General features: G+C 43.4%; 3 protein-coding genes across 4 annotated transcripts in view; 1 reads left to right on the top strand and 2 right to left on the bottom strand.

Annotated features, from left to right (window-relative positions):
• Nucleotides 1–15,474, bottom strand: part of angpt2b (angiopoietin 2b) — a 20,347-nt gene extending 4,873 nt beyond the window's left edge. Inside the window, exons 1-6 of the mRNA XM_062409190.1 lie at nt 14,680–15,474; nt 9,013–9,168; nt 8,270–8,391; nt 6,020–6,252; nt 5,413–5,537; nt 2,775–2,876 (exon numbers count right to left, since the gene is read on the bottom strand). Of these exons, the coding sequence (XP_062265174.1) occupies nt 2,775–2,876; nt 5,413–5,537; nt 6,020–6,252; nt 8,270–8,391; nt 9,013–9,168; nt 14,680–15,003 (1,062 nt within the window). The 5' untranslated portion in view covers nt 15,004–15,474. The remainder of the gene's footprint in view (nt 1–2,774; nt 2,877–5,412; nt 5,538–6,019; nt 6,253–8,269; nt 8,392–9,012; nt 9,169–14,679) is intronic.
• An 18,694-nt stretch (nt 15,475–34,168) lies between these two features.
• Nucleotides 34,169–52,003, top strand: col9a2 (procollagen, type IX, alpha 2). Its single transcript, XM_062409136.1, has 32 exons — nt 34,169–34,307; nt 35,584–35,658; nt 36,510–36,545; nt 36,651–36,713; nt 38,523–38,576; nt 38,962–38,997; nt 40,931–40,954; nt 41,090–41,143; nt 41,264–41,317; nt 42,771–42,821; nt 42,940–42,996; nt 43,102–43,155; nt 44,692–44,745; nt 44,919–44,972; nt 45,439–45,492; nt 45,582–45,635; nt 45,774–45,827; nt 45,921–45,974; nt 46,063–46,116; nt 47,848–47,892; nt 47,983–48,036; nt 48,145–48,198; nt 48,288–48,341; nt 48,450–48,521; nt 48,889–48,924; nt 49,066–49,110; nt 49,347–49,379; nt 49,482–49,628; nt 49,737–49,791; nt 49,945–50,133; nt 50,217–50,294; nt 50,741–52,003. Exons 1-32 carry the CDS (start codon nt 34,236–34,238, stop codon nt 50,944–50,946), a joined length of 2,076 nt encoding a protein of 691 aa, XP_062265120.1. The 5' UTR covers nt 34,169–34,235; the 3' UTR covers nt 50,947–52,003.
• A 191-nt stretch (nt 52,004–52,194) lies between these two features.
• On the bottom strand, nt 52,195–118,509 carry col16a1 (collagen, type XVI, alpha 1). Of its 2 annotated transcripts, XM_062409830.1 has the most exons (69): nt 118,359–118,509; nt 113,067–113,185; nt 102,627–102,695; nt 102,426–102,543; nt 96,211–96,334; nt 95,121–95,402; nt 93,463–93,543; nt 89,414–89,482; nt 82,014–82,064; nt 81,647–81,679; nt 81,440–81,484; nt 80,177–80,215; nt 79,978–80,040; nt 79,060–79,104; nt 78,872–78,967; nt 78,545–78,583; nt 77,999–78,043; nt 77,841–77,876; nt 77,657–77,749; nt 76,927–76,962; nt 75,987–76,022; nt 75,616–75,741; nt 74,817–74,861; nt 74,426–74,461; nt 74,282–74,335; nt 73,580–73,630; nt 73,347–73,490; nt 72,488–72,523; nt 71,624–71,731; nt 71,193–71,315; nt 71,056–71,109; nt 70,903–70,944; nt 70,493–70,528; nt 70,358–70,411; nt 70,199–70,267; nt 70,062–70,115; nt 69,699–69,725; nt 68,746–68,799; nt 68,569–68,613; nt 68,398–68,469; nt 67,692–67,745; nt 65,852–65,905; nt 65,547–65,666; nt 65,249–65,290; nt 65,053–65,124; nt 64,659–64,703; nt 63,489–63,533; nt 60,943–60,996; nt 60,793–60,846; nt 60,612–60,665; nt 60,476–60,520; nt 60,309–60,362; nt 60,189–60,224; nt 60,039–60,101; nt 59,869–59,940; nt 59,699–59,752; nt 59,497–59,541; nt 58,360–58,404; nt 58,096–58,149; nt 57,418–57,471; nt 57,276–57,326; nt 56,963–57,052; nt 56,784–56,819; nt 56,624–56,668; nt 55,368–55,562; nt 55,112–55,175; nt 54,760–54,933; nt 54,609–54,686; nt 52,195–53,665 (listed from the first exon to the last, which is right to left on the bottom strand). In XM_062409830.1, the coding sequence occupies exons 2-69, from the start codon at nt 113,140–113,142 to the stop codon at nt 53,472–53,474; spliced, it is 4,749 nt and encodes a 1,582-aa protein (XP_062265814.1). In that variant the 5' UTR covers nt 113,143–113,185; nt 118,359–118,509; the 3' UTR covers nt 52,195–53,471. The 2 variants fall into 2 exon arrangements, with proteins under 2 accessions (XP_062265814.1, XP_062265815.1); XM_062409831.1 differs by lacking the exon at nt 67,692–67,745.
• Nucleotides 118,510–144,179: the final 25,670 nt, after the last annotated feature.

The raw sequence follows: 144,179 nt of genomic DNA, 5'->3' as shown, positions 1-144,179 counted from the left end.
AACTATAAAAATGGACCTCAATTTAAAAAAGCCACATTTATCATTTTGATGTTCTGTGGTAGCCAACTGATATTCCTCTCCCAAAGCACGGGGGCAGGTCAATAGAGACATTCATTTAGCATAATATTCCATCACGGATCTGTCTGGACCCACAAAACCTAGAGTGAAATAAAAACTGGCCTTGTGGACCGCTCCACTGTTTGCTTTTTCACGTCAGAGCTTCGCATTTCAAATAAATCTTCTGTCATATCTTTGGCAAAGGCAAACCTATAATGAATGACCCCTAAATATCATGAACAAGTAGAAATATAAGAAGTAACATATTTCAAGATGGACATCTAGTGGGATTGTGGTTAAAGATGCAGGCCGGTGAAACCAATACAGATATGTCGGTTTTGTGCAGGAGGTCATGAATAGGTTATGATATTATATGAGCGTATGAGAGGATGTGGCTCTCAACCGAACTGACCACCGCCACTGCAGCATCCGTCCATCCATCAACTTCACAGCTTATCCTCTGGAGGGTCATGGGGGGAGTCACCAGTCCTATCGTGTGGCTGATGTGTATAAACAAACCCTCACGCTCACATTCAAACTTATTTAGAGTTGAAAAATACCCTAAGTGAGCGTTTTGCATGAGGAGAATATGGGACATTCTAACTCCATTGCTTTTGACAGGGCATCCCGGCCCCAGCCACCATTACAACAATGGTTTTTTAGAACATCCTGTCACTAGTAAGTCTCTACAGCCCTCGTTTACACTGATATACATCACAATAGAATGTCTGTATATCAGGTTATTGTGGAGAGTCAGAGCTTAGCAGCAGCTCGTTCTATCGATCTAGGACTTTATATTGTTATATAACAAAGGGAAAGGGAACGTGAGAGGTGTCAATAGGATCGATATGGACACTATATCTATCTAGATTGGAAGGTGGGACTTAACAGGAGTTTGTCATCATGAACGTAAGTGGAAATCTACAAGGCAGTGATAATTAAATGAGCAAAATTTAAATCTTATGATAAGAAGAATGAAGGAGTAATTGAGATATCATTAAGAAATGAACAGCCGTCAAACAGACTGGTTTACTACACACAGATGAACTTTGAATTTGTCGACTGAAACGCTTGTTTGTGACACAGTTGGTTTCTGATGAAAAGAGAAACTTTTCAAATTCGAATTTCTTTAGCGTAGTCACAAAACTAAAAGGTTTTCGTTATATTAATCATGTTTTTAGGGACTCAATGGTATTGGATGTTTTCCCAGTGTTTGGTTTCTTACCCCCTTGGATAGCGAAGGGACCCCCCTTCCTCAGATTAATGTTGCTCTGGTGGCTCAACACCTTGCCAAGACACTGTACGTTTTTCAACTTATTTATCAACCACATGTAAATAAAGAGCAGGCTGAATACACAGAGACACAAAAGAAGAAAAAAATGTCAAGGGCTCAAGAGCAGTCGATTGGCAATCTGGAAAGATGCAATCATGTAGGAGGCGCAGCGATACCAACATGATTTCACAAAGAATAAGTGCAGCATTAAATGAATACGGGTACAGTGGAAGTGGCGGCTCTGACAGAGGGAATGGATGTTTTCCTTCCAGGTAAGGGATAATGACACCGCAGCGCTCCATTCAAAGTGGCGGCCTGAGAGGAGGGACGTCACGCGGCTCCGGTTTATGAATCTCAGAGGAGCGTCGAGTATAAAATAACACTTCAGCCGACGCCAACGGATGCAAGAAGTGGATTCGAGAAGGTAACTGACAGTCAATAGCTATTAAAGCATCAAGTGCAATTATACGAAAGTACAGTTATTTCTTTATCCTTTTGAAAAGACGGACACATTCTGTATCTTGTTTACATCTAAATTCTAAGCCACTCTGTCTCGCTGGCACACCCTGTCTTTGTCACTGGTCAATTGAGAGTCCCTGAGCCTTTTTTTTTATCATTTGATCAGCGCCATGTAGGACTATAGAGAGTGGTTGGTCCGGGGCAGTGAAGCGTTTTGGTGCCTATGTTATCTGCCATCTACGGGAGGGGGGGCGGCTGTGCTCCAACGCCCCAACTGGAGCCAAATATTTATCATCCACTTTTAAAAATATTGTTCCTGAATGAGTTTTTCTTTTTTTTGTTGCTCTTTATCACATTTCGCTTTGCATGTCCAATCAAAGCTGTGGCCACTGATTTGTTGGTGTGGGGTGAAACATGAATCTCTACTGTGCTTAAACAAAAACCCACAACTGGCCTCACTCGCATGTTCTGTGTAATAGAACACAGTCAGAAAGCATTTGTTTAACTCTGTAGCTCCATTGATTGAACATTGATTCTATTGAGAAATCCTTTTTCATGAGACAAAAATGTCAAGGTGTGTGTTGGATTTGGAAATGTTGTTACTGTCATCATCACACTCATTCCCTTTTGAAAGAGAGCTATTGAGATCTTAAGAGTGGACACAAACAGTAGTGCTCTGTGGTCAGTGCAGTGTGTGTGTTTGTGTGTGTGTGTGTGTGTGTTTGTGTGTGTGCGTGTGCGTGTGTTTGTGCGTGTACGTGGGAGTATTAACAGGGAGAGGGAGTGAGAGCAGGTGCAATAACATGGGGGGTGGTGGAGAACACGAGGGCGGCCAAATACAACAACCGCGGGTCACCTGGGATCACAGGCCAGTCGCCTCCCACGCCTCCCAGTGCCAAACCGCCTGTGGATAGTTATTGGAACCTCCTGTCCCACTAATAAGCCGACAACGCTGCCCCCTCACCCTACAGCCTGAAGAACCCACCATTCTGTAGTCCCGCCAGCCGCGGTGGAAGTTGACGGAGCCGTTGGTCCGACGCTGCAGCACCGTCCACCCCCCACCTCTCGTCTTCATGTCACAAAACACCTGGAATAAGAGGAGGAACAGGGGATGAGCTGTTAACAAAGGTCAATGCTTTTAAATACTAAACAAATGGTTAGAACATAAACAATTAACATATTGAAGGTCGATATTGAACACTTGGTTTGATACTTATCCAGGTTTATATCAGGAAACAGTTTTACTTTGAAGAATACTTGGGTTTTATTTGGTGAAAATGTTAAATCTATATTATAACATTTCGTCGCAAGCCTAGTTCATATTATTTGTACATTTAAAGTTACATTTCATAGATTGCAGGCTTGTTTTTTCGAATGACCTGCTGCATCAAAGTCCAATATTCACTCAGTATCTGGCTCCTTTCCTTTTTGTTATTAGTCGAATAATTCTTGGCAGTTAGTTTACAGTGGTTGATCACACCCTTGTAGCAGTTTAGCTCAACAATAAAGAAATAAAATGAAGAAAAAAAAGGACGGGGTAATGATATGACCCAGGTGGGAAGGAAAAACTAAATATCAGCATGTACTCCTATCCCCCGGAGTGTGTGTGTGGGGGGGGGGGGAGGGGGGTGAGGAGGAGGCATCTGCGTTTTTGGTTACACACGCTGTTTTCTTTCGTTCTTGGCCACACATTTTTGCCATATGCAGATCTGCTTGGAAGAACAAATCTGAAAATGAACCCGAGATGCCGACTTGCTCTACATATTCGAGGTGCTAAACTGGACACTTTCCAGCTTCGCTTAGGTATAGTGATTAAATGACTGTGAATCGCTCCCCCGGGTGGTAAGATTAGATGCTTTTTGTATCCGAAAATTTGACTTTAGTCAAAGTGAATAGACTTAGCATTGGACTGTTATATGTACGTGTCTATATAATGTTTTCACCTCCGATTATAGAGGCGCTCAGTGAGATTTCATCAACCTCCTGAACCTGCGACAGGGATAATTACCCGTTGGATGTGAATTTATTTGCTTGGTGGCTTGAATTTTGTCCGTCAAACAAACCCGTGTGACCTGTCTCAGGAGTCGAGCTGTACAGATGCTGGCGTGTGGGCGGGATCCCACTGGGTCTCTCTCCGGCTCGCCATTTTTCAGCTCGAAATGAAAAGACAGTTTCCAGCGCTTTTCCCCATGAATAGCAAAACTGCATCGAAGTCCAATGGCAGTCGGGACTCTAACCTTCTGAAAACAGTGCAGACCTCCGATGTGCTGTGATAATCCTCTGACACATAGAGTCAATGTTATGGCCTCAGATGCGTCACGCTGGCTACAAAATGGAAATCTCAATTCAAGTCATTTTACAAAGCGTGGTCGTTACTCGGATTTTGACCAGATCTGTATTTAATACAGCAAACACATTTTATCACTGGCCAGCAAGGAGTCGTTCCCGGCCCTAAAAAAAAAAAAGAGAAAAAGAAAGGAAAAAGCTAATGTGATCTCTTTTTTCAATGCTGCTTTCTGGGGATGAAATAATTACTTTTCAAATCAATATCGAGAAAAGCCTGCATGTGTTTCATTTTAGGAGCCCCGTGCCTGTGTAATTCTAAATAAGTATGCACAACCGGGTCTTCAAAAAAATTGAAAAGATGCTGAACGGCACAATTCTTCACAGCCGTGGTGATAAAAGGTTGGACGGATAGACAACCTGGATAGATCACACGTGTGGGCACCTTTTGTCTCCGCTCCAAGTGATGAAGCTCCGCTCGCTCTGCTTCCAAAATAGGGCAATTTGTATCTGCCCCACTTTTTGTGCGAGCCACCCAGCTCATCCGCCTTGTTGGAATCAGATGAATTAGAGTGAAAGCAGAATTGATTTAGGGAACGCTAACTTGCTCCGGTGGAAATTTGTGTCGGCCCTAGTTGGCAGGAAACACATGGCACCATTGCCTTCTACAGTACATCGCTGCCTTGCCCACAGGAAATGAAGTGGAAGAACAGGGGGGGGACGGGGGGGCGGGGGCAGTGGGAGATGGTGCCAACCAGCAAACTCGATTGAAAGTGATGCTACCCGTTATCTTTCTTCCTCCCTGGCAGGCTCTGGGTGTGAAGATCCCAGCCAAGACTGCTCCCTGTGATTCAAGAGAAAGGATGACCCGCTGTTCGATGCCGTCGCTGTGTTTGCTGCTGCAGGTCAGCCGCAGCACTTCTTAAGCTTTTCTGACTTTGCATTCAGCGGCGTACGCTCACTCACCGGGAAGCCGGCAGGGCATAATGCTCCCGTTGCTTATTATTTTAACCCAGTAACTCAGCCTCTGTAGCAAAAAAGCCCAGCGACCTGCCATTACCTCAGACCAGCCTGTCCTTGCCTCTGTTTACTGCAGTCCAAAAACATAATAAAAGCCTGCTGAATGTCATTGTGTAGTGTGTGTGTGACAGTTAGTGTGTGTGTATGTCTGTGTGTGTGTGTGAGTTTGTGGGCCAAACCCAAAGTTGGTACACGTGAAAAAGATCCCAGTGCTAAATACTGCAAAGCAAGTGGACAAAAAAAACTAAAAAAAGTTTCAAGTCACAGCCTGTTACGTGATATTTGCCAGAAAAGGCCGGTGACCTTTAAAGCCTCACTACCTTCACAGTCCGGGTGGAGTTGGGGAGGAGTATGCTATATGTTCCACTCGCTGTCACTCCGGATCGCAGGATCTCCGTGCAGTCCCTGAAACCAAGAGACTCCTCTTTGGGCGAACTGGAGATTTCTGGTGGGGAAACAAATAAGCAGCCATGTGTTTACAGATGGCTGCCTTGTGGGTTTTTTACACACAAATCCCCGACCACATATGTGAGCTCTCTCCTAACCTGAGCCTGTGGCAGAGTATGTACTGCATGCATGTACCTAGTGTTTGTGAGATTAGAATTTCATGCTGCTCGAGGTGTTATTTTCGTGTTAAATTGATTTATTTCAGCTTAAATCACAAATCCCTTCCTGATTAATTGAAATCTCCCGTTTGTCTAATGAATTTCTGCTGTTTATTGATACTGTTAATGAGTCTTTTTGGCCCCCGCGGAGGAAATGACTAATTGGAATGAAACAGAAAATCTGTTGACAATATTTGTTAATCTCTTTTATCCCTACACAATATTCCGCCTGTTATGCATATTGGTTCCCTTTGTTTAAAATTAATTACGTTTGCAGCACAATTTGTTCAATCGAAAAAAAGAATGAATCCCTCAGCTTTACCATTGCAGTGATTGACCATGGCCAGCAGCTGCTGGACGGTGTCGGCGAGCGAGGCCTGCTGCCTCTGCAGCGAGGTGCTGTTGAGCGTGGAGCTGCCCAGTTCGCCCTGCAGCTGACCGACCAGGCGACCCTGCCTCTCCAGGAGCTCCTGGAGCTGCTGCTTCTCGCTCTGCAGGCCCTGCCGCTCCCTCCCGTACCGAGCCTCCAGGGCCAAGAGCCTCTGTTCCAGAAAACTGTCAAGCAAAACAAACTCAGATGAAAATTCTTCAGTGCACTTGAGGGGAAGAAAAAAAAGAGATGGCAAATCACCAGATTGTATTAAGTGCTAAAAGGCATCGTGGAGAGGCTGCGGGGGGGGTGAATCTATCCATTCAGCACTTAGCTTTCACAGTGCAGGTTGCATAAATGTGCACATTTACATGAGGATGACTAATGGGCATCAGCACGACAGCCTCATTGGGCTAACACCATGCAAACACCTGTATTGCAGCAGGGCTCACAGATGGGTCTGCATGCTAAGCCTCTTGATCATGGCCATGAGGCAACAATCTCATAATGTGTATGTGTGTGTGTATGTTTATGTGTGTGTGTGTGCGTGTGTGTGTGTGTGTGTGTGTGTGTGTGTTTATGTGTGTGTGTGTGTGTGAGCGCATTTGCCACACTCCCACTCCCAAATGAAGATCATAAATCCCCGCCGCCTGATCTTTATGGCTTTGACTAATGACTCTGCAACCGTTATTTATTGAAACAAATCCGGCGACCCAGATTGAACAAGCTTCTTCTCAGGCCCGTGCACACGCAGCTGACGCACTAAACCGGTGTACTCAATCTCCCACTTAAGGGGCAGCGGCTTCCAGGTAGCCTGGAAGGAACGGCGGATCAATCCAAATCGTTTTTTATCATCGCTTCCCTTTTTGCTTGGGGGGGGGGGGTGACGCTCAATAAAAGTGGCAAAGCAGCTGAATAAATGGTGAATTCATGTGTTCCCCCCAAAACAAAGCCTGTTGGTTGACTGAGCAATTATTCACATGTATTTGATATCTCTGCTCAGTTCAACTCTAATTCCTATTGTTGTTACTGTCATCCTGATATGGCTGTTAGCCAGGTGTCCATGTGCTGCACTTCCTGTCGTTACTATTTTACATGTAGTTCTTATGAAAACAATCATGCCACTCTCTCTTTTTGAGTTTGGCAGCAATTCAGAAACAGGCTTCATGCCCTGTAGGCTCAGCAGCAGTAGCCCCCCCGACATGCACTGCACTTCCCTTTTTCTTCTACAGCTGCTTGGCTGCAGATCCACTGTGACCCTTCTGACTCACGCGTCCCGTCACGGTGTTCACCCTCGTGGAGACGTATTCACGGCAGACACGTGCAACCAGCTTGAAGGAGGATGGGCCAAAAAGGGCAGAGCGGGGGGGGGGGGGGGGGGGGGGGTACGCAGAGCCAGATGTGTAACAGGTGTCGGCGCCAGGGCACCGTGTTCTCCCCAGGTCACGTTATGGCGCAGATGGATGGAATGATCAACAACCACATACAAAGATAGAAAACACCCACTCCCTTACACACTGCTGGGCGGCCTGTTCTTAACCCCCGCTTGGCCCCTGTTTGACCTTGTGTTCCTAGAGAGAGGAATGGGAAACTCCTCCTAACACACCGAACGCAGCCGCGTACAGAACAGGGATTATGTTGTCGTTAAGTGCCCTGCTGCTCTGGTCGGTCACAGTCAGTCAACACTCTGCTTTCCAGTTGTTCCAGAGGGACTGGTCTCATGCGTGTGAATGTGCAGACCCTAACCCTTTTTTTTTTAGAAGTCCTCTAATATTTTTGCGCGAAGTAGCATATTCCTGAGAAAACATTCTTTGTTTGGTGCACAGGAAGTGATGCGTTTTATGTTTCCTGCAGCGGCCACACCAGCTCATTTGCGATCTGGAAAGAAAAATATAGCAGCAAGACATGCAAAGAAAACAGCGCCACCTACAGTCACCAAAGCTCTAAGAGAGAATCCAAGGTAAACACAAGAGTGGCAGACACAGGTCTAGACTAATTGGTGAAGTCTGGAAAGCAAAGAGCTTAAACAATAGCATGACGTCACGATGTCTAAGGATGAAAACCACTTTACATCCAGCTGCTGCACAAACACAACTAACCCTAATTCAGCCTGAAATTAGGTGCCTGTACCTTCCACACCTTGGTAGTTTTGAAGTGCCCAAAAACGTACTTGTATAGTCTGTCTGAAGTGTGACCGCTCACCTGTTTTTCTCGCTGAGCCGTGAGATTTCCTGAGTCTGCAGGAGAATGTGTTTCTCCAGCCGGTTGGTGAAGAGCGAGTACTCGAGCAGCTGGATCTCCAGGCGACTTGTCTGGTTTAACACCTACAGATGGATAAAAAATAGAAAGAATAACTTTGTCAAAGTGAGCAAGGGGCGGACGGGAGTGATGAATAATATTGATGAAGAAAAAAAAAAGGCAGAGAAGCAGCGTTGCGCGGCACATCACACGGCTCATGACTCACATTTTTGATGTCAGTATCAACACTTTAGCACGAATTATCTCACAAGCACCTGTGACATGTTTTGATGTTGCGGATGAAACGAGAAAAAAGAAACTTGGAACAAAGCAGCTCAGATATTTGTACAGGTTGCCGCTTCACAGCGACTTTGATCACCAGGACCAAAAACAAGCCTGGTCTGTAATAACAGCTCTGTGGCATGATTGAAGACACATCTGTGCTGTGCTACGGAGCTTTGTGTTTGAATTGGCTTGTTGTCAGACACCGAGCTCGTCTCATTGTGTCAATCAGAGCCCGTATATCCAAAGAGCAGATGTCGTTGAGCGGTTGCTGCAACCTTCGGGCACGGCGTCTCGGCAGGTTACATCTGATTTAATTAGCTATTCGCCAAGTAAGTCCATAAGTGTTGTTTTTTTATGAGTGTTGTGCGCTTGGATTGGCTGCAAGCTCTTAATCCCGCCCCCCCCCCCCCGCATAGGCTCACCTGAGTCTCGACGTCTGTCAGTTTGCGAGTCTGCTCCGCTGATTGGCTGAGGAGGTTGGTTCCCATCTCGAGCATGGCGGCCGTCTGGGTGTGCACCGCACTTCGCTTTATTTCCTCCATCCCAGAGCGCACATTCTCCTGGATGAAGTTCTCCAGCTGTGAAGACAACAGACGGACTCTGGGAATATTAACCACAATGTCAAGTTGTCACCATGCTCATGTTATAGCAGGTAACGACCAGGTATAATTCAGAAGTTGATGCAGCAGCGTGAGGGGGTTTTCACACCTAAACGGCTGGACCAAGGTTCACTTTGTTTACAATTGATCCGGTTAGTCAGTTTCATTCTACAATTTAGGAAGCACATCAAGGGTCTTGAGGTTGTCATACCTGAGTCCCCATCGTGGGCTGCGTCTAACATTGACTGGTTTTATATGTCACCGTGTTTGGTGGGTTTTTTCCACTTAAAATGAAGAAATGGTCATTTTCGTTGCCCCTTTTATATTATAATGGAAATATCAACATCTCCAACTCCAGGCACCAAATCTAATTTTAGTCCATCGTGCCGGACCTTGGTCCGAGGCACGTTTCACACCTGTTAGATTGGTTTGGACTAAACTGAAAAGCACAAAGAAAAGGACCGAAATAGATGAAAGAGTAATCTGTGTTTGTCACATCAATCTTCTCAGGTACTGTGACAAAGGCATAGAATGAATTATCCCCAAGGCACTGCGTATGCCTGGCCATCCATCTACCCACCCATCCATCCATCCATCCATCTGCAGGTGTTCCTCGGGCAAGATTGGTCAAACTGGCAATAATAAAATTATGCAATATAACGACATTTCCATGTGAAGATAGAGGAGCAAAAATCTTGTATTCTGGGTTTTTTTACATTAGGATATTCATGCGCTGGACTTAGGGGAAAGTCACTTATATACTTGAATCAATCACACGCTCACAGAAAGTAACACTGGGCGAAAACCCATCATGTGTTACAGCAGGAGTAAAAATAGGCTGGCATCCATCTTGCGCCAATAAATAGATTTTCTTATTAATGGGGTCGGTTTTATCAAATGGCACCAGGAAGACAAATTTTGCCTATCCTGCCGTGAACGATGGAATTTTGTTTGATGTTTTAACGGTCAATGGTCCTGGGCCTTCGTAATAAGGGAAAGTAGAATATCGAACCGGGGGGGGGCATTAATATTTATGACTTTTCTGGGAGGGAAAAAAAAATGATGAGGCTTTATTCATTAAACCACATGACTGGAAAATGAAGTCTCCGAGGAGAAAGCATTCAAAATTATCCAGCTAATGAGCGGCTATCCACAGAACTCTCAAAGCACTAGAGTGAGACAAAGAATGTTTTTTCTTTTCCAACACAAATATCAATCACAGAATGGAATAGCATTATCATCGACTGTAACGGAAAAGTTTCAATTTCTTTATAAAAATACCAATCCAAGCCGGCATATAGAGATGAAGTAGCAATTAATCGTTTGCCCTGCGAGAAATATGTCTCTCTTTGTCTTTCAGTCTTTCCCTCTTTCCTCCCTCATGGTCTGTAAATCCATCGCTCACATTTTTGCTAGTTTAGGAGAACTTAGGCAGCTGAAAAAAATAAATGTAAAATCCTTCCAAAATGAAAGTTTTGAAGCGATTATCAAGCGGATTAAAGCCAAGTCCAAAGGCAGAAGCAAAGATCCCAGCGTGATATTCAGCCTGGTGTAATGAAGCCACTGTCTGTTGCCTGTCCAAAGAGTTCCCATTACAACCATCTGTAACAGAGCTCACTACCGAGGTCTTTTAAGCTCCATCTCCCGTTGCCAATTGCATTAATTGCAGTGGGAGATGCAGTTCAACGCTGTACTATGCAGCTTGATGAATCACATTTGGGATGTAGCGTGATTCAGTTTCATTGTGTCTGAGAGGGACGGAGGAGAGAGGAATCGCATGAGTTGTATCGTTTTACCTTAATTGTTGTGCCACATTTGTTTTCAGCCGCAGTTACAGGAGACGGTGAAAACACATCTGCCGGGTGCTGTGGGCAAAATGACAACGATGGACTGAGGCCCACTGGGATCTGACTGATCGTGAGGGACGGGAATGAACTTTGTTTGATGAAAACTTCACCCCAATTCGACGGGGGGGAGGATACAAATTTGGTTTGTGGTGCCGGCAGCACTGGGAAAATGACATTCACAGGAATCAACAGTGACATCTCAACAGTGAGAGAAAGAGAGAGAGACAATTATTCTGGACAATCCTCAGATGTCACAGTGGGCAGTTTTCATTTCATTCACAATCGGCTCCTTTCTGTCTCAGAAATTGTCTCTGTGAAAATGGTTGACAGCTTTGTGGGTAATCCAGAGTAACCAGGAGCATTACCAGTTGTTTGCGTTATGTTGCTGGTGAATTTTTGGACATGCTAGAGGCAAGGCTCTAGGGATGACAGCCTGTCCACTATTTCGGCCCAGACGGAAGAATATAACTATAAATCTTTATCTCTGTATTTATATTTTCTCAACAAATGCTCTTCTGATCAAATTCAAACTCTGCAAATATATTTAGCTCAGAGTTTTAGGTCTGGGAAATTTCACTTTCAAACTGTACTTGCTGTTACTATGCTTACCATCTTTTCCTTTAACTTGAGTGAAAAACATTTAAATGGTAAATGGTCTGTATTTATGTAGCCGGTTCTAGTCTAGGTGACCATTTAAAGTGCTTTTAAAGTAATGTATTGCCCTCAGTTTTAATACACAGTCGGCAAAATGTATGAATTACGTGTTCACTACCAAGCCCATCTACACTTCACTATGCGGAATAGGGCAGACAGGGATTGAACCACCTTATGGTCAGAGGACGACAAGTCAAGATCGCTTTAACATATCACTCATGAAAATATGATGGATCGTCTTTTTTCATATGTGAATTTATCCGGCAGGTATTTTAATCATATTTGTGATTTCCTAACAGGCTAAATTCGTGGGAAGTACAGTCCAGCCCGAAAGGATGAATCCTAATAACTATGGAGATCCCCTGAAGTTTTTCTGCGAAATATTTGTGGTTTCGGTTAATATTTATCAGAACCTTCTGGATGGATTGATGAAGTCATTCCAGAGTTATTCATCAAACTGATGAAATTACCAACAGCCATGAATCTGTTTTTTGTTCAGTGCCACTTTGCTCGACTAACATTTAAAGCACTTTCTGGGAAAGGTGCTCATATAAATAAATTTGATGTATTTACTTAAGATGATAAACATCATCGGAGTCTTATTAGCATGGTAGAATGCAGACAGCACTTGCGCCTAAACACAGGCCAACAGAGCCACTAGCATGGGTATGGTGTTGTTTCAATGCACTTTTCCAGTGATGAAGCAATACCACAGCCAAACTCATCCATGTTTCAGTTTATCAAGAGAGGTAACTAAGGAATCATGCTTTGTTCTAGTGAAGCTGCACATAGTTTGAGACTTTTAAAGGTTGAGAAAAATGGCGCGTGTTGAAGAAAAAGAAAGAAAGTAAAGACTGTTTAGTTCACGATAACATAAGTAATGAGGGTGACATAAAGGTCACCGAGGGTGGTAGAGGCACCCTGATTTTCGTGCAACATTTCTGCTTTCTCATAATCTCCACGGCTTCTTAAAAAGTACAAACACGCACACTCTTTTACCAAGCCCTTGGGCATCAGAAGACGGAAGGGACTAGATGGGCTGTGTGTGTGTGTGTGGGGGGGGTATGCTGCATTGGGGGTTAGTTCAAAAGAAAACAAACCCGATTTTTTTCTTGGAAACAGCAAATAAGTTAAGTGGAACATAAATGCAGCCTTGTTGCACTTCATCCAATTGAAGATTCCTCTGCGGAACATGGCGGATTAGTGAGTGTGTGTGTCTATGTGTGTGTGTGTGCGCGCGCGCTCCTACTTTTGGATGGAAGGCTCACAGTAAGCCTCACAACATCCCAGAGGAGAACTGAGTGGGATCGTACAGAGTTTCACCGACATACTTGCGCCTCAAGCTCTTCCGCATGCACGTCCCCCCCCCCCCCCCCCCCCCCCACACACACACACTTACACACACACACACAAACTTATGCAGATGAGCTTAATGAGCTCCACAAGGTGCTGAAAAGGCTTTGCCATCTGGGGTCAAAGGTTAGAAAGGGGATGCTGTGTTTGTGTTGAAATCCCACCTACACCGCCGTAATTTATGCATCACTATGGCTTGGTGGGGGGGGGGGTCAACACGTCGAAAGGTAGGAACTCTGTGCTCATTCCAAACGTTGTGCGGAGGAAGTTTGGCGAGAGAGCACGATGTTTGTCAGCAGGGTTTCAATCACATCTCCGGGAATAGACCCAAGTGCAGTACTGTATGTGAAGCTTTTTTATTTATTTATTTATTCCACTTCAGCTTTGCAGGCTGTACGCAGGAATAATATACTGTGTGCAAGAGGAAGTGTGTGCTCTATCTCGCCCTTATCTGTGTCCGTCTCCATCTCTGAATCGCACACACACTCACATGCAGCGTGGCCTCCTGGGACGCCTCCCGTGGAAGCTATAGGTCTCCAGCTCTCGGGCTGAGTATCAGACAGAATGCGCACAGGGGAGTTGAGAGTGTGTTTTTCATACGGTTGTGTCAGGAGAGCACGGACAGGACGGACCAAGAGTTGGAGATCTGACGCTCGATGACTCGAGGTGTGAGACGAGACACATTCATCATCCCGTTGCAGCGGGGCCGTCTGGATGTGTCCAGAAGTGAAGGAGATGGATAGAGAGGAACGGAGTGTCAAAAGAAAAAGGAGAACTGGGGAAGGGAAGGTGGAGGAAATACACTGACGAGCCGTGGCATTCATTTTCGCCAGTTCAAATTCTGCAGTAACATCAGCGTGTTCGGCTCCAGTCGGCCAATCTAAACATTGCGCTTATAATCAGCCATAAATATTCTGAGAGAGATGCAAAGAAGAATAGAGGGATGGGTGGAGAGGGGTGGAGAGGGATGGCGTGTCAGTCAGTCATTGCCAGACAATGGTTCAACACTGATTCCGTGCCCCGATGACCTTAGCAATGAAAACACTATTGTGAAGCCACTTTTAATCGCATCATTTCATTGAGTCAGTCATAATCCCGGCTAAATGGAACCGCAAAGGCCAACCGCCCGGCAAAGAGACATGCTGCAATATGTCTGACAAAGATAAACACGTTTTTTGTTGTTTTTTTGACAGAGGAAACGTGTTATGTATTTATTTTAACTATCTTTTTCCCGCTCACCAATCAACTGAAACACAAGTCCAAGGTGACGTCTTTGTGTCCTCGTTGCCTGTGTGCGGGGGGGAAACAATCATTTAGAAGTGTTCGAGATGTCTTTGGCAGCACCACGCAACGGCAAACTTATTCATCTCGTCTGTTCTGCTCTCGCATGCAACAGGGACTTCTGGTATCCCAGTAGTCTTAAATCCAGAACACCACTCGTATACCAGCAGTGTCATGGAGCCACATGTGCATACAGGCAGCATCCAGGAAATCCCAGCTAAGCACTGAACATCGGATAGTTGTCCTTTCCCTGCTCCCCTACCAGGCTATAATGACTTGAGCAAAACTCAGAGTAAGAAATGTGAAACGACAGAGGAGAAAGTGGTTATATGAGGTAACAGTTCAGGGGTCTTACTTTATGCAGCCACTGGGTGTTATTCTCCATGGCACTCTCCAGACTCTCCAGCTTCTTCTCCTGCGAGGAAGACCTCTCCTTCTGGGCCTTACCCGGCCTGGATTGGCTGGGGTCCGGCTCGGGCTCGGGCTCTGGCGGGGAGTCCCTCTGGAGGGTGTTGGTGACCTGGAAGTCCTTCGGGGGATGGCAGTGCTCCACCTCGGGGAGGACGAAGGTGTAGCTGCACGGGCCGTGCTGCACGCGGTGCTGTTGGCGCTCCGAGGCGATGGCGGCGGCCAGCAGGTGGGCCAGGTAGGCGAGGGTCAGGGCCAGCAGGCGGCCCATGTCAGGGGGAGGAAAGGGAGAGGGGGAGAAGGAGGTTTGCTCCAACTGGCAGAGCAGACAATTGTCAGGTCTGGTGAGTTTCTACTTTCCTCCTCTTTATCGCTGACCTCTCGTCTCCTCACTCCAATCCCTGCCACTGCAGTGTATATCCCTTCTTTCTTCTCTTTGACCTGGTCCTCCTCTTTGCTGCCGCATCCACAAGTCGACTTCAGCCCAGTTCGTGCTCCAGCACTTCACAAAACACACACAAATGTATGTATATAGTTATACACACACAGGAGAGGATAATTGTGACTCCACCGTGCAGCTCAGTCCAGGAAACCGACGGCAGACTTCCCTCCCACCATTTGTCTCTCTCCTGAAAAGTTGCTTTCCTCACTGTCTTCTCTTCAAGCTGCTGGTGTCCATGCGTCGCTCTGGAGGAGAGAGGAGAGGAGGAGTGCAGAGGCGAGTGGCCCGCTCCAGGATGTTGGCTGAAGTGGAAACGCTCTTAAAGCACAGTGAGAGAGCGAGTGAGTGGCGTTCCTCTCCACACACTCATACGCAAATACACACACACACATGCACACACACGCCTCCCCAGCACATAACCGCTGAACCACCCTTCCCTCTTTCACTTTCTTCCTCCTTCTTGCAGCCCTCCTGTTCTGTTTGCGGGGGGTTGGAGGAGGAAGCTTCAAAGATACACACAGCTCACCACAAGAGCAAAAACTCCGAACTTTCTGTGAAAACTTTCTGCTCCCTCCCATTCTCACTCCCCCCCACGCCCCTCTGTTGGTTTATTGGCATGACCAGTGCTGCCAATGCAGGTTGTGAATGATAAAGTTTAATAATAGTATATTCTTTTGGAGCGCATATAGAAACGACAACATATGGTTGGTGATTAAATGATCTTATATCAGTATTTTACGCTTCACTTACTTCAAAAGCTTTCAACCGTATCATTTAAGAGTCTGGGAGATAATCTGGACAAAGCCATAGTGAGGCAACCTGGAGTTTAAATTGTGTACAGCTAATCACACAAAAGTGTTCTCATTACATCAGAGCTAAGACACCTAGCAAATTTCAAACTCTTTGTCTTTTACGCACACCTACACTTACCTGGAAGCAATTTTTGCTGCATGTAGAATAGTGGCCGCTGATTTGCCTCATTGTGTTTTATTCCACTTGTACAAGCACTGCTTAGTTTGTAAATGTGGCAATCAAGTTAAATATTGTAACTCTTTTCTGAAACCACCATTTAGTTCAATTGAATCGTTTAGATTGCTGCACCAATCATCTGTCTCTCACATACCATTAAATATCCAGGCTGCCATATTTTAACTTGTCCCACCACAGTTTCATACTGAAATAAAAAAAGAATGTCACTTCTCACAGTAGCACAAGAAACCTCTATCGTCCATAAACTTCTTACCATCCAAGCAGACAGACAGACCTCATAGTTTTAGTGGCCCTAGCAGTTCAGTTCTCTCTCTCTGCCATTAGTATTTGTAGATTGAATTAATTGTCTGGACTTCTGTGGAAAACACAGCTTTACCTCCCAACACATAACTTCACCTCCACCTCCTCTGTGCCTCAGCTTCCCAGTGCTCTCCTCTTTGCCTGGAGTGATGATCCTGATTATTTTTTGGATCTACCTCGTGCTTGTTTAAGATTTAGCCTCAGCCCGACCTTTTGTGCTTTGTTTGCCTGCGGGAATTTTTTTATCTTTGTGTTTTCTTTGTTAAGACCTAACTTTTATTTCTACCTCCTCAGTGGCACGCTCGGCTCGCTCAGAATCCTGGTATAATTCATATTGCTGCTGATATTCCGACGCAACATAGAGGCCCTCCCAGCTTCATGTCTTAATGTGAAATATAAGATTCAGGCCACACTTACACCACGGATCCTCCATGTAATCATCTTCTGAATAGACATCGTCACCGCTGGGCAACACATACGCTTTCAGCACGTCCTGCTTCTTTTCAATACTTTCCTGCAATACGGACTCAAACAAGTTAAATCACACTCTCCAAGGATAATGAGAGAGGAAGTCGTCCTGTCACACATCCAGCTTGAAGGCTGTTTGTTTGCTCCCTGGGATCAATACTCCCAAAGAGGAACAAATCCTATTATACTTTCAAATTTCAACATTTTCTTCCTTCCTCTGTTCTTCATTCGTTTCCATGCTAGTATTACATTAGAGAATAGCGTGTGTTATGAAAGTCAGTTAAGCTCGCGTTTGCTTTCCAATGCACTGTGGAGTCGTAACACCTTATCTCACGAGCATTCCACACTGCCACCGTTGTGCAGATGCTTAATGACCTGGTATCTTTAAAACCCAGTGTGTGGCCCCATTGCTCTGCATACAGGCATTCACAGGAATTACTGTCAGCTTCTTGGAAAGAAGAAAACCAAAGTAAGTTTCACGTCATCTTCAAACTATAATGCGTTTTTTTGTTTTATTATAATTATATTTGAATTATATTTAGTTGATTAAGTTAATTGACGTCAAACTACTGTGCATACTGGGAAGAGTTTCCTATAGCATCTATTCTTAATGGGTGATTAACAGATGTGACTTTGTGTTCAGTGATGTCCAAGAATTGCGGAAAACCTGGAAACTTCAAGACAAGAGAGTTGGGAAAGAAAACCTTTTCCCACAAACCAGAGTGTGCTGCTGAATTTATGTGAAAAAATGTATCGACAAATGAGATTTGTCTGAGATGAAATGATTGGTGGATATAGTGATTGAATTGGGAAACAGGACGAAACGTTATGATTTTGTGCAAACTTACTGACAGGGTAATAACCCGCTGGAGACCGTGGGTCCTCTTGTGGCCTCTGTCTGCAGAATAAAAAGAGTACACCCACATTTTATTGCACTCCATTTTTCGTATAAAGACAGAATGAAGAGGAAGATGGGATTAGATCTTTTTTGGCAGAGGAAAGCATTGAGCGGACGTAAACTGAGTTTCAGTCTCAGCGAGTCCAGTTGGAGGGCGATATATGGATTTGGTTAGATATGGAGATGGCTTAAAAAATCAAACCGCCTCTGGCTGGTTGAGTGTCCAGAAATAGACAGTGTATCATTGGACTGTTTCCAGTGTTCCGTCAAAACATGAGGGTAAATATTAGCAAAATATTAAACAGAGTCTGCTTTCAGTTACACAACAGAATGGGAGTGGAAGTGAAAAGTGGTTGTGGCTGTGTGCAGAGAGGGGTTTGACTTTGGTCCAGTTTTCTTTCATAAAACAAGTTTCTTCTCGTAAAACGCAGCAACATCGCAATTCTGAAATGCTCTTTACACGTCAAATAAAATATATTCTAAACATGCAGGCAGGAGTTAAAGTGCAATTTGGCAGGCGGGGGAACCCGAAGATCGGGATGGATTATTTTCCCATTACTTGTAGGACGTGAACGCACAATAACTGTGTTGGTTTTGATAGTCTACTGAGCCCAGCACACTCCAACCACTACACGCAGATGCACTGTACATTTGCAACAAACAAACAATTTGATCTCATTCGTTGAAATCCTCTTCTGAAAGCCATCAATAAGAAAAAAAAATGCAAAATAGCATATGTGGCCCTCGCATGACTGTAATAACAGGACCATCATTTACTTTGGACCGAATTAACAGATTCATCACAAACATACACCGCTAAAGCAAAGACAATAGCCAGAAGTAAGCAAGCAAGTCACAGAGAGCTGGTTGTTGTCAGGCAGTGCACATGCCTATGTTTCCAGGTACTTTCTTTGATGAGAGGGCCGATGAGAGTGGGTTGGATGTATCGGTTGCAATCTATCGCTAGTTTTTCCAGGATCACCAACCCTAGCTTTAACAGGCTCTTCTCTTGATCATGTACTGAATACATATAATATACAAGTTTTTGACTACGTTGTGAAAATCTGAAAAAAACCTTGAAAATGGATGATGTCATAAATAAAAAACATCACTGTTACATCCTACCCAAATGATCGTCATAAAGGTTGCTATGCGACATATGTAAATACTCCTCACATGATGAATAATGTCTCACAGTAAAAGCCTGTTGATATATTTTTACATCGCTCATCTGCACTGTTTTCGAATTTGTCCCAGCAAGTCAAAGGAAACATTCAATATACAAGGGTAAGTGCTGTGTTTATTGAAATGTACATTTCAAACATAAACACATTTGCTGCCATATAAAACAAAGTATGATGTTAAAAGAAATCGCCGCGGGGCCATAACTCATAGCGAGCTGCAGTTAAACACTCTCCCTGGGGAACGCCAGTTGTTTAGTTAAGTGTCTCCTGTCAGGCTAAGGTATTTCCCGCTGCTCCCCAAAGGCCCTGAATCAATCCGCCCGCTGGATTTGAAGGTGACATTCAGCCCCCCCGCCCTCCCCTCGGTCTGGGTGAAGCTTCTTCCTCATCGCCTCCACTCGTCACCCAACCCTGTCCCGTGAGGCCAACGCTACAAAAGCCAAGACTGCGCAAAACAAATCAGAGAGCAATTGTTTTATGTTGAAGGAGATCAGGGGAGGATAACAATTACTAACCTTAATTTTTTGTTTTATTTTTAGAAAAACCGAACTTGCCAAACTTTTCACAACGTGGAATCCATCCGTAGAGGTTTTTGTTATTCTTGCAGAGCGGTTGTGAGTATCGACCCTGCGCTGCAGCCTCCCGCAGTGGGACCCATCACTCCGCACAGCAATCCAAACCTTCCACGCGGGAAGAGAGAGAGAGAGAGAGAGAGAGAGAGAGAGAGAGAGAGAGAGAGAGAGAGAGAGAGAGAGAGAGACCAGAATGGCCCCAGATTCCCCTTAAAGGTTCCTCCTTTTAGAGCCCGTCTGAAACACTTAACACCCTCATCCACTTTAATCTACTCAGGCTGTCACTGACCATCTGTTTAAGGTCTGTTTGCTCAGACTGGCAAACGAGAGAAACGCAAGACGCGCCCAGGTCAGACCCGGCCTGCGACTGTCTGCAGCGGGTTATTGACAATTATGATAACAATGATCGTGTTCGCACAGCTCTCCTACCTCCCCTCATGCATGTTTCTGACAGAACGAGGCATCCAGGCAACAGGGAGCCCATGGGAGCTGTTCAGAGGGGAAAACAAAGTTTAGCCTCGCCAATTTCAACTGGAAGTGAGATGAACTCGAATGAACCACGTCTGACGAACCAGAGAGCGAGACAGATCGGCTGCAGTCTGCGTTCGTCAAAGGATCGGCAGGGCAACCAAATCAAACTCCTGATGGGATCACTCACGGGCTGAAGGTGTTTGAAAATGACATTATCACTATCAGACATGTCCAGAACAAATAAAGCTCCACATCTTAGAGCTGGCGACTAAATTCAAATGCCATGTTGGGTGATTCATCCATGGACCCTTTTGATTGTGTACACAATGATATGCATTTATTTCCATGGAGACATAGAGCTGATAGAGCGTGAGGTGTCCCTCTGCCCCCTGACAGAGGAGAGGTTCCTCTCCTCACCCACTATTCAATGCAACCAAGCTATTTCAAATAAAAAAATCCTGCACTGGCAAGATAAAAACTGCCATAAACCATAAAACTAAACCTAACTGCAAGTAAAAACCAAGATATGTACTTCAATGAATTTGACTGAGGCTGATTCAGAAGGGGGGGGGGGGGGGGGGAATGGCATTGACAAATGAGCACTCTGGAAATAACGGTTTCTCAAATCCGATGCCAGCGTTTGTCGAATGCCGAAAGTAGACAGGTGAAGGGTTGTGAGAACGTGTTTCTCAGTGTGCGATCGGGCCTGCCAACCACTCTACGCAGACAGTTTAACAGCCCTCATAAAAAAAAAAAAAAAGGAGTATTAAGCAAAGCGGGTCCAGATCCACGTCTGCCTCTCATCCACCTTCCTCAACCGTTCGCCGTTTGATCCACTTCTCATGAATGAAAAAAACTTCCTGACTCACTCCTGGAGCTCGTCCTTTTATAAATTCTAACATTTAAATTGCTGTTCCTATATACGTCTGTGACACAAACAGTCTGCTATGTGGGAACTGCCTGGTCACGCAGCCCAGATCCCGTTATTCATAGCAAGCTGTCTCTTGTAAAACACCACGAGAACCAGTTTGAAGCCCGGCCACTATTCATTAGAGGAATAGACAGATGAACACTGTACTGCGCTGTGTTTTTTTACTACTGTTGCTTCCTGCCTAATGATGACTTGTGCAGAATTTTAATAGAACTGATTGTAATGCCGGGTAAGGGCGCGATAATGGCAACGGACAAGCTGATGCACATATATTATATGATCCTGTCACGACGGAGGCTTAACTGCAAGCAATCGGGGGGAAATCATCTGCTCCATGCAATCACAGCTCACGTCAACTTTGCTCCTCCAACATGTCTGTTTCCATTCTCTTTCCCCCTTCCGGTACACAAAAGAAAGGAAAAGGTTTTCAGGGGCTCCACGACTATAAAGGCCTGTAATCTGCTTCACATGTGATTTCCAACTGCAGAGGGTGAGAGGGAATAAATGTGTGTGCATGATTAGGAGGCACCTCTCTTGTTTTGCAGCGTAATTCAGAGTATTTTATGGTTGAAACGCATATTGGAAGCAGCTGCTCTCTTCCCCCAGCTGTTTTCACATGGCCTTTGTTGTGTGTTGAGTATCAGGAAGTCCGCACTTGTACCGATATTCAGAACGTTTTTACCTTCCAGGCTAATGAAAAATATGAACCAACAGAAATTTGTAAGTAAAGTAATAGCCATACATGAGTCATTACTCACTCACTACTACTGCAAAATGATCGGGCTGTCACTCTGTGTGTGTGTTTAAGAGAGAAGCAGAGTAAAGTTTCTACCGAGCCCTGCAGATAGCTTTGCTGCACTTACATCAAGTTTCATGTGGAACACATTCAAAATGACCATTGACCCCCTCACACACTCAGTTGTCACTTTCCTTTTCCTGACACCAGCAGCTGGGTGCAGTTTTCCACTTTTTCACTCCAGGGGGTACCCTCTGTGTGTGTGTGTGTGTGTGTGTGTGTGTGTGTGTGTGTGTGTGTGTGTGTGTGTGTGTGTGTGTGTGTGTGTGTGTGTGTGTGTGTGTGTGTGTGTGTGTGTGTGTGTGTGTGTGTGTGTGTGTGTGTGTGTGTGTGTGTGTGTGTGTGTGTGTGTGTGTGCGTGTGTGTGTGTTTGTGTGTGTGTACACAGCACAGGCCCATGGCGTCTGGTTCTGAAAGTGGTAACGTGGTCACTGATTGGACCTCATTAGTTTGTTCCCTTTCACAGGACGTAGCTTCACTAATAGAGCTGTTTGCGTATGGCTGTGTGTGCAATTAATGTTCGCCTCTGTGTCTGTTCTTGGAAGTTCTCCCATATTGCAAAGAGCAGTTTACTACAGATTTTTTTTAACAAAACTGTGCGAGAGATTAAAACAATATTTTACGCTTCATTTGTTATTTTATCTTAGATATGTTCATGTCCCACGTACAAAGCTGTTTGCCATTAACAAATATTACTAGTAAGCTACTCTCAGTAGTTACCATCAATGTTACAGCAGCTGTGTCCCATTTCAGAGGCTACTTGTATTACGAAGGTGTGGCCTCAGAGAGGGTCTACAGAGGATTTCCTATTTGCATCACCATGACATTATAAGCTTCTTTGAGCGCTTGAGGTGCTCATTGAATTGTAAGATAGGTTGACCCAAGAGAGATTGACCTGATTGATCCGCAGGAATTGAAGAACACGTTTGGAGGCTGCATTTGAAGGACCCTCTAAACGGGAGAGCCTAGACAAGCAGTCTTAAAATGCAGCCTCCAAAGTTTGAGGCCCCTGAATTGGGACACAGCTACTGTTAAGCTTAATATCTCTTGGCCATTCTAGTTTAGCTGTTTTGTCCTCATCAAGTTGATAAGAGGAATGACGAGCTGTAATACCAATGTGTTGGTGTATTAAAATTTGTATTTTTAGGTCTTGAAACTGAATAACTACTGATCGGGTAAGGTAAGTTGCGGGGACTACCGGCTCAACCCTATAGGACTCTAGCCTTAATTGAGACAAACATGACATAAATGGCCTGTGAGACAGATAGGGGAAAATAAACTATATATCAAACATTTAAGTAATTGCACATGTAGAAGAAGAATTTCTGTCTTTTTGAGACGAAGACCGTGTGCAGCAAAAACAGATAACACAAAAAAACACACAGGTCCATCTTGAGTGGATCTCACTGAAATCCTCAGAACATTATGTCTGTGTGAGTCATGGTTTTAATGCTTTTCCCGTTCCCGTTAGGCAATCCATCACAGAAGGGCTCACTTAGTCATTGAACAGTCTCATCAAGGGGCAGGGGGGGGGACGGGGAGAAATGCACATGAATTAATGGTGAGGGCAAATAGAGAGAGACTGAGGAATGGAGAGAAGGAATGGCGGAATGGTAAAGAAAAGGCCCGGGGCTGCTTGTAAACAAAGGAATTACAGAGGGAGAAAGCCAGTGAGGGACGTGTTGATATGACCCGGAGGGAGATCAAACGTGTGGTGGAAATGGACGAGCACCATCAGCGCTGGAGAGGCCCGGGCAGAGACAGAGTCATTTAGACAGATTGATGGTGATGAGGGAGGGCTTGAGATCCCTCCCACACTGATAACCGCTCACGACTGCTCTGATGGAGAAAACGGACCGTGTGTTTGTTTTTCCCCGTTCCCTCATTATTCCCAGTGGCTGCGATAGAAGGTCCGGTGACCTTAACGTCACGTGGGTCCCGTAGACTTGCATGAACGACATCACCAATGTCATCATTGTCTATAAACGATGTAGAAAATGTTATATGAATTCCAGTAATTAAACAATGAAACCCTTAATTATGCAGGCATAAATGTGTGCTGTAATGGCGGCTCATTAAAATGACTTGTGCCCTGGCCCCTCTGTAAAACATGAAATTAGCCTCTTGTAGCTTTATCAGCACTGATTGACTCTTGATTTGCTTCAGAGTGTATAGCGAAATACCTCCTTTATATGACATTGCTTTGATATCATGAACAATTTCCTTTTGTAAATTCAAGGGAAAATTTTACTCTATCGATTTAACTTAGTAGCCTCGACAGCAGACCTCATAACTGTTTTAAACCGAAGTTCATCTGACACTTTTGTGTTCATTTGCCAAGGAAGTTCACAAGAAAATCTCATTTGGTATCAGCTCTTTATACAACCTTTAATGGATTTTACATCACTTCTGCAACACAGGAAAGCAACAATGTGGCAGGAACATGCTGTATACCACAGTTTAGTCACCTGAGAGGAGTCACTGCTCCCCCCCAGGTCTCTATATGAAGGAAGAAATAACGTCAGATATAAGTATCAAAGTAAAAATGCTGCCAGCAATATGGATCACTGGTCACAGAGGGTTTTAATCAACCATGGCAACTCAGCATGTCCAAAATGTCAGTGACAAATGCACGGTGCGGGAGCTCTGAAGGTTGAATGTTATTGGGAGGAGAGGGAGGAATGACACGGAATGAGAGAGTGGAAGATAAAGAGATGGATGAAGCTGGACAGGAGGCAGAAAGTGGGGATGGTCAGCGATAACGCAAATGAAGACAAGTAGCGATGTGGAGCCGAAGAGTTCACTGGGTCCAAACGAGGACGAACAAGTTGTCTGGGTTGCGTGGGGTAAAAGAGGACACGAGATCTACAGGTTAAAGCTCGAAATTGAAGAATCTTATCGTACAAGAGGTTTCTGAGGGAGGAGAATCCTTCACCGTGCAGTAAGGAGGAGGAAGAGGAGGAGGAGGAGGAGGAGGAGGAGGAGGAGGAGGAGGAGGAGGAGGAGGAGGAGGAGATGATGGAGAAGATACAGCTGGTCTGTTTCGAAGAAGCCTGCGAGGAGAACGCAGCGAACCATATGTTCATCCTGAGTCTCTAATGCTCCTCCAGGAGCTCCTACAGACAAACACTGCTCCCAGAGTTACACACCAATGTGTGTTGTGTTTATTTCTTCAAATTGCGTGGCATTTGAGAAAAGTGTAAGAAAAATGTTGCCTAGCTTCAACTAACCCAGTGATCAACTTGTGTAGAGCATTTAGCATCTTTCATTACAGTCAATTTCAAAAGCTTAATGCGGCCAGCATGTTGTCTTATACCAGCCATGTGTTGTCTGGTATTACTCAACAGCCTGTGTGTGTGTGTTTGTGTTCAGGGAAATGCTGGTTTTTAGCCAGTTTAAATGCTTCTACTTTGAAATGAAGTGTCAGACGATATCAAAATAGAATTAAGGGCAACTTATTAAAAGAATCTGAATTTATGTTTGTTTAACCAGGTGCGCTGTGTGTCTCTTAGCCTGTACGGATAAGTGCTTTTAGGTTTAATAAAAGATATTTTATATTTGAGCCTGGAAGTCTCCAACTGCGCTCCATTTGTCAGTAGTGCTTTAGATCACACGTTGCAGAGAAATCATTTCTAATTTATAAGTTGGAACAAGAACACGGGAGTATCTGTGGCCGGTCCAGATGACTAAAACAGAGCCTGCTGTCCTCATGCAGGCCTCATGGAGAGTGGGGCTGTTGGCAGACTGCACGTACATGTATACGGTCTTGTGGGCGGGATCTAATTAGATTTAATTTGATCTTTTCCTACTGGATTCAGACTAATAACTAAAGCAGATACGGCACAAGAGGAAAATAAGTCATCGGAGCCAGATGTAGCCAACACAAATGAACAGAGCTCGACAAATAGGATGTCAAGTTTTAATCAGCTTTGTGTTCGGTGAGTTTCAGGATTCATGTGGATTATCTTACATCCATGACAGTTAGGCTCCGATCTAACTTTTACCATTATCGTAAACCTGTCAGACTTATCTTTACAACCACTTAGGGTCGTACAACAAGCTGTGAACACATCAGTGACTTATCACCTTGCAGTATGAAACTTTGGCAAATATTAGCAAGCAACAGCACATTTCCACTTCCTACGAACATGATGCATTCATTTGTAGAAAATAAGATGTGTCCCTTTAGCAGTGAAATATTTCACAATGTTCACCAGATAGTTGTGACCTTCGTCTGTTGGTATTTTGGTGCTGTATAAGAAGAGCAGGGTAGCTTCATCATGCTGTTCTTGTGGAACCGGCTTCGGCTGAAAGGAGGTTAGTGAGAGCAGTTTGAAGTAATCAAAACCATAGACTACATGGTTAGTCTATGGACTACAAGATGGACGACAGGACAGCTCCCCAAATGTGAAGCCAAATCATGTGGCTTGCCCCCTGCTGGCTGGGTGCAGTATAGGACATAAACCTTGCCTGCTCAATGTTAGTGGATAGCACATGGAACAAACTGGCAAGTCAAAGTACACTTCAAACAAGGTTTCTGTCATTTTAAGTAATTTGTATAACACGATTTGTTCAAGTGCTTATTTTTCCAGTCAGTTTGGTTTTAATGTTACTTTTGAGCAATAGCAGGAACTGGAGACGTAGAGCTCAAGAAATCTGTATTCAGTTGAGGATTCTCTGATGGTTTGTCAGTAGGAGTTTCCCCTTCTATGCAAAATATACTTAATTGACTTAATTTTGCTATAACAACATTGATTGGTGCAGCTTTAAAGTTTTTTTTTTTTTTCAAATGTGGATGAGTAAGTGAACATGCGTGAATTTGGTGTGTATGCTTGCCAGAGGGGCTGGTGGGGGGGCCCCGAATGGCCGAAGAAGCTCAAAGGCACACGCCAGGGATTCTAAATCTGTATTTCAGGCTTGGTTCTGAAGTGTTGATGTGTATTTTTTGGCCGCTCTTCGGTGTCATCTAATTTACCTCGTGATATGTTGGCTTTTATCTCTCACTACAGGCTCAGGCGGCCAGCTGGATGCGTGTCCTCTGCGTGAGACTGTTCACTGGTACCACTGAGCTGTTACCTGAGCCACCCTGGACTAACTTGTTCTTAGGTAGGTGCATTAAAAATGATAGGATCAATGTTAGAATGTGGATAAGAGAATGAATCAGCTTTATTCTTTGCCTAATCCAATACTGAGCTGATGTTAGAATGTCACAGCAGGCATAAGATTTAATTGCACTTCTCCAAAACAGTCTAAATGTGGTATTGTTAACTATCCACTGATCCAGATGTAGCACTGTAATTAGGATATGTCTTTGTCGTTAAAGAACTTTTATTTTGTTTGAGTAGAAAATGATTCGTCATTTTTTAATCTAAAAGGTTCTGAAGACAATTTCAAAGAGATTTATTAAACATGGATGCAAATAGAGAGAATTTCCTTCTTAAATCAGTTGTAGTTCCTGTGTGTGTGTCCCTTGTGGACAGGAAACCTGTTTTAAGGGGAAATCTTTCCATAAACTTTTTTTTTTTCCTTCTCTGTTTGTTTCTCGTTCTCTGACGTAATATGCAAATTTACCTTTCTTAACTCATTATGTCATAGGTTGGGGATACATGGGAATGAATCCACATATCCAGTCCTCTTTGGATATAGTCTCAGCAGTTTTTAGTCTGTATATCCAGAGCTGATTGTGGAGCTGCTCCAGCCCTCGTGACATTTGGAATACTAACAGCAGGTAAAATTACAAATTCAATAGGGCCTCCCACCGATTTTGATGCTCGGGCCCTAACTAAACTCTTTGACCAATATTTCACTTTTTCCTTTTTTCTTTGAGCACTAATAAGTTGCCTGTTACATTGTAACATTTCCAGCAAATGGTAAGCAACAATAGTGTTTTTATTCAGGGTTGTGAAAGTCCATTATCTCTTACCTTCTAGCTCCACTTAGCTGAACAACTCATGAAAGATGTAACTGATGTCATAGCTTCCCTCTGTTCCCCTGTTACAATTTTGTATCAATCTGCTCTTTGGACGGGTTTATCAGAACAAGAACAGGTGAAAATGAAGTAGATGAGAGTGGCAACACTGAACCAAAACAAAACAAATGAGCTTAAAGATGCTCATTGGACCTGATGGGGAACTGTAGAGTCAGTTGAAGATTGTTAAATGAGGAGCACCTTTTATTATTGCATCTGCGTCATTGATTATTCAAAATATTGATCAGCGCAACTTTAATAAATATAAAGTATATTTTTTTAACTTATGGAGTCAATATGTTTTTCCTTCACTTCCCTTTTCTTCTCATTTGCTCTAATGTATATTTGTTCTGTTTTCTTTTGAGATATTTTAACGTGTAGCAGTAACATCAGCATTTATTGCATCTCTGCTGTGTGTATCTGTTTAATGGGAGAGAGAGAGAGAGAGAGGGAGAGAGAGAGAGAGAGAAACAGAGAGAGAGAAAGGACAATATGCTTTTTGAAGCATTTTACAGTCTAAATGCAGGAAATGTTATTGGTTTTAGTCTAAATTAAGTGATCCTGTCTTTCACTTCACATAAGCTTTGTCATCACATATACAGTAATTAACTAATTACATATTTGAACAGGTAAACATTTAGTGCGTCTATATCAAATATCACCCAAAGAAAAACACACGTATCATATATATTGGAGCCTGAGCAGACTTTGCAGAATCCTTTGGTTTCAGGTCAAGTCCTCCTATCTCATCCAGAGCTGGACTGAATCTGATCATTTTGCCGAGACTCCACTTTAGATTTATATACATTTATTTTGCATTTCACCAATGAAGTGACCGTTTCCTAGCTGCGCGGTTGTCGGCCTATCACACGTTCCTGGAGAGGAAGGTGCAGAATGTCCAAACCCCCCCCCCCAGCCTGTAACGTGGACTTGTTCTTGGCTGACCTGGAGGAAATGGTGCAGACGGCAAACAGTGGGGTGTTCTGTCAGTGCTCTGTTACTCTGGAGACAGCGCGGAGGGGAGGTCAGGTTAGCTTGCTTCTCCGCGAGAACGAGATGTGCATTTTGTAAGGCACAGGAAATGTCTATTAATGTTCCATGTAACCGCCAATATAAAAAGCTTTTTCATTTTGGAAGTAGATTTGCTGAAGAAATACATTGATGTGTTGACAGCAGCTTGAAAATAATACTTGTGAAATTATAAATATAATTTGAACTGGGTTTTTTTTCTGTATTGGACCGTAGTGTGCCTGTGTGGCTCCTGTAGTATTTGATGCTAACTAGCAAAAGGGACCTGTGTTGAAATGTATTAGTGTGAATGCAGCTTTACACGTGTTGGTAGATGGAATTTGTTTCCTTTGGGCTGCACCAGTCAAGCTCCTTCCCTCAAGGCTTTAAACCAATCGAATCATTTGCTGGCTCTCGCTGCATTTTTAGCCCCCGGACATTACGCCAGCATTCTTCTTATGTAATTCTTGGCAATAAAGCAAATAATCATATTTCTCAAAATGTCAACTATACCTCTCAGACCATGTTAAAGCGAATCAGCCCCGAAATCTGTAACACATGTCAGCACAATCTCTAAAAAGCCTAAAGACATTACTCAAAGTCCTATCTGTTTCAAGTTTACATCTGAAACACATCTTGTGTGATAACTCTGTTACTTTGTTATTTATGATGTTTGAAGTTCTCACACCCGGAGCTCAAAATGGATTTACGGACCACATGGCTTGATTCCAGACCACCTCCACGGGCCCAGTGTATGTGTGATGTATTTGATAGCCTCCATCCCGTGTCTCTGGCGATGGTGGCGAAGCGGTTCTGTGTGTGTGTGCCACGCTTTGTTGCTTAGAAACCCCTCACCTGGCTCGGTCCGGGGTCAGCAGGCGCTAAACGGCATTTTTGTTTCTTTGCAGCAGTCATCGCATTGTCAGCATGTGACGCCGGGCCAGTTGTCACCGTGCGGCTAGTTGTCGCCGCCACATCGGGTTCAGGGCTGATAGCGTTTGACCCCCCCGCACGTGGAGGTCAGTTGCTATGAAAGAGGGTTTTACAGCGGCGGACGCCCTAATGGAAGATTTTTCGCTCCGTGTCACCAAAGAAAGAGGAATGAAACTGTAAAGCATGTGAACATTTATATCTCTCTATCGCACACTCACAAACACACCATGCACCATGTTAGCTCAGTGATCGACAACCCGACGACACCGCGAATGCCCCTAATCATTTTACACGCGCAAGTTTGAACCTACAGCGGACTGGAGTGATTTTCACACCGAGAGGGGAACCACAAAACTCCCAAATGAATATGCTTCACAGCGTCCTATCCTCTGCCTGTATATCATCAGGCTGTCAGTGCGTCCCTCTCCTCCCTCCGCTCGCACTGTAAACTCTGCCTTCTTCACCCGAGGGCCTGACACACACCGAGGGCTTCAGGGTCGGCCTCCAAACCCTGCTGGGTTGTTAATGACCTCCCCTGTTATCACTTCACCGCTACTCCTCACACCTGCACTCAAGAATAATATTTACCCTGTCTGTCATCATCGTATGGTGTGTGTGTGTGTGTGTGTGTGTGTGTGTGTGTGTGTGTGTGTGTGTGTGTGTGTGTGTGTGTGTGTGTGTGTGTGTGTGTGTGTGTGTGTGTGTGTGTGTGTGTGTGTGTGTGCGTGCGTGCGTGTGCGTGTGAGTGTGTGTGTTTCCTGTCTTCGAGTCTGATGATGACTTCTAAGGAACGGACACGGACTGTCTGTGTGTGAAACAGAGTTTTCTCAGGGAAAGTGGAGCTGAATACCAGTGCATGTCCAAAACCTCCCTCGTCACTCATAATGTTTCAATTAGGCGTTACTTATATGCATGAGGATTCATATGTGTGTGTGTGTGTGTGCTCGCTCTGTTTTGTGCATTTTTGCAGAGGTGAGGATGTGGCATGGTCACTTCTCGTTGGGTTCTAGGTGGCGTGCCTCCATCAGTGCAATAAACACGCAACGCACTCTTGAAACAAGACGCCTGCCTACGGAGCAGTCAAGTCATTTTCCTCAGAGGTTTTAAACATGAGCAGGGAGGGAGACAGATTCAGCCGGTCGGGGGGGACTGAGAGAAGGGAGAGAGGCCAATGTTTTCCTTGTCTGTTTTTCGAAGTTTTGAGGAGGCTGGGGAATCGTTTGTAATGAGAAAGACAACAACCGAAGGATGATTCTTTTCAGTTTTTCACCCGTGAGAAGATCAGCAAAACACAGTTTTTTTGGATGTGGATGATTTTGCGTGCATTTGATCCCTTCTTTTCTTTCTGAAACTCATTGTTCTCGTCCTCTCACTGTGTTTTAAAGTTTTGTGTTTGGGATTTTGAAGGGAAAATGCAAATATCAAAGAAGGGAGAATTGACACACTGGCATATTTACAGATAACAGCAGCAGAGCAGTGGTAAGACAAGCACAGTAGATAGGAATCAGACGGTTGGAATTGTGATCACTTGTTTCCTTTCCGAGAGTTACATCCCAAGATCAACTATGCTCCTATCTGTCTGTTTAATATGGAGCTAGATCCTGGCAGCAGACAATAAGCCTAGCTTAGCATGAAGACCGTTGACACATGGGAGAACTAGAATGTGACAAGAGACGAGAATTATTATCTAAAAAACGCGCCAAAATGTTGAAAGACACTCTAGCTCTCAATGTTATAGAAAGTGAACAAAAACATTATTGGATCCAGCCTGTCATCCAGATGTGCACCAAAATTTATAACACATGTTTTTGACCAAATTTCGTAATAACCTGTCCAGAAGTTTTTGCATAATCCTGCTAATTAACAGACAAACTGACAAACAATTGCTTAAAAGGAAGTGACTCTTGAGGGTTACAAGAATATGCTATTTGGCTATTGCGGAACTTTGCCGACATTGTCACCTTTGAAACACTTGTTGGAGAGGGGGGAGGGGAGGAGGAGGAGTTTGTTACGTTCCGCAGCAAAGGGTTAAAATGATCTCAGCTCCCTCCTTCATGTTGCAATTTCCAAGCACTTAACAGGAAGTGACTCTCAAAGGATTACGAGAAAGTACTATTCGGCTATTGCAGAACTTTGCTGACATTGTCCCTTTTGAAACACTTGTTGGAGAGGTGGCGTCGAGGCGAACACTCCACAGCTCACTGGACCATAATGAATTAGAAGAGCGTTGGCGATGCCAGTTCGTGGTTATTTATAAAATGCAGATTTGGTGCTCTGCGTTTGGAAAATCTAGGAAAAGACAGAAACAACTTACTCAAAATTATATTATACTATTAGACTATTGCCAGAGAAAAATAAGTTTTCACCAGTATATATACATAATAGTTAATATTTTATCTGATTTTGTAAAAGGCTGTAATAACTTTTAAGTTAGAGTGTGATAAATGCTGTGTGTGAAACTTGGCAAAGAAAACGCAGTGCAGGAACCGACACTGGGCCGCTCTCCTAATTTGTTGTTTATAAGGGTCTGTGGTTCCCTGCTGTGTACAATAAATCTAAATTTACTAATAAATGCATCTCCTCTCAGCGTCCCCAGCCCCGTCTCCATCCTCCCCGAGGAGAACAACTGTGCAGCCTGGAGGCCTCCATGGCAACCGAGTCGTTCTGCAGATTCAGCCGCTGATTATGTGCATCTGCTGCCATCTAGTGGAGAGAGGCCATAGCTTGATTTGGTGTAATGTGTGGTTTGTACAATAGGGGGCACTGTAAGGTCATTTTTCACATTTCCACAAGTTTTGTTTATTCAGCCTCAGCGGGGCTCTTTTTTTTTTATTAGTGTGGGAACCGAGCTGCTGTACGTAAAATGGCCAGTAAATGTCAGTAAATGTCTCTGTGTGTAAAGTGGGCCTTTAAAGCATGGTGATCAGGTACATTCAAATGAATCATTATAATAATACAGGTGATTTACATAGCACCCTAAAGACACAGTAACAATGTGCTTTACAAGTTAGAAAAAAGGAATATTTGGAAAAAGCAAACAAAAAGAGACTAAAGCAATTTGAATGTCACACAGCAATAGAGCCGAGAGAGAGAAATCCAATATGTGAAAGAAAATAGTTTGAAAAGATTAAATAAAACATTAAGAAATGGTTACAATAGTTGTTCAGAAATAGGAATCAGGAGTTTGACATGTGGATCTCTTCATTGTGATTTTCTAAAGAGTGGGAGCCCTGACAGAAATCTCGATCTCCTCTGGTCCTCAGTTGGGACTGTGGATTGGCCAGTAGGGTTTTCCCTATCTCTATTCCTCAAGTATCCCTTCATACTGTATCTACTGGTAAGAGAGGCTGGGTTTTACTATGTACTGACAAAGAGAATGTGCTCCCCTGGTTTGTATTTCTGTTGCGCTCTCACAGTCTTGTTGACCAGTCAAAGTACTTGACAATGCGACTTGCAATCACATTCTATACACTGCACTTTCTCTTATCACCGACCATTCACACACTGCCGGGACAGCCGTCGGAGGCCATTTCAGAATCTTCCCAGAGGACACTAGAATCCTGGAGTAGCCAGAGATTGAACCATCGACCGGGTTAATCGGGCCGGGTAAGAGAAAATCACAGCGGACAGGTCGTATGTGTTCAGGTTAAAGGAGAGGGAGTAGTGGCAAAATACTATTTCCTGAATTTTGCTTTTGCAACTTTTACATAATTCATTCTGATTTTGTATTTTAATTTGTTTTATATCACTGATTTTCATGTTTTGGAATTCAAATTGTATTCAGTTGTACAGCCTTTAGTTAACTCTGTGTGTTTATACGTATATTTTGTCATACGTGAGGTTTGTTTGTTTCTTATGGAGACAATCACAAGTTTAAGAAAAATAATAAAAAAAAAAACTGAGGCACATTTTCAAAGCGAAACAGAAGAAGAGATGTTCAAACACATGTGCTCTTCACCCAGTTGTCTTCACTCATTGGTCCACTCAAGGCGTCTTTGGGAGCCTGAGTGCTGCTCTACCTGAATGTGTTAATCCTACGTTACATCCAGACACTAACTTTTTCAAGCAAGGTCAGAAATGTCTGCCCCTGCCTCTATTTCCAGGTTTTTGTGTGTCCATGCCGCCTGTGTATCTGTGCATGTGCATGTGTGTGTTGTCCACACTGTTCTGTCTGTCTTCTGCTCTCCTGCTGCCCCTCGGTGGGACACAACCCTCTTTCTCCCCTGCTCCCTCCGCACCTCTGCCTCCCACCCTCCTCGCCCCTCCGCCCAGCCCTCTCCACCCCTCACCTCCCTCTCCCTCTCTCTTTCTCCTGAGTGGACTTTTTTCAGGGCTGTGCACATAGCCCCACCATCCCCGGCCCACCACCGCACCAGCCCCCTCAACCCCCCCCCCCCCCTCCCCCGCCCTTCCTCTCGGACAGTTTTGCTCCGCCAGTTCCGCACTGTGCCGGGGCCTTGAGAGGAGTGAGGGAGCGGAAAGAGCAGTGTTAAGAGAGGATTTGGTGAACCGAGGAGAGACAGACTTGGGGAGAGAGGTACCATGGCTGCTCTCTCTGCCTTGCTGAAGACCTGGGTGCTACTGCAGACCCTGTGCCTGGCTCTGGCCCAAGTGGTGAGTGGGGACAGAGGGAGGTCGAGACCTGCTCTGCTCAGGGCTTATCTTCTTTATTCTGAGGGTTCAGGGAGGTTAAGGGCCCCTGGAAAGGGCTCCGGGTGTCTGGAGGTGATGTTGTGGGCTGTTTTCTGTCTTGCTGTTGGTTTTGGTGATCAAAATAAGCTGTTGAATCTTGACTCTTGCTAAATGCATGCATGTAAAAAGCTAGCAATCAACCCCAAAAGAAAATCGAAAGACGAGCTTGACATGTTTTTGCTGCCGTGGGGACAAAATGAAAGTGGGACTATCTTCTGTGGATTATCATCCTCTGAGTTTGGACTCTTTTCTCTTCTCCCGTTGCATCGGAGGATTTCCCCAAGGTCACTTTGTTTTTCAAGACGACTCTTATTCATGGGAAATGGAAGAAAATGTAAAAGATTTTTGCCATGACAGAGATGGAAATCGGTGGACTGGACACACACATACCAACACATATGCAGACACACACTTTGACCCCTGGATGTGAAAAGCCCTGTTCAAACAGACACCCACATGTTATCCACTGGATTTCACTCTTAAGGATTATTTTCTATTCCTACTGTTCATTTTATTTTTGTACATTTTTCTTGAACATTGGAAGAATTCAGAGTTGGATTATCACCTGATGAACCGGCTGATCCACTGACACCATGATATTCAATAGAGGCTGAGGAGACAGTGAGATGGGGGGGGGGTGTTTGGGGGGTAAACAGTGGCTGTCTCAAGACCCCTCCTCCAACATTCCTCCTCTATCCTTTGTTTTTAATATGACCCTCAATTTCTCCATAGCAAACTGCCCAGAATGGACTAATGTGTTTTAATTGAATTATTTAATTTTTGCATTATTTGCTTTTGCTGCATTACTTGTTATTGCCAAATTGATAAGATATTATATTATCTGTGTAGAACACTAGTGTATTTACTTATATTTAAATGCTTTGATTTAATATTTGTCCAATACAAGGTTAATTTATCTAATTATAAAGCAAGATTCATTAATACAATTTTCTAAATTACATAGTACATAGTAGCTTTTTCATTGATACAAAAACAACTAAATGAAATGATATATTTTTGTATTACTTGTACTACTTCTACTATTATCATATTGCAACGTGTGATTGTAACTTGTGGTGTTATTGTTTAAATTATCACCTTATTAATCATGTTGCTAAAAGATATTGCAGTTATAATATAGTTTTTTAGGATAAAAAGTGTCACTCAGTCTAAATGTGTGTGTCTGTGTGTGTTTCAGAGGGGTCCACCTGGACCTCAGGGCCAGCCCGGCCCACCAGGCCCCTCTGGCACTCCTGGGTCAGACGGCATCGATGTGAGTATCCACACAGGTTTGCCCAACAGGTCTGTCACAAAGACGGTCATTGTGCCGCAGAAATACCACAGCCCCTGCTGCTCCGCAGGACCAGAGTCTTACCAGCAGAGGGCACTGCATATGAAAACACCCTGGCACAAAAGCTCTCTGTTCCCAGCAGAGAGAGGGGTCTTTGAGGCGGGGTGGGGGGGGGGACCTTCAGCTCAATCCTGAGTTTGTGTCCCAGTAAAGTGATACATTTCAGATATTCTCGGGGGGTTAACTACACACAGGTTGAATAAATATGTATAATTATGGCTGCAGTGAAGTTAAGGATTTTATTCTGTGATACAAAATCCCATGTAGTTAAACACTTGATAGGTTTCAGTTTATAAAATTGAACTGTGAAGAAATGCTCGTAATCTCATACTGAATTGCACAACCATCATCAGAGATCTGCATCATGTTTCCACCAGAAAGACCCTGAGACATCTTGGTGCATTTAGACTCCCTTATGCAAAGAAAACTATCAATGTTACTGAGCCCAAATGTAGAGTAGTCATCCATCTTTTATTTTCTAAATGAAAAAGAAACCAGGACCCAGCACTGGCCAAATCAGTGTTCTTGAAGAACGTGACCTGAGTCTCGCAAAGTGGCTGTCAAATGTAGATTCTTGGTCATTTTTTATATATTATTTATTCCCCCTTTATTTAATAATGTCAAACACAGCGGTCAGATACTTTGCATGGGGAGGACAGCATCTTAAAAAGTTGTATAAAACAAGATGTTGTTTTATATAAGTGTTATGAAAGCCTGCCATATCATATGGACCTTTCTCCCACAAATTTAATCTTCACTCCATCTGTCTGCAGGGGGAGACAGGACCTCCTGGGCCCCCAGGACCACCAGTAAGTTTACACTCTGCTGTTTATTGGATGTTACATTGGTGAAGACATTTGATGTATGTGTCCTTGGCTTTGGTGATCGACAACCGTGTGCTTGTTTTACCTTAGGGGTTAAAGGGAGAGCCAGGAGAACCGGGTCCTGATGGAGTTCCAGGAGAGAATGGCATTGATGTAAGTAAACAGATGGATGTTTGAGAGAGAGACAGTGAGACAGAGTGAGAGAGAGAGAAAGGGAAGCGAGAGATTGATACGGCAATGTATAATAAATGGTCATAAACAGAATGGCTAACCCTAACCCAAAGACACGTCCTGAGAAGAGTCAAGTAGAAAGAGATGGAGACGCAGTGAGAATACACTCCCACAGGGTTGGTACAACAGGAATTAACTGTTGTGTAAACGGAGTTCAAGAGTTCACAGTTGGGAAAAATTGAAACAAACATTAACAGTGGTGAAAATTACACAACTGTAAACCAAACTTTTCTTGGGTGAAATACATAACGAGATACTGGAAACCACAAGTTGTTCCTGAAGTGATGATAGAATCTGAGAGAGGGTTTTAAATATTTCTAATATTATTTTTATAATATATTTAATGTTAAATCAGAGTAAGAAAATACTATAAAAACGAAAAATTAGCCGAGAAGCTTTTCAAATGAATCAGAATTTAAAGGTAGCATGTTGCCCTTTTGACCACTAGAGGTGCTAGAGTATCGATGAGCAGGTCCCTGAGATGTTTGGATCACTTGTCGTATTACCAGACACACAAGGACGCACATATGTGTTACATGTATGGACTGAAGTGATTAACATGTATATAAACATATACATACTGACTCAAGAAGGAGGATAAATTTAACACAATCCTAAATGAAAGTCTTCTCATAGCACTATTTTCCCTGAGCTTTCTACAGTGTCATAAACTCTTCTTCAGCAGCGACATTTGATCACAAGATATGAAAAAGGTTTTTTATCAAGAGCAGTTTGAAGATTCCAAAGATAATCATTCTTGATCTGGGAGAAACCAGTTTAATAAACCAATTCTAACTCAAGGTCCCTGTACAGGATGTTTTCTATCATATCAAAGTCCAGTTTTTTTTATTGGTAAATCTCCAGATTACCCAAAGTGGGATTTTACTAGAAATCTGGAGTGTTAGCAAAACTGTTTACAATAAAAAAAACTCCTACATTTAAGTAATTATAAGAGCAGAAGTATGTGTATAGTGTGGTAAGGTAAAATGTAATCTTTAAAATATGTACACATTTTAATTAAGATTAATATGATATTTAAAGCATTTTGTGATGCTTCTGTTGCTTATTTTTCATTCAGACTTTTCTTGTGTGGGTTCGATTTTACCTTTAATAACAGCAATGTTGATATTGTACTCCAACACTGACCCTTAAAGTCCTGAATATTATTACATTGTTAGTAATTATGGTGATTTAGTGATTGAAGCTCATGTCACTGTTCCAGTCATAGAAATGTGCTTTAAATGGAAAATGTCCTCCTATGAACATCAAATACCAAATAATATATAATCATTACATCTCTAGTAGTTATGGGATAAAGACCAGTCAATGGGTCTGCAATTATTTTGAGCTTCAGTTTTGGATTTGTCTGAAAATAATTGTGAACTAACTGAAGACTGAGAGTATGAGGAAAGTGGAATGAGTGTCAATGCCGAATGGTCACATGCTTAAAGACTCACACACACACACCCACACACACACACACACACACACACATTCCTCAGAGATTTACCCTGTAATCCGCCCTGGAATCTTAGATTTGCTTCCTAATTACTAACAAGGAAAGTGTCAACTTCGATCAAATGCGGGATTGAACCTTTTCACAAGGTTTATTCAAGTCACATGAGGCCGGTGGAAAAACCCAGTGGTAACTGATCATTTCCTCTTTAACCTCCTCAGTGGTTTTCCTCTACAAACATATTGACTTTATCTCTTCTCCCTGCTTCTCTCCAGGGTTTGATCGGAGCAAAGGGTGACCGGGGTCCTGTTGGGAGCCCTGGCCCAAAGGCAAGTGTCTGAACCTCTACCAGGAAATAGTATTATTATATCTGATTACACTGCTGCTCTGTGGAAAACCTCCATCTTAAACATTAAAGTGTTACACCTCTTGTTTTTGTTGTGGATGGAATACAACTTTCCTATTTCACAAGGGACCCTAACATTTGTATTTTCTCTTGTCTCAGTGATGTTGATCATGGCACTGAGAAGATTATAATAATAGCTGTGTCTCTGGATACTTTCTTCCTTAAGTGATAAAATATAGTTTCACCTTCAGTACAACATTTTATACCTTGAGTATTGTATTGCCTATATACCTATTGTTGTAATTTATTTGTGTGGGAGCCAAACATATCACCTCTGTGTCTATATCTTTGTTTACTGTCGTCTTCAGGGTCAACATGGACCCAGCGGTGAGCCCGGCCCTCCTGTAAGTACATTTTTACTATGATAAGTGAATACTCACAATAAATATGTTTTTATGAATATCTTACACTGGTAGAAAACATACTTGAATGCTTTACCTGAAGTGAAAATCACAAATGGACAATGTTAAAACACTCCCACTTTGGTAAAGCTACAGAAGTATGATCTGCAAAATGCATCAGAGGTCGTCCCCCGGTTAATATGTTCACAAGATAAATAATGAAATCATTGATTCACTATTAAAGAGAAAAAAATACATTTTAGTATCAGACATTTGTGAAGCCAGACTCTGCAGTGTGTCGCCAGCCAATGAGTTGAAGCTTTTTTCAATTCCCCAAATCCTCTTGCAATTTATTTTATTAGGTGCAATAAAAGTTAGTGTATAAATTATGTGACCTGTTCAAATGATCACATCTAATGCAGCACTCTTAGGAACTAACAACCATAAAAAGAAGATCCACACCACTAGATGGCGCTGCATTACAGCTTCAAGTGTTGTTCATATGCACCTTCCCTAAATATTCATTTTTCAGAATTTTGTTCTTGCTTCGGTTTCTGGGCCTTATACAATTAATTCAACAAATATATCTGAACTGACAGAAAACGTGTGGAGCCTCAACCAGACCCGGATTTTGTGGTCAGATGAATATACTAAAAAGATCATCAGAAATTGAAATATAAGTGAAATGTTGCATCATATCGTTGTAATCAAGTCAAAAACTGCACTCAAATAGATATAGTGTGTATATTTATATCAGCTTTGACGAGTCAGATCCCCTCATCTCACGAGGCAGACTTGATACTTAGGAGCTGAATCATGACTGAATCAGACATTAGGTTTGAAGCCAAATCCTCAACATACTGTGATCCAGCTGCTCTAGTACAGCGACCCCCCTCGACTCCCTTTGTTTCTCCATGCCTGAGCGCCGGACCAGCTGTGCCCTCTTTGGGTTCAATCTACCCAGATGTGGCATCTGCTTCCTACAGCTGACACGAGCCCTAATCCTGCACACTGCAGCGGAACGTGTGGTCCGTGATCCACATGTTGTGTGCCCAGTATCCCACTGCACCACTGACTTAATGCTCACCAGTGAAGGCCAGGCCAGGCATGGCATGTAGACAGTGCAAATTGGACATTTGTAATACAGTAGGGGACCACTAGGAGGAGCTCTGTGTCCATCTATCACACAGTGTTCAGGATGTTAAAAACCATTGAGAGTCACACATGGTGCACTATCTGTTAAATTAGTCGGTGTGTTGCAGGGGTGTTTGTTGTGTTGTGTTATGTTGTGTCGTGTGGTGTCGTGTGGTGTCGTGTAGTGTTGTGTTGTGTCGTGTCGTGTCATGTCGGGCTATCTGATGTGGTTTGTTGTGTTGTGTCCTGTCGTGTTGTGTCCTGTTGTGTAGTGTCATGTCATGATGTGTCTTAGGTTGTGTTGAGTTATCGTGTTGTGTGTTGTGTGTTGTGTGTTGTGTGTTATGTTGTGTCATTTCTTGTTGTTTAATGTTGTGTCATGTCTCGTTTTGTTGTGTTGTGTCATGGTGAGTCATGTTATGTCATGTCTTGTCATGTTGTGTCATATCGTGTCGTGTCATTACTTGTTGTGTTGTGTTGAGTTGTTAACCTGTCGTGTTGTGTTGTGTTATACACTCCCATGCTGGAGATCCTGCCCTCTCGGATGTTCTTCCTTCAACAAGGCTTAATACCGAGTTTATAATTAATTCCAAGCAGAAGACACAGTAAACATAAACTGATTGCATTCAGCGTCTTTGTTCCCCCTGAGCACTGTTTACTCTGCACTCCGACACCATGCGCACACATTACTGAATTACCGCTGGCGTTATTAATTGGCTTTCGCCAACATTAATTGATTGTTTCATGGATTGGTTCCACATGTTATTCAGTGATTAACCCCTTGTCCATATTGTCCTCACAGGGAGCAGGCCTTCCAGGACTCGCTGTAAGTAGCTTGTTTGGTCTTATACACTTACGCCTTTATCACTTAATAGCTTTAGCTTGAGGTGTGGAAATCATCCTGTTGGATGTTGGGTGTGTACACAATGTCATTACTGCCTCGTATTGTCTCTCTGTGTAGGGAGCTCTTGGGGCAATTGGTCTTCCAGGTGAAATTGGGGCAAACGGGATAAAGGTAGGTAACCGGCTTCAGTTTATCATACTGACTTCAGGATAAAAAAACAATATTAACAAGTAATACGCAGCTCAAATCTTCACCTTTACAGTTTCCTTCTTTTCCTTTATCTGTATTCAGGGTGTCATGGGACCACCTGGACCTCCAGGACTTCCTGGACCTCCTGGCAAACCTGTAAGTGTGCGACCAGGACTGTTTTTTACTTTTAAATGAACAAACATGATTTGAAATCACTTGGCTGGAGTGCGACTGAATTTCATTTTGTTGTAGTGGGGAAGAAAACAACTCTCTGAAATTATAAGTTAAAATAACAGCAGACAATACATCTAGGAACAAAACTCTGCCCAGGACTGTGTAACATTTGGCTGGTAAATAGTTTTTTGCTTTTAAAGACATCTAAATAAACATCGTAAATTCCCCCCTGGCTCATAATTTCAATGTAAACACAGAAGAAGACGATAAAGCACTAGCACTAAACTGTAGTTAAACAAATACTTTTCAAATACTTTTTAGGCTAATATCACTTCTGGAAATTTAATCAAATCATTTAACGATATATAGCAGATATTTTATTACCTAAAATACATAAAATAAAGACTAATTTCGAACCAGGTGGTAGGTGAGCCAGACATTTTACATTTAAAAATAAACTAATCAGTGCTGTGGTTGACGACTGCGATACTTTATCCTGATCACATTCATCATATTCTTCTTCACATCTGGGCTGTAAATTCTTATTATATTGGCTCATCTGCACTAAGCTAAGATCAGCTGATCTAACGGTCCAGCAGATTCATCAGCGTAGCTCTGACAGCAATAAACTAAAACTTTAATCATAGAAAAGATGTCAGTAAATAATTTCATATCTGTGACAGATGACGGTCTTCTTCTTTTTTTTATCGAGCCTGGTGAGATCAGCTGTGTGAAGTAAATGAGCTACCAGCCGCTCATCGGGCTTAATCAAGCGCGTAGTGTTTCCAGTTTAATTGCAGTTGACGAACTATATAGAAACGGGGTCACATTGTAAAAGTGAAGCAAAGACCAAGCACACCTTCTGCCAAAAGATCTGTTGAAATATGATCTTTTCTGCAGAGTTGCCAGCAAGTAGCATGTTTTCTTTATTGACTTTTTCTATGTAGTGTATGATAACAAAAAGACGTAACACAGCCAGAGCTCACTGCTGCATGAACAGGTCCCAGCAGACACTAAGTGGTGAGATATCACAAACACTTTTGGGCGGTGTGCTTTCAAGTCTATTTTCCAATGGTGTAGGTCTAAGAATGGGAGGGGGAGGAGGTGGTGTCTTCATTGAGAGTGATGGTCCCAGCCCAGGAGAGTGTATTTGTTTAGCTTTAGTGCTGTCCTAGGGTAAATAAACCCCCATTAGATCATTGGGCTGTCTCATCTGACTGTAGCAGGAATACATCAGCCCCTCTAGAGATACTGCTCTTTATAACTCAATCTATAAACGGAGAGAGAGGGGGGAAGATGGAGGGACAAATTGGAAGAGAGAGGGAGAGAGAGAAAGCCGAGAGAGTGCTGGCTCGTCTCCGAGCAGGAGAGGCAACTGTCACCAGGTGACTTTCTTCACCCATCCATCTATTTCTCCGTATGTCCATCCGTCCAGGGTCCTCCAGGGAAGTTCATCGGTGGAGAGGAGGGGAGTGCAGACTTCCAGGTGAGATCTAATGACATCTACTGTACTTGCAAATCTGATTTGACGCGCTTTCACTTTTAATAATCTGCAAATCTCTCTCTCTCTATCTCTCTCTCTCTCTCGATCTCTCTCTCGACAGTGTCCTCTTAACTGTCCAGCAGGACCAAAAGGCCCTCAGGGACTACAGGGTGTCAAGGTGAGTGCTATGCCTGACGTTTTGTTTTGACTGCTCTTAAGGAGTACAATGATTATGTTATGTTAAATTGTTCGGACACCTAACTGACTTCCTGTTGCCCTCCAGGGACACAAAGGACGTGCTGGTGTTCTCGGAGAGCCTGGCAGCATTGGAAAAGCGGTGAGCTGCGCAGTCTGCTGCTAGAGCGGCTCCACGAATGCACTCAAACACCCATTCTTGAACATGTTGCACAGTCCCGCACTACTCGCCCACCGTTCAGGACCAGGAGAAGCAAGGATTAGCTCTAATGATGCCCCCCGAGGCACATGACTGGCACTAATCTGGCTGCGATTAGTCAGGCCTGGCCTCGGCCCTGCAGACAGCAGCCAGATGAAAGGGATGGTGAAGATGCAGGTACATAGAGGGGAGGATGGGAGAGTCAGGGTTCGCGCAGCCCTCTCACCTCGCTGTATTTAGCAGAGCTAATGAGCACACGGTGGGCTCCGAGGGAGCGGCGAGCCAAGCCCCAGGAATTAGCCTCTGATCTTCCCACACAAGGAGTCTTCTGGCAGTGCTTAGACGCTCTAAACACTCAGAGCACAGAGTATTTTAGAAGACCTGCCTGCACTCAAGGCCGCTCTTTGGAGCTGCTCCTTCTTTTCTTCTCCTTGAAGACAGTGCCCACAGGCTGTTTACAACCCAATAGCTGTTACCATCAATGAGAAATGAGCCGTCTCTGTGAGTTGGTGCATTACTGATGACTCTGTGATGCAAGAACAGTATCAGATTTATCTCGAGCGGGCTGAAAAATATAAACCAGCCAGCTGGATGATGACCTGAGGTTCGCTTTTGATGTGTTTTTCTTCTAACTGCACCGAAATGATGAGATGGTTGTGAAAGTAGCAGTAGGATTAGTCCAAAACATATTTTTGTAATGAGAGAAGGAGGCAACTAGCTTAGCTTAGCCAATCTTACTTTGGTTTAGCTTGCCCTAGGTTTGCTAGGCTTAAAGATTGGAAGCAGGGGAAACAGCTAGCCCACTCTTGACCGAAGTTCAAAATTATGCCCCGAAAATAATCATGAGAAATATTTATACATCCTCCTCCTATTTTCACAGCTGATAGTTTAGCTTTTAGTTTTCCAAAAATGTCAGTGGGTCTAAAGGACGAATTATATTATGTAACACCCCTAAAACCAACTTGTCGTTTTCGTTAAAGGTTAATTACAGACCACATTTTCAAACTTCATCCCTAGCATAGCCGACCGCTACTTGTGCAAAACTTCATCACCCCCTGTGTCCAGGTCCATACCAAAAGACATGATGAGGCTACAGCTCTGCTCAATCTCTGCAAGAAACTGAATCAGTGTCATGTCCAAAAATGTCGAACTATTCCTACAATAGCACAGATAGATCATTTAAACAAGTTCAGCTTCTATGAAAGCTTGTGGTTGCTTTTTATTAAGTGTTGGAACATTTTTTTGGCGTTCCTTGACGAGCAAAGTACAGTCATCCAACATCAAAGGAACATCAAAAGGAAACAATAACCATCACAGATTGGTTTCCACACATACACACACATAAAAAAACTAACCAAAAATACCTCCTACAAGTTTATTAAATTCCTTTGAATGTGATATGATTGGTATGAGGAGCGCGTGCTACAGAGAGCATCACAGCATAACTAATCAGCCTCCTATTTATCTCTCCTCCACCAGGGCCTCAGGGGAGAAATGGGCATCTCTGGGGAACAAGGCATCCCAGGACCTGCGGTACGCTGACAATTCAACTTTCAATGACCTGGCAAAGTTAGAAATGCAGAATAATATTGTGTTGTTTTCATATACTATCGTCTCGTACCAACAGAACACAGTGTTCTGTCATTTAAAGTGTGGTTCTGGTCAAGGTCAGCGTCCTGACCTTGCTGCTCTTTGCTTCTGATCAGGGTCCAATTGGTCTGAGGGGTTATCCAGGAATGATGGGTCCTAAAGGAGAGACGGTTAGTACCACATGTTTTCACTTATATTCATATACTTTGTCCTCTTTCTCTGAAGGTGCAATGTGCTGTTCTCATTCTTAGACAAGCACCAATAAGGAGGCACAGCCAAACCTGTGCCCGCTATACCAACATCATCCATTAACAGCAATGGGGACATATGGAAATGATGCTAACACAAATCTCTCCCCTCCTTCTAATGAGTTGGGGTTGTCTGGGTCCACGGTGCCTCCATCTGTAGTTAATGACCCGCTGTAGCCATCCGTCTTACTGTTAACATTAGCCGCGTTAGCCAAGTTAGCGCCCCGGCTTAGTGCCAAGGCGAGAGTGGCTGGCGCTCTATGTAGCTCCTATTAGTGAAGTGAGTTAAGCACTAATTAGCCCTTTATCACAATGAATCGTAGGCTACCACAACTTTGCATCCTTCCTGATCTGAGAGAATTAATGGCACTTTTTTGCTCTCCTGTAGGGGCCTCGCGGTTACAAGGGCATCAACGGACATGTTGGAATTGCCGGGCCTCCTGTAAGAACACACACACACACAAAATGACTTGATTAATAATAGAATAACAGGCTCCTCAGGTGCTTTAAGTCTTGCTTTGTTGCTTGCAGGGCGAGGAGGGACCTCAGGGACCACCCGGAGAGGCGGGAGACAAGGGAGACAAAGTAGGTGACTCTCCTAATGTTGTTCCTTGAAGTTTTTAACCAAAGCAACGTGGCACAAGACGAAAAAAAGGAAAAACTCTGTGATCCTGTTGTGCTTTGCGAAAAATTCACCAACGCTGATTTGCTTATCCTCCACAGGGAAGCCGAGGTATCCAGGGCCCACAGGGTGCGGTCGGCAAAAAGGGAGAGAATGTGAGTGCTAACACTTTTGTTTGTGTGCCACACAGCCGTGTTCGGAGAGCTTGCCAAATAAAGTCCACTGACTCATCTGTCTGTGTTTTGCAGGGTCTGCCGGGTATTGATGGAAAAGATGGGACACCTGGTATTCCTGGAATCAAGGTAAGGGCTGCCAGCCGCGATAATAATGAGCGACTTCAATCTCTGTAAAAGACGACAATTAATTCCTGGTCTGTTCTCCCTCCTGCAGGGCGGCTCCGGTCAGGCTGGGATGCCAGGTCCTCCTGGTCCTCATGGAGCAGCGGTGAGTGATCCTTCAGTGTACTGCCGCGGGGAGGATTCTTTTTTTTTTGTCTGAGGATTGTTCAATAATGCCCCTAAAAGGCATATGCAAATAAGGCTGTCTGAAAATGCTTATTGTCAACTCAGTCCACGTAGAGGCGTCAGTCTTTTTCTCCTCCTCAAATCTTTTGAGCCAGAACACAGACGGAAGGAAATCAGTGCAAAGCAGCTCGTATGTTTTTTTGTTCTGGGCTCTGATCCAGGTTTATAGTGACCCTGCGACTGGCGCTCTTTTAGAATTTAAACCACCTTGAAAGAGTGTTTCTCCCTCCCACTGCGAGTGATTTATCACAATCAGACCATTGTGTATATTTGCCTTTGTGTGTGTGTGTGTGTGTGTGTGTGTATGCATCATTCTGACTAAGGAGTAATGGAGCATGATATGTACACTTTTTCTGTGTGGCCATTGCAGTGACTCTGACACTGTTGCAGAGTCAAATACCACATGTCAGCCTGCTTTATGCCTGGCTGTGGCTCACACACACACACACAAGCTCGGCCTATTCTCATTATCATTAATATTGGGTTTATTTTCAGACATGAGTTTTATAACCACTTATTCACCTGCACCCACACAATAATATCCGAATCCATTTCAATCAGGTGAGACTTGATTTCCAATTAACAGATTTTACTTATTTACTTTTTACACGCACAGAAATGTGAATGTTAAACAGTCTTTGGCATTTTAGACCCCTGTGAGATGTCATCAGGATTTAGAAGGTGGTGTAGCAGAACATCGAACAGGAATACCCCCCGGGGTCTAGACACTGATGTTTAGACCCCGGGGGGGTTTAACGTCTAATGTAAGTTTGGAAGGCAAATCTTATGCACGTAGTCCTATTGAACTTGCTAGTGTGGCATCCTCTGCCCTCAACCCTCACAAGGGTAAGGAAAAACTACAAAAAGTAGAAACCTCAGGAAGAGACGCATGCAAGGGATCCCTCTTCCAGGATGGACAGAGTGCAATGAATGCCACTAGTAATCGTATATTGAAAGGCAGTTTTGAATATTCTTTGTCCGTGATCAGCTGCCACCATGATTGGGCGCTGCTATGATCCTTGATCCGTTGGCGTAATCCGTTGAGGTCGGGGTCCGGATGAGGTGAATGTCCTTCGAGCCGGGAGGAGAATGGGGTGGAGGAGGGGTTTCGTGAGACGCTGAATGATGGCAGGCTGAGGAAGAGAGGAAAGGGACTTTTAAAGTTAGGCAGCTGCTAGATGACTGGCTGACAGAGCCCGCACCCGACCTGATTGGATGATAAGACACACCCCCGATCAGCTGATCACTAGGTAGGCTAAATCCTCCATTGGGCGTTCCTATGTATAGGAACACCCCTGATCAGCTGATTGTCTGCAGGTTAAGTCTTCCTGACTGAACTTACGCTAGCTTCATTACCCAACAGCTTTTTCAGGTTATAGTACAGAGTTCACGATCCCTGTATATTTCAAACACATTGAATCAAGCGTACACCACACTGTCAGAGTACAAGATACAGATGTTTCTGTGGGATTTTCAGCTTTATTACAAACATGCAGCAAAAGTCTCTTGCTAGAATCAGTTCTGGGATGATGTAACTACATGGGTTTCATCTTTACTACACAATAGCCAGGATCCCAGATACACAATGCATTTGCAACTTCTGATTTCCCCTTATACTATTTTTTTTATACTATTTTCATTCTCTCTTTAGGGGTTGCCTGGCAGTCCCGGGTCTAAAGGTGGAGCTGGAGCTAAGGTAAAGCTTTTATCAACTCACATTACATTATGTTATATGGACCTCTTCTTCTTTTTATTCATGTCTTTCTGTTTTTCACATCCTCGTTAGGGTGGGCCTGGACCTCGAGGACATGTAGGCATGTCTGGTGCGCCTGGACCTCTGGTAAACATGCATACACACTCATATGGCTTTTTCTAAGGTATAATAGATGCTTTCTTACTGTATGTTGTGCAGTTATGGTTGAATAATTGTACTTTTGCATCATCCTAGGGTGAGCCTGGTCTTCCTGGTGTTGCTGGTATGGAAGGAGTACCTGGGCCTAAGGTACAAATCGAGAGTTGCTGCATTAAAAATACAAAACAGCTGCTGCTTTAAAACCACATGTACTCACCCCATTTCTTTGTTCCCTGCAGGGCGACAGAGGCCAGCGGGGAGCGGTCGGGCCACAGGGAGTAGTCGGCAAACCTGTAGGTTCCATTGCGTCTCTGTATTTATGTGTCTGATCAGCTATATAAAGTATTTCAAGCTGATTTTCAAGGGTTATTTCTGATACTACTTATGTGACGTCGTAACAGGGGAGCAAAGGAGAGCGAGGACCCATGGGAGTACCTGGTGCGCAGGGCCTTAGCGGAACCAAGGGAGACAAGGTCAGTTTGTGTGTGTGAGTGTGTGAGTATGTGTGCACGAACAAATACACAATTTTTATGCGTGAGACATGTTCATCATTTCCTATTTTCAAACATACCTCATAATTAGTCAGTTACATCGACCTGTCCATTGGGGGCAGTGTTTAACCATGAATAAAAGTCCCAAAGTCCACAGTTAATCAGTGAATGAGGCAAACCATACAAATAAGCAATATTTTACTAACACATTAAAACCACTTGCCTTTGTTAATGTTGCAACCAAATGAAGTGCACAACGTTTTAATTATGCTTCTCTTCATTACTTTGTGAATCAACATTTCGTGATTGGACCATGTTACATGATCTCAAACAATATTTTTCTCCACAGGGCTTCCAAGGAAAAGCCGGCTCAAAGGGAGACGTGGTGAGTCTCAGTTCTTCTCTTTCAAACCGGACTGTCGGAGGCCTCATACATCTCATACACCAGTTTCGCCAAAAATATTTCCAAAGTCATCCCTCTCCTTCGCCACTCTTCATCTTCTCCTCTCTGTCACTTTTTTTTTAGGGTGACCCCGGCGTTGAGGGACTGGCTGGCGAGAAAGGTGAAAAGGTAAAAATGTACACCACAAAAAGTTTTATACAAATACGAATTTGCATTCAAATCCACGTAATAATCCAGATGGCAAATGAGCTATTTACACGACAGTGGATCAGCGATACATGCTGGCTCATTGAAGCCGTATTTTTTAGACATTCATTTACAATATTCATTGATGAATTATTGCTCAATGAGTTTCTCTGAGGCAGAAATGAGCAATGTCTATGTGTGTGTCCTTGCTGTGACAGGGTATGTCTGGTGAACCTGGACCCAAAGGACAGGTGAGCATCAAACTGTCTTTCTTCACATTTTCACCATCATCTATTTTCATTTCCTCTCTTTCTTTACCAATAAGTATTTCCTCAATGCGCTTACCTTAACAGCAAGGAATCAGGGGAGAACCTGGGCACAACGGACCCACTGGAGACTCTGGTAAACCAGGAGATGTGGGACCATCAGGGCTTCCTGGTCCAAGGGGACTCAACGGCGAGCGAGGAGTACCTGGCATGCCTGGTATTCAGGGATCAATTGTAAGTCCGGGTTAACAGTTCAGAAGCATGTTGCAGTATAGATTCTAGATGCGTCGACATGTTGGTTTCTGATCTTTGTGATGCTCAGTCTCCTCTTCCTCGCTCCAGGGGCGCGATGCATCCGACCAGCATATAATCGAAGTGGTGTTGAAGATGTTGCAGGGTGAGCGTCTGGACCTGAATATTCAGCTTTGATGTGCATAGGGGAGATTAGATTAGTTCATTTCCCAGAACTACTTTCATCTCCTGAGCAATCAGTTGCCCGTCATCGGAAGGTAATTTAATCAAAATGATGATTCCGTCTCTTGGGTTACAGAGAGGCTAGCTGCAGTTGCGGTGAGCGCCAAGAGGGCTGTGCTTGGCGGCGCAGGTGTGATGGGACCTCCTGGGCCCCCTGGACCTCCAGGTTCGTCTGGGCCTCAGGGGCCACATGGTCTGCCTGGCGCCCGGGGCATCCCTGGCATGATTGGAGGGCCTGGACAGGTTGGAAACACAGGGCTCAAAGGTACATATACATAGTTTGGCTTTGATACTTTTGCATATGTTTTAAGTAGAGTCTTTTATCTGATGAAATTACATGTTCCACAGGAAAGAGAGGCGCAAAGGGAGAGAGGGGAGATCCAGGTAAACCTCACCCAGGAGCACCAGGACCTCCTGGAATTCAAGGTAATAGAGCCTGGAGGAAACTCTGCAAGATCTATGCACATAAAACCAGGGGCATTGCAAGAGGCTTCTGTTAAAGGCTTCATATTGTTTGGTTGGAGGTTTGGTTGAAGTCTAGAATGTTCTGCTGTACATGTGTTTCTTGGGGGTGGGGTTCAATGTAGCGGCCCCTACTTGAAGAAGAGGAGGGAACAATAAGTAAATGAAGGACTTGTAAGTACAGTATCTGCAACAGGAGAAGCTGCTCAGAGGCATTTTAAAAGCCTCATTAACTCCAGCCATTTAACAGATGCTCTTGAACGTGAATGTAATAGGATTGGAAAAGCAGACACTAATACAAACTCACTCTCTCTGCACACAACTACAATGTGTGCATACATACAGTGCACACATGTAGTCCCGAAACTTGATCTGTTATTTTGATACCCCCCCCCCCCCCTGCCCCACAGGTCCTCCTGGTGTAGATGGCGTGGCCCGTAACGGCAGGCACGGTGAGAGAGGACCTCAGGGTTCAGCCGGAGAGGCCGGTTACCCTGGTAAGGCGGGCGCGCAGGGTCTGCCGGGCTTCTGCGAGGCAGCCATGTGTCTGGCGGCGTCAGCGTACACCTCCCCGAGGCTACAGGAGGCGGGAGCAATCAAAGGCCCCGGTGTTTAGGAGACCCGTCTCTCCATCAGCGGCTCACGACATCATCCCGGAGAGAGGAGGAAGAAGAAGAAGAAGAAGAGGAGGGAGAAAGAGAGAGAGCTCCTCTCATGTAGGACAACATCCAGAACGAGGGTTGGGGGGACAATAATAGTGACTGCATGTACGGCGCCCCCTCCTGAAACTCCCAACCTATAAGCTTTGACTGGCGGGACATCCTCCGATCTTACCCCCCCGCCCCCCACCTACATCCCCATGACAGCAGGAGCTTTCTAGTGTTTTATCGGATGACGTCGTTCCCTGTCCAAATTTCCCAGGAACATCTGCTTTCCCCTCCCTCCTCAGCGACTCTGAGCTGAAACCCAAACATGGTGGAAGATGCTCCTCTTTCACACCGAGGTCACATTCAATGCTTTTTCACACATGCAGCATTTACTTTTTTTTTTTACGTTCAACTGCCCCGTCTGTCTCGCAACATCACACACAACACCTTTAAAAGTGTACACAAATAAATGATTGAAGTCTAATTTCACACTCTGTACTGTATTGTAAAATGTAGTATTTTCATCTGACAGCTTGAGTGATTTACCTCATGTGTACATTGCCCCCCCCCCACCTTTCCCCTCCTGTCCCCCAAATCCCTGCTCCCTACACGGGCCTCATTTTAGAAACTAACGACTAGCTTTATCGCTTCCTCTTGTTGCCTGGCAACAGCATATCCCGATGGGCACTCCCATCTCCCACAATGCAGTGCTGTAAATCTTTGTAAATGTGTGTTGATTATTATGTAGAGAAAAATGAATGGGTTTCGATATGCACCAACGAAAAATCCTGTGTTAATGAATTCAGTGAGTAATAAAAAAGTTCCTACAGAAATAATGAGTTCTCCAGACGAATCCGTTACCAGTGCGGATGTGCTCCCTTTGCCACTGTCCACAACTTTCCACAGGGTGTCTGCGATTTTGATTTATTTTTAAACAACAAAAAAATATTTATTGTTCTTTATATAATCATCTGTAAGGAGTTTTTTTTTTCTTCTGGCTGTTCAGGTAAACCCAAACCAATAAAAAGGAACCTTTTGTAAAATCCCACGTTCCAGAATGTATCATGTGGGGAAAGGAAATACGTGTGTTTGCTCTGACTCACTTCTTTAAGCTCCTTCCCCTTTTCATTTCTCATATCAATTCATGCATGTCAACAAACTCCTGGTGTGTCCGAAGATGACGACAAAACTACTACAAAAAAAACACACATTTTCAATTCTGCTTTCAAAATGATGGTTTTCATTCTCAAATGATTCATACAACAACATATGTAAGACACAATGACAGTGAAGCAACAGATGCACAGGTGGAGTGGATGGATACACAGTTAGACAGCTGAACGGAGCCTTGTTTTTCTTGTGTCTGCACAAAATGTGATGCATTACAGTACCTGTGGTAATTGGGCTCAATAATTGCTCCTGTTATATTCTTAAACAAGTGCTGAGTGAAGTGGACAGACGGCCATTACAGCTACTTTGGAATACCAGATGAGATGAGGTGCATTTAAATGGCTTTTTCTCCACAAAGGCCGGAGTTAAAATGAGCAAAATGTACCAGAGCAAAAAAATAATTACAAAAGCCAATGTGCTTTCTCATGTAAACACAATTTTCTTCTATAAATAATTTGTCTCTTACTGAACACTTATTCCCTTTTGAAAGCTTATAGAAAAATATCCCGTGGCATTTTTTTGTCGCCGTTGAACCACTGACAATGAAAAGTTAAATGTTTAGCCATGCATACGACTTTTATCAAATCCTTTGAAAAGTATCAAAAGCCACCATATATATAAATATAAATATATACAAAACAGTCAAAGGAGGGTATGAATGCAAGTTTGCGACTTCTTCTGTTTCTACAAAAACCGAAATACCTTTCTAGGGATATCCTCTTACAAGTCATATTCAAATATGTATCACACCTCGGGCACAGAGACAGAATATGAAATGAGCGGGATGCAATCCAAATGGGATTCAGTGACAAAGGAAGAAAGATACGAGCAGTGGAATCAAAGTGCTACGATAATTGTGTGTATTCTCTTCCTGCAGATTTAAGACGATAGAGAGAAAAAAATAACAGAAGATGCCAGAATAAATCAAGGAGAAGCAAATACAGATTGTGATTCTTGTCACTTCCCCTGGGTTGTTTGAAAATGTACAAAAGGAGTGAAAACATAGGGAGAAAATAAGAGGCTGTAATAAAGCAATGAATTGGCTTTCACAGGGAAAAAGAATGACGCGATAAAAAAACAAGCGCTGCTGCGTTGGCGTAGACCTCGGTTCCAGTGAGGCCCTTAAAACGAAATTGTGGATTTTTGCTCAGAACTACAGTTAAAAAACATGTGCATGGTTAAAATGTATACAACTCAAATATAACAACAACAGCCGCTCCTTTATTTCATCAAATTCAATAACTTTGGATCATGGTCTTTGGTATTTCTGTCTTGTCCGTAGTGTCTTTGCTTCTGTCCCCCCTACCCTTCTCCTCCATCCCCTCTACCAGGGACCCTTCATAGGTGGGCCCTTGGGGCTGTACTCTACTTGATGGCTCATACAGTCTGCAGGATTACACCGGCCATCATTTCCCTTTGAGCCAGGCTGACCAGAAGATCCTGGGATGCCTGGAACGCCCTGCTGACCAACAGGACCTGGAGGTCCCATCTTACCGTAGCCAGGTGAGCCCGGCATTCCTGTAGGAATCAAGGAAAGAGGAGAATTGTCATAAAAGTGCAGCTGTCCTGTTTCTAAGGAGGCAGAATTAGTAAAAAATAATTTACTTTTTAGCAAAAATCAATACAATACATTCTTTGCGTATCTTGGCTTATGTATTTTCAGGTACTTTTCCCTTTTACTCTCACATATACATATATATTTACACATATATCAGCATTTTCTACAATTTCTACTTACGGTAAATACATTATTTTTATTGTGTAACACATTTACATTGCTTTTCAGAAGTTCTTTCTCCACCACTGCACACATTTGAACATTTCAAAGTTTTATTTTCATCTAAGTCTGAGTTAAGCTGCAAATAACAGAAATGAGGGGGTAATCCACAAACTGAAGGACTTTAATGTTCGTAATATGGGGAGGAGAAACACGCCGAGTTCACACCAATAACTGTAGATGATGTTATTCATGAGGGAAACATGTAACATTAAAATCCGAATTACAATCCTAATGTGAGTGAGTTTGCTTTTTCAACTAAACATGAAATCAACTGCTGGTGCTAATTTGATAATTTAGCAAATGCTATCGCAACTTTGTGATGATTAAAGCTTCTCAGATGTTGATTTGATTGATTAGCAGCCTGCTAATTTTTATTTAAGAGAGTTAAGGCATGTTGCAGAATTACCTTCATCAGGCGAGCAATTTACTAATCAACAAAACACAAACTTTTTGAAGTAATTAGCATCGTTTATGTGATAAAATGTTAGTAAGGGGCTGAGCATCAGGTGCAGCTAACATGTGTGTCTAGAAGGCAAATACGTAAGTGTTGTGCTCACACAGAATGTGACAGAAATAATAACTCAAATGTTTCAATGTTTCAACTTTTCTATTAAAATTTGCGAAATACTGCACTCGCTGATGGCTTTACCACGTCACTTAAGTGGGAGTGGGCTACATTACCTGGTGCTCCTGGAGGTCCTACATCTCCCATCTCTCCAATACCCTTGTCTCCCTTTTCTCCATGTGGTCCTCGAGCTCCTACAGGAAAAGAATCACATGTTTTAGCCACGTGACAACACCATCGCCAAGGTGCTATGAACGAAAGGCTTACCTGGGGGTCCTTGGGCTCCTGGTCGGCCTTGTCTGCCTATCTGCCCGGGGTTTCCAGGCGCACCTGGGTTTCCGGGATTACCCGAAGTACCGTCTTTCCCTGGGGGCCCGGGGCGACCTGGGGATGCCACACTCTCTGGCATCTGCATGCGAGACATGTAGTACGCCATTCTCTCTTGGGAGAGGAAACATGCAAAGGGAAAGTTTTCTCAGGTGTCAGGGCTGTGGTGTCCCATAGGGAAAAATTACAACTATTTGACAGAGAGAGATACAAAGCTGGAGATAAACATTGCTTTGGTAAAGAAACAACAAACAACAACAAATGACACCAGCAGAGATAAGCTCGTCCCTACCATCGAAGATCTTGATGACCTGCTGGCGGATGAAGTTTTTGACTTCATCATAATTAACTACAGCCTGCGAGAGGACAAAGGAAAAAAATGGAGAAAAACAATATGGCAAACATTAATCAAAGCGGATAATTAGAAAATTCATTATTTACAGGAGCAGATGGAGCCAGCGAGCGCCTCCGGCCACCACGCTTATTAAGCTGATTAAAAGTTAAAAATAACATAAAGATCAGGCTACTGTGCTGGTAAGGAACCTTACATCATTTCCTGGTGTACCCGCAGGTCCAGGGAGCCCCGGGGTTCCCGCTGAGCCTTGGCTTCCCCTCTCCCCTCTGGGTCCGACTGGGCCAATCATGGGCTGTGCATCCTTGGAGTGGTATCCTCCACCACCAGGAGGCCCGGGTCTGCCTCGCTCACCTGGATTACCTCTCTGGCCTGGGGCCCCAGCTTCACCCTGGAAGGCAAAATGGAAAATAAGTGGATAAAAGCAAATCAGCTATTTTACTATTACTACTATAGGTAGTTTTTTCAAAAGACTGGATAAAAGTGGGTATTCATTCATGACAGCCCCCCCAAAATTTAAGCCAAAATTTCTCGATTGCCCTCTAGTGGCCGGCTGCAGTATGGGTCATAAATCCCTGGCTCCTTCATGTAAGCAGTGGGGATATAAAACAAATCAAATATTTTGGGCTTCATTTCCTGATAGTGGGAGGAAGTTATCCATTGGTTTTCATTTACATTACTTTGTACGATTACCCTTGTTTTAAAAAAGGAATAAGCCCTTGAAGACAGCTTTGGGGCCACATCTATATCACTTTCCACTCAACCAACAGAGCCAACTCTTCAGCTTGTGTAAATATAGCCCAGAAAAACAGCGGCAGTACATTAGAGACAGTGATTTATCGAGGACAAAGCAGCCCATAATGGACGTCTAATGTTTACACGTCACAGACAGACAGGCGGCCCTTGAAATAGAGAGGACGCCAAAGAATAGAGGAGTCCGTTCTTGTCTTTCTCCTCTGTTCTCCTCCTCGGCGCGGCTAAAACCCTGACAATGCCGTCCTGTCAGTGTGACAAATAGCCTCATCTAGCATCTCCCCTCGTGCTTAATAGTATTATCGCAGAGGCAGGAGAATAACTTTATCACTGCAACCACCTACAGTACAGTAAGCCTGCGTCTCAGTAGAGGTCCAACAGGCTCTGCAGCCACCAATGGCTCGCTGGCAGCCCCCAGGGGTGAAGTGAGGTGAGAAGTAAAGAGGGTGTCGCTGAGGGAGTGAGGGTTTGTGAACTGATGAATGTGTTTAGTGCGGCTGCTGAGAGGGCAGAAATGGAGTGAGCGAGCATGTTCAGCAACACAGTGCGACGACCTGAGTCTCCCCGTGCTGAAAGCGCGAGAAAAAGGGGGCATCTTGCTGCATTCAGATGGTCTGTGGAGGTAATGGATGGTAAATGCCAGGCTTGTCAGCACACACACTCACACCCAATCATAATGTATTGTTCTGAGCTCTTTACCTTTTGACCTGTCTGCCCATTGTCCCCTGGTAGCCCTGTCGTTCCCTGTCAAAACAAACACAGCAATATCCATCAAGCAGTGAAATATACACATCCCCTGCATTCATCTCTCTCCATTATCCTTTAATAAGGACAAACACCACACCCGCACATTACTCACATCTTTACCATCAGCACCATCCGTGCCTGGCTCTCCCTGAAAGACAAAGTCAAAGCAGGAGAAAAAAGACAGGTTACGTGAGATATATTGGCATGTAGCAGCTTGGGAGGAGTTTAATTAAATGTACTTCGTATTAGGGGCATTTATCTGGAAGTGGACATATGTTGAGAGTCACTAACCAAGGGACCTGGGTGCCCAGGGGGTCCTGGGGGTCCTCCCATCCCTGGCAGACCCCTATCACCAGCCTGGCCCTTATCTCCCTTTATACCCTGAAACACGAGGGAGAAACATTTTTATAATTTAAATTAAGTTAACACGTTCTCATCTCTGGTCATTTATTTCAGAATTAATCTGAAAGCATTATTTGTGACTCTTTGGCCCCACTTGTTGATCTTTTGACTTCTGAAACAATTCATTTCCCCCTTTCAGAACAGTTAAAAATGTAATGAATCTAATTTAATTTTGTCTTTAGTTAAACAGTGTTTCTCTTACCAATCCTGATGGACCAGTGGGTCCCGGAGATCCAGCTGGACCAGGGGATCCCTGGTTGTGAAATTAAACACACTCACCATTATTCATATTATTTTATGAAAATATCAGACATGAGTGAGATTCGAAAGGGCAGTGAACTTACAATGTTGCCGGGGGATCCCGGTCGGCCTTGAGTTCCTGGGGTACCAGGATCACCCTGGAAAGGTCACATATTGACTTTTTAGGATCTTCAGGGTTACACTGACTGATATATATTTAAATATTTATTTATATATGTAGTCTTGCTTTGTGATTGTATACATACAGGGGGGACATGCAAGCCCAAATTCAAGGGGGGAACATGGGGTGGGAGATTTAAAGTGATCGTAAAAAGGTAAATAAAGAATAATGTGTATCAAAATGTCAACTCATTTACTATGTAACAAATGTCACCAAAAACACATCTCTAACATATGCAGGGAATCATGGAACCTTCAAAGTAGGAGTATATTTTCTCATGGGCCGAGCACTTCAGGAACCCACAGTGCCCCACATGTTTCCTCGTGCAAAAATTGAACTGCAGGGAGCAGGATTAAATCTGCCCCGACTGAGGTAAGGCTGGGGGACAATGACATTTTCTGTAACTTAATTTAGTTTTATTCTGTGTGTGTGGCAAACAGTGGAAAATAATAAATATATGGTATGTAACTACACATGTTATAATTCTTCATGTCAAATAATTTAAAAAGTCAGAGGGGGCTCTCTGTGGACATAGAGCCAACTGTGTACATAAATTACCTTTTTCCAATAGAGGTAAATGACAGAAGACAATAATATTCACCTCATGTCCGGGCCTGCCTGAAGCTCCAGGGGGACCTGTGGGTCCAGCCTCACCCTGAAAAGATGAGGAGGAGATGAAAAGGTAGAAATGGAACATGAATGGAATGCATCGCATGTCAACAAGTAGAGACCCAAAACAGCAACACGTGTGTAGATGTGATCTGGATTAAACAGCTTGTGTTAATGAACAAGCATCGGGCAGATCCAGCGAGTAGACAAACCGACAGACAAGGTGTGATGGTAAAGCAATGAGTTGTTGGCTGACCTTCTGTCCGGGGAAGCCACCATGACCAGTTTTCCCTTTGAATCCCTGAGGAGACACATCAAAGAGCATGAGGTTGGTGCGCTATCAAAATTCACAAAGTTGAGGCTGCCAGAGCACAGGCAGATGTGTCTTTGAAATCCTGAACACCTGCTCTCGGGTAGAACACAAACTGAGATACGGAGAGCAGGAGAGAGGACTAAAAAAGAAAAGAGGGGAGAGGCATCTACTCCTCTCTCTTCAATCTGAGTATGAATTTACACAAGACAGAGAGCGAGAAAGATCTTAGAAGTGGATTGGAAGCTCAGAAGTTTCCAATGGGCTCACATCTACCTAATTAACAAGGCTCAGTAGTGATCGCACATGCCCATGTAGGCTGTAGGTGAGGGAAGTATCATGGACTATGATACTTGACTTGAATAGGAAGCTGTTGAGGAAACGATACAACAGTCAGGAATAAAGATGATCACAGCTGAATGGTTCCAGACATGTAATTCCCAACCTGAGGGTCCCACAGGGGGTCACAACATCACCTCTTCTGGGTTGTCAGATTGTTGGGGAGAAAAAAATATTAATTTAAAATGTAATTACCTATTTTAGACTGTGATTTTGACCTCTGTCAAGGAGGTTAATACCTGTCCATTTGTCTGTTAACTTGCAAGAAAGATTAGCCAAAAACTACTTACCACTAATTTGGTAGGTCAGGGAAGACATAAAACAGGTGATATAAAGGATACAATTTGGCTTATTTAGCTATTTTTATGCAACTGTGGGACTTTGAGGGTCTACTACTAACTAACAACAGATATTAGGTATTAAAAAATTAACTACTGATTATTCATTTAAACACTCAGTACTTTGTACATTTAGTTCAGAGCTGATTATGTGTTTATATAAATATATATATTCAAATCTGACCTCAGAAGTAAAGCAGCGTGGCTGCTGTGTGCAGGCAGTGCCCATCAGATGCAAGGCCTTATGCAAGACGGGAAGGTTTGGCTTCCCTTGAACATAGTTCTTGACTTATAAACTTGATTGTTATACAGTAGAGGTCTCATGTCTATTTATACTGTTGTGTTTTCTGCACTTGATCGATGGAGAATCAAATCATTCCACGTCAATGTTAGAGGTGATACTCACTGGGATTCCTCTTGGTCCTACTGGGCCTGCAGGTCCCATCTCTCCCTGAAAACCAAAATAATGAATAAATAAACAGTGTCAAAGGTCAAAGATTGTATTCACGTGTTTCACTGTGCACACACACTGTAGCTTTACCACATGGTGCGTTTGCATGTTCGATGTGTGTGTGTGTGAGTGGGTGCATGCCACTCATGTGACTTACCCGCAGCCCTGGTTTACCGTCTTTACCATCCAGTCCTTCAATGCCAGGGGGGCCCTTTCAATGCAAAACAGACAAACAGAGTGAAGATGAAGATTCTGAGCAGCCCACAGAGTTCATACATGTAAAAATGTCATATACGGGTAATAAACAGCAATATAAAACACATGTACCATCAATCCTGGAGAGCCTGGTGAGCCTGAGGGTCCTGTTGGTCCCTGAGAACCTTGTGTACCATCGTTACCCTTTGAAAATGGGATATTTCAGTACAATGACTCATATATTTTTGGAGTGCAAACCAAAAAAATTGAACCAGCTGCAAAGCCTTATGTTTAATACTCACTTTTTCACCTTTGAGCCCCGGCGGGCCTTCCCTTCCGCTCTTGCCAGCAAGACCTGGTGGACCCTGAAATCAAACACAGAGATATGCAGAGGCCCTGCACACACTTCTAAGGAGAAATATGCAAGAGAGAATCTAAGTACATGTACATACGGGTGATCCTGGGAAGCCTGGTTGTCCTTGGAAACCCTTGAAATAAGCGGAGCGAGACAAATGTGTTTCCAATTGTCATGTTTTTCTGTTGTGTGTATTGAGCCTGTGTTTTGTACATACCGGTTCCCCTTTGCTACCTCCTGGCCCCGCTGGTCCTGTGTCTCCTTTAATGCCCTGCACACACAGATTGGCTCAAATGATTAAGGAGTTGTTAAACTTTGAAATGATGGATGATGAAGAAGACGAGTGTGGATATTGCTGAGGGGAATTTACGATAACACACTGACCTGCGAGCCAGCCTGTCCTTGGTACCCGGGGTTACCAGGAGGACCCTGCGCAGGGGAAGGAAACATAGTGGGTAATATGTGAACAGGAACTGTAGGTTTATATTTGTGACATAAGAGAGATTGTGCAGTAGCTTACTGATTCTCCTTTCTGACCACCGCTTCCTGGACCCCCGCGTTCACCCTTCAGTCCCTGGTAGGAAATACCGGCAGTAAAATCAATGTCAGCTCACATATCAGTGTAGCCATCCATCTATTCACAATAGCTGGACATTCATTGTCAATCCCACAGTTATAATGAGGAGTCGAGAGGAACTTACAGGCATGCCGGGCGGTCCCATGCTTCCCGGGTAGCCCGCTGTCCCCGAAGGGCCCTGAGGTACAGATCATCCAATCAATCAGACGAGCAATTATTTTTCTCTTTCCACGTTATAATTTTTGGTGTAGGAAGATAATTGGCAGATAGATACCTGCTCGCCCTTCAATCCTGGGAGGCCGGGTGACCCTCGCTCGCCCGGCTGACCCTGAGGACGGCAGGAGGGAAGAATGATTAGGAAATGAAGGACGGGATGTGATATGCATGACAGGAGGAGAGGTAGCCCCACCGCCACAGGGTGTAAATGAACCAAGGACAAGGCGAGTCAATATCAAAGGGAGGAGGCAGCTAAGAGGCTCGGATCATCTCCCCCGGGCAATGGCTTCATTCGTTTTCGTCCCTTTGCTCTACACCTCTAGGAAGGGAATTCACCTCTGTGACGGTTATGACCACAGGGTGAACACTTCCTCCTCTGTCCAATTTGTTGCAATTCTTATATAAAAAAAGATCCTGATTTCCAGCATCGTTTCTCTTAATCTCTTATTCTCCTGCAGATTTAGAATTGTCAAATCAATTCTGCCTTTAATTATTCTTGTGAATACAGCTCCCGCAGAACCGACTCATGACATTTTGACGGCCGATATCTTCTAATAATCTGTTAATTTGAAGTTAATATTAATAAGCATGTGTGCGTATAATCTGTCGTATATCGTCTGTCGCCTGGCAACAACGTCTGCAAGCTGAAGACAGATGCAATGATGTTGGAGAAAAAGAAATGAGAGAAGTTTTGAAAAATGCAGAAAAATGTAATAATGTCAGAGGGAATTAAAGATACTCTCATAAATGTGAAATTGCTTTTAGATGGTGGAAGCTGGGGTTGTTTTTCAATTTAATAAAATTAACTACACTTTAAAAACCAGTGGACATCACAGTGAGAAAGGACATGTTTACTGGAGAGAGACTATAGTGAGAGTGATATAATCAAGATTAAGATTAAGATGCATTTATTAGTCCCAAACACATGTAAGGGCACACTCATGCAGGTAGGGAAATGTAACCTCTGCTTTTGACCCATCTGATGCAGGACACACAGAGCAGTGAGCGACCATGTACGGCGCTCGGGGAGCAGATGTTGGGGGAGTAAGGTGCCTTGATCAGGGGCACTAGACAGGGTAGGGAGACTCTTGAATTTTTGGACAGATCAATCCAGGTTCGTCTTTTGTAGTCTCTCCATGGAGTCGAACCAGAGACCTTCTCTGCCCATAGTCCAAGTTTCTGCCACTAGACCACCGCCTCTCCTAAAATGCTAAATTGAAACTAATTAGCTGATCATTGTGAGAAACTTCACACCGCTCAACATTCACCCCCTTGTTTTCAACAAACACTACAGACACACACGCAGCAGCAGCAGCTAACTCCTGCCATTAGGTTCGACTAGTTTGCAAATGGATTCCACGCGGCGCTCACGTGGCTCATCCATTTACAATCTCCATTCTCCCAAAACAATAAATCTCTATGAGGAGGAAGTGGATGGGGGGGGGTTCTGGCAGCACAGCGGCTCCACTCTCAATCACTTAGACACGGGAGTAATTGAACAAGTGGTGAAAGAGACAACCAAATCATTTCCTCATCTGAAATAACTTTCATTAAAGACGCACAGAGAGAGAAGGCACGGAGGAGGAAGCAGGAGAGAGCAAAAATGAGAGAGAGAGGCAGAGATAAAGATAAAGACATTAATATCTGATGTTGAAAGTTACAAAGTATATTCACTGGAGTACTGTACTTGGTTATGGTTTTGAGCTTTTAGTACTTTCAATATTATGATAGTTTAAACTACTTATTCCATAGCATTTTTAAACTAAACAGTTAAGATCGGGAGCGGATGTGACAAGTTAGATTTCCTTTATTACTATACTAAAGTATATTTTTGTACTTGTTTATTTTTGTGTCTGTACTTTTCATAAGATTGATTTCGAGGTTCGTTTCCTGTTTACTACATATACCAACATATATCTGCACTTTCTACTCCGCGACATTTTTTAATCAATAATGATGTTATTAGACGCCGCATCCTGCAGCAGCAGCACTCACTGGTGAAGAAACATCAAAACTGGATTCTGAAGAGTCCAACTAACACTCTAATAATGATGGAGTAGAGTATATTTGAAAAGCAAGCACTTAATTACTTTTACTCAAGTATAGAGGTTAATGTCTTACTTTTAATTGAATAAAATGTTTGAGTGCTGCCTCCATCACTGCAGGTAGGCTGAGTTATCCAATGTTTTTAAGTATTTTGACATACATGTATCAGTGCTTTGACTTAAGTAAAGTATCAGAGTAGTTATTCCATTATTGATTTAAAGATAAGAAAAAAAAGGTCAGAAAAGTCAAAACTACTTGAAAATAAATTGCCAAATAGCAGAACTTAGAAATGTCTTCTCTTCAACCAAATGAATTAAGCACCTCTGAGATTTATCTTGAAACCCTCTGCAGATTGGGAAGTGCAGAACTTATGTCATTAGAAGCAGCTTTACTTTATCCAGCTACAAAATCCTATGTACACATTGTAACAACTACTGTAACAGAATACTTTGACACATGAGCATTTTTACTTCAGTTAAGGATCTGAGTAATAATCCCATTACTGATTAAAGAGGAGAAAAAGTTGAGAATTAGGTTAAAAGTGTGAATGGAACTTACAGTTGAACCAGATGGGCCTTGAGGACCTGGGAAACCAGGAGGTCCCTGTGAGCAGAGAATAGTTACATTAACACTTAAAAACACTTGAAACAAGATAAACAGAAAAATTAAAGCAGGATTCAACCTGTTCCAAATCATTGAACGCTGCATTACAAGAAAGCTCATATGTGTAAATCTGTGTTGAAATGATTGTCTGAACGTTTGTGAGTGTTGAGAACTTTGGATGACATGTTCAGTCAGACCAGCAGGGGGCTCTGTGAGCTCATGGAAAGTGGCAAACAGAGATTCTCTCCAGTCGCTTCTTATCTGCAGCTCTGAGAGAGAAAAACTCTGCAGTGCTGCTATAAAATCTTAATCAAATCTTTCCCCTCACAGAAGTAAACAAATTGTAAACAATCATTCACAAACATCTTCAGATGATTCGTTCAGTTAGTAATGGATGTCATCAAAGTGCCGCAAAACTTTTATCTTTCCCTTTTTTTTCCAAATCTGCAGATGCGAGCACATTCAGGCCGCAGATGGACTTTTCAGGAAAAGAGTCCACATTGCAGCTTTCTAGTCTTACAAAGCAAGCAAAAGCAGAAAGTCGATGAACATTAGATGGGAACACTGGGTACATAAGAGTCTTCTTCAGACATGAACTCCGTAGATTCTCTGCTAACACATCTCTGAAGTTTCAGATTAAGGAGGTGCAGAAGGAAGAGGCAGATATTGATGTAATGTGTCAATATCTGCAAGGATTGTGTATTTTTGTTTACAGCACATCGAGACTGGGGTCGGCCCTTTTCACCAACAGCTCTCTTCACGTTGGTGTCTTCTACGTGTGTTTTTCTCTACTTTTTAATCAGCTAATTGTATTCTTATGTGTTTTCATTTCAACACATCAGGCCCATTGCCATTAGTGTATCCTGCAGAGGAGAACACCTGTGAATGTCAGGAGACTCTATGGAGTTCAGTGCCTATCTGAAAACACCTGAATCATTACCTAAACAAAAAAGGTAAAATAAAACGGGTTCTTGGGAGCTTAACTTGTCTCCCAGCTTTCTAGTCTTGCCATCAACAAGTAAATATGTCTCTTCAGTTAAAATGTAACAAACATATTTAGCTTGCTTCGCTAAAAGTTAAATGGATTGATGTGGAAATAGGTTGAAGTTCAAGGTAAAGTCTCACCAAGTGTCCTGGTGCTCCGGCTTGGCCTCTCTCTCCATGTGCACCCTGTGGTGAATAAACACAGAGAAAGTTGGACAGCTGTACAGTTGTAAAGATATACACACAGGCAGACAAGCAGTACAACTGATTTAAAATGTTGTAGCTGATTGCCACGCTTTTTTGACTTTTGGGAAATTATTTTTGAAAACGACTAAATATGTTTTAAATCACGTTAATGAAGTTTCAGAGTGAACTCAATAAAAATAGGCCTCGGATACACAACAATTTAATGCTGTGGCAGATTGGCTGTCCATGAGAAAACACTTTCCTCTCACTACCCACTCATTTAACCCCCCCCTTTTTCAATAATGTGTTTTTATATGTGTACTCAACAACCACAAAAACCCACACTCACTTGTTCTCCTTTTATTCCTGGTTGCCCAGGTGTTCCTGGAACTCCTGGTGGTCCCGGGCGCGGCTGGTCATACTGCGTAATAAGACAAATGAAATAGCAGGAAATGTGCATGTGATTCTCCATCATTGTGTAACAGTATATGAATGTAAGTGTTTGTGTTTCACGTCGACAGAATACGACAATGATCTCAGCTGACCGCTGGTTGTGTCGCCTGCACCGTACGAAGTCTCTCCAAACACTGTAAGCAGACATCAGAGCAGGTTATTAGAGTAATGTTTCACTGGCGGCGCCATACTGTTTCAAACTGACGACTCGTAGAAAGCCATGCTCACTCATATGAAAAGCAAAAACCAGGGGAAGTCATCATCCATCAAGGCACAACAAACACAGTGGCTGCGCCATTAGAGGTATTTCATAACATTCTTGATGTGGAGAATCGTATCGTGAGAAAATGCTTTGACAAGAAAGAAACCCAAAGTCCCTCCGAGGCTCACCTTGTCACAGCTGTCCAATGGGGTTGCGCCGGCCTTGCCCTCATCACCTTTCTCACCCTTGGCCCCAGACAGGCCGGGAACCCCTGGCAACCCATGGGAACAGTCGCCCTCACATTTTTCCTGCGTTTCAGAAAAACACACAGACTCGCACATGTAAACACCAGTCAGCCATAACAGCACAAAAGATTGTTGAGGCCGATCAGTGTAAATGTAGATGCACACACAAGCTGAACAGTTTTCATAAGAAAAACCCGGCAAAAAATGCAAAAGCACAGAAAGTCCCAAAATATCACTGATGAACTTACGTCACCGTCTACTCCACCTTCATCTTGAGGCAGCTGGTGTTTCCTGTTTGGGTCCTACACAAGGAGGCAGGGACAAGGAAACTCAATTAATATGAATTATCATTATACTAAAGATAAAAAAAGAATCAAGGACTATGCAAAATTATGAATATCAGCTGCTTTTGACACATTCAGGAAACAGAAACAATGTTCTCCAATGACATTATACCATACACAGCTTTTCTAAAAGTTCAGATTTATTTTATTAAAACTAACAGGTCCATGCTTATCCCACAATTCTCCAATATAAGATTCTTATCTGAAATTACAACGAATTTTATCAAACATAATACTGTTTTGGGAATTTCTCAGAATATTTTCACTAACAATATATTTCATTAGGGGGAAAAAAACTAAACAACCGTCTATATAAACTGTGGAAAGCCGACGGTTCAGTGTTGGAGTGTAACAAATGCAAAAAAAAAAAAGAAATATTGGATAAACCCTGGAAAGAGAAACAAAAACCTTGGCTGTAAAACTGAACTCAAATTGTTTCAAGGGCTCAAGTCTGCATCGGGAAAGTTTGAATATTCAGAGTGTCGCCTTGAGAAGGATAAACAAAAACCTAGAACTGCTTCTTCCAACACACAATCACAACCACAAAATAGATGCAAATGCCACAATAAAGTTACTTTGTCTATTTATAGTGAGCTCCAAAATAAAACTGCTAACTCCGTGTGGCCAATCACATCCACTGAGAACAGCGGTCGCTCCCACTCAAACCAGTGGGACCCCTCTCCACTGAGTGTCTGTCAATAGCACCTGGCCTGGTTTCACCGTCATTACAGTTCCATTTGACATTGTTCAAGCTGGAGCCATTAGTCAGAGAGGCCAGTTCTAGGCCGCCTGAAATTGGCCTCGCCATAGACTCACCCGAAAGGTTCTCTGTAATTATGTCAACGTGTGACGTTCACTCGAGCCATTTCTCTAAATTGCGACCTCTGTGAGCTTTCCGAACAACATGCTGCAGTGTTTCAAAGACTAAGCAGTTTTGTGAAGTGTTCTGAGACGTGCAAGGCCACTTAAGGTGAAATTATACCTCTCTGGCAATAAGACCGAAAAAGAAAAGAGGCATAGAAGCGTTTATCTACTGAAGCCAAAACCAGGTCCGGACAAGTGTGCAGTGCGATTTTGGCAATTCAAATTTAGGTTTACAGGTCAGAAGTTACATGGCAGTAAATCACTTCTTTTCACCTATGAATCATGGATGTATTTCAATATACAGATATGGTTGCTTCTACAGGTAATGCTGTGTTCACCTCTAACATTTAAGATGCTGCAGTTCCTTTTAGACACGCCTATGTTCAACTACACAGAATTTTCAGTAGCTCAATTTCTCTGCACTTTAATTCTGGCGTTGAAGGTTAAGTTCCCCTTTGAGCTCTGGCTAGCATCAGCATTGATATTCCCTCAATGAAATTAGACGAAACACATCATACAGTCGCAGCATTAAAAAAATCTACAGCTAACTTCAACACACTTTTGTCTTTGCATGTACTGTCGCTAAACTAATTTTTTCCCCAAGAACACGAGCAATTCGGAGGCTCAGAAGGATCTGACGCAGGATCCATAATGGGCTAAACATCTATATGTCTCATGTTCCTGCATGTTTCATGTTATACATCGATATATAGACACCAAGATACCACATTAATGTGCAACACAAACCAAACTTTTGCCATGATTCTCATTTGACAGATGTGGTAAAGATTGGATTGCATTTGCATTATTTAAACATGGGGCCCTCGGTCAGCGGTGAAGAGCCGCCTCTCCTCCTCCTCTTCTCTCTAATTTTACTTACGCTGTTTCCAGGCAAACCCGGGTTCCCCGGTATCCCGTCTTTTCCCGGGATACCCTGAAAGAAGGAACTGAGGTTGAACTTCTCTGTTTCCAATCGAGGGCTAGCCACTCCCATCTCCACGAGGCTTGAGGCAGAGTCAAAACCTCAGGGTAGAAATGGTCAAGGCCATTTCTGTCTCATATCAATTTACAAGTGCCACCTTTGTCAAAGAAATTACCTCTGCCATTCAGTTACCATCACCACATCTAATTTCTGACTCACACCTTTGACTCCCTGCAGCACAGCAGCACTTTATTTGAAGGTAGGTTTTAATCTCAAACTTAATCAAATTTATTATCTGGATAAGTATTTTTTTCTTAACTTTTTTTAATTTAAAACCAGACCTCCAAATAACTGTTCATGTCTTGACAGACATTCCCAAAGCTTGCTCAGTCGCTTCCCACATGGGTTAAAGCTTGAAGCACCGTTAGTTATTAATGCATTTTTCATGTCATTTAAACCCAGTTACTGCACAGACACTACGCATATATAATGTCAGTGCATTTTCGACATGCATAACGTGGACGAAGATGCCAAACATGTCACAGCCTTAGTCATGTAACCGCAAATACCCCCAAGCTGAAAAGCCGGTATTATAATCAGCTTGATCAATTCAGGCTGTTGGAGAAGCTGCTGAATTGAACATCCACATCCCCCTTTCTGTTACCTGGGTTCCGTCGTTTCCAATTCTACCCTGAGGCCCGGGTGGGCCAGGGGGGCCGGGGGGTCCTGGTAGGCCCTGAAACAACACAGTGGCATTAGAGAATTTGTTATATTGTTTTAGGTGGGAAGCACAGCCAAGAGTTATCAGACAGGACTGCTGGCTGACGGATCAGACCTGAGGCCCGGGCTGCCACATGTTTAACGAAGTTCCTGGAGCTCCCTGGAAGGCAAGAGGTGGTTCAAAATCAGAGCTGCACAGATGCTTGCACAAGCAGGATATACAGAAAGCTATTTCAATAAACGTGTGTCCACGTGCATCTTTTTGTGTGTCTGTGTGCAAGTGTGCACTCACAGGTCCGCCGACACCCGTGTGCGGCGTTACGCAGTTGCACTCTCCGGGTTGACCCTGAAATATGCATCAAAGAAGAGACGCATGAGAAAAGAAATCGAAAGTGAAACTCAAAAGGCTGCAAAACCGAGTCCTCATTCAACATTAAAGGACTCCTGGTGCTGCGAGTCAGAAACCTGGGCTTTCAGGACTATTTTTGTTCAGTTTTGCTAAATCCTGAAAATCTTTTCCGACAAAGAGACAGTCATGACTGCAGGTGGGGGAGGAATGATGAGAATTTATTTTATACCACTTTGTGAGCAGAAGGTGTAACTTAAATTACATTAAATGGTTCCTAAGAGTGTAAAGTGAGAAGTCCAATACGCTAACAGTACTATGATAGGTGTAATTCACCTCAAATCTGGAGCCCATGTCTAACGTCCTGCTACCCACCTGCTCTCACTGCTTTCCTCTGTCATCCAAGTATTATGTAGATGAGCTCACCCTGCATATAGGTAATACATGTTGCGTTTTTTGGTCTACCTCTCTTTGTCTTCCTAAAGTTTCTCCTCCGTCTTATCTTTATTGTTTTCTTTTGGCATGTCCCACATCCCCCCTCACACGCTGCCTCCACCACTTCCTCATATTTCCCAGCCTCTCTGTGACAGTCCGGGCTGGTGGCGCTGATGAATACGGTAATTAATAGTCTCGCACACACTCTCTCTTAAGGCCCCGAAACTGCTCTAGCCTGCCAGCAACAGAACACTTGTCACCTCTGTTGCTACTCTATCCATGCCGCGAGGACGGTGTGTGCATCTGTGTGCCAGCACTGGCGTGTGTGTGCGAGTGAGGCTGGGGGGGGGGAGAGGAGGAGGTGGGGTCCGTTGAACCATCTCTTGTGATTACCATCTGTTCCACCCCCTGTATATATGCAAAACCTTCCAGATCCCTTCCTCCAAACAAAACGGTAGACTTACCTTGTCCCCCTGAGCTCCATCACGTCCCTGCAAGAGAAGGAGACAGCACAAATGAACACAAACACACACACACGCACACAAACACCTAGTTACTCCTGCTTTGTTGTTCTAGGAGAAAGCCCTGCGTGCAGATCAGGGGACAGGGGATGAGATGGGAGAAGACGTTGCCTCTGTTATGGATCGAGGCAGACATCCTTGGTTACAAATGATGCCTAAATCAAGGACAATTCCCGAAGAAGCTAAAAAGAAAATTAGAAAAGTTTGATAGAATATATTTATAAACTATCCTCTAAACCACTGATGAACATGTACATACGCAAGTGAAACACACGCTTTATAAAATAAAGGAACATGACAACTCACGGGTCTGCCGTCGGCTCCTGGCTTTCCATTAGCGCCGGGAGCTGCATCTTTACCCTGTGGGTCAAAAAGTAAATAAAATAATGTTTGACAATATATGAAATTATGACATTAAATTTATGTGCAAAAAGATGTCCTACCGGGGGCCCTACTGCTCCAATGCCTGCAGGCCCCTGTGGTCCTGGAGGCCCAACATCTCCTCGAGATCCCTTTAAGCAGGAAACTGTGTAAGTTTCACCTGGTTCATTTGCATACAACAATGATGATTCGTTTTTTTTCATCGCTCTATTTTATGCCACCTTTTCTCCTTCAGGACCAATGGGGCCGACTGATCCTTTGTCTCCAGCTGGTCCCTGTGCAAAAAATTGAAACCAATTTGGAAATAGATGGAGGTGGAGTTGAATTGTAAGACTTGAAATATGAGTGGAACTTACAACAATTCCTGGCAGCCCTCTCGCTCCCTTTTCACCCTTTGACGTGGATGTAAAGGACAAGACAGGAAAGCCGGTTTCGATGGGGAGGAAACAAAGAGCAGAGTCTGCAGTGAGTGTGTTTTATAGTTTTTTCCCCGAGTTTGAAGATCCCATTATGAATCAAAGGGTTCGAGGGAGAATAAGTTCAGGATGGTTGTTTTATTTACAACCCCATGTCTTCACTGTTTGATCTGAGAGGCAGGAAATCTTTAAACGGTGATATCACAGGAGAACATGTTTTTCATTAGTGAGATCACAGCTGGTCTCCTTCTAAGAGCTTTGTGTCCTCAGTGAATGACAGAGCTGCATCATGTCGACATTAAACGTCTTTAGTGATCCACATGTGTTTTGTAAAGACTGGTCAGCCTTACTTGAAAGCCTGGAAGGCCGACCGACGCAGCTCCACTTTCTCCCTACAGGGGGCACACGACCACATGGATTAAGTTGTGTTTGCGCCAAGTGAACACGCACGATCCTCTGCATGTGTTTATAAATACGATAACACAATAAATGGACAATCGCACCTTTCTTCCCTTGGGACCGGCAGGCCCCTGCACACCTGGCAAACCTGGTTGTCCCTGGAAAGAAAACATGTGACACAATCGTCAGCAGTTCTCAGTGTTTAAAAGTAAATCAGTAAATGAGCACGAAAGCCCCTCACATTCCTGCCGGGCTTTCCTTCTCCTGGGGCACCAGGGTCTCCTCTCTCTCCTTTTGGACCTGGCACAGCGACACCCTCACCCACTGCTGTGTCCAAAGAGGGACAGCTGGTACAAGCATCACCCTGGCAAAATAAAACACATTTCGGAGCAATCAAACTCCCATTAAGCCAATCAATGTCCATCTTGAACCACTGGGAACCATCATTTGTCCAGAACAGTGACCACTGGCATCACCTGTAATTAGGCATCTTCCGTTATATTCACCCAACTAGATTTCTATCACATATGTGAGATGTCAGTGGAAAGAGAGTGTGCATGCAGCTAACAGGGTTACTATTGTTGTATCCTGCCAGTAATCACATGTAACAAGAGGAGAGATGCAAAGTACAGCACAGCAAGGTTGAATTGAATTAGTTCGTCACTCTTGTACCTTTTCTCCCTTGAGGCCAGTAAATCCGTCCCGACCGGGCTCTCCAGGCAGTCCTGGGGCTCCGTGAGTTCCATCCAATCCCTTATCTCCTTGATCTCCTTGTATACCCTGGTAAAATTGAAATACAGTGAAAAGGGGCCAGATGATTCCTAATACTGTTAAGAATAAAAATGCCTGATTGTGTTTCTGTGCTAGTAACTCTAAAGAGCAATGCTTTTAAGAGGTCTCCATGTTTTATTGCACACCCATGTTAGAACGTGGGCGATAGTTCCACTTACTGACAGTAGTTGGCTACTAGTCAGCCAAAATGGCCGTAAATAATAATTCAACATACTGTATTTCAAATTGGTTATTGGTCTGTTTATCCAGAAACAATGCCCTGTGTGATGGCACTGGGTGTTTAAAGAAACAGATAGGTAGTGCAACAATATAAGATGCATTGAATTAGATGTGCCTAAAATATCAGGATAATTACATCAGCTCCATTAATCTACCAACTTGCGATTGCACTTTGAAGTCCAAGCATGACGTTCATTTCAGTGGGAAAGCCTCTAGATAATTTAAAGAGCACTGGCTCTGTTAGTGGCTAGTTATTCCTTTTTTTGATAATGATGTTGCAAACGTCCAAGGAAAGACACACTTGTTTGTTCTTTAAACAAAGCAGAAAGCCCAAGCGCTAGAAGTATTTTTAAAAACCACGATGGATCATTTTCCTGTGGACATCCTCGCTCGCAGTAGCTGTCTAATTATAAAAGGAAGACTGCCTGTCTCTTAAGGCCACCAGTGACTCCAATCCGAGTCCCATTCCTCGAGGTTACACAGTGTTGTTATGTAAGGTAGAGACTGTAAGTGACAGTCAATTACCTGTTCTCCCTTTGCACCGGAAAGACCTGGTGGGCCCTGTGTAAGAAAGAAAGTAAAGGGTTTCTTACAAATACATGCAATAACATGCACATCAGTACACTCACACACACACACACACACACACAAAGAGATACACACACCACCCCACTAATATATAGTCATGCGCAAGTTTGACTTTGCAAGCCTCTTTCCATTCAGGTAAAATAACTATTGACTTAAAGCTAATCAGAGAGGCACGCAGCAGGTAATTGGGAGGGGAGATAGAACCCAACAGAGATTTATTCCACTTAGTAACAATTCTGCTGTAAGAGGAGAATCCCTGTGTATCCTATTTGTGTACAATGAGCTTTATCAGCTGATACTCCCTCTGGGTGACATCTTTCAGAATCTCAAATGTTGCACGAAGATCTATCTCAAACGCAGATGGAGCTAAATCACGTTCACTGTGGCAACAAAACTGGATCGTTGACTTGGTGGAATTTGTATTATGACATTTATAATTCAGGTAAGTAGAGATAAATCAGTAATTGATGTAATGGTGAATAAGACGGAGATCTTTATTTGTTCTTGGTCTTGGTTTTCAGCTACAACAATGATCCGTGGTAATTCAGTCGAGTTGTATTGTCTCATTCAGTTTTGATAAAGCAAATGAACAGTAATGAGTATAACAAGCTATAAAAGCACAAACAAATATTGCATTTTGAATGAAAAAATGCCATAATGCAAAACACTTCAAGTATAACTCTAGAATCTAAGACATTGCAAGGTCTTTATTTCAAAAAGCTGCTTGTGTACTTTTAAATTGAGCTTTCAGAGATATTCCTGAGATGACTATCTTTCTCCTGCACAGACATCGCACCTGTTTGCCATCGGCTCCATAACCTGCAGGTCCTGGTAGCCCTTGAGGGCCCGGTTCGCCTGGCTTGCCTCTTGTTCCGTCAGGCATTTTGTAGTTGGCAGGCCCGCTGCTACCCTCGGACGGTTGGCACACGCCGCACTCGCCCTGGGAAATGGCAGGGAGTCAGGCAGGTTAGTTTGCATGACGATCAACCTGAGTGATGCATTAAATGCAATCCATATGTCTGCACTTACCCTCTCGCCCTTTAGGCCGGGCATACCAACACCTGGCAGCCCTTGAACTCCCTGTGATAAGATAAATATAATATTAAGTACAGCATAAATAAAGTAAAGTAGCAATTAATGGTTTCATTGATTACCTTGAATACTTCGGCCAACCAGGGCTGTTTCATACATACATTTCTAGCCATATATGATCACAATGAGCTCTGAACAATGAAAACGAATCGGTTAATCCGAGTCCAAAACACTTTAAAAGTTCTCTAAAGGCAGATTTGAGATATAATGTTCAAGTGGCCAGAAACACATTTTGCTAGGCTACCCTGACACTGATACATCACGTTCACAAAAATTGAATCAGAGAATCTCTGAGTCGAAAGTGACCACTGGTGCTATATTGGAAAGGGTTCTCTTGAAGCGTTTATAACATAACACATTCACAAGGCAAAATTTTGGAGTCGGATGGGTATTCCTGTTATATTACATTCACAAGAAAATCTGATCACAATGACCTTGAATCATCTTATCCCTTTTTTTATCAAATTTTAACAGCCAAGGGCTACCGCCGTCACAGAGGCATAAGAACAGAACAAACTTAACAACAAGTTTTGGAGTAACATCGAGGATCAAGTCTTAGATCGAGCTATCAATACTGCATCCAGCCTTCCACTCCACACTCAAAGTTTGTTATCACACTTTTCAGCGCTCTCATCTTACCTGTGAGCCTTTCTGTCCATCCTTGCCAATGGGCCCCCTCGGTCCAAGCTTTCCCTGTCATACAGACACATTTCATTTCACAACATCACAGAGCCAGGAGGTGAGGCGATACATTCTGTTCCAAAGAACTGAGACTGAACTTACCGGCTTACCATCACCCCCTTTGCTGCCTGCACTTCCCTGCAGACAAGGAGAATAAGAAAGAGCTTTGCAGTATCTGAACTTCACAAATTGATAGAAAAAAAAAAGAATGTGACTTTTAAAAATTGGTAATTCACATTTTATAGTAAGCTGCACCCCACAGGCTGCCATGACAATTTTTTTTTTTTTCTCCAGTACCTTAGCTTCTCACTAATAAGTTTCCCTATGGCAGGCAGTTTTGGGCCCTAAACTTTGCGCACTGCTGTGATTATCTCCCTCATGAAGTCTATTAAGAACCCTTCAGAAACATACTGAGCGAGTTCCCCTCATGTGAGCCTAGTTTGCTTATTGAGGTCACCTACTCTCAGTCCTGTTTCCTTTTTATGTAACTTACCTTTTCTCCGCTAAGGCCAGGTGGTCCTTCCTTCCCAGGCTCCCCCTGCGGAGCAGAAAAAGTGGATGATATATCGCTCAGATGAAGCTTCTTTTCACATGCGAGTGAGCACAACGACAAACAAAATCAGAAAATAGAGATGTAGTCAAACAGTACCATGTGTGTCATTGCTTCCTTTCAGCAAAACCAAAGTCATCCAACGACTAGAAATCACCACCAGTCCAGTTTCAGTCTACATATATTATTCTTCCAGATTTATGAGGTCACTGTGACCTTTGACAACTGAAATATAATCAGTTGAAGAAATGATCTAAAAGCAGTCTTGCTATATCATGTTCCAGAGGCAAGATCATGACCTTAAACATTGGTCTCTGACCACATGAATCAGTTAATGTGTGAGTCTGATTGAACATTTATGCCAAATCCAAACCTATTATCTAAAGGTGTTCTTAAGATAACACATTTTCAAGGCAAATACTAGTTTTGTGAGGTTGCAGTGACCTTGACCTTCATTGTTTGTGCAAGTTGTGATATTTCACATCCACAAGATCAAGAAGCCTCCGTGACCTTGACCTTCAATCAAAATCTGTTTTTGTGCCAAATTTGAGAGTATTCTCTTAAGGTATTCTTAACATAACGATACGTTTTATTTAAGTTCCTTTGACGTTTGATAACCATTTTCTAATAAGGAGGCACAATGAGAGGTAGTAAGTGTTGATTGGTTAGGTTCATCTTTCAATGCTCTGTTTTTTTAATACAGCACTAGAATCAAATACATTTTCAACTAGATTAAACTCACTTGTTCTCCTTTCTGTCCAATCCCAGACTCTCCCTTCTCTCCCTTCTGTTGCAGGGTTTGGGTAATACCGGGCAAGGGGTTAGAGGGGAACTCTCCGAGAGTGGGGCACACAGAGCATTGCTCTCCCTAAAGCACAGGGACGGATCACATTCAAATATTAATCCATATCAACAAACATGTAAATGAGGTGTCATTAGTGAGGAAATGTTCTGATGCTCTATAACGGCTGTTCCTGTATTACATGAGCAGTTCTGGAAAGAAACAATGCAGCGCATACCTAATTAGGTGAGTCTGTCTCGTTGACAGGAAGATAAGGCCGACTAAACAATAAATAGTTCAAACCTGAAGCCTAATGAAGACTCTAAACTGACCTTTTCTCCTTTGATGCCATGTGATCCTGGTTCTCCCTGCCAAAACACACACATACACAAATTGAGAACAGCAAATTAGTCCCGAGCACGTTTGCTTTGAGATCTCGTGTTTCTACATGGTGTTGCAAACATACTAGTCATTGGAATTAGGGCAAGGCCCAGTTTTGTGGCATTTATACACAAGACAGAGCAAAGGGCTTAACAGAGAAAAACTAAATGACGAAGATGTTTGAATGATGGAGTATTTGGGCCATTTTTAAAGAAATACTATTCAGAGTTTAGGAGAATAAAGTCGTCATATTACAAGAGTTGGTCGTAGGGATACAGGAATAAAGTTGTGATTTCAGTTGGATCTGTTTGCCATTCAAAGCGGTTTGTTCAAGATTTTGGATCAGAAGGGGTGGAACTCCAACGAGCAAGACTTCTCTTTGTTGCTTATTTCCATTTTTGTAACTTTATTCTTGTACTATTATAACTTCAATCTGAAAAACTGTGATTTTTTTTTTCTTCAATATGGCCCTGATGCTCAATCGCAGGATTTCATTTAAAAAAAGGAAACAAAATTGTATATTAAGCCCATGTAGATGGGCATCAGCAAAGTGTAAGTAGGTTGATGTGGGTTGGTGGTATTCATGCATATATCTAAAGTTTGTGTGTGTGTGTGTGTGTGTGTGTGAGAGCTTTGTGTGTGTGTGTGTCTGTGTGTGTGCGTGTGTGTGTGTGTGTGCGTGTGTGTGTGTGTGTGTGTGTGTGTGTGTGAGAGAGCTTTGTGGAGTTTAGTTCAGACAGTTTCATTGCATCTGCTTTAGGACTGAGCCTTCTGCATTGCTGATGTTAGCACGTCTGATTGTGTGGGAATGCAGATGAGTGTGTATAGGTCACGCTTCTGCAGAATATGAATGAATCGCATGCTGTAAACGAACGAGGAGAAACTCTATACCTTGTGTCCCGCCTTGCCATCTGCACCTTGAGGCCCCTGGTAGATGCAGGGAGACAAAAAAGAGGAGAGGAGCTGTGATGAGCCAGAAGTAAGACTGTTGTTAGTTCAGCTTTGTTAGAGTGAGGTCGTATCTCACTCCCCCTCTCCGTTGCTCTGCCTTCTTCTTCCTGCTGCTATAACCAGGTATGACAGATGGATGCTGGCACTATTGGAAATCGTTGCACAGAGAATCTCATAAGGCTCCAGATTTATATTCTTTTTTCCCCCCATAAATAATTCCCCATTCACCTGCTGGGGTAAGAGGGAAGATGAGGAAGGAAGAGAAGAAGAAGAACAATGCGCAGTACGTTGAGCTCTGACTCACCGGAGAAAGAAAGAGACACCTTAAGATTACATTACAAATAAATGACCTTTTGCCTGGGAGAATAAAAATGTTGACGGCATATCACGCTTTCCCTCCTTGAGCTGCTGCACCATTGTGTGAGTTGCAAGGGCAAAATCTATCTCTGAGAAGGAAAAAGCGTCATACCTTCCCTTTTAAAAAAATGATAAAAAGAAAATATAAAATATATACAGTACTAAATAAAAAGTGCACAGGGTTCGATCGTCAGTTACAGAACGTGTCTACAACCCCCCTAATAAAACATGTAGCGAGATCATAAAATCCAAAATTCAGGACAGCCTCAGAATACATTACAGTGTGACATTGGTTTTGATCTGTTGCACTTACAGGCACTCCTCTTTCTCCTATCCCTGGTGATCCGGTCTCTCCTTTAGGGCCGGACTTCCCTGGCAGCACAGGGCACACTTCACACGGGTCACCCTGAAGATTTGAACACACGGAATGTTGATGAGACGAAACACAGACACAGAGATAAAGGGTTTGCAGGCGGATGTCTACGGGAGTATTGTACCTTCTCTCCCTTGTAGCCCCCTGGTCCTCTCGGTCCCTATGACAACATCAGAATCCCAGTCAGACACTGATGCAGCGGCACACAGTCAGATAACTGTCTATGGGAGGCTCCTGCATACATTACTGAATATCAATCAACGTGCAGAAAGAGTCTCTCACCGGATCTCCCGGCCCTCCATCTTGTCCTGGAGCTCCTGTGTTGCCCTGTCAACACAAATCACTGCGTGAGTCATAAGAATATCGTTCCAGTTACCCCTGAAAACCGTCCCCATGAAAGCATCTCTGTTTTATTTCCTCTTTGTCATTCTGGGTTTTGGTGGCCTCGGGACTGTAAGAACTTTTGAATCCACAGAGGAGCATGCAAATCCTCAACTAAAGTAACAAAAATCAAATTGAGTTATGATGTTAATATGCTGAGGCTACGTCCGCAGAACACTCAAAGCATATTCATGAATACACTATGAATTAAATACTGTAGAGTAAATCAAATTCAAGTGGATGAAATTAGTTATATCATATCATAGTGAATTATTATTGTATACTTGTCTTTATTGTTTTGTAAAATTATTATTAGTTTCTTTTATGATTTTTGAATTAATTTCATTTAACCCTTACCAAACACAAAAGTGACTCCTTGCTTACGAGAACACATGTTTGTTTTAAATCTTGATCCCTTTCACATGCCAGAAAATGGTTCAAACCCACCTTGTCTCCTTTTGCACCGCCCGGTTCACCAGGAAGACCCTGACAGGGGAAGAAAGAGGGACACACATCTTTTAAATTGCCTTTCTGGAGATGCCTTTAGGCTTCTGTGAAGGGCAGGGAAAGTTGCTGCAGAAGAAGGATACCTGCCAAGTCCTGCCTGGCAGGTCTAAGAGTATTGTAAATTAAAACTACTTTTTTGTTCAATCCGAGACCGTCTCCGAGTGGAGGACATTAAGGTAATCAGTGGAATGACACCATCCAGTTAGTGCATATTGGCTTCTTTTTTTTCTTCCAGACTTCTTTAATATAAAAAAAAAGCACACTCACTGGTGAGCCTGGTATTCCAAATCCTGGTGGGCCTGGGCGTCCAGGCTTCCCTGGCTCCCCAGCCAACCCTTCAGGGCCCACCATACCTGGGGTTCCCTGAAAAACAAGTTGAAAACAGTCCTATTAAACTGAGCTCAATGTATGTGACAGGTTGATGGAAGAAACTCTGAGACTTGATGCATGCAGACCTTCGATCCCTTCGGGCCGATTACACAGACGGACCCTCCTCGACTCTGGGGAATTGTGACAGACAGAGAGGGAAGTGACAGTATCAGTAAGGGTCAGAGACATCATCAGACAAGTATAATCAAGCGAGCTGTGCAGAAATCACCGAAATATCTTCATCTTGTCAAAGACACTTCTTTGATTTCCCTCATTTGTTTTATATAACACAATCAGAAAAACAAAGAGGGAGAATAGCTGAGTCTGTACGATGTTTTATCTCCAGCCGTGCATATGCAATATTTCCCCGCCTGCCCAATTCAAGTAATATCAACAAGCGCATTCATATTCACAGTGTCAGACGGATGGGAGGCTTAAGAAAATCTATCCTCCGCCAAATCCATTCGTCGGCGGCAAACATTTAGCCCAGCGAACAACTCAAACGTGAGTGTGCGTCTGATGCTGAGAGGAATATCTCAGAGCACACACACGTTGTAATTTGTTCCTCCATACTTTTCATGCGTCTACAGGATCACTGCGCTGAACAGGGAAGATTAAAAGGTTTAAGTCTTCCTGAATAGGCGCCTGCCTGCATGAGAGACGCAGAGCACAGTCAATGAGGCAGCATTGATTGTGCAAGCTTTGTTGCTCTAGCCTAATCTAACAGGCATTAAGAGGCTGACTTAACGCTATAGAAGGGAGGAGGGGAGTCCGAGCTTAAACAGCAATACTGTATAAGTTTACTGGGTATCCACTCTCAGTCTGATAAAGCTGTGAGTCAGTGGATGCGTGTGTTTGTGAGTGGGTCCTCACAGTGGCATTTACCGAATTGAAATTGTTGTTCTGAGCTTACATGGTTGAAAATGCCCTTTCATTCATTCTAATAAGAGGAACAGGAAGTAAAGGAGAGCAAAAGCCAAAGAACTCAAGATAAAAACACGTACGTCCCTCCCTGGGGTTCCTGTGAGACCTTGTTGACCGATCTCTCCCTTCTGACCCTTGTCTCCCTGGGCAGTGCCAAAGGAAGCCAAACAGAGAGAGACAAATAGAGGTGAAAATAATGTAGGGTTAGAAATTAATTACACGATCGTTACAGGGTCGTATCTTCATTGTTGATCACCAAGATTTGCTTAAACCTTTCACCTTGTACCCAACAGCCTCGCCCCAGTTGGCGGGCGCCGCCTGCGGAGAGAAGGAACGGAGACGAGATCCAGATCAGTGACTTGGCTCGAAAGAGAGATTGCACACACACTAGTGGAGCATGGTACCAGCAGCACCCCTATGCTCCTCACACACACACACACACACACACACACACACACACACACACAAACGTACCCACACAATCTGAGAAACACAGGCATGTATGTATATCATGCATGAAAAAAGTCAGTGGTAAGTACAAATGCAAATACCATGGTGACCAATATGTCTCACTCAATCACAAAAGCCACAGCACAACTACCACAACACAACTGCTAAAGTCACACAACAGAAACACAATCACAACGGAATTGAGACAACAGTTGTTGACATTGAAACAAAAAGAGCTATACAAGTCACAGACGGGGCCATCTTTCATTGTCAACATCCTTGGACGCTCAATGCCACTGTGCTTGTGTTTCTGTTATATGGTTTCTGTCGATGAGTTGTGGCTTTTGCATTTGTGTGGTGGCTTCTGCAGTCGTGTTGTGGCGTCAGCACTGGAGTTGTGTCTTCTTCATTTGTGTTGTGGCTTTTGCAGTTGTGTCAGGGCTTCAGCCATTGAGTTGTGGCTTTTTCATTTGTGATGTGGCTTCCGCATTTGTGTTGTGGCTTCAGCCATTGAGTTGTGGCTTTTTCATTTGTGATGTGGCTTCTGCAGTTGTGTTGTGGCTTCTGTAGTTGTGTTGTGGCTTCAGCCATTGAGTTGTGGCTTTTTCATTTGCGTGGTGGCTTCTGCAGTTGTGTCGGGGCTTCAGCCATTGAGTTGTGACTTTTTCATTTGTGTTGTGGCTTTTGCAGTTGTGTCAGGGCTTCTGGAGTTGTGTTGTGGCTTCAGCCATTGAGTTGTGGCTTTTTCATTTGTGTTGTGGCTTCTGGAGTTGTGTTGTGGCTGCAGCCACTGAGTTGTGGCTTTTGCATTTGTGTTGTGGCTTTTGAGTTCTGTTTTCTGTAAATGTGCTTGTGTGAGATGTCTTGACCACTGTAAATTACTGTGCATGAGTCAGATGCATTAAAGTTTAACTTGTCATAAGTACATTCATGCAGATAAACATTAACACACTAATAAAATAAGATACATAAAAAGCACAGTTTCATTCTAACTGCATTGATATTGACACTGGATGGTTATAAATTGGGTTTTGAAAGAGATCACATTTATTAGCTGGAGCGTTTGCAGGGTTGCAATGCTGTTGCACTCACGGAATCGCCTTTGTCTCCCTTCTGGCCCTTGGATCCCTCTGTGCACTGAGGTTAGAGAGACGCAGTTGGAATGTTTCATCACGGAACACTTTTTGGCAATAAGAAAATTCAAGCCTCACACTGCTCCGCATGCCAAACAAGGAGACAATGCTTTTCAGTAAAACGAGGCACGGTACGAGAATGAGACGCAATGGAAAAGTTACTTACTGGACCTGAATGGGTGCCAGAACAGTCATCGCCCTAAGACGGAGGGAGGCAGAGGAGAAGAATGATTGGTTGTGGAGCCAGCATCGCTCTGTATTAGAATACAGCAGCATCATATTATGTGTGTGGGTGTGTGTGTGTGTGTGTCTGATGCTAGGAATTACAGTTAAGTGCTAAACATGTCTGGGCAAATATGGTGACATCTTACATTCCTCTGATATTAGCCTTACTACATGCACACAAGCTAAACACACACACACACACACACACACACACACAGACACACACACACACACACACACACACACACACATACACACACACAGGTCTGAGCGTCTGTACAATAAATGCTTATGTCCTTCGTACTCACCCGGTCACCTTTTTCCCCTTTCAACCCGTCAGCCGCACCTATATTTGCTACCTGCAACACACACAATCAAACACAGTTACACACAGCATCATAGTCTCATCATGTTAAAATGGAAAGAAGTGAGAGTAAAGATCAGTGATCCTCAAATTTGCTTCTCTATTCAAGAGTAAACAACCAGCACACTACAGACAGACGAAGAGAAAGAGACAATCATTACAATGCTGTTTAATATTCACTGAAGAGGTTGTGTGTCTGAATGAAAGGAGGTTTTATCACGTAAACGTCTTGTAGTTTCTGTAGCCACCAGGTGGTGGCACTGTTACACAAAACTACACTTTGCATCCATCCCTGTGCTGCTACAGTATGCAGTTTAAAAAAGGATGGGCATGCACACACACACATACACATACACACACGTGCACATGCATACGCACACACACACCCAAGGGAGATGGAGATCAATAGGAATGTCTGATTCCCAGAGCACAGGAGTGAGCAGACCAGCTGCTCCTCACAGGAGGGCAAACACACACACACGCACACACACACACACACACACACACACACACACACACAAAAACACACACACACACACACAAACACACACAAACCAAATAAGGATAATCATTATAAATAACTGAAGCATTTTTAGCGGAAGCAAGTAATTAAAGCCGAAATCCCCCGCCCGGTGTTTCTGGGAGCGTTGCTTTCACACCAGGAAGTATGCATATATTGAAGCTATAACTACGAACTTGCTGAGATGACGACAAAGGGCCAGTAACAGCGCAAATATGATGTGTGACCCCCCCCCCCCCTTCTCTCTCTTACATGCTACAAATCTAGCAGTGGCTGGCTCAAGCTGCAATGATGAGTCACTGTTTCCCAGCTCGTCTCTGCCCGGAGGCTTAGTCGAGTGGTCATATAGTTCCAGTTAATACCTCACAGGCCTTGTCTTTGTGTAGCCTCTTCTAGACATTGCTGGAAAGCAGATGAGTAGCCCTTCTTATGGAATTGCACTAATATCTCCCTGAAATCCCATGAAATGTCTTTGCTGCGATTGCTACTTTATTTAAGATGAATGTTGTGTTTTGTTAAAATAATTTCTATCGGTCTTGTCTTTATACTGCACGTTACGTTTTGGTACTTGTTGCTACTAGTTGGGCGGCTGTGGCTCAGGGGGTCAAGCGGTTGTCCTCCGCTTGTCCATCCCCAAACCATATACTGGTGCAAAACATTGCCTGTGAAGCGCTTTGAGTGGACATCAAGACTAGAAAAGTGCTATATAAACAGAGACCATTTACTTATTGTTTCCCACAGTTAACATCATATTGGCCATTGCTAACTTATGAGAGAGTAATTATTTCTTATTAACAGGATCTCCGTGTTAATATATTAAATCCTTATATTATTGCTGGTATGGCAGAACATCGCAGACACTCTAGAGAGCAAAAATAGAGAGGTTCATTTTAAGTTTTCTTTATGTCTAATAAAAAGCTGTGTTTTTTAGCATATTCAATTCTTATTTTTTGGCCACTTGGGGGCAGCGTAACAGTGTAACAAAAATACGAGAAACAACCGGCAGAGAAGACTTTGTGTGAAATAACTTTCATTAAATTTATATTTAACTCACAGCTGACTGTCTGTTTTGTATTGAATAACTGTAATGAAAAAAGTTAATATCGTCAAGTATTTCCTCCTCTTATTATTCTTCTTGTGCTTGCTATTATTATCATTATTAGTAGTAGTGGTTGTAGTGGTGGCAGTAGTAGTAGTAGAAATAGTAGTAGCAGGTGTGTAGTGTTTACCAGCTAGTTTCTAAATGTTTAAAAACTATGCGGGAGTAAGGACAAATGTTTTGGAGACAGCTTCCCCTGTGTTCATCACTACAAGTCGTGTCTTACATGATATACATAGTGTTTCATCGTATCGATGGTATCCGTTTTGTTGATAAGTTTCCCAGTAAACAGTTTAAATGTTGGCACGAGTATCCTCATTGGTCGTGTCACATTTAAGTATTCAACATCCAAATGCTGTAAATAGGCTCAGTATTAAAAAACCCAGCATTTCAATACACAGACACTCATTCTTCGTTATGCACGCCAACTCCGATGCTCATTTATTAGTTTAAGCATCTCAAAAGACTGAACAAGATCAAGGCTGAATTCCGTCGCCAACATCCTGTCGGTGAGGAATGTTTTTGGGGTATTTAAACATCCCAGTGGGTTCTGGTTTTGGCATTGTCTCTCTGTCTGCCAGATCTCGACACAACAAGGGCAAGGACCGGCACATAACTAATGGAAATCTAATGCTGGCGTAAACATAAATTCACAATCCTCCCGGGTGGTAATTCTCATAATCAATGTAGAGCTGTTGCTACTTTCACAAATGCGGGATAACTTTCTGTGATCTAACAGAAAAGACAGGAAGTACAGACCCTGGGACTTTATTTTTGGATGAACCTCTTCGGTTAATAGATTGCTGCTGATTGGTGGAGCTGAGCCTTTTGACTCGCATCACCATGAGGCCAGTGATGAAGCAGGAAAAAGCCATAAAGGAATAGCGTGACAAGAACACTGTGATGAATATTGATTTCTGCCTAAGCTTTAGAGTCGTGCGGCAGAAACCACATCTCCCCTTTATTCAGATCATTTATTACCATAATAATATTAATAAAAAGGCCTGCCTGGTGTGATTGTCAGCATTGGTAGTGCAATGCATAATAACATGATATCAGGTTGTATTATCACTGGATCCCTACGGGTGCTATGCTGATTTTTTTACCTGAGAGAACGGCCGCCTGTGTAATTTGACCAAATTAAATTCACGGCACAGAACAAAAGTCACTTTTTAGATCTTTGTGCCCCCAGTGGCGGGGTAAGCAGTGCTCTCAGCCCAGGTAATAACCTACATTGAGGAAGTCAGGGGACAAGGCCAGCTGCATTAGTAAGTACGCACAGGAGCAACATAATGAAGCGTCTGGAGTTTTGTATTCTATTTGTGCACGGAGCATGCCCATTGTAGGTGAATGACAAAATTAATAGGCAACAGCAACTCCCGACTGAGACTCGGTGCATAATGAGGTGTAAATCAGCCCTCAGTCAGTCAGCAGGCTGGGTACGTGTGAGGGAGGGAGGTGGAGAGAGAGATAAGCTTTTGCTTTTTCTCACCCCATGCACAACACAAATACACACAAGGTCAAGACGCACACACATGCACACACCAGGCCTGCGTACTCTTTATCCATCCAATGCTTATGCTAGACCCCACTTCAGGATGCACTGGGTTAAAGCGAGTGCACAAATTGGACTTCATTCACACTGGAGTCTCCGGTTTCCCCCCTTATCTGCTCATCTCTGGACCGCAGGAGGAAATTCATGCGAATTTAGATTTTGGAGACAGGGACTATCCCTTGATACAAAGCAACAGCCTTGGTCCAAGCCTCAGTGCCGTCCCACAAGTCGCATTAGAGAGTCAATTCAGTGGAAGCGAATGTGTGGGTGTGAACTGCGAGGCTTACTTTCTCTGCCAGTTCCTTGGACGCAAAAATCTCCTGTGGTGGAAAAAAGAGAAGAAAAGAAGAAGAACAAGGAGGGAAAGAAATAAACTATTTATTCTTTCAATCTTTGCCTCAACAGTGCTTCAAGTTTCGGCTTCACTTCGGTGCACAATTCGTTCCTGTCTAGACACTGGTTCTGTTGGTTTCATGGCCAACGCTGGCTCAGCTGAGATCCAGACTCACTGAATCCAGAGGCATTGAAGCCATTCGCAGAAATATCATTTAGTCTGGTTTTCTAAAATTTGGCAGCGCGGTCACATGTTACAGCCCCATTTTTCATGAAATATAAATTAATCTTCAGCTCTTAAATATTACAACCTTATAATAACGTCATATTCCCAGTCACTACCAGCTCGGCCTTTGCTGGAATTACATCTGTCTCCTTTGCAGGAATGCCCTATAACAAATCCTTGGCATGAGGAAGCCGTTGTTTTTCTGTCGCATATGTTGCCGTTACAATTTATTGCATCAGACAACAAAGAGAGGGACATATAAGGGTCATCTCGGCATGGCACGCAGGTCATTAACACTTATTCTAAGAGGGAGAAAACAGATGAAAGAGGGAGAGCAGAGAGGGTTATGTGTACCTCATGAGCCCTGAGGCAAATGATGAGACGGACCCAGCTGTGCAGGGTTACAAATCAGACCAAAACAAAGTCAACACAAAGCGAAACAAAATAAGACAAACAGAAAAGAAAAAAAGATGGTAGGGGGGAACTGGAAAGCTGAGTGGAAACAATTTGCTCAACTCAATAGAAAACACTGAGGCTGGGGAAATGAGACACAAAAAGAAGCCTTCGGGACTCCTGACAACAGGATGACCTTTCAGCTGGGAGCAAAAAGGGAGCGAAACAGAGATTTACAGTGTTGGAGGATAAGAAAAGCAGCGTGGGAGAGATTTGTCATAGTCGAGGAAAGCAGAAACTGCTGTGAACCAAACACATACACAAAGCACTGGTACACATCTGCGTCAAATCGGATTCTACTATGGGCTTCAAAGGCAGATTGTGGACTTTACTACTGTTTGCCATGTGAGTCCAATAAATACATTTTTTATTGCTAATTTCTTATTCTATTGGCGAAGACGACCACCATATCATAATACCACGTTTCATTTGATTTAAATCCTAAATTATTGTTGGGATCTTATTGCATTTAAATTTTGTAATATGGACGTATTACATTTGCCTCTGTCCTGTCATATTTTATCACGTTGTTAATGTTGTAAAGCACTTTGTAACTTTGTATTGAAAAGTGATGTATGAATAAAGTTTATTATTATAACTATAATAATTATATAATTATTATTTGGATAAATGTGTACTAACTGATGAACGAGGCATCTATGGAATTGTGCAAACTTTTGTACCTAGTACTATTCAAAAAAGTATTCAAAAAGCATTAACAACATAAAAAAAATGAATTACCAGTGCGGCTATATACGAAAAAACTTTCAATGCAATCAAGAAATTTAAGCAAAAACAAAGCAAAGGAAAATCTTGATGGTATAAAGTATAACAAACACAAAAACTGCAATTAAAGCCCATTGTAAGAGAAGAAGAGTTTTAAAAAGGACACTCGGGTAGCCTGTCTGATTCCCAAGAGAAGCAAAGGCCCTTCTTGCCTGTGTCTCAAGCTTTGCACCGGGGACTGAGAGCAACAGCTGGTCTGCAGATGTGAGGTAGTGAGCAGGAGCGTGACGTCTGAGGTGGTCAATAATGTAAGACAGAGCAAGGCTGCTTAGTGATGTAAAAAGAAAAAACAAGCAGTTAAATAAAAAAAAAATCAATTCTGAAAACCCTGGGAAAACAATGAACAATGAGGCGAGAAAAGTGAGAATCCTCAGCTGCAGTATATTGTTCAACTTGGGCATAGTTGAACGATTTCTGGGGCAGTCTGGCAGTTAATGAGTTACGGGATTGTGAATGGCCAAAGAGACAAACGCAATAATTAACATTTCTGCCTTACTACGTGAAGAAAATCTTATCGCTACAAAAATACCTTGGCTCATTTGGTCATTTTGCTGAAATGTTTGAAAAATTCAGGTCTGAATCGAAGATTGCTCTCAGATTTCAGGCGTCATGGGAGCACCCCATTTGCAGAGGAAGGTCAGACCTGGCGTACCTTTGTGCTGTGAGCTAGGTTTTTTGTAATAACTAAAATGTATGCAATCATGTGCATACAAATGAAGAGAAATATTGGAGTTGCAGATAACCTGACCCAGTAGAGAACAGCAAAGGACCACATCCATCCATTTATCCTTTGAGGGTCGTGGGGGGGGGGGGCTGGAGCCAACACCAGCAGACATTGGGCAAGAGGCAAATTAGAGTCTACAATCGACCTAACCCCATGTCGTTGGATTGTCGGAGGAAGCCGGAGTTAAGCCCATGCAGACACAGGGAGAACACGCAAACTTCACACAGTCGGACCCCGGCTGATCCAGGATTTGAACCGGGAACAGCAGAAATTACTGCTCCTGTGCCAAAAGTACCCCAAATAAAGCATAATTTAAATTGGGCTGCAAAACTTTGTGTACTTCCAAAGAAATTTTCTATCAATACTTGACCTCAATTTAGCCTGGGCTCACTCAAAATCGTCGTCCTACATTCCACGTGTGCTCAGTGTTACACGCTGCCACTCACGCAGACTTGTGTTATGGGTTGGTAACATCTGGTCTGCACACTGGAATTCTGTAGTTCCTCGTTGATTTACACAAAGCTACACAACCGAGATAAAAATAGAAAGTCCTCCAGTTCCCGTGAGTATTCATGTTCACTTGTGTGTCAGTGTGAGTGTGTGTGTGTGTGTACCGCAGAGCAACAGAGAAAAGTCGATAGAAATGTGTGAAATGAGGACAGGCTCCATTCATGGCAGTATCACATCTGTGGTATAGTAAAGACTGAAAGAACAGAGGAGCTGGCGATGTTACGCATGCCCTCAAAGATGTCGCCATGTGAGACTAAACATCTCGATACACATATTAAAGCAATAAGTCTGCAAATAACCGAAAAGGAGGAAGAGTTTCAGCTGAAAAAGAGAGAGAAAAACTCAGAGAGAGAGTGAAAGAGAGACATTCCTGAGTTATTTTAACTGTGTCTGGCTGGGAACATCTATGGGATTGATTTCTACGTCCTGAAATCTGCTGGAGCTCTAAGATAACACCAGCAAGAGAAAGTATGGGCCCTAATGAATAGATAATTGGATATAGGTCCCATTAATATGAATGACGAAAACCAGTGGACGTGGAAACGAAAATAAATTGCTTTTACGGTAAACTGGAAGAACTTCATGTATCAGGCGGCGGTGAAGTAACCATAAAAAACACAGCGGAAATGTGCGGCGCAACGGCTCCCATGTGTGGCATAAGGCTCTGTATGCAAACCACTCAACACTTTGAACGATTGCTACCGGTGAAGTTAACTGTACTGAAGTCATATAAAAAGTCTAAAACTCTGAAGCGATATAAAGACCACGGCGGAGTAGAAAACCCTCTTGTCTACGGCAGAGCATCAAAGGGAGACAACCACCGAAATTCACATTCGCTAAAAGTCCTCCAGACCGGTGCTTGGGCTGCCGGCAGGAGCGTCTCCGGCAAACTCACACTGTCTCAGTAACAAAGCGCTTTTCAGAGTGTGTGTGTCTGTTTCTGTTATGCCTTGTGTCTGATGGAAAACATGTGTTGTGAAGACTTCAGGGAGGGAGACGGTTTGCCATTCATAACGGCCTGTATTTTTCAGTTTTAAGGTATCGAGACTCTACACGTTGTATTGTTTTTATCTGTAAGAATGCAGAGATTTCTTTCTGTCCCTGTGCGTGTGTGGCGATGGCATGGTCGGTTGTTTACCTGGTGAAACATGTTTTCCATCAGGTCGTTCTCAGCAGCACGGCGGCTCTTGGGAGCATCGGGGGGGCACTGTAAGCACAGAGCACACAGATCATTTGAGACATCCTAGGAAAAAGGTCACTTTGGTGATTTCAAACCTGCATCGTATATTATTCATACAAAGCCTCCCTGCATTTTTGGCCTTATTGCTGGTGGATCTGACAGAATCTTCAAATGAGGCACGCAGGCACTTCCGATTTGCATGTTTATTTTCAAGGATAAATCTCTTCTTGTAGGGTCAAACAAATGAATGATTGTGTGGCTGGGCAATAACCAGCATAAAAACGCTATGCACATCTAATACATGTTGTTTAATGTCTTGGTGCAGCACGTGAGCAAATGAGGCTGCGAAAAATAGCGGAGGAAATGTGTGTTAGACCATTTATATTTCAAGTGAAACTTCAATCTGCGTATACTTGATGCAACATATATACACATGCCAACCAGGACACCGCCCCCCCATTTTTTTCTCTATCTGTCACTGAACACTGAAGAGGACTCTTCACTCTCTACCCAATAGGACACAAGCTCTCATCTGAGCACACAAACAAACACTGAGGACCGATATAGATACACACAGGCACCTTTTCTCTATTGAAGCCGAACTTAGTGGTTGTGTTCATGCGATCACACCTTACCAATGAAAACTCTTTAAGCAGTCGTAAGGTAGACTGGACTAAAAAGGGGTGGGTTAGCTGTTTACCAGGATCTGGTACTTATGGAGAACTAACATCTGCTCATTTGTTAGTAGTAACATTAGTTATACAGAATTTTGGTGATAACACAAAGCAAATTTGTTTGCGTCGTATGACTTGCCCGATTCGTGCCACAGGATCATTTATGTTTACTTGCCCAAGCAACCCAAGTAAACACAACTCCAGGACAGAAAGAGGAGAGGACGACTACTGGCTGAAGTTACTTAAGTTGCTGCATTGTACCTGTTGTGGAAATGCCGGAGCAGCCAGCCAGCCAGATCTGAGGAATGTCATAGTCTTTTCCAGGAGTGCTACCTGAGGCTGACCCGTGAGCAGTTTTAAAGATCTGCTAGCTTGAGTCAGTGCCAGGACCTAAGTTGCGCCATTCGCCTCATTCAAAAAAGTTGCTTCTGTTTGCATCTTTGTATTGACTTTTGATGAAATCTCATCGGGTTAAGTGTGAACACAGCTTGGACAAGTGACCAAACTGGACACAATCTTGACCTGATGACGGCACTAGATTAAAAGTGACCAATTCACCGGATTCATCCAAACGAATTTGAAGGCCATTACATCCTGTAGTTGTTGAGATATTTCAGTCTGGCCACAATGGTTTGACTGACGGACCAGCACTGACATATGAAATAAAACAACATTTTAAATTATCACATCTTTTAAAAACACAACTTGAACACAACTAATCACCTAGAAAACCTCAACATTCGACTGAAATGTGTTATACAATCCAGCCTCGAACAATACAACGGATGTATAAAGTGTTCCGATGTCCTAGAGAGCTCAGATCACACAGTCAAAGCTATTGACAGCTATCTGTTCTGTCTCATCCATTTGTGTTTAAAGACGCTGGAGCCTTCATGAGCGTAAGAGCACATGAGTCCGTGCATATGCCTGTGCACGCACGCACCTCCACTGCTCATCCCAAATTTAAATGCAGCTCGGGGGCTGCCCTGCAGCACGTACGCCTTGAGCGAAGGAGAAGAGAAAAATCTTTGCAGCAATCGGCCCTTCCTCCAGAGGACTGTGCAGACTTCAGAAGCAGCCTCTCTCTCTATGGGGCCAATTTTTGCAAGAAAACGATTGACAAATTTGAGTCTCAATCCGTCTGCGTGTAATCAGATTTGTGAAGGTGTTAAAGAATCTCCGAAAGTGTCATGAGATTTGTGAATGTGTGCATGGATCTGCTAATCTATAATTAGAAATATGTATGAAAAAAACACTTGCGAATATGTATTAAGAATCTGTGTGTGTGTTAATGGATTTGTACATGATAAAATAAATATATGCAAATATGTATTTAGAATCCGTGTGGGAGATAATGGCTGAAAAGTAAGTATTTTGCTTTCATAGCTGAAAATGCAGTCATTAGTTTCTGTTCAGACGGGCTCTCAATCTCGATATTTTTTTTGTACAAATTTGCAAATCCGCTTACACACACACAATTTTTAAATACAGATTTGCAGATCCATGTACACATTCCCAGCTCTCATTACACATTTGGAGATTCTCTTTACACATCCACAAATCCGATTACACACAGACAGAATGAGACTCACATTTGTCAATAGTTTTGCTACAATAATGGTCCCATGTCTCTCCCTTATTTGTATCCCTCACATAAAATAATTCCTCAGGTAGGGGAAGAAAGAAAAAAAAAATCATTCATCAGGTAATGAGAAAGACACATGGACGACACATAAACTCGGACAAGCACAGACACCCAGGAGAATTGTGACAAATAGCGGGCTGAGCACAAAACTGCCTTCGGCTTAAAAATAAACCCAAGAACCGGCTGTTGGTGTCAATCACTTTCTCTTTTTTTTACCTGTCAAACATAAAAAATGTCATGTTGTAATTATGTTCAGTGAATCTGTGTTGTGTTTGATCAGGCTCTTTCGGGGCTTTTTTAACGCCTGCGACAAAACTGCAGGTTAGAAAGAAATAGGCAACGAGAGAAAAGAGAAGATTAAAGAAAGGAAGAAAGGAATGGAGTAGATAATTGCATTTCTGAAGCAACAAGAAAAAGTTGTTGAGACGCTGTAGGAGTGCAAACAATATCGGCGAACCACAGTTGATGTGACATAATTGCTCACAATGGAATTACTCTAAGCCCTAGTCAATTTGTTTACATAATACGCAATGTTAACAAAGCCTCAGGACCAATTCATCCATCCCTCACATATTAAGACAGGGTTTTCTTATTTAAGGAAATCTAGGAGTAATTGATGGAGTGCTTTACATTAACAGCTCTCCCTGTGTACACAAATTTGGGGGCAGGGAGCCAAGTGTGTTTTCCTTTTCCTTCTCCGACCATTAACACTCAGTTGAACTAAAACAGACAAAGGGATGCATAACAACGCGAATAAGACTCCAGAGCAACTGCAGAGTTTATGGTGTTTAATTCTGATCATGCAGACGCAGCGATTTCCTGCAGCTGCTCCAGAGTAAACAACTATGGCTTTTGCTGGGAAGCAGCTGGAACAAGTGAAGCTGATAACATGTTGCTGCCGCAGGAACGCAGCACCGGATATGACGCCTTTCAAATTCTGCCAGTGGCACCAATTGGACGTTTTATGTGAGGTTTTGCACTACAACTCGGCTGGATATCGGACATCTCAGTCAGGACCACTTTTATTAATTTGCAATCAGTTTGATTTGGCAGTATTTCTCTGTCCTGGGACCTCCCTGCCCTTCAATGTGCATATACCTGGACAGACTAAAGTGGGGAGAGCCCCTCCCTACTCGTCCATTGGCCTTCATGACAAGTGAGGCAGGGAGAGAAGCAGCTGAAAGACCCCGCACAGAACAGAGCAGACATCAATGAAAACGCATGTGTGAAAGGAGATGCTGGGGTCGAGATGGTCAGTGAAGTGACTTTGCAGTGGTGGCAGGAGGAGGAGGCAGCTGTGCAGCACGTAATATGAGCTTTGCCGATTGAAAGCATGGCAGAGGATCAGCTGAGCCTTTAGCTGATGTGGACTGGCATGGAGTGTTATTGTGTGATGTTTCCTGGGATGGGGCATCAAGGCTCACCTGCACACACCAGGTGCACGACTGATGTGGGGGTTGTACAGGTAAGATAATATGGGCTGCTTTGATTCATTCCGTTTTGCGGAGGTGTGTTTTGGCCTTACTCTGGTTGATTTGTGTTTCATTCAGGTCACTCTCCTCCAGAAAGAAAATAAGGGTAATTCCAGGTTTACCATTATTTGAATAATAGGGATGATGCAGGAGAGAAATAACTAAGTTGTTATGATTAATTATAGTTAATTAGTATGTAAAGTCTGTCAGTCTCACCCGAGCTCCAGGTATCTCACAGCAGGTCTCCTGAGTGGCGAGGGCTGGATCACAATACAGCATCACCTGCTGAATGTCCATCTGAAAAAGAGAAGACCCAAGATAAGGAAGAGGAAGAGGTTGTGGTATATTCCACAGGCCGGTCTTCCAGTCCTCTGCATTGTTTATGGTGAAAACAAGGTTAAATGAGGCGGACGAGGCGGTAAACAAAGTTGAAAGGCAGTTCATTTCTCAATTATATAAATTATTAGGAAAGCACTTAGTCGGGAGCTTTTACGTGTGTGCATGTGTGTGTGTGTTGGGGTGCGTTTCCACCATTAGACTGAGGCCATTTTAAGAAATTGAGGGTTTTTTATCTGATCCTCACTGTCACACACCTTTAAAAAAGCTGTTCAAGTGTTAAGACGTAGTTTTATTATGGTTAGAATTTGGGCTGGGTTTGGGTAAGGGTCTGTGGGATGCATTTTGTTAATGAATGTCCTTGCAAAGATAGAAGAACACTCCCTCCAGGGGCTGACAAAAGACCATACCTGCTTTCTAACTGGGCCAGTTAATTGATCATCAAAAAGCAAGTGCTTGGATTACCAGGTCTATTCATCGCTAATAGTCCCAATTCACTTCAGGCCCATTCTGCCAGGTAGTCCCCTTGCTTTTTTAATCAGGATTTAATGAGATTGACTCAAAGAAAACAGCAGCTCAGGGGCAAAGCCTATGGTCTACAACATAAACACATTCACACAAATCCATATCCACGCACAGAGAGAATGTATTATTTCACTATAAAGGCCATCATGGGAGGCTGCTTTGCAGAAAACGTTTTACTCTGTCCTCTCTGTTGTAAACTTGGCTCTATAAGGGAGGTTGGAAAAAAATCTACTCCATTAAAATTCTATATGCCAAAGGTATACTGGATAGCGTTATTCAGCAAATCTCTGCCATGCCTTTCCCTATGGCAGAGATCCCAATGAGGAGATTTGGTTTATTCACACCACTTCTGCAACAGAGAGCATAAAGGTCACCACGTTTTCAAAGAGGGAGTGTCGATGACATTTACACTGATCTGCCTCGACATTAAACCCAGTAACAGGTATTATTTGTTGTAACTGATCGAGGTACAGTGAAAAGCCTAACGTTGAACAAAAGCTCTTCAGTTGTCAAGAAGAGGCACACAATACTTTATTCAAATAGGGCATTGTGTATTTACTTTTGTCCCTTTTTTTTATGTCAAAATTACTGGATGCAATAGTTCCTCTTTGAACAAGGACTTCTAAAGATCCTTCTAATCAATTGATTTATGTGTTTCTCAAAAAGTCTGCCTCATACAACTGAAAACGCACAAAGTGAAATATGTTATGCTCCCCTCCATCAACTCTGGTTTGTCTGTTAATCTTTGCTCAAATTCTGTGTTTGACACTATCGACTCAGTGTTGACTCAATTTGAATCGACCGTTTGAAAAAGTGGGATAGCAGTATCAAGGCATTGATTGGTTACTTGTACAAATAATTTATGTTGATCTTGAGATCTACATATTTCATCCCTGAGCTGTTGGTCTGATGCCTGTCTTTAGCCAACGTTAACCAAACTTATTTTTGTCCAGGCATCTCGAGCTGGACAAATCTAGTGTTACTTTGAGCAATTATTATTATTATTACAATACCTGAACAGGCGCAGCATCAGAGGCCCGCATGGCCAGCAGAGTGTGTCCGTCAGTGGCCAGAGCTCCATGGGGCTCCAGGGGCTTGGTCTCAATGGATCTGCAGTCCACGTGAAGGGAGGCGACCCCTTGTTGCACGCTGAGAGCCACCTTGTGCCAGCGCAGGTCCATCAGCGCCTCCACCCCCTCCCCAGTGAAAACACAGCTCACCAGGTCGGCATCGGCGTCCACCCCCTTGGCTCTCAGGGACAGGGTGGCATCGGGGCCACTGAGGTCTACAGAGAGCTGCAATTTGGGCAGAGATTTGGGGTTTGGAAAGGTCGGAGGAAAGTGACGTTTAAATATGCAGAAATGCTAATGCAACAACGGCGTGTTCAGTATGCTGGCCAGTAAGCTCAGGCCAGTGACTAAGAAATATGTACTGTATCTCAAGTTGTTTGAGTGGAAGTCGCTTCATAATAAGAGTAATTTGTACATGCTGTAACCCTCTAACAAAGCTGTAGAACACAGAAGCAGAGAAGAGGTAAAAGGAAAGACATATTAATTACACACGTACACATAGAAGCCAATCAATCACTACTAATGAGGCGGCTCCGGGCTCCATCCATCACACACATTGAGTATTTAAATCTGGTCACAGACTTGAAGTGATTATGGCGACTCTGTGGGACTCCAGTGCTTCATCATGGAACACATATGAATAACAATGAAGGTGAATGAAAGAGGAGAGCGGAAGATGATTGAGGGAAGAGCGAGGGAGAGACAGCGAGGAAGAGAGAGAGAGAGACAGAGACAGAGAGAGCGGGACCAGATGAAGAAAAAGAGAGGACAAAAGACGCGTGGAATGAAAAGGGGGAGCGAATTGAAAAGGTGTCACAAGAGAGAAGAAATCGAAGGCGAAAGTGGATGACTCTGCAAAAAAGAGGTGAGAGGCAGCTGCAAGAATTAATAGGCAAAAAGTGTAATGAATAAAAGGTGAGAGACCAAGGAAGAGAGTAAAGGGAAAGAGGGAACATAATAAGGGAGGGATATTGAAAAAAAGAAGCAGGGATATGTAAAGCAGGCAGTTAAGAAACAAAAGAGTGAGGTGCACCTGTGGGTATCCCTGCTGATCAGATATCTGGAAGAGGTAGGTGGTGTCCCTCAGGGCAGCCTTTTTTAAAGCCAGGGTGAAGATCAGGGTGAACTCCTCCGGTAAGCCATATGGGAACACCTGACTGCAACACACACATTCACAAGGGTCAGGGAGTTTAAGGTGGCAATAGTTCATATTTATGATCAACTCACAAACCGGCCAATTTATAGAGATTTAGTGAACCTTCAGCAAGAGCAAAAAATCCTAAACATGATTGACTGTTCTTGTTGAATAAATATAAAAGGAAAAAAATCCTGAATTCAAGGCCTTAATCAACATCCGTGGAATAATACTATAAATTATTCCCAGGCTTAGTTTGGTTATAAATCAGTTTGGTAGTTTTTGAGTAACCCTGCCAACAGTTAAACCAACAAACCAGAAACAGACCAGGAAGAAAACATAAACATAAGATTACATCTCACACGGCTCTGCAGTTCCCTTCAGCTCTGCGTAGTTATTTAGTCTGTGTGGCTCATTATCTTGATTTCAGGGCTCCGGACTTAAGATCACTCTGACCACTCTCATGAGCAAAAGAGTTCAAATAAACCCACTCTACAGCACCTGTCCGACACTTAATTGCAAATTACCAAAGTAGCAACTAATTAGTACAAATATTGGAATAACTAGCAGCTAAAGAAAGAAAGGTTAGAACTGTCACTTCACAGAAAGAAGGTTCTTGGTTCGGACCTGACGGACGATTGGGGCCCTTCATTGTTGGCATGTTCTCCCCTTGTCTCCCGCTTCTTCCCACAGTCCAGACATGAATATAAGTGTGAATGGTTCGGTGTTGTCTCTGAATGTCAGCCTGGGATAACCCTGTAATTTACTGATAATCCATAGTGCACCCACACCTCGCCCAAAGTCGCTTACGATTGGCTCCTGATAATAAATTGATGGTGGAGACCAAAAACAGAGCTAAACAATGAGTAAACACTGGAATGTGATTTGACGTGTCGACCCACAACTCCAAATGCACGCCATGGGTTGCTTGGTATTTTCCGGATGTGTTTAGAATTTGCTAATGTGTTCATGTAAAATCCAGGATTTATGAAGTTGACGAAGTCTCTTAAATATCTCAGCCTCCCTTACTTTGATTTTGACTTATTCTTCTGTTTTAATATGTCTTGTCTTAGAGAGAAGTGCGATACTAAATCTTTGGAGTACCCTTTCAATTTCTAGCGACACTTAGCTCTAAGACCTTAATAAAAGAGAGAATATCGTCATAGCACTCAAATGGAATCATTTCCCTTCTGCTACAGCAGTTCAATTTTGTATGTACAATTTTGTATGAACTGTATGTAAAAGTATATATGTTTGAGCATGCGTAGACATCCAAATTTGAGGATATTCAGTATGTATTTACATAAAATAAAGTATACTTGCATACAAGACAACAAATTGCATGTGTATTGTCTGTTAAAGAGAGTTCACATACGGAATATATTAAATTAGCCGGCAGTGCAATGCAGCTGTGTGTAACCCAATGGCATTAATTTTCATAGCAGATACGGTCCTGCAAGCCTCATCCCTCAGCTTTAGTCAAGGGCATCTAAACACACAAATAAATACAAACACAGAAATATTCACTGCATGTGTAGATGTATTGAGAGATGAAAGGTTCACAAACAGGCCCAGTGAAATTCATGCTCACTGAGATGGTGAGCACTTTGAAATATTCTCTTTCGCTCTAATTCTTTCCTCTCTCTTTCTTTGAGCTTGCACACACACACAAACACACAGACACACAGACACACACACACACACCCACACACTAACGCACATACACCTAATTGTTGATGCTGGCAGCTGGTTTCCCACTCCTAAAAGTGGGGTGACAGTGATTTATGACTGAAGGAAGATCCAAGGGAAAACAGCCAACTACAGGATGTCAAAACAAAGAAAGGATGAGTAGGAGAAAAAGACTAGAGAGAGAAAACATTGAACCAATAGACCTGGAGAGAGGGAGCGATTAATAAAAGGGAACGATAGAGAGGGGGAGATAGAGGAGAGTAAAGTGAGGGATCAAGAAATTCTGGGTATTGTAGGAAAAAGCAAGATGGTTTAATATTAACTAATCCATTTTAAAGTAGGTAAACAATAACAGCTGGGAAAGAGAAAGCGTCTACAGGAAATAGACATGGAGAGAAAAGAGGAGAAATAAAGAGGGAAACCAATTTTGAAAGTAGAGTTGTTTTGCTGTCGATTAGTGACATGAGCTGCGGGGCACAAAACCACTCACAAACTATTGACTTTTGGGTTGAAAGAAACTCACCTTACCTCTTACATTTAGTTGCCAGGGAAAGAGCACAGAACACCCAGCGCACCCACCCACCACCCACACAAACATGCAATGGGGAGATACTGTACTGTAAATCACCCAGTATGCACCAGACACATTTAATTCTAACCTCTCCCGACTCTGAGAGAAACGTACTCCTGCGTCTCCTGTTCAAACAAGTAGAGGAGGAAGAAAGTCGGTGTGAGCCAAAGAGGCACAGGGGCGAAGAGGGGAAGAGGAAATCTAATGTTGAAAAAGCAGATCTCTGGCTTAAGATGGGAAAAGCACCTGGAGAGGATATGTACCCTACTTGTGTGGCCTTCGGTTGAGAGCGATGAAGAGCCTTTCTATGTCTGAATTTGTAAACAGATAAATTATATACAGAGTGTTTTTACACACTGCAACATTGTCCCTTTGTCTATCTGTGATTGTATGTATGTATGTATGTATGTATGTATGTATGTATGTATGTATGTATGTATGTATGTATGTATGTTTGTATGTATGCATTATTGTGTACAACTTTGTAAAGAAAATTACCATAGAAAACAACATTTACCTCCATCCATCCATCCCTTTATCTGTTGGTATTAATGGTTCATTCATGCTGTCACCCCTTGTCCAAGGCTTTTTTAGGCCCTGAGCAAAATGTAATTCCCTTGTTAAGTCCTGACAAAGTAAATTGGGAAATTGGTATATACCAGAGTTCAATCTTAGTGGCATGCATTATTGTCTCTGGGTCTGGTTGCTAATCTCAAAAAATCTAGAATTTCAAAAACAGCCTGACTCTAAATGTGCAGGAATAAAACTGCCCAAAATTTGAACAACAGTAAGAGTCAACATCTCTGCAAGGCTGTAGCACAGCAGAGCTTTGAGCTAAATGCTTTTGTTAGCACGCTAACGTGCTAGTGTTTAGCAGGTTTACCAAGTTCACCGTCTTAGTTTGCTAACATTGACTTTTCCCAACTTGAAATCCAACAATTCAGCAAAAGGCAAACATCTTACCAAACAGAAAGCTGACCGCCAGATCTCAGTGTGGTTACAAAGTTGTATCCCTGTGCTGCCGTCTGCACACACACACACACACACACACACACACACCTGAGCTGCTGAACTCTGTGTCAATAGCAGCTCCTGAGTTTGACAGAAACGAGCTAATGAATGCACGAGCCAAAAATAGCGGTTGATATAAATTATACAGGTTCACAGACCAAAATCAGCATTTTATGTGGCTACAGCACCGACTGTAGACAGGCTTGTTGTTCCACAGGTTCATCATTAGTCCGACTGACAATCATCCCTCTTTTGCAGATGTAAGCTAAATTATTTTTACAAAAAGTACTCCAGCCGCCTTTCACTGACTCATATCCCCACGAACCGACTGGATTTACTCTCTAAAGATGAAATGTCTCTCTTTAGCTTTTCTTTATCCCACTTCTTCCTATTTTATGACCCTTCGGTGGATATTTAAAGGAAACAAAGAATTCTCCTTTGTGCTCCTTTTATTTAGTTAACATTTTGATGATCTTTTAAATTCTACAGTCATACCTAACTTCAGAGTAAGACTGGCAGCAAAATGCTTTAATGTAAAAAAAAAAGATATAGTGCCACCTTTTCTGTTTTACATTAATTTAATACATTTCACATTGGTCAAAAATTGGTCACAGAATAGCTTCCACTCTCTCTCTCTCTCCCACGCACGCTGTTGCTGCTGCATAAAAGAAACAGACTCAAAACATCAACTCGTATCCTGCTGAAATTAAAATGACGGCTACGAACTGGTGATCATTTCACAGCAGACGACTGCAACAGGTGAGGGGACAAGCAGCTTCATGATGTGTCACTGCGTTAGCTTGGATTAGCCGAATGGTTTAGCCTCTGATACAAAGTAAAATGGCACTTTCCAATTATGGCGCTTTACAATTGCTATAAGCACACATCGCACTTCAGTCAGCCTCATTGGCGATGAATAGGAAAATCTGCTTGAGTGACAGGAGTGTGTGTGTGGGGGGGGGCAATGTATAATGTGCTTTTAGAAACACAGTACATACTCTAGGACGTAGAAAGAGGGGAAATCGAGGCTTCTGCAAATGCACATATCCTGTACAAACCCTCACACATGTAGATTTGACAATCCTACACACATACACATGCACACGGACAACATGCCAAGTGTACAAACAGAAAAAGCCACAGAACAAGCCTGAGGGTTGTTGTTCACTCATTGCCTGGATTTGAACCTTTAACCCTCCCATTCCCTCGCCACTACATCCCTTAATCGCCCATCTGTTCTCCGCCTCCGCTCTTTCTTTCTTAATGCCTGAAACACTTCGGAGCGCTGCAATTAAACTAGGCAAAAGTAAAAAAAAAGCTTTCTAAATAAACAAAGTAAAGGAGCATTATGACTAATCGACGCTGATAGAAAGTCCTCTCAGATTTTCGGCGATGCAAGGAGGAAAAGGAGAGAGGCGAAATGCAAAAAAGCAAGCAAGTCTCATCTGATCTTGTTTATAGGACATGGGGTTCTATGTATCGAGAGAAGCAGAACAAAAGGCAGCCAACAGGCAGGGCTGATGTGCTAACATTGATTATTCTCTGTCTGAGGTAAAAAAGGTGTCGCTCAGGCTAGTATTCTGCGCCGAGAGAACTGAGAGCAAAGCTCTCGATGGCATCAAAATTTCAATAAACGCAGCACATTACAGAATCCCAAACCAGCACCAGAGAAAGGATAGAGTGCGTTGTTTCAGTCCTCTCTCTCTCTCTTGGCTAGAGGCAAAACAAAAACATCTTTGATTTTTCCTCTTTGCTTCCAAAGATACTGAGTTCCTGAGAAGTGACAGTTTTTTGGTGTCCTCCTCTTCCCCCCTTTTTCTATAGGAACAACTCCTATCTAAGCCTGTGACAAACAATATGTGTGACACATTTAGAACAAAATGTCTCCAAAAAGGAGTGTTTTGTGGACAGATTTATTGGGCCTTCAGGCGAGTGGAGCTCACAGCACTGGGCAGAGTGATGAAATACTCCAGGCTGACCCAATTGGCAAGTTCTGACAAACTGCTTTATCTCTGGTTAGAAAGAAGCTCAGCCGCCTGAAAGTCCCGCTTTGATGCACAAGAGCTGAAACAAAAAACAAAAAAACGACAACAAAAAGAGGACTGAAAAACAGCCAGCTCATAAACACTTTCCGTAAAAACACAATCTGCACCCAACTGGTGTGTAAACAAAATGAAAACCCAGGAAAGCATAATTACACCAATGTCATGCTGCAGAGCCCTGAGTAAGGAAGCTGTGTTCTGTTGGATTTTATGGCCGTACAGTAAGTCTCTTTGCTCCGGGAAAAAGTTGTGTACAACCCTTATTTATTTGTATTACTCACAATGCATCATGTCCACTAATGCAAGCCTCACTATGATAGATTGTGCACAAGCAAACTGTCGTAAACTTGTAATTATGTGAACTAGTTTTAATAAGAATGTGCGGTCGCAACCGGGAAAATCCACTGAGCTGTTACTGTTCAGTTTTACAAGCCAGGGAAGTGGTATTTCTGGAAATGTAATCAGAGATTGACCCGTGGTGTATGGTTTGCCTAGTGTCTGCTTTTTTTAACACAACTGCCAGTGGACATTGCTGACATGATGAGCGAGGGTTCAGAGGCTGAACAGCCGCAGGGTTTTTCAGTCGATCCGTCTTGCTCTAGGTTCAGAAGCTGCATGAAAACAGAGAGGCCGTCAACATAAGCCCGCTGAAAGCTTGGAGATCCAGCAGAGAGGTCGCTTTATTTCTCTTCCTGTAATTCACTCTCTGCCTCCAAAAGCCGTACACAGTGTTCATTGCATGAGATGTGTCGGTTTGGAGGAGCCGTACGCAGTGTGGGAGAGTTGTGGGGTAAACTCACTCGGTGGGTTGCAGGAGGGCTACCTTGCCCAGGCGGAGGATGATGGGTCCTCGTGGGTTGCGGATCTTCTTGACATCTGGACTCTTGAGCAGGGAGAACCGCCTCACCAGATTAAAACCTGACAAGAAAAGGCATTGATCAGCAACCACACAAATAAAGCTCAGGGGAGCATGTATACCTGCTTGTGTTGAGACGGTTCACCAGTGATGTTGTGCCTGGCCGTCTGAGGAAACTTCCACTCATCCACTTGTAAGGACGGGCATTGTACATCTGCAAAAACAAAGAGATGACAAAGAGGGATTTTAACGACTAAAAGTTATCTCGAATCAAACCTTTCACGCTTGACGCGAGGTGAAATGGACACAGTGAGCGTGAAAGAATCAGCAAATTCAAACACAAAATACGTACGTTTGAGAGTAATACAAATATTGATCTAAAAGGAAGTTGGTGAAGGTTGAAGTGTCAAAAATAGTGTAAAACGCAGGGAGAGAGATGAAATGAGGGCAAAGCTGTGCAGAGAGGAACACAGCCCCATCTGACGGCTTGTCTGGTGCCGAGCCTGTCTGTCGCTGTAGCCTACGTTTGATGGATATCTTCTCACCCTGTCAAGGGAGGTTACAGAGAAAAGTGTTGCCTGTCAGAGCGGCCTGCCTGGCTACAGGGGGGAGATGGGAGATGTGTGGAGAAAAAAAATGGACTCATGCAGGTCGACATGGACCCTGTGAATCACTGTGATCCACAGTAAATTGATCTCTTAGGGGCCAAAGACCACGGCCCGGAGAAAATGTTTTTTTTTTTTATTGAAGCTTGAGGTGTCCTTTGTTAAAAAATATAATCAATAATACATGATCATTTTCTCAGAGTAGTGTTGCTATGTGTAATATAAATTAATAGATATTTGATGGTTTTCATTAAACCTTAATCAAAGCCACCATGCATGAGGAGGATGGTGTTTTTTTTTCAAATGAGCTTTCCAAAGACAAAAAGCATAAAGGTTTAAGGATGGTTTCAACTGCATGTTTATCTTGTCTAACATTACCCGGCTAACTAGCTGGAGAGGGGCACCGTTAGCCAACTTTAATCATCTGTGTGGATACATTTACCTTTGGAAAAATAGCTGTTCAAGACCTGGAACATTGAGGTCAAGTGGGTTAGTTTGCTGTATCGGATTTAAGAGTAACATAGCAGCTTTGTCCCAGTCTTTAATTAGTTTGCTCAAGCAATTCTAAGCAATATTTGCCAATTATTAATTAACCTTATAAACAAGGCCTCTCTTGTAAAACTGAAGTTTTGGATTGCACTATAACACCAGAACTGCAGTTCACAAACACCATGTTTTCCATGGGCCATGCAGCTTTGGCTTCTGTTTAGAGTTAGCATGATAGCAATAGCTGAGACAAACTAACTTCAGGTTGTAGAATGTGCGAGTGACCTGAAATTAAAAATATACTTTTGTTTAATGTAAGTATCAAAATTAAATACTTGTGTTTAAATACACTTTTCATTGTAAACTCAGTACGTAATGTTTGAGGATGGAAAGCTTGACAGATACAGCAACAGGAACGCTGACTCACATGTTTGCGTTGGCTTGACGGTGGATGTGCTCGCGCTTGGTACCAGGGTAATTACAATTTCATGCTTGACACAATATGGTACCATGCCCTTTTAACTTTACAATGCTAAAGAGAAGTATTCTGGAAATAAAATCTAAAACCAGATGAACACACATCAGGTTCATCATGCTTGCTTTGCATCCTCTGCATTTACGTGATTAGATTAACTGTTTGAAACATGATTCGATTGGCTGGTGCCTCCAAGGCAGCATAGAAGTCGAGCTCTGCTCCATTTCTGCCACGTGCAGTGCTGGTAGCAGAACTCAATGCAGTTCACCAATGACGTCACCCCTTTACAAGTGAATTAATCATCATTCTAGTAAAACTAAAGTTTAAGTTCTTATTTGGATGCAAGGTTTATTTTATTTAAAGAGACACAGAAGAGTCTGAAGAACGGAGGAACTTTTCTTATACATTGAAAATATTAATGCATTTCAAACAAAAAATGTCTTCTGGTCTTACGGATTCAGCGTAATGAAGTTCTTGAGAAATTCTTTGTGATGAAACAGGGAGTGCCCTGCAGGGAGAGTTGCCTTGAAGCATGCAAAGGCACTGTCTGATTCCAAACACAATTTATCCAGGCTGGGAGTCACATCACAACGAGGTGAAAGAGTCTCGTATAATTACTCAAATAATAAGATCCAACTGACTTTAATTAAGATTTGGGATTTTAAGGAATTTAATTTCACGGAGGAAGGCTCAAGAAAGAATTAAATCACACTTAGCGCTTCATCAACTATTATCAAGTTCATCTCTCGACACCCTGCAGCTTCTGCTCGTCCTCTTTTGAAAACAAAGACCCCGGCACTGCACAGTGTGTCAAAGTCTTATTGCTGTCGAAACTGCAAATTAAAGGGTGGAAAAAGAGACGTCAAACAGCGGTGTTTTGAGACGAATTTTGAGTCAAATAAAAAGCTTAAATTGAAAGTGACTTCTTGACAATGTAACTGATACAACAGGGAGAAAAGAACAGAAAACAAAAATAATTGTAGTGTCTTCTGAGCCCTATGACACACATTGTGTCTTACATCCTTTTCTCACCCCCACACCACACACACACATACACACAAACACACATAAGCAAACACCAACATTCCCACTATCACACATAGTGTAACTGGACTGCTCCATCTTGAACCCGTATCTGCTAACTCAGCTCATGTACACTTTACGCGGCCTCACATACACTCGCCTAGTTCCTTTATTCATGTTTCTTTCATGAAGTCAAGAGATGGTAAGTTATACCATTCGCCACTGCTTACTCTTTTCTTATTTTTCATTTTTCATCACAGCCCCATTTCCATCAGACAGAATCGAGATGAAAGCTCTGTCAGGAATAGAGAGATCCTGGCTGGAGGCAAGTGGGCAGCAACACAAGAGAGAAGTAGGTGGAGAAGAAAAACAAAAAGAGAACGGGGAGAGCTTGAGGAAAGGCAATGGGCGGTGGTGGTACTTAGGGGAAAGCAACTTGCACATCCAGAACAGGACTCTTGAGGAAATGTTTTTCTTATCAGACTGTGTTCCAGTCCAACCTTAAAGAAATGAGGTTGGCATCCTGTGTGTGCTGTTGTTTCTTGAATTGCAATTGTCCGATGCAGTTTGACAAGCTTACGCTCTACTGGCTCAGCTATCATCATATCACAAAACACAGAGTTGTTGACTTGCTAAGTGTAAACGTAAGCATGGTAACATGTGGGCATCAAGCTCAAAATATAGCGGATGCTGATTTAGTACATTCAAAGTTATTGTACTGCCCTTGAGTGTGTAAAGGAAATGGATGAAAAAATCACCAGAGGGGCAGATTTCAATATCCTACAGTATCCCACTGAATCATGACTTGCAGTGCACCAATTTGTGACCAGGTACCTTATAAAGTCTACATGGCAATTTTGTCAGAAAACCTTTCTTCATCAACTGGACCGCTTTACGCTGACTCTCTAGTTATGTCCCCTAAGGAACAATGAGATAATATGCTGTTTTTTTATTTTCATCTATATTGTATGTGAAGCACTTTGAGCTGCATTTCTTGTATGAAAGGTGCAATACAAATAAAGTGTATTATTATTTTATTATATTATTGACCAAAAAGTTGGGTAATATTTACCATCAGCTAATCAACACAACTAATCCTACTTTCATGACATACTGTCATTTGATCCTTGGAGGCTGGCTCCAAATGAGATCAAAGATGGCAGCATCCATATTCGTCCATATTTACAAACATGGTATGGTGTTGAAGCCCGTGTTTGATTCCAACCCGCTGCCATTTATGCATGTCCTTCCCCACTCTCTCTCCGTCCCCCCTTTAAACAGCTTACTCTCCATCCTATCTGTTAAAGGCAATAAAAAGCCCCCATATTAAAAAACTGTCTGATCTGAGTTTGCATCTGGGACTATCCCACTACTCAATCATTTGTTACCTATTTTATAATCATAAATCAAGATAAATGCTGCGTTTACTTATTAAAGTGTCAGAGTTTTGCTTAGTGGAACTATTTCTACATACAGTTGCAATCAGAAATATTCAACCCCCCAAAGATTTTAAGGATTTATCAATTAAAGTAGACAGAATCTTGTTCTTTGATAAAGATTCTGCTTCGGATGCCTTCTTTATGAGTTGAGTGATACAGAAAATCAACACGGAAAATGCATGATGTAGTATTTGTGTGTAGCAGTATATTTTGTTAAGATAGCCATGTCACAATTATTCAACCCCTATATAAAATTGTTGTTTTTAAAGCTGTCTGACAGTTTTTTTTGTCCTAAAGTTGAGTTGAAACATTATTAAGCCTTTGGGAACTCTATACTGATCCTTCATTTGCTTCAGCTGTGATGCATATATAAACCCCACCCATGAAGGTATTCAAGGTGAGTTGCAATCATGGGAAAGACAAAGGAGCTTACACAAAAGCTGAGAGAGGAGATTATTTCATCAAACCTGAAAGGCCATGGGTAGAAGAAGAATTCCCCAAAAAATTATATTCCAAGAGACACAATTGGGAACATTATAAGGAAGTTTACAACTGATGGAGCAGCTTCAAACATGCCTGGCCGTGGAAGAAAGCCCAGCATTTCATCAAGGACCCTCAGCAACTTAGTCAGAACAACTCAGATAAACCCCTGTGTGACTACAAGACACCTACAGTATGACCTGATGAAGGCTGGTATAAGTGCTGCAGAGGCAATTTTAAGACATGCACTCAATAATAAAGGACTTAATGGCCGGCTTCAAGACGCACTCAGCTCTTGACCACAAGCAACATCAAAAGTCGACTAGAATATGCCAGGAGGAATTTGGATAAGCCTACAGAGTTTTGGGTGAAAGTTCTATGGACTGATGAAACCAAACTGGAACTGTTTGGACGTATGGACCAGTGGTATGTCTGGCGTGTGAAAGGACAGGCTTATGACCAGAAGAATACCATCCCCACAGTCCAGCATGGAGGTTGGTCAAAGATGATATTGGGCTGTTTTTCTGCGGCAGGAACTAGCAATCTTTATTGTGTACATGGCATCATGGATACACAGAAATACCAGGCCATTTTAAAGAGGAATGTGATTCCTTCTGTTGACAAATTAAACCTTGGTGATCATTGGACTTTCCAGCAAGACAATGATCCAAAGCAAAATCTCCAAATCCACCAAAGCTTGGTTGAGAAAAAGATCCTGGAACGTCCTGGAGTGGCATTCACAGTCACCAGATTCAAATTTGATTGAAAATCTTTGGTGGGATTTAAAGAAGGCAGTTGCAGCATGGAAGCCATCAAACATCACTGATCTAGAGGCTTTTGCACTTGAAAAATGGGCAAAGATTCCAATCGAGAGATGTAAGAAGCTTGTCCTCACTCACCGAAAACATTTTTTAGAAGTTATAAAAGCTAGAGGATGCGCCACAAAGTACTGAAGCTGGGGGGTTGAATAATACTGCACATGCACATGTGCTGAAAGAGTTACATTTTTCATTTGAACTTCAAAGTTAAGTCAACTTCTGTTGTCAAAATAACTAAAATACGCATCAATAAATATCTTTTGTTGTTTGATGAGGTTTTTTTGTCATTTATTGTCATTATCTGTCATCCACATCACTATAATGTCTATTGAGGTGAGGGGGTTGAATATTTTTGATTGCAACTGTAGAGCAGCTCAGAGGACAGTTGATATTTTAGTGGACTCTTGCACTTTGGCAGAGGACATGCTGCAGAAGTTGAACCCCATTTCCTCTCAAGCTGTGATCAAAGCAGCCCATTTGCTTGTTGACAAGCTAATTAGCTCAAAGTAGGAGTGTCACTCCAGGATCCCGCTAGAAGCTGCATGTAGCCTTAAAGAGATTGGATGGTCTTGGCTGGGTTCACTTCCTCTTTGATGGGTTATGTTTGAATCTTGCCAACGCAGGTAATGATATTGCACTGGCAGTCATGCAGTACACTGTTGCGTGTGCTCCCTCATGTCTCCACCTTGCCAAACATACAAATTCAGGAAATGTTAGGTCTTAAGCAAAATGAAACACCACTTTTTAATAGATACTGTACTTTATACTTCATTTGGATGGTAAACAAGTGATAACTACAGATCTGGAGGATTTGATTATATGATTCAGAATACAAAAAGTTAAAAAACCTGTATTTAACCTTAGATCAAAGACTACTCAATGATACACCACTCAGAAATGTGTACTATATCTATGCAAAATCCCAGCTGCAATACGTAATGTGAAGTTTTTACATTGTGAATGAAATTTAACAAACTTTAGAAGGCTTAGGAAATCAATAGCCTCATCTCTGATTATCTTATTGTAGCCAGAGTTTACTGAGGCCAACTGCGTCAGAGTTTCAACTCTGTTTTCAAAGCTGAACACTTGGCAGAGAGCTTTCATTTGGGAGAAGAGGTCAGAAGTGGGCTCCCGGTGTTAGAGAGTGTGTGATGTGTGCAGGTGGTTTTTCGATGTGCTTTACCATGAGGCTTTGTTAAATAGTTGGCTTTGTCTGCTGATTAGCACAAAGTCAGAGTCAGGAGGAGTCGTCTAGGTCCGGGGGCTGTAAAACACATGCAACATGAGGGAAGGAGAGGGGCATGCTGGCTTGATGATTCAATGGGATGATTCAATGTAGCCTATCCTGGGTTGAAATGGGGGTATAACAAACTGAGAGGGTGATTAAACAAGGGAAGGGATGAGACAGTCACAGAGTTTGGGTCTCACTTACCCTCTCGGCCAAATGAGACAGACGAGAGAGAACATTCCTGGTGGTTTTCCAGAGATAAAACTGCAGTACAGAGGAGTGGAAGGGCTTAAAATGCTGTGCTTACAGTGGGATGAGCTCACTCATTTCCCCCCTTGTAGGCCTCTGGCCCAAATTCAGTTCACTCTCACAAGCACACACAAACACAGCCACAGACTGCGCTCAGGACATGCACATTCACAAGATTTTCACAACAATAAAAGAAGACACGACATGCAGAACTCAGCACTTTTCTCAACAGGGATTCTGCTATTTGACTGGTATTCTGTGCAGGCACATACTGGTTATTGACGCTTGTTGAAAGCATCAGATGAAAAGGCAAAGGACAAAAAACTGGCAAACTATATTTCTATGCAGATGGGACTACATTCTTAAAGTCTGAGCTAATGCTTAAAGTTAATGCATTCTAATTAGGTCATATTGCAGGTAGGTGTGATGAGCTTCCATTACACATATTTTCCATGGATAGTAAGAGACCTCATGGGACAGGTTCATTCATGAAGCAGCACTCCTGAGGAAGCTGCAACCATTTTGCTCAAGTTCATTTCTTGCCCCAGTGACGATCAGGCAACGCCTTCTATAAACTCCAAACTAGCCTGGTCACGCCTTGCAGTTTACCCATCAGCCCAAACATTGCCCATCAGTAATAAGATCTGTCTCAATCGTCTAACATGCGAATGTTAACATGTTTCACTTATAAAATGAACACGTGAAGCTTCATAAATCTATTTTATATATTTTTTAAATGGATCAAATCATAAGTCTTCATTTAATGGGCTTGATCACTGAAGCAAACCGATATAAATATAGACTATTGATTTCCACAAAAAACGCTGGTGAACATGAATGAACCAAATATATTTCATATGAGTGGTTTGAGACCAAAATTAAGGTGAATGTTGTTCATATCTGGAGTGTTAAGTGTTAACTTTGCTGCATTTAGATTCCCCTCAATACTGACCAGTCTACGTGCTGCAAAAACAATCCCACACCACCATGCTTCCATCACTATGCCTCACTGTTACAACACATAGAATGAAGGCCAAACAGTTCAATCTGGGTTTCATCAGAGCAGAAAATCTAGTTTCTCACACTCTGGCTTCCATCTGGCCACTCTGCCATAAAGCCCAAATTGGTGAAGTGCTGCAATGATTGTTGTCCTTGCAGAAGATTTTTTTTCCCCATCTCCACACAGTTTCACTGGAGCTCAGCCAGTGACCAGTGAGTTCTTGGTCACCTCTTTTACCGAGGCCATTCTTCCTAGATTGCTCAGTTTGTTGCTGTTATCACACTTCTTCCATTTAAGAATCAGACCACTGGGCTGTTGGGAACCTACAATATAGCAGTCCTAAACTAACCTTTCCGATCTTTCTGTGCCTCCTCTGAGCTTTGGAGGCAGTCTCTTCAAAATCATGGATTGGTTTGTGCTCTGATATGCATTTACAGACCTTAAATGATGGAACCTTATGTTGACAAACGGGTTCCCTTCCAAAGCATGTCCAATTTCTTGATTTTAAAACAGGTGGACTCAGATCAAGGTGTAGAAACATCTTGAAGATAACAAAAGTGACATAAAATAGTATCTGAATACTCTAATGTGTTTCTCTTTTTATTTTAAAAGACAAAAAGTTAAAAAAGTTGGCATTAGCTCTGTCGTGATTGGATTAAATACCTTGACATTTTTTTTAGGCTGCAACATAACAGAAGGTGGAAACAATTAAAGGGCCTTAATCATTTCTGACTGGGCTGCTTCTGTTGCTGATTGCTGGTCCTCTCCAACTTCTGCTTCTGTGTAAACAAGCGTATTACTACAATTCATTGGCACTTAAACTCATACAACTTAGCTCAGAGTTTTAGTGCAGACAGCAGAAGCCTGAGTCAATATAAGTCAATATATATATATGTATATATATATCCATTACTTAAGACTACATAAGGTGCATGAAAATAACACATCAGTGACACTTTACTAAACGCAGGGTCTCTCAGCATTTTAATTTAGCAACAGGGACTAGTCTTTCAGGCTGATACACTGCAGAACTACACTGCAATCCCCCAGCTTTACTCCACCACACTAGTTTTACTTAAGCCTGCTTTCCCGCAGTTATGTCAGCAAATTACCAGTAAGTAGAGATTCGGATGAGTCAGAGGAATAGTCATAGTGTGGTGACGGGTATTTGTGCTGCACTTGAAAAAGCTCTTTCTTCAAACCAGTGGAGTAGAGGGCTCAGGGGAGCCGCGAGCCGACTCAGTCTAATCTGAGAAGCTTTCAAAAGGGTCTCCCTAGAGGGACCCCCCCCCCCCCCCCCCCCCCCCCAATTGACAAAGCTCCCCCCAGAGTACCACAAGCTATGGAAGATTTCTCAGCCCCGAGTGATACTGCAGAGTCGGCCCCAGAGAGCACGCTGACGATGTGATTCAGGAGCATGACTAAAAAAAACTTTAACGATAAAAGAGATTTCTATTCACCTCTCTGCCTGTCGATTTCTTGGTTGTCTGTTTCTGTCTCTGTAGCAAACACACATACACACACCTACAAATAGAAGCATCTGCCGATTCTCTCCAATATACTCTTTCACCATGCTTTGCAGTGTCATGCACAACACAGAGCCCTAGCTGTCTAATTGAAGGCTCATGAAGAGGAACACAACCGCACATGGTAAACACGCACGCCTTTTTGCCCCAACCGAACCACACAGCCACCAGCGGCGACCACCATCAAATGCACATAAACTGTAATTACGCTCCGTTTTCAATGTAACCTTGGGCTCCGTCGCACAAACACACAGACACAGATGGACACAGTTTCCATCACATCACAGATGGGTTTCAAACCATGATGAGTTGGTCAGGCATACGGCGCCAGCTTAAAAATCAACTTTCAAAAGGATTGCATTTGTCCCAGAAGGCATTGTTTTTGATCCTTTATACATTTTTTCATTATATAAATGACGATGTAAGGACTTTTCCAAGAAACGGTTGTTTGAAAGCTGTTTTTGTGGCCTTTTGTTCACAGCTTTTTGTAGTGGGAAGCAGTTGTGTGTGTTTTGTTCAATAAACAAAGGAGTTTACAGCTCCATGGAGGCTTCAGATGTATGGCAATTATTTAGTTATTTAATAATTTAGCATATTCATTTTGGAAGGAGTATAATCTTTTTTTTGTGGTGTTCACAGGGAATTAGAAAATGTAATGAATTGAAACCACTCCCTCAACACAAGTGTAAGGTTACAGCTTAGCAACGCTCCTCAGAAGGTCTTGTCTCCAAAGAAGCAACTTTTTTGTTCCGAACGTGATTTGTTTGTGTGCTTTGAAGTTGCAATGTGGATAACCAGGACCTATGTGTAAACGGAATTCAAACAACACACTAACACCTTTTTTTAAAATTTGTATGATACTGAAGAGGAAAGAAAAAAGATCAGATGCAATCAGTAAGAAGCTACTATAATGAGCTGATTGTAAATTATGATGATATCGGCAATTCGTATACCAAAACATTTTCCAACTTGAGGTAGAAGTAAATATTCGTGAATGTACCTGGAACACTGGAATGGAACACAAACACACACTGACTAAGCTAGCTTCTTGACACCTTTTTCTAGCTTTTATGTAAGACTAGGCTAACCGGCTACTAGCACTAGCTTCAAATAGAATGACCAGGAATGGAAGCGCTAACCATATTCTCATCTTAGTCTCTTCCTAGAATTGTCGTGTTTGTCCTCTAAACATCTTGTCCCTTCTGCATTCCACACACTTACCATGCAAAACCACTGTCAGAGTTTAACCGACTCACCTTGCTCCGATGTCAGCGTGTCGCACCATCCCAGGCTGAGGGCCAGCAGAGTCAGAGAGGAGCAGAGGAGCCACATGGTTTCACTCCTCCGTCAAAACACACCTTGCCTCGGCCACCAGCTGATGGAGGAACAAGCAGAAGAGAGAGAAAGTCAGAACCTGTCTGTGCTCCTGTCCGTGAGGCCCTCCTTTACCTCTGTCGACAGCTGCGCATTAATGCTGGCCTGCTAAATAGACTTTGATGTATATTTATGAGTCAGTCATAGCTGATGTGTTAATTACGTGTTGTGATGTGGGCTATGTTAGTGGCATATGAATTAACTAGAATGTCCTCCATTAGGGAGTGTAACTCTGCAAAGTCTGATCATTGTCACACACACACACACAGGTGTAGATAAGATGAGTAGAGTGCCCAATGCACACATGACGGAATCTAAGAAATAAAGCCATTCTTTAAGTCAGGTAGAGACCAAACAAATAGCTACTGCATATGCGAAAAAACAAGGGCAACTTGCACACATGAAAGTTAAGTGATTTACATGCAGACTGGCTGGTCCAGAGTCAAACAGACAGTGGGGCCAAAACCCACAAACACATCTGGAGACTATTCCGTTGGAGCCGTGGTTCTGTTGCAGCAGATGCTTCCACGTGGCCTAACAACAAGCGCACGCACACACGGAAGAACTCATGCACAGATTAAGATGCTTGCCACGTCTAGATAATCATTGTATTCCATCTCCACAGCCCCTCTGCTTTACTGAAACACACACAAACACACACACACACGCACACAAGAATGCGAGCACACGCACACGCCGCCCACTCCGACACGCACAAACACATCCCGCCTGACCTGGACTTGCCCTCAGCATGTGCGAGGACCCCATAACTCTGCAGTGTTTACAGGAACAGCGGGACCCTCGGGGCGGGCAGGCGAGCAGACTGTGTCTCTGTGCACACACCTGTCCCGTCTGCCAGGAGAAATGATCCCCACACTCCCCCAGGGGTACACAATGTGGTGCTCCTGCCCGGCCGAGGACACGGTGTGAATACCACACTGACCTGGCTGCCTGCAGGGTGCTGCTGCTAACAGACAATCTGGTGGAGGACAGGGTTTCAAATTATCCCCGGAAATAACAAGGGAAGCTCGACATGCCCCACATTGTGAATTATGCATCCAGGTTTTTCGGGGGGACTGCTGACTCAAGGTGTAGTTGCTTTTCTTGTTTTCTTATGTTTTAAAAAGGCCGGGTTAGCATTTCATGAGAAAGAACAGGAACTCTTTTCTTACTATGGTGTGCAAAATTGTTGGACACAACTACGAACCACTATGAAGTAAAAGTAGACAGCAAGAAGAAGAGTTAAATAGGTGGAAGGTTAATTAAAGCTTTAAACAGCTTTGTGCCATTAATACCGGCTTCATGCCACATATTCACAATAATAAGAAGGTTCACCCAGTGAGTAATATATGATACATCACAGGCCAGAGAACACGGGCTGAATGAAAAGTTACAGCTCGTTGTTATTATTATCTGGCAATGATCCAAAACAATTTAATAGGCTTCCCTAATATGAGTTACTACGGATGTCTCTCTCTCTCCTCTGGTCACCGCACTAACTCCGCAGCGCCGTGGCCACCCAGCTGACTACAGCAGATAAAAGCGGGGTCAGGCCGCCGGTCTCGGCCGATGGGCTGGCAATGAGCCCGGTAAGCAGGCGGATCAGGTCACCGAGTGCAAGGCCAATCCAGGAAGGAAAACAATGCCAGAAATGAGAGTCTTCCAACACGAAAGGGCTTGAAGACACATGCGCCGACAACATCGAGAATCACCTTGCAGAGACCAAGTGTTTAGAAATGTTGAAGACAGCAGTCCTCAATTTAAAATCAAGAGCTGTTCAGTAGTTCCAGGACTCATTTTCAGTTCTGGGTCCAGACCTATTTTCTACTTGACTCCCTGTACTATTATCAGTTCTAGTGCTTTTTTATGGCTTGAATACATTGACAAAAGTGGCTCTGATACTGTCCTTCTTAACAATGGAGGCAATTTGTGTCTCTGTGCTTAGCAATTTTTGTTGTCACACATTTCATCATCATTGCCATCGCTTACAGAACAACAACACCATTCGAGGCCTTGTAGAGGAACACGCTCTGACAGAATTAAATGAAACATGTCCTCTCTGTGGATAGACAAGAGGATTGCTTATTAGCCACCCAGACACGGATGGTTAAATAACAGAAGCTAACATTTTACTTTTTCCCCCGTAATACTTAAAAATGTGAGAACCTGGCCTAACCATATCAGCCATGTACTATATGAGGGATTCACAGCTTTTCCAGCTGTCTCTTGATCCAGTATACTGCGGCAAGAAGATTGACAGACAGCTTGCTCACAGGGTATCTGCTCCCAATTTACCCAGCGCCGTCTCACACACACAAACACACACAGAGCACAGAGTGGTTTTGGTGCAGGGCTGTGAAAACAATCTCCCGATCGGTATATGGGGTCGTCACCCAGAATTAATCCAACGGAGAGAGTCCTCCCTCACAGTGGATATGTAGGGTACTGCTGTAAAAGTTGACTTGGATGCAGGAATAACAACGAAAGGCTTGAATAACAGGAGGCCAGGTACATATGAATTCATTCATATCTGATGGTTAGAGAAGTTGCAGAAATGTGAACAGAAAGACTAAACAAACAGACTGTCAGACAAACCGGTGGAGAGAAAAATCAACATAAGCCATTTCACATCGTGGTCTAATCAAAGAAGTAAATATCCGAAAATTAATATGTTGGCGTTAACCTGTCAAAACACCACGCCATGTTGGTGAATCACGATCTCAATCTGCTTTCATAACAAACTGCATGTGAGCACAACCATTTCAGAGTCAGTTGCTCCAGAACTTGTCCTGCCAGCCCCCTGGTAAAATATCCGTAAAATGTACGAGTGAGCCAATGTGAGATTCCTGTAGGAAAATGATGGTTCTAGGAAAAAATTGACTCAAAACTGAGAAGATTAAAGATATCGCAGGAGGATAAAGACGTGCCAGACACGTAGAAGATGCAGTTGTTGATGTGATTTTAACTAAAATATAGGATTTCCGCAGCAGAACTTACACGTCATGTCCTGCCTCCTCATGGCCTACACATGTGCTAGCCCTCTCCGGAAAGTTCCAGACAGTTCCCTGTTGTTGAGCAACATGTCTGACACAGAAACCCTTCTGCTGTGTTCTTCATGTAGGAATAGCAAACTCTAGAAAATGTTCGGACCCCAAAGTTCATGTCAAATATAGTGCTGTGTTAGCAACACACATTTGCTTATTATTACTAAATGGAAAGTGCATTATCACACTGGTAATTATGTCATTACTTAAGTATTGTAGATTAAATGTTGACCTGATGATGGTGCTAGAAGAAAAGTCAAAGCATCACCAAAGTTCACAATGCAATTCTTCCTTAGTGGAAAATAAATATCTTTTTCCGTTACATTTCAGTCTAGACCAAGTAGGTTGACCGACAGACAGAATGGACGTTGACGTCCTTCAACACATAATCAAGTTTTCCAGGATTTATCATTTCTTGCTGATAGGTTTTAGGACTGTCAGAAGCTTCTACTTTCTGTAATTCTAACTTGTCATTATGAATGCAGCATCACATAAACCTTCAGCCTCTGGAGCTTCGGATGTGCTTCAGGGCTGAAGCTGAGACTGCACCGCATTGTCCCGGCCTAGATAAGATATCCGATGGCCAGAAGCAATAGGAACTTTCACACTCGTAAAGGCAAAATCCAACTTGTATGACATGCAAGTTTTTACTAGTCTAACATTCTGGGTAGTGTTCAGGGCCTTCATATGAATAATGATCCTGACTGAGAAGCAGACCAGCACAGCTGCAGATTAGGAGACATGTAGGGAGTATTGAACACAAACAATGACCCCTTCCAAGTATGTGCAACACTTTGTATGCACATACATTAAGTAATTATGTAAAGTGAGTTCCACTGTGATGACGTGAACTAGTCGGAGTGTGGGGCCCGTGCTTTGCCTGGCTGTCGGCCTTCAGCAGGGAAGCTGCTTTTCATCAGCTCGACTTCACATTTCTGATCGTCCAACGCTCACTTCACCACTAAACTGAGTAAAAGTCAAGTGGATGACACGATTTGCTGCTGGCGAACTGAGGATGATACAATTGGCTGCAGGCCCATAACAAAGGGAAGCAAGGATGCACACAACGCATTGGGTAGCCTGCAGCAGGTAAAAGTGAGCAACACTTATCATTATTTTAAATTCAAGGACGGCAACCGGGCAATTTTCCAACTGTTACCGCAGGAATGACCCTCAGTGGTTGAAGTTGGGTGATCTTATCAGACATTGTCTTAAGAAGTAGCTCCCTGGTGATCATGAAAAGGTGCAAAACTGAGCTCTCCCAAATTTTGCAAAGGGAAAGACTGACTCACAAAAAGCTCTCAAGAGCGCCCTAGGGTGCTTTTAGTGGGGGTGGGGTGCAATGACAGGATGCAAAAAGCCAGTGAACATGGGATGGCTGAGCAATGAAGAGAGCAGATGTGTCTGTGGCATTCAAGCTTCCTCCTCAGCACTTTGTTTTCTTTCCCAGGTTGCGGAAAAATAGTTTTAGGGAGTTTGGTTACTGATCTCGGAACAGTGCAAAGGCTCCGGCTCAGACATGACTTTCCTTGAATGATACGCATGTAGCAGAAACTGATCTGCTCATAGGAGGATTTTTGCCACTGGGGTTGAATGCAAACTACGAGGATTGACAGCAACAACCACATCGTGTGCTGCAATGAATCCTTGATCAGACATTAAAGGCAAATCAGCATCTTTTATTTTTATATACCAACTAGCATTGGTTCATAAATTAGTTTGTTTTTCAAAAGTCCAAAACAGAATAAAATTCTTTCATAGGCATATCTACAAAGCCCACGCAGCAGAAATAACTGTAATGATCTCCTCTGGGAGAGGGTGGTTTTATCAAACTTACAGTTTTTGGTTTTTGGTTCCTATAAGCACAGCCTTCAGTAGTGCAAACTGTGATAACCCCCCTAGGTGTTAGAGTGTGTCTATTGTGCTCTTTGGTGAACTTGCAGAGACTTTCTGGTATTAGTATTTAATAATATATATATATACAATATTATATGTCCATTTCCATGTGCTGTATAAAGTCTGCAGCCTCTTGCAGCCACAGTTTGTCAATAAGGTTTCACTGCAGCCGCTTTACAAACTGCACTCTTAAAAGTAAAGCTCTCAATTTTACACCACCAATAAAAGCCGTACCTTCAACTGCAGATCAATTCACAGGTTTGCGTCCACATTAATCCGGGAATAAATGCGCGTAAATATCCAAGGAAAACTCCCAACGCAATCACATGTAATCCAGTGGGAGTTTGCGTGTCCCCTCTGACTTTTTTTGTTAAGGCTTCTCCTTCCACGGAGAAAAGGGAGAAGAAGAAAAGAAAAAAAAAAAAGTTTGTGCACGATAGTCTGAGTCCAACTTTCCCCCTCCCCTCTCTCTCTCTCTCTCTCTCTCTCTCTCTCTCTCTCTCTCTCTCCTTACGCTGCTGCACAAACCAAATCCCCAGTCTCCCACCCTCACCTTCTCTTTGCTTTCTCTGCACTTGAGTTTCAGTTTCTCATTACTTGTTCTTGTTCTTTCCCTCTGTCTCTACCTCTTCCCCCTGTCTTACTCCCTTTCAGCTCTCCCACACACCCTTTCCCCCCCTCTCTCTCCCCCTGTTTCCACCTCCCCTCCCTGTCTAGGAGATCCCAGAGTGAAATCACCTTCTCCACTGAGCTACAGGAAAAGAGCCTGGAGCCAGTCTCAGGCCTTCACCCTGTTTACCCCTCTGCCTTCATCTTCTCCTCATCTTCCTCCCTCCCATTCCTCTCTCCGCCCTAAGTCTCAAGGAGGCCTTGCTTCCATCCTGTGAGGGTGAGGGTGTATTCATTAATAGAGGAGCAACGAGCGATGGTGGCCCCACCGGTGCATTATTGAGAGGAATTTACTCCATTAAAATTAATGAACTTGCTTATCAGACTTTACCTTTGATTGAAGTCCGTCTGCACAGCTTCCGTATTGTTTTATCAGCGGCTTTTATTGCTTCCAATCCATAAAGTGGCCTCGGTTGCAGCCCGTGACCATTCCGACACGTTTGTCTTAATAGCTGCATAAATTCAACCTTTATTGTTGGTAAAGTAATAGTTCGGGAGGCAAATAAATATCAATTTGGTGTGATTTATACGTGCATCTAGCGCTGCTGCGGTCTGATAGGTGCTGAGGAGTGCTCACGCCCTCGAGATATTTATTTCTGCCTTCTGTCGAGAGGTCAGCCGCTCAGCCGAGCAATTATCTGTCGCTCTCTCATTAGCTTTAACCTCCATCTCATAAAATAAAGAAAGTCTAACAGTGTCGGTGAGAAAGTGGGTGCAACAAAAAATGTAGATGCTGTCAGACAGAACTCTGGATAATCTCCTGGCACTCTCCAGAGGGGTTTTGTGTGAGAACACAGATGTAGCCTCCGGACATTCTCCAAACTAATCATGTGACAAAATGCTGCTCATCTTGTGACAGGAAAGAAAAAGAGGGACCATACTACACCTGTGTTGCGCTCCCTACACTGTCTTCCTGATCTTCATAGGATCCATCTTAAAATTGTAACGTTAACTTTTTATACTCTCAGCTGGCACCGCCTTACCCAGCTGAACTCCTGATATCAACAGCTTCCCATTTCATTGTTTAAAACACATCTCTTCTCTTTGGCCTTCTTGTTGAGTTGTGAACGTTTTTATCTCATTATATATGATTTTATATTTTATTAGGTTTCATTACATTTTTACTATTAGTATTTTGATGTATTGCGTGTTGCTGTCTTCTTGTTGAACACTTTCGTCAACCAACTTGTTTTAAATGTGCTATATAAATAAACTTGACAGTGACATCTTCTTCGCAGGATTTATACGCTATGCCCTGTATGCTGTGCCAACACTCACCTGTGCGCTCCAGTGATTTCTGCGAGGTTGTGAACACGTCTGAGCAGAGATTCTCCTGCCGCATTGTTCATGTGTGAAAGACAACCTTCAGAAAAAGTCCAGGCCCAACTGTGCAGACATGCTCCGTAGTTCATGCCTGAAATGTGGCTTTAGTTACTCCTAGCAAGGCCTCTTTGACTTGAGGATAAAAGGAACAGGAAGCGGCTGCATCGATGACTTTTGCAGCTGTCCAGTCCTCTCTTGACCTTTCACCCTGGTGGGACCATTGTGAACTGACAGCGTTGATGGAAGCGGGGTCACTCAGCTGCTGCCAGTTGGACATTTAGTATAGAATCTTTCTACGTGTGTGTGTGTGTGTGTGTGCGTGTCTATACGTGTAGGTAGCACATTAACATGGAGGCAAAGAACAGCTGTAAAATGTTAATTTATGCTCATCTGAACGCCTGTGTTAATATACACTGACAACTGGATACTTTATGTTGACATTTTAATACAACCGAATTAATAACAGTGAAATAGTTTCCAAAGATCTTAATTTATGTGATTTATTGATTAGGTCGAGTGTCAAGTTCAGAAACCCAAGTGCATGGCCCCCAGTCTATCCCATGAATATCTATTTTCACAGAATCACATTCCTGAAGGATCCTAACCTGTTAGACTAACTAACTGATTCCTTGTCTGCAGCGGCGACGTAGTTGAAGTATGATTGAAATATCTCAAAAACTATTGGATGGACTGCCATGATATATTTGGGTCCCTTAATGATTTCTAGGTTTTCCTATAGTGCAACCAGTGGGTCAAAGCTTTCTGCACTGATAGATGGATTGATAAAAAGTGAACAGCTTTGGAAAACACCTCCAACATCGGGGATGTAGTCAGAGAGCAAATGTTTTTAAACCGTTGTGTTTTCGAACATCATTCATCTGTTATCTTCTCCTCAAAGGGTCGGAGCCAATCCCAGCTGCCGTTTACACCATGGACAGGTAGCTGTGGCACAAATTACCATTAACTCTTGCACACGATTTGGAATCTTCAATTAACCTATCCACAATTTGCAGGTATTTGTATGAAGGTTGGAGAGCTCGGAGAGAAACCACGCAGGTATTTGATCTACTCAATTGGCCAAACCAAAATGAGACTCTCAATGGAGGATTTTCTATTTGCATCACTAGCTTGTCCTACCCATTACCATTGCACTGTTAGCTACTGTGAGCCACTACACTTACTGCAGCTTGGCTAGTCACATAGCTACCCAATTAGGGTCCACCAAATGGATAATTTAGTTTCTCAGGAATATAAGTTTTAAGCCGCATTTGATGGAGCCTTTCAAAAGGGGAAACTGTGAGTCTTCAAATCCAGCCTCTGAAGGATGTTGTCTGAAATGGGACACAACAGATATACTGCAACATCAATATTTTGTCATTTTGATTTGTGTCTTGCTAACCTTAGTTGTAGACTTAGTCGTCTTTGAAATAAGATAAGATTAAGATACATTTTTTGTCCCACACACATGCACACATGCACACACACGACATGCAAGGGGGGAAATTTGTTTTCTGCTATAGCCCATCTGGTGTACACAGGAGGACACACAGAGCAGTGGGCAGCCATGCACGGCGCCCCGGGGAGCAGGTGTTAGGGAGTAAGGTGCCTTGCTCAGGGGCACTTAGACAGTGGGGTGGGGTAGGCACTTTGACAGTGTGGAACAGATAAAATTTGGCACACATTGTTTTCTTCTGGATTTGTGAGACCACTCATGTAGAATAACATAACAAAATGCACCCTTTCCAAAAAGAAATACAAAAAGAGGCCCTTTGAAAACACACAGGGAAAAAGAAACTTAATAGTTGCCATAGATACAGCTGTAATACACATCGATTGCATGCAACAATACGTCCTCATGGAACACAAACACTGTCAGTGTTCGCTGCTTTACAAACACTCCTTCATCATCATCGACTCGCAGATACCCGCTTGATCCGCTTTGTCAACATTAATTCATGTCATCGATTAAGAGGCAGGGATAAATCTCTCTGCCAGAGTTTGCTGCTTTGGAGCGATCTGTTTAAAACGTGCCAAAGCATGTAATTGCGTATTTCAATTTCTAGACTTTCCCCTCCAAGGTGTGCATGTGATTGTGTTAAAGAGTGAAAAGGTTGAGAATAAAGATTCAGTTATTCGGAGGGTCTCTGCTGCTTCACAGGCCTCCCTGGAGCTACATTAGGGGCAACAGATTTGTCTTCTCATCCTGTTCTTCCCAGCTCCTCTGTGGCCATGCAGTGGCATGTGACTACACTCTTTTAGGGGGAATTGATGCAAATGCTCCAGTTCTCATGCATATCAGCCATTCATATCCACGCCTGGCGGGACTAAGTTGTGATGACAACCCTGAGAGACACGATCGTAAATGCTCCGTCATAAAAAAACGAAAACAAAAAAAAAACAATAAGAAATTGATTGCCGTGAAGGATCGACGTCTGTGATATTGTCGTAAAATGCAAAAGCCTTGAAGGGAGGAAGGGGCTGCGACGGAAATTGGCCGCATCCCAAATCACTGCCTGTGCGGCTGTTAAGCTAAACGACAGAAAACACAAAGGCTTCTGAACCTGACCTGGTTAGACTAGTCCAAGTTTCACCGGCTGGTGTGTGTGTCTGTGCGTGTTTGTGTGTGTGATGGTGTGATCCATTACAATCACACATATTGTGCGTGGTGGGTGGGTTTGGCTGAGCTCCAGCACTCGGCGGGGGAGCGTCTCTGGAAAGCAGGATCAATGAGCTAGTCAACGGGTATCGTATGGTGGTCTGAAAACGTTCCAAGATTTACGAGATGCGAGGCCTCGCTCTAACCGGCTTCATCCTGTCAGCAGTCGAAAGTTTTCGCCTCACCTTCTGTTCAACCATTTTTAATTGCACCTGCTCCATATATTTTAACAGGACCCCCCTTTATAATATGAAGTGGGTCTCCTCCATTCAAGCCGGTCCTCAGTTCCTCTAATTAAAAAAGAGAGGAAAGGCAATCCGGCCTTATTACAGCTGAGGAGATGAGCTTTGTGCCGCACTGACAAAGCCAGCGTGTCTCGGGGAGTTTTTTTTTCGTGGAGACTGGAAAATATCCACACCATTTGGGAAAACCTTCCAGGGGGTTCACCAGGACTAGCCACTCTCTGTCACATGCGCTCCTGGGTGGGGATCGCGGAGGGCGGGCTCCATATGTCTGTGCACATGTTCCCTCCCAGAACTATAATCCCACTATCAGAGGCTCTCCATCTTCATTCTCTCCTGCCTTCCTTCTCCGTCCTCCCTCGTTTATCTTCTATCAAACCCACCTCCCTCCTGCATCCCACCCTTCTCTAACCTCCTCCATCCACGGCTGCAGTCATATTAAAGGAGGACGTTTTTTCTCTCTCTCTTCCCCATCCTCCAGCTTCCCTCACCGCTCTTTCTTTCCCTCAGTAACTACGTGAGGGGCAGGGAGTGGATAGATCCTGGCAGTGTCTTTATTGGCTCAGTTATTTCCACTGCATGCTCTCGTGCTCCCTTAAGAGGATGAGGGATGGCATGGGAGCACTGGGGGAGAGGGGGGAGTAGACGGGATTGGATGGAAAAACTGAAAAAACAGAAAAACAATGAGAAAGTGTACCTTTCCTGTTCCATTTTTTGGTTTGCAGTCGCATTCAGAGTTGGAGGCAGTGAACCTTTATGCATGCGCGGCGAAAGTCTGAAACCCACTCGCACACGAGCGACTGAGGAGAAGATGGAGTCAGTGCACCCGCCGAGTTCCGGCGTCCTCAGTGCACGGAGTGGATTCTATTTCAAGCATGAGTGCCGATATAAATCAGTCAATCAATGAGGAAAGACATAGCCACAACGGCCCCATAAATGGGCAGTCGCGCAAAACCCGGTATAGCACACAGCGGTGAATTAGTGCAAGGGGGCGCCTGTTCTGATAGTCATTAAAAGCCTTGGTACACTATTGTGTACCAGTAAATTGGCCTAATACTCAACACTTGGTCTTGTTGACTGATAATAAAACCGAGGCTTCAGTTTAGCATGAATAAAACAGTGTGAACGTGTGTGTGTGTGTGTGTTTGTGTGAGTGTGTGGTGCTCCTCAGTTTGCTGGTCTGCATTATTGCTGCAATAAGCCGTGGAATGAAGTAGAACAAGCAGGCATTGAGCCAAAGCGCTCCCACTGCTGCAGCAAGCCGGCTACTCACGCTACAGCATCGCCACGCACCGAGCGCACATCGGATTTAAGACTGGAGCAGGGCGCCATAATACGTTACTAAAGTCTAATTTGCCAGTTGTGACATCAGGGAGGAAGCACAAAATAGAGCACAATAAAGGGAGGGAATGGGATCCATAAAGAAAAGAGCGAAAGATGGCCACTGAGGGAGATGGGGGGGAGCGAAGGAGGCTTGAGAAAGATGGAAGAGGGGGATCGCGTCTGCCACATCCTGCGCCATGACGACGAGCATGTGGAGCCTATTTGGCCAAATGACACATATTCCGACAACAGCACTTTATTTCTTTCCCCCCCTCCTCTCAGTCTTTCCATCCAGATGAAAGGTTGCAAAGGCAGAAAAGGGGGGGGGGGGTCTGTGGAATTATGCTGACACAGGCTAACGAGAAAGAGGAGAAGAGAGAGAGAGGGGGAGAGACACAAAGAGACATGCACAAAGAAGGAGGGAAAAAGTTGTCGAGGATATACAGTAGCTGCGGCAGTAGTTTTCCACTGAAGTCTGGAAAGAGTTGGTGCACTGGTCACATGATCACCAGGCCACGTTACTCAGAAGTTTATGGAGGCTCGCAGCTTCCAAGACTTTTGAATAGAGGAGGATTTTTCTTCCTGCCAGGTTTTTTACAAACACGCTGCATCAGCTCAACATGAGTCTCATGGCCTGCATGCCAAATGCATTTTCCACATTAAACATGTAACACAGGCAACTTTCCTGTGCAGATTATTTCCACTCTCCAAAGTCACCGAACTACGGCCATGTTCAGACCTGGTATTAACATCTGTCACCAGAGATTCAGCTCCATTCAGTTTATTCTCGTGTTGGGCCAATTCTCAACCTTATGTTGTAAGGTCAAATCCTTACAGATCAGCGCTTGAATGGTCATCACTAAGTTTGTGTTCACACACTTCATTAAAATGCATCATAAATGACTCTCCTGTGACCACTGTGATCGAATCTAACTTCCCCACTCAATATGCAAATAAACATGGCGGTCGTTGGTGTTCTGGAAGACCAAGTTATGTTGTTTTTACCCAGTCTGAGTTTACAGATGTGTTTATTTTGTTTGTGTGTCAGTGTATGTGTGTCTGCATGTGTTGGGAGCGAGAGAGACGTAGAGAGAGAGAGTAGTTAGGTGGGGCTGATTGAACGTTGAGCTACAAATTTAAATGAGATATCAATCCTTTTGTGGTGATCAGTGTTTGGTCTTCACCGCATGCCTCCCAGACCACCTCCATACCTAGTTTGAGAGACTGGATCTCAGGACCCACTTGGATGCGTTGAGACTGACCACTTGTGATCACTCAGGATGGATGTTAATACCAGGTCTGAACAGGATCTAAATTAGAAGTAGTGGCGCTTTGCTCTTCCCCTCACAATGTAATTAATCATCATGTTTTCTTTTCTGCTCAACTTTCTAATTGCCTGTTTGGGCATGCAAAGGAAATGCTTATGCGTGGATGTGTGTGGATATGTAAATGTAATTTGCTTCATTCTTAATGCTCATAGACTTGCTCCCAATCACACCTGTGCAGCCACAAAGCCAACAACCCTCCACCTCAGTCTCTACAACGCTGTGTCAACATGGCACTGTCCAAAACACACAATTAGTGAAAGCTGAGCAGTGTCCTCAGCCCTTTCAAATATGTTGTACGCTTGAGTTTGTTTGAGTTTAGCTAAGTACATGAAAGTACATAAAAGATGCTTGTCTTCTTTTTCTCTTCTGTTTCTTCCCTCTTTCATCTGATTTTGGCATAATAATCAATCAACGTTTCTCATATGTGGTCACGATTTCTGGGTAGTGATTTAAAGAACGAGGCCGTGAACACAAACTGACGAAATAAGTTTTGTCCATCGGGAGGCTGGATTCAGATAGGGTGAGGAGTTCAGACATCAGAGGGGAGCGTGAAGTAAAACGGTTTCTCCTTCACGCTGAGAGGAGACAGTTGACCAGACACAACCAACCAGGAGGAGACCCCTGGGTACACCCAGAACTCACTGGAGGGATTACATATCCAATCTGGACTGGGAACACCTCGAAATGCCCCGGGAAAAGCCGAAGAGAGTCTGGGATACACTTCTTGGCCGGCTACCTCAGCCAGCCTGGATAAGCAGAAGACATTGTGAGAGACCTACCTAATAAATCTACTGTGAAGAAACCGGAACTCCACTTGATTCAGCTTTGCTCTCATATCAAATAAAGAAATTGCTTTTTGTTAGTAGCTGTGATATTACAGAAAGATCATTTATAACTCTGCTGGTGTCTTGTCGAAAAAAACAATCTCCCCGAGGTGCATTGCTTTCCACTGGTACTTGGAGTTAATCGATTTGTTATATCCGATATTTGAGGGAGCCAGGAGGCTTGGAGGAAAGTCTTCTTCACTTTGTTCTCTCATTGGAGTGATGTTGTTAGTTCAAGGGCTGGAGTCGGCCAAAGGAGCATTAAGACTTGGCCAAGGTCGGCTGCTGACACTTGCCTCTTAATTCCTGGGGTGCTGCACAGGCATGCAATTTGCTTTCAAATGCAAAACTGCACTTTGAGAGATTGGAGACACACCTGGAATACATATCACCATTTAGCATCACCCGAGATTCTTCCCTCTGTTTATCACCTCTGGTAGTTTATTGAAGAGGGGAGTGTGTGCATGCACATCCCCAAACACACACCTACTGTAATATCTGAGGCCTGTGAAAGCACAGACTGACCCAGCAGAGGCAAAACTGTATTACCATGAAGATGAGTTTTACAGGACAATATAAAAAGGAAATGGAGGCATCAGCAGGTCCTCCGGTGGCTCTGTAGCTAATTACCACCGCTCATAAAGCTCACACGAAGCACATACCACAGAAAGCGTCTGACTGGATCAATACCAGCAAGCTTCACGCTGTGCATGCCCACACGCGTGCATGCTTGACTCGCAAACACACAGGGTGTTGATAATCAAATCACTATGAGCCAAACCAGCGCTATGTATCTCAGCTCTAGCGCCTGTGCTGAGTCTGCCATGTGTCTGACTCTCACACCCACATCTTTAACCCCACGCGGACCCAAAACACTTCTTGAATGGTTGTGAATAAAACTGTTGAAGTGAAGCTCTTATGTATGGAACATCCTTTATGAGAACGTCAAGGTTAATCCTCGGATGTGGATCTCAGGGTAGTTTAATCCCAGGCCAAAAAACCACACAGTGGGAATGTAAATCAGGTCTAATTTGGAGGCTTTTAGGCTAATCGAAGTGTCCACCAAGCAAACGAAGCGCACCAGGAGTTCAGGATACTTCTGACAGCTGATGGTGGCAGGTTTAATGAAAGCGTTGGCTCATTAACATAGGGCTCAGACGGTGGCCCTCGTGCTGTCCCTCCCAGGCTCGTTATCTCAACAGAAATTCACCACAGCCATGACTAATTGGCTCCGGCACACAATAAAACTTCTAACATTTTGAGAGATCATTAGAACACGTTTGTTTTTTGTTTTTTTTGGAGCTTGCTAGCAGGTTATCAGCAGGTCCACTGATGCAAAGCATCAGATGGCTGCAGGTTCACCTGGTTTCTCCGCCCTAATGATGGATCCCCTGCAGGAGACTGCAGGGGACTGCTGTCATTCTTTCAGGACAAAAACTGTACATTTAGTTCATTCTGTTTTACACCTGTAGAAAAAACTGCAATACAACCAGTGTGAATAGAAAAATCTCACCTCTATTCAGTCACCACAAACACTGTTCTGCATCTTCTCTATTAATACTTATATTGAAAAGAAAAATTATTTGTAAAGTGCAGTAAATACAGTGAAAATTGTTGGTACAACATACTCATTATTTTACGTTTAGGTAACCTAAAGGATCTGTTGTGTTCTCTTTATCAGATATTGTTCAAAAGTGGCTAAACTGCATCAAAATAAGCTCCGCTGTCTGACACTATATTTTGCTGCTTATTATTGTCGGAGAAACAGACCTGACGTTGACGTGCCTTTTCATTTCTGTGACTGTAGAGGCATAACAGATTGGATTTGAAAGTGCATTGGACAGGCACAAGCTGTATTTGCTTTTCTTTCCTTTCATTTTGCATGCAAATAATAGCTGAAATGAAAAAAGGAGAACTGCCGCAATTCTTATTGTTTTTGTAACTGACAAATTGTTGAGTAAATGTGCAGCTACCGGCATCGAAAAGTGGAGCCTGCAGGGCCGGGAGGGTGTACAGTGACTGTCCTGCTTCCTATGTTGCCCGCTGTTAGAGTTTGAGAAGTACAGATTTGTTGACACAGATAACTATGACTAACCTCTTCACTGACACAGTAATCAATAGTTATTTTATGTGGTCGTCTGGTGAGACATTATCTCTTTCTAATTTTGTAATTTGTTTTTCCTGTATGTGACTCTTGGACAAGTACACTCGTGCTGCTAGAAAGACATACACACAGGGCTGAGGGAGATAACTGCTCCTATTCACATTCATAATTTTATTAAAACTTTGAAATGTTTACGTGTTCAAAAACACTACAGCTCCTCCTCTCAGCCTCTGTCTGAGATCTTTGGTCTCTTTAAGACCCCCCTCCCGATAAAACCCAGTCTGAAAGCCTATAGCAGCAAAAATAAATCTGAAAAAGCATAATATGTCTCCTTTACACCTCAAGGATTCCTTAACTAAGCATTCTGTTATTAATGCTCCTCAGGAAACTGTCACTGTCATGGAGGGCCCTTTCACCCGTGCTGCCATAAACATCTCTCTAAGTCAATCTGTCAGCCCGACACTTTGATCCCGTCTGCGATATCTCAACAGCTTCATTTAACATCATTATTCATGGTCCCTAGAGGGTGAATCCTAATGACTGGGTTAACCTTTGACATATTTTTTTTTTTACGCACAAAATTTGTCAGTTCAATTCCACATAGCAATCCCATAGCTAAACACAGTATAAAAAATGTATCCGTCTTTGGGGAAGTGTGGGCAAGTAGCAGCAGCAGCAGCAGCAGCAGGAGATGGTACATTTTCTTTGGCATCTGTCTGTGTGAACCCCCCCTCTCCCCCGCCCCCCGCCTTACACCCTCTCTGCCTCGTTCCTATGCATCAGCGGTCCTTGCAATTAGTTTAGATTAGCCAGACCCTGCTGCCTGCCTCAGCACAGCCCCTCTGCAGCAGCGAGGTCGCCAGGTGACATTTGAAGTCCTCTCGGAGTCGGTGCTGCCTGCTCGTGCAGATCCATTCAGCTTAGACGGGCTGACATTAAGAGACCTGTTATTCTCCGCCAGCCAGCTTCGCTCACGCTGTCCTTCGTCATTAAGAGTCTCAGATGGTTTAACGCTGACCTCCTCACCCCGACAGAGGAGATATGCTCACTATCGAGCGAGCGCAAATAGAGAAAGACGGAGAGAAGAAAGAGAGAGAGAAATACAGAGAGAAAGACACTGTTCCACATCAAGGCCTGAGCTGATCGATTCCCACCTAACAGGGCCTAGTGGCATTGATCGTGGTGTAAGTATCTGCCTCGCTGTGGCTTACACTAAAGCCCACACAGCATTGCTGCAATCGCCCCGCTGATACACAGTGGAGGATGCTTTTCAACACTTGAAGTGTTCTCGATACGATATGGGTTGAAAGAGATTTTGCGGCCCTGATATGACGTATATGCCCCTTTACTAGACACTCTCACAAATTTGCCGCCCCTCACGGGAGTCTGCGCTGTACAGGATGGCCCATTAACAATACCAGTGCTCACCCACTCATGCTTTTTCCTGTTTTTCATCTGAAGTCTGGGCGTGTCCTCGTCAATGTGATGTCTACCTCCTTTGAAACACACACTTGAAGGGATTTTCTGGGTTCATGATGTCTGCGTGAAACCCAAACAGTCTGGAAGATGAGCAACATTTAGAGAGAGAGGGGGAAAAAAGAGGAGAGGAATGGGATGCAGGTCAGGCCTTGAAAGATTACTGCATGAAGGTGGTCCAGGCTGCGTGGCTAATTACGCGTGACACTACTGAATAAGCTGTTCCGCTTGATACATTTTATTAAAGGGAGTAAGAGGCGGCACACCTTAATTCATTATTCATTGATTTGAATGGATATTTCACAGTGAACAGACATGAAGAGCAGAGGAATCCATCCACTGGCCACAAACACACAAACACATGCTTGAGACACTTTGAAAAGCAACCTTTGGGTTCAATGCTTACATGCAGGTGAGACCTCAAGGCATCTTTGCCCCAATTACCCGGGCCCCCAAGGCAATGTAGTTTTACAAATAACATTAAATGTTAAACACAAGACGGTCTCCTGTGCCAGAGTTAGGAGGAATCAGTGAAGAGGGTTTTGTTCGGCATAAGGCGTCGACACAGGCCTCCAGCTGAGTGAGTTGTGATTCTAATCCGATCATTTGTTCTCCCTCCCTCCCTACAAAGCGCTTGCCAAATATGTTAATCTACCCAAACATGCCAATTTACTCTGCAGTGCGGTGGGATTTCTGAACAGAAAAGCCCCCCTGATCTATAGTCCCAGATATGAAGCATTTCCTTAAATGCACACGTGCATAATCCCACATGCATGCGCCCAATCTCTGAGCACACATCCCCGGCCCTGGACACATGAAGGCATATACATCACACACTTCAATTCAAACCCCTCTGCTGGGGCGAGCTTTGGGAGCCTCTGTTTTTGTGCGGCTCCGGGTTGCCAGTGTGAATTAGAGAGAGGGCTGCTCTAAATGTTTCATGATGTTTACCAGACTGTTTGTTCTGAGAGCAGATCAAGCGCGGGCCACTCCCACTGGTGCCCGCCAAAGGGGAGAAGAGGGAGAGAAGCCGGGGGCGTCAGGAAACAAGGTGAAAGAATGAGTTTTCATGAAGCCGGATTGATGGATAGCAGCGATGGAGAGGTACCGACACACATTATGCCAGGATCACACCTAATCCAATCTATAATGAATATGCATTTCTGCTATTTATGGTGTGGGCAGTACGCCGCTCTAAAATCTTGTTCCTCTGCTCCAACAGAGCAACATTTCTCAGATGTGGTTATCGATCACATGATTTCATTATGGAACGACTTTTTGGGCATCTGGCCACATGCACAACAACATTCATCAGATACGTGTTATTAGTGCACGGGTCAAGAGGAATGATCAGAGCACACAGCAATCATTCTTAAGTCAGTGTAATAAGTGGAAGCAAAAAGGACAAAGAGAAGTAAACCGCCATAGATTAAATACACAAGAGCCGGTGGAAATAAGAAATTAGTACAAATATATAACGCAAACGGTGGTAAGGGAAAGTTATGAAATATAAATGACTCATCGCAGAGAGAGTTGGAAGATGAGAGATGGTTGAAATACTAAAACTATGTCTAAATCATTTTCTTTATAAAAAGGTTTTACGATGCTTCGCTACTTCGTTGTACAAACTTTGAGCTAACATATCATCTGCAGCCAGTCCGCACATCATTGACCACGCATTCAACCAAACGTGAGCCCGATCAAATAAGATCTACAGAAGTGACATTTTTACGAAAAATGTATTTTATGTGTGTTTTGTCTATTCAGTTTAGTCCCGTTCCCATGTTGAGGTTAATGAACTTTACAACAGCCAGCCACCAGAGGGCGATGATAATTTGGCTTCACTCTTCGGCAGCTGTCAAGGTATGCATCTTTACAAACAATAAAACGGCAACATATATATCTAATGGAATAAAGTAAATATACACTAAATATATGTTGAAGGAATGGAACAAGATTGAGCGTGCAAAAAAAATGTGGGAAACACAGTGTGGACGGACAAGAACACAGGAAATTGAATACAACAGATAAAGTACATCCACATCTAAAGGTGAATATCGATTCCTCATGTGATGTTTTGTTATTGATTGTGAGTTGATTTTTCAAAGGACCACATCTGAAGGAAAGATGAAAGCCTGCCTTCATAGACAGTGGCAAACAGACACTATTGTGTAAACATGAGGGTCTCAGACCATGCCAGGAGTAGAAATTAAAATAGAGATTCTACTCATATGCCTTTGAGGTAAATGTGAAGCTTCAGCCAGTAGTTTAGCTAAAGTTTAAAAATGAAAGCACACATTTGTTAAATATTGAACTTCATGTGATTTGGTACGTGGTGTTTGTTGTTCCCAGACGGTCTTCATGTGTCTTCGTAATAACGACTTCTAATGGCTGCCTCATAAATACTGTATGGACATAACTCAGCTATAATAACATTTGTCGATCCGTTAAAGTTTGATGCGGCCCCGCTGACCTCCTCTTGCTTTCCTCCTCGCTGCAAAAAGGAAACGTTACTTCTTGCAATGGCATCGGTTGAGATTCCCACGGCGGCATACAATCCGGCATTGGCATAATTCCTTAGGTACGGTGCTGCACACATACCGCAGATTGCCCCTTCCGTCCCCCGGCCTCAACTTACCTCTGCTGTACTATTTATGCTACAGTAAGTCAAAGATGATGGGACACGAAGGGAAGCAGCCGGAGAACCATGCACCCTGCTCTCTCTACTCCTGTCTCCTATTAAAAAAAAAAATGGCAGAGCAACCCATTAGTATTCTATCCTCTAGCCGTGTCCCTCTCGGCCTCCTCCTTCTCTTAAGCTGCTACGCTGGGCAAATATTTCCTCCCCATCTAACCATGTTCCATCGTTCTCAAAGCCAAACCCCCACCCCCATCTTCCGCCTCCTTCTCAAGCTCCTCACATGGCGTTTTAAGACGATAATTGACATTCTCAGACAAGATCAGAGCTGACCTGGAAGCGAGCAGGGGAGCGTTTAGGCAGTGGCGAAGCTCACAATGCCCCCGCTGTTCTGCCGGTAATTACACCCGGGGCACGGAGATCAGCCGCTGCTTATTGAATTCATATCAAATGAAACTCAGGAGAAAGTACCGGCTGCAGTGCAGCAGTCGCACCATACAGCCGCCCTTCCCCGCGCTATCCGTTCATCCTCCCACCCTCCAACCCCCTGCAGCTCATCTATAGCCCAGTTTCTTCTAATTCACTTACTTATTCTGTCATATCTGCTCTCACTCTCCCCTTGCATCTTCCAGCCCTTTTCTTCCTGCCGCCCCTCTATGCGTCTATCACTTTCTGCACGTTGGAGCGTCTGGTTCTGGTCGTCCCTCTGTTTCCCTCTCATCCCCTTTCTTTTCCCTTATTCAAACCTCCGGTGTTCTGTCTCAGTTCCTTTACTGGATTCTCTGACGACTCATCTCTCCCAAAACTGTTTGTGCGTTTTCTTTAGACTCGGCCAGCCTCAGCTGTGATCCCTCCATTGCTCTGTGTTTGTCCTCACCTGGCCTCCTGCTCCCCAACTTGCTATTTTCCCCAGTCGACATTCTCACCCCCCCCCCCCCCCCCCCCCCGTAATCATCTCCCTGCACCCAAATCAACTCTGCTTCTTTCAAAAGGTCACAAAGCATGGCGAGGATAACACAGGTGTCTTTTCATTTTCCCGTCACCATATTGCCCCGACTCCAAGACTGCATGCTGTTCTTTTCTGTCTGTTGCACTGCCGCAGTTTGTCCCCCCGCTCCAGGTGTTCTGCTACTTGCCACTTGGGGGCGACATGACCATGTGCTTCCAGTTTAGCGTCTGGCCCACAGCCCCTGCTGCACCACATGCACAGTCCACACTCTCTGGGTAGCTGCTGCACCCTCCCTAGGGGGCAACCCCCCTCCTCCTCTCCGTAACACCATTGCCCCCCTGCGCAGCCCCCACACTTCGCAGATCAGCAGCGATAAAAACAGATGCCCGATTGAAATGTCAGAAACGTATCTCAAACTGCCAGAGCATTAACCTGCTCACCTCTTTTTTTAACCCTTCAAAGGGCGGGGCTGAAACGTGGCAGAGAGGAGAAGGAGGGGGAAGGGGGGGGGGGGGCAGGATGAACTGTCATTGATTAAGAGCCTTCATGGGTAACGGAGAGAGGCGCATATGCAGGCAGGCATGTGGGGGGGAGAAAAACCAACCGCGTAAGCAAAGTAGACAGAAAATACTCCAGCGGCGAGGGGAGGGAGGGAGGGAGGGAGAGGGCGAAGGAGCGGAGGGACGTAGTGAGAGCAATAAGGCAGTGAGACAGGAGTGAGCCGGGGAGGCACAAGGGTCGAGTGAGCAACAGACTCATAGCCAAAGAGACGAGGACGAGGAAGGAGGGAGGTGTCAGGTGACTAAATAGTGAAGGAGAGGTAGAGGAGTGAACGGTATGAGGTTGGGTTGGGAAAGTCAGATAATGCAGCAGCGATGGCAGCAGCGGTGAGCATTGATCTGGAAAGAGAGTGAGTGAGTGGTGGAGACCAAACTGAGAGAGAGGGAAAGAGAGAGAGAGAGAGAGAGAGAGAGAGAGAGGGAGAGTGAGGAGCAGAGTAGATATGTGCTACATCTCAGTGGGGGCGATTTGGTTGATAATAGGCTGATAAAACCGCCGCCTGCTCTCAATGCCTGTCATAAATCTTTCATTGTTACTTTCGTCTCCTCCATCTCCCCTCTCCCCCCTCTCCCCTCTCCCCTTTTCATTTTTTACTTGTACAGGCATCTCATCGGCCTTCAGCCGTACAATACAACTGAAGTGGGCCAGTGGTGCATTGTAGAATAAGCACCGCAGGAGGGATGAGAGGTGGTGGTGGAGGGGGCTGCTAGGAAAACAATGTGCAAAGCTGTCTTCCTGCCAGCGATGGAAAAGCCACTGTCTTCAAGTGGATACGAGTGATATGAGCCGCGCCAAGCCTCGAGGATTTTTTTGTCAATAGGCTGAGAGGGATGAAAATGAAGGTGCGGAGAGGAGATCCTTGACTTTGACTTGCAGAACTAATGTTAATATTGCCAAACCATGAGGATTTGTCGAGCCCTGTATCGCGTAAAATCTCCTGTGTCTGTCGTGTTTCCACCTGAAGATCCTTTTCTTCACTCCCACCTCCTCCTCTACCTCAACTTTATCCCTCCCCCCCGCCCATCCTCCTGACACAGCCATAAATCACACTTGTTTGTGTGTGTGTGTGTGTGTGTGTGTGGGGGGGGGGGGGATTTATTTGTACCTTATGTAAGCTCTCAGGCCATGATGAATTAGCTGCCCTAAATAGGCCACTCCTGACTGACACAGGAAACACAAGCATTAGGCAACGAGAGACTCGCTGCGACTTATCGAAAACCTTGAAATTGTCGAGAGAGGGGAGAAGAGGACGGTAAAGAATGAAAATACAGAGCGTATGGAAAAGAGTGTATAGAGTTGTTGAGTCTGAAAGCATTTCATTGTAATAAAGCGTCGGACACTTGAAGAGACCATCGTTGATTGTAATCGTAACAAACCTGTGCAAGCTCACAAAGCAACTCTCTGCAGCGGTACTATTAAAAAGACTGTGAGATTACCACCTAGTGGCGGGCTGCAGTATAGACCATAAACCCTGCCTCCTCCATGTTAGTGAATGGGTCAAGACGTAAGACGTCAAAGCACACATCAAATAAAGATGGTTTCTTTAATTTAAGATAGTTCTTACCCCACTAATATATGTCCGAGCATTTTTCCAGTAAGTTTGGTTTTAGTTATTTCATGCTATAAAAACAAGTAGAAACATCACGACTTACAGATAAGACTCACTGATGAATATTAATATACAGTCTATTTTCAAGATAAGTCATAGCGCAACAGGCATTTGCTGCCTGCATTGAAAAAACTGCTCTTCTTAGTCAAATGAAATTTTGTATTCGACCTTCCTTCCCCACTAGCTGTCAAACTGTGTAACTACTACTGCACTGTGCTCTGCTCGACAGTAACTGGCCTTGGCATTTTAAGGCTGACAGGTGGGAGCACCTCACGAAATTCCCAGACACCTTGAAGGGTACATAAAACAGTTCATATTTAAAAATTAAATTCAGGTTCAGTCTGAGCTGTTGTGGTTTTCAAACAGTTTCGCTGACGAGAAAATGTCCTACCACTGTTGCTTTGCTGGTCCACAGCATTAATCGATGTAAGTGGCTTTCCTAAGAGGCTTCTGGAAGTTTTTAGTGCCGCACAAAAAAGTAGATGCATTTGATGCTTCTTAATAGCTGTGACTTTAGTGAATTAGAATCCCCGGCCGCTCGCGCAGAATAAAACATTTTCGAAAGCACAAAGTGAGACGCTCGCTGAATCGGAGCCAAGCAAAGAGGACTCCAGTCTGCCTGTAATGGGATTTAAACAAAGACGGAAGTAGGCTAAAGTAGAATGTCTCGTTTTTGCCCGCGTCCGTACCTTCCGCTCCGTGCCAGCCATTGTCATCCCTCAGCTGACAACTGATGTTCAGCGTGTTCCAAACACCATGACAGAATGCTCTATCGTTTCGTGTCAGCTGGCCAGACAGCGGCGGGCCGACAGAGGGAGAAAGGAATAATGTGGCTGGACCGAGGAATACGAAATGAGGGAAGAAGGTGAGGGCACGGGATGCGGCAAGTAGAGAAAATACATTTATCTTCTGGCATATGAATAATCTTTTCACCATCTCCACCCTCCATTCCTTCATCCCTCCATACATCCATGCATAATATTTTTTCTTCATCACTGGCAAAGGTGTCTTTGAATATTTGTGTGCGAGTGAGATGCAAAGAAAGGCAGAAAAAAAGGGGGAATGGGAGGAGAAAAATGCTTCTTGACGTAGATGGCAGCCTCGATATGTCTTGGAGATACAGTACACACACACGAATACTCAAACACACAAACACAACCACACACACAGCTGGACATTTCCTAATGTAGCAGATTTGAGTTGTATTTATGGCTACTCTGATGGTCACCATGACAATATGACACAGGGTTGAGATGTTTCTTCCTCCCCCCACACACACACACACACACACACACACACACACACACACACAGCCAAACAGACACACGAGCAACCTGACATTGAGGTCAGGATAATATATTTGCGAGTGCAATTATGTGCTTGGTATGTGTGTGTTCTCTGCAGTGTGTGTCAGTGTCATCCGCCTGGTGTGTAAATCCTAGCTTGAGGATGGATCTCTCCTCTCCTCCGTCTCCTTGGCCGTGGCACCTCAGTTCCTCATTGTATCTTGCCTCCCTCCTTCCCTCCCTCTCTCTTTCTCTCCTCATCTCATTGGCACAGGTCTCGGCCTCTCTCGTCGGAGGTGTGTGCAGATCCAGCTGGTGAGTGTCATGCTCTGCTGCTTGGTACTGCTCAGTAATGGCCACAGTGGCCAAGAGAGCAGCTGGACTCACACACACACACACACAGACCAACACACGAGGGAAAGCACAAAGTCTTCCCAGAGACTCACTATTCATTCCCCTCATTACCATATTGCCTGTCTCTCGGAGAGAACAGGGCCAGGTGGTGGGGAGGGAGGGTGGTGTGTTTTTGTGTGTGTTGGGGGGCGAGGGGGGGGGGGATTCACCCTGGAGCGCCATCCAAGCGCCTTGGAATAGCTTTCACTGTGATGACCAGTGGCACGTTTCCATTTCCATCAAGCCGCAAAATGCCACAGGACTAAAGGTTTAAGCCTGAACTTACAATTGCTGGACTGGAGCCTGAACTGGAATTTGGAACAATACAGCCCTGATCACAAGAGCTCTGTAAACAAATTCATCGTAGTTACACACGTCTCCGAGCTAATAACTACTCGGGCACAGGCCGCCTCCTGTCTGCAAGGTCAGAGGATGATCAAAGGAAAAGCAGCGCCGCAAAAAAAAAGGCCTGCATACGTCTCGGTATTGGCGGTCAGTAAGCAAACATAGAATTTCCAGCTGTGCTTATATGTTTCGGCAACTCTAAAGGATTCGTTGCATCTAAATTGCATCATAAATGCAGCGATTGTGTAAAACCTAAAGCTTCTAGGCGATGGCGCTTCGCTGGTTCCATGCCGGAATACTTCCAAGGGGTAGTTGGTGTTTTGCTATGCGGGTGCAGTGCAACCGTAATGATACAATTTAGCTAATGTTGTTGAGGACAGCGTTTTCTCGCCCAATCTTTTTCTCTCTTTCTGGATAGTACACACTGTGAAGGAATCCAAGCCCTCCTAATCTTTCCTGCTGGGTCCATGAAAGGTCAGTCAAGGAAAGAAAGATGCCAATTAGGTTATTCAGCATCAAACACAGCCCCTACTATGTGATTGGAATGTGTACAAAGAGGGACGACACATCTCCACTTCCTCCATGAAGCCCAAATAGTCCGGGACTCAGTGTCTGTGCCGTGGCTTTCTGGGGAAGCCGGGGTGTCTCAGCTGTCAATCATGTGTCAGCCCATTTAAATAGCATCATAAGACATTTGACTTTTTTGTGTCCATGATGGATCTTTCCAACCTATCCCGGGATTCCTTGATCTTCGGTGATAAACAGAGGTAATGACCAACACTTGAGTATCAGGCTACAACTCATTCAAACAGCTAATGGTTGACTTGCTAAAAAAAACAATGAACTACTTTCTTGTAATGTCCTCCTTCGTGGGCCTTGGAAGGAAGCAGCACCTAAATTGGGACAGAGCTTTTAGCTTTACATTTGTGGAGCGGTCATGTCGTCCGTCTTTACAGTCAACTCTTTCAAAATGCAGCCAAATTCAAGTCAGTTATTTGTTATGTTTTAATTGAATATGCTGTTTGTGCTTTGAGACTCTTGTTGTGGCTCTTGCTGGATTACATTTAATTTTTTAAAAATTGGCATCGACTTGATTGTTCTGGCAACGTGCATGTGGACTAGAACGTGTGTAGCAGGTTCAGGTTGGGACGAGTCATTTGTTTTCCAAATGCGCAGGTCAACACAAACACAGACTTTGTTCCACATGAAAGCAGTCACGGATTTGTAACGGATCATTTAATTCGCCGGTCTGTGTACTGACTTGTTCCTGGACAGCAGACATCAATCCCTGTGTCTCCCTTTATCGTTCTGTAACTTCTGTATTTCTTAACCATCTAACCGTATTCGTTTGAGGGATAAATCTGGACAGACATTGAGGCTGCCACCAGTTGACAGAGAGGCAGAGGAGGACGGGAGAGGTTTTCACTCACAGGACAGACTAGACTTCACTCTGTGGGGATCACAGCTTGGCATTATCTCAATGCCCAGAGCCGTCCAAATATAATACGTACGTCTTGCTAACCTCATCTGCTGTCGTCTCGGTCTGATTTCCTTGATACAACTGTAACACCATCACTTCCAATTTAGCCACTACAATTTAAGGCTGCAGATTAAAAACAGGAAACATCCACACATGAGAGATGAGTCATTATTATCACTAAGCTGCTTGGCCATGATATTCTCACATCTGTGGCGTTGGCTCTGCACGAGGCTCACAGATGAAAACAAATGTTTCATCGATTTATGACACCATCGTCACAGCTAAATGGATACAAATTCAAACTTTGCTCTTGGAATACAATGTGAAGAAGAAGCTGGAGGCTCAACAGGATAAGGCTTCGGTCTTCTTATTTATTTGATTGACAGGTGTCAGTCTGTCCCAGTTGTCCACTGTGGCTCACGCTTGTTTGTCTGACACCTACAGTTGGAGTTAGAGCATCACTATGTAGCTACCGTGCAGCAGCGCCCTCTGTAGCCACACATGGTCATTCATTCTGTTGGGCCCTGTGTCAGATCAGTTAACTAACACAACTAAACAGTGGATATTACCCATGATCCCCTGCTTCCTGGACCAGAAGAGCTGAGCTTTAACAAATACAACAAACTATGTGGAACCCTAACCCACTAATAGATGATAATATGTTACACTAATGATTACTTTGTAAATAAATGACAAACCCCAAGATCAAGATTATGTTTCACAGGCACATGCAATCACACATACATGAGTTGCTAGAATAAAATATAAAAAAGAACATGAACAGATGAATGCACACAACCTTTTAGAAAGTTGGGACCAAAAGTAGATACAAGTGTTGGGATTAGGGTCAAAAGATTCACAAATGGCGATCGTCTGATGAACGCTAGTAAAAGTAAGAAGGGTTAGGTGGATGACAAAGGAAACATGGGCAGAGCGGATCCATGACAATACAACTGGGGTTGTTGAAATGGAGAAAAGTGAAAGAGGGAGCGAGCAGGGAGGAAGAGAGAGAAGCACTGGGTGAGGAATGAAGATGAGTATGGGGACGCTCAACAAACTCAGAATAGGACATGTGGCTACAAAGAAAATGGAAACACTTGTTAATAACTGGTAAGAATTCTGAGACATGTTGATTTCATATACACAGGAACAGACTGTAGCTCATACATAATCTCTCTTTGCAACACTCTTACTGCGGCGATGAAGTGTCAATCACCCTGGCTCTTACAGTAATCCCTCAATGTACTCAGGGATTACTTTCGTTTTATCAGCTTCTCTGCTGTAAAACTCAATTACTCTGTCTATTATATTTAAAATGTATAGACTATTTTAAGTCTCATTTTTCGCTGGATTGGTGTCTGCAGTCATCCTCCTCTCTGTAGCAGCCATTAAGTGATTCCGACCTACCGCGCACGTACAAACTAAAGATGGAAAGAAGAACTGAAAACATGACACCAACTTCATACCTGTCTATTTACTATGGGATGTGAGCGAAACACTTTGTAACACACTCCAGCACAAGAACTCAAGCCCAAAATGTTAAATTGTGTTCAATTCATAACTCCAAAATGCTTCCTTCTTAAGATCAGGTTAATCACAGATTGGGTCAAACCCTTCTCATAGCAAAACATGTCATGTGAGTATGTGGCCTCTGGTTTTTCTCTAGAGTTTTGGCGCCATGTTAATCCTCTATATATTCACGCTATGGTAAAAAGCAGTGAGGTATTTTTTCAGCCTTACTTTGATACTTCTCTTCCTTACAACATATTCCTGTTTCCATCTCAGTAAATGTCACCAGTATTTCAATTTTTATTTGCGGGAATTAAAAAATATCTTATCTTCTCTCAAGATGTTCCTGCCACCAGCTAACACCTGATCATTCACACTGGCTGTGCATACACGTTCTGTTCAGTGCTTCTATCGTAACGTGGAGACAGGCTGTCTGAGCCCTCTGTGACCCAGACTCATTCACAGCCTGGCAGTCATTCTTGACCTTCTCACCAATCAGAGAAGGCCAAAGTCAGGGGTGGAAGCTCACGCCTGTCAATCAGTGGCTGAGCGTGCTTGGGGTCTACCGCTCCTTCGGCACTGAGGAACTATTATTAGCTGCCGAGAAGGACTGACTCTCCGTCTGACTCACAGGCCGTCAAACTCCTAATTCTTCTATTAGTTGTGAAACTTGCATATTGTAGCTTTCACTTTCAGAACTTGGGGCAGCTCCATCTATGTTTTCTAGAAATTGTGAACAGTTCCACCACTTGACACATTCACACACGCATTGAGAATTACCTTCCCAAGAGAACAGATGAAGACGTATATTTGTGGTGACATGTCAACCTGGTGTAGTATGCAGTAAAATATATTAACAGCCAATTCAAAGAAGAAATGGTCAAACATTTGCAAGTAGGGCGCTCTGAAATTACTTAGTCTTATCCCCTTTTGTTAAGCAGTTTTCCTCTTTAATTGTCTAGACTGTGGTGGACAGCCATATTTAATTTTGTCCTGCCTCATTTCTTTAATGAACAGAAATATTTTTTACACTTCTGATAATACATTAAGAAAACTTAGTTTCTTTTGCTCAGATGCTACGTTGAATACCTGTGTGAGGCCCCATTTGCTGCATGCTCACTCACGCAATCTCACTATCAATCCGCCAAGTTGTTACCGTCCTTGCAGACAGTCAGACCTCATTGTTTCAGCTGCTTGTGCGAGAACTCACAAGAGTCATGCAATTAACTTCTCTTTCATTCTTCCTTCTCCGTGTGCATATGCAGTTCCACTCCTGCCCCATATTGAAAGAATTCTGTGGGAAAAGTTGCAGAGAAGGTGAAACAAAATCCACACCAACACTGAATCCTTCTACCGGTCCAATAGTTTTTACGTAATCCTGCTAACTAACAGAAAGACAAACAAAGTGAAATAAACTCCTTGACAAAAGTAACCAGGGAACTCGGAGAGCGTAAGTATCCATCAAGGCTAATGCCCGATCTCGTCATAATTAATAAAGAGAAAAAACATTCCTGGATCTTCCCATCTATCTAGACCTGCTCCAAAATAAAAAAGGGTCATGGCCATGCACCACCCCTTCACAAGAGTTTATGTAAATCATGTAAATCTTCAAATGCTGATGAAAATATAACCACCCTGGCAGACATAACTACAGAAAGAAAAAAAAGAGGAAAAGCGTGTACTGACATTCTGAATATCCCGTACTATTTTTGCAATACATCAGTCATGACAGAATAATTGCAACAGTTCACGTTGTCCTCATGGGATTCCATTGAATTAACCGTTAACACAATGAGCTCACCTCACATGTTAAACTCCCATTCTTTCCCCAGGACCGGCTGTGGAGAGCTCATCGAAGAGCGTGATGAGGAAGAACAATAGCGCGACGACCCTGTCATTTCCCGGCCAATAAGTGCAACGCCTCTTTTCTAAGACATTGGAGGATGAAGGAGATTTGAAATAAGAAAAGTCAAGTAAGATAGATGGAGGTACTAAAGATCCTGTTTGAAGATAACAGGCCATTAAATTCCCAGGATTGAGGGGAAAAAAAAGAGTCTGAATATATTGAAGAGACAGCGGATCATTCTAACTTCCAATTATCTCTTACTTTTCTACTCCCAGTTGTCCCAACTGGCTTTGTGCTTCTCAACAGCTCTGTATTTACTCCAAAGTCACGACTGTTGTCTTTGTGCCTCTTCTCCACCTCTGATTCCCAACTAAAAAGCTCCCTCTGCTTCTTAGTCAGCCCTGCATTTGAAATAAATTGACTTGTCATTGGACACTTGCTTACATCTGGCCTGCCATCTCGTCCTTATCCCCTTCCTCCTTTTCCCCTGCTGCCAGTCCTCTCTTTTCCCTTCCATAGTCCCCACATTAATCTCTTCTTTCTCCTTTTCCCACCTCTAATGTATTTTCTCCTCCTTTCATTTTGGCTATCGTTTCTTTCTTGAACATGTTCTTTGCTTCTATTACCCCCCTTCTCTTCTTCTTGTTTCTCTCTTTACTCTCTGGTCCCCTCTCCCTGGCTGTGGGGTGATGTATGGTCCCTGTCAGCGCTGGAATCAATGGGACGCCGGTTGTTTTAATTTAGCCCGGGAGCCCAGCGGATCCAGATCCTCAGCGTCGTGGAAGAGCGATGGCGGTGGCCTTTCTCTCCTCTGCTTTCACTCCCCTCCCTCTGTCCTCCCACTCTCGCTGCATTGATCAACACTTAGCTCCCGTTGGAGGCCAACACCATCTGAAGGCCATGGGAGAATGGGCCTCACCTCGTGTCTGTTAACATGCTCTGGATTTGCATCAGTACCAGTTGATGAGCGTCACACTTTGAGAGGCCTGCAGCGGAAGGGTGTTAGCGTTCGAGTGTGGCGAAGCTTGACAGGTGGATGTTGGGTGGGGGGGGGGGACAAACCTGCCACCTGTGCCAGCAAATTGTAAACTCATCATTGAGCATATTTCTGTCATGAATATTTCAGGCTTTAAAGTGCGGCTTTAAGGATCCGACTCAGGCGTGCAGATATCTCCCTGATGGACATAGAAAAATTTATAACCGGCTAAAAGGCAAATGGACGGACGAGCTTCATTTGAGCCGTGATCCAGCGCTCATCAACCACGTTTCTCCAGACAGGCACCTCCTCCCCTTCTGTCTCATATCATTTTCCCGCCTTTCGTCATCTCCCGTTCATCGCCACCCATCATTAATACAAATCATCTCTCACCATATTCCCCAGCGCCAGGTCTGAGGGAAAGCCGTCATGCAAAACTCACAGCGCGCGCTAAAGTAATTAAAGTGGATGCTTTGAAACAAAAGGCTGAGTGGAGGCGAGCTTTGGAGCAAATGAAA

The sequence above is a fragment of the Platichthys flesus genome, chromosome 17 (assembly GCF_949316205.1).
Source record: "Platichthys flesus chromosome 17, fPlaFle2.1, whole genome shotgun sequence".
NCBI classification, from domain to species: domain Eukaryota; kingdom Metazoa; phylum Chordata; class Actinopteri; order Pleuronectiformes; family Pleuronectidae; genus Platichthys; species Platichthys flesus.
This window is presented reverse-complemented; position numbering and strand designations above follow the sequence as displayed.

What these genes read in the sequence shown, in the direction of transcription:
- col9a2 (XM_062409136.1), top strand. Translation starts at nt 34,236, where the DNA reads ATGGCTGCTCTCTCTGCCTTGCTGAAGACCTGGGTGCTACTGCAGACC. An exon ending in GCCTGGCTCTGGCCCAAGTG is followed by an intron (nt 34,308 to 35,583) that starts GTGAGTGGGGAC and finishes TGTGTGTTTCAG; the next exon opens with AGGGGTCCACCTGGACCTCA. An exon ending in GGTGTTGAAGATGTTGCAGG is followed by an intron (nt 49,792 to 49,944) that starts GTGAGCGTCTGG and finishes CTTGGGTTACAG; the next exon opens with AGAGGCTAGCTGCAGTTGCG.
- col16a1 (XM_062409830.1), bottom strand. Translation starts at nt 113,142, where the DNA reads ATGTGGCTCCTCTGCTCCTCTCTGACTCTGCTGGCCCTCAGCCTGGGA. An exon ending in CCGGTGCAAAGGGAGAACAG is followed by an intron (nt 71,732 to 72,487) that starts GTAATTGACTGT and finishes CAATTTTACCAG; the next exon opens with GGTATACAAGGAGATCAAGG. An exon ending in CAGGCTTCCCAGGATCACCC is followed by an intron (nt 60,102 to 60,188) that starts GTATGTACATGT and finishes GTTTGATTTCAG; the next exon opens with GGTCCACCAGGTCTTGCTGG.